This window comes from Zosterops lateralis (assembly GCF_965231275.1).
Source record: "Zosterops lateralis genome assembly, chromosome: 1".
NCBI classification, from domain to species: Eukaryota; Metazoa; Chordata; class Aves; order Passeriformes; family Zosteropidae; genus Zosterops; species Zosterops lateralis.
Genome location: NC_139762.1, coordinates 13,904,550 through 14,048,728, shown reverse-complemented (window position 1 = coordinate 14,048,728; position 144,179 = coordinate 13,904,550). Strand labels below are relative to the sequence as shown.

Here is a 144,179-nt window from a genome sequence, read left to right as displayed (position 1 = left end):
AAATCTTTTGGGAGCAGGGGAGAAATGACTGGAAGGTGGGGAGAGGCAAAGCAGAATCTTATGAAAATGTGTCTCTTGCATCTCTGCATCCCTGGATGGGGATGGATAGTTTTTTTTTTTTTGTTTGCTTTCTTTTGTCTTTTTTTTATTTTTAATAGATACACAAAATGCCGCTTTGAAGTCTCATTTCCGAAGTTTTTTCAGTCCTTTTTTTTTTTTTTTTTTTTTTTTTTTTTTTTTTTTTTTTTTTTTTTTTACAGACAGAGGGACAGAAACATATTCTGGATAAGACTAATTTTTGAGCTGTTTATCTCCAGCAAGGTTGGGTGCCTGCCCATCACTGGCTGCAAAGTGTGTAAGTGGCAGGTCTGTTCTCTGTTTTTGCCTCCTTGCTGCTTCTGTTTGATTAACTCAGCAGTAGTTGGGTATTAGCTGGATAAAACTAGCTCTCCAAATGAACATGTTTATTGAGGAGCACAGGGTGAATACAGAATTAAATTCTGAGGCTAAAAAAAAAATGATGCTTTCCTGGAGCGATGACTAATCATTGAGTGAAAAAATCCCCATGAAACCCAAACATAAAGGCAGATTTCTATTGTATCTGTTCTATAGGAATACTTTAGGGGCTTAGGTTCCAATAGGAGGTCACTATTTGTATCTCTGGGTAAAGAAACAGATACTAAGGAGCTAAATCTAAAGAGATGTTTAGATATGTATTCGACTGCACCAAACCAGGCACAGCAGGTTGGTTGGACCAGGTGAATTGGGCTGGTGCTGCTGTCTTTGCATTGGCAGAAGTGCAAAGCGCTGCCAGAAAAGGAGAATTCTTATTTAGGTTACACTTTGTACATTTCCTTTCTGCTGCTGTGCTGTCATCAGTCCAGCATTAACAGTCTCTCATAGGGAAGGATTCCATCTTTCATGACTACTGTAAAAAAAAGGCACTTTTTAAACATGAATTAGGAAAATATGGGTTGCAAAGATAGTGGAAGAGAACAGTGTGAAATCAAAAGTTCGTATGATGCTTATTCCATAGTTTCACAAAATTAGATAAGATACTATATGAAGGCTAATGGAGAACCCAGAAAGCAATGAAATGCAGAAAGAAAAGCAAAAAAGGGAAAAACACTTAGAAACAATTTTATCTGAGAAGCTTTGAGGAAGATGGAAAAGTTGGACAACATGAGATTAATTTACAAATGAAAGTATATTTATATCTTGTGTATCCTGGCAAATAAAGGATTCTTTCTGTCTTTCTGCAAGCAGTTCAAAATCCAGTCAGGAAAAGGGTGAACAGGTAGGTAAGTGCAACACTAAAAGGCCTTGAAAACTGAGCAGAAACTCTTTGGAAACCTGAATCAATCTGCTTAATATATGAAATGATCAAGTTCTTAACATATTTTTCTTAGGAGCTAATGCAATATTTGTCCTTGACCTTAACAGGAAATACAGTGACTTTCAGCATAAAAGGATAATTAAAGTTAGCTGTATGAGTAAGCTTCTCTTCAGGACAAAAAAAAAAAAAAAAAAAAAAAAAAAAAAAAAAAAAAAAAAAAAAATTATAAGGAAAATAGCTGTTGCAATTGTTATAATTTTAGATTATTTTGATTTTTATTAATGGACAGGTTTTTTTTAATTTTGGGGAGTTTAAGGAAATATGTGCTATAGTGTAGGTTAACTCAGGGTTTGCCCCCATTTGAAATCCCAAGGAATATTCCCACTACTTTCCCACTACTGCATGACTTGACCCAGTGAGGCAAACATTGTTGCCTGGAGGCTGAGTCAGATAAGGGCTCTTACAAACCTTGTTTGAGCAAATAACTCACATAAAGAGGAAATTATTTCTGAGTAAGCAGCAAACAAGCAGGACACCAAGTTATCTTGACCCTAATTTGATCTTCCTGACATTCATTACAGTCATCTTTTGGTCAATGCTTTGGCTTGTGCGGTGAGACTGGTATGTGTCTCCCCACGTTGTTCGTGGCTCTGGCAGAAATAAGGACTCCTCTCTGGCCCACCAAGGTGGTGAACAGATGCAGCTCAGACAAGAGAAGCTGTTGCTGTCCATATTTTCCAGGACACTCATTTTTTCTCATTACCAGTAAGTGTAACTTTTACACGATACAGATAAAAACTGAGGGGCCACAGATCTTCAGTACTACGCCCTTCCTGCGTGTTACCTGTGAGCTTCTCTAGACTCATAGGTAGTCTTGGACCTTGGCTAAATGACTGTTTAATAATTCAGAAAGTTTCAGTTTGACTCACCAAGGGATTATATTTTCAATTCTCTGAGAGAAAACAATCTGCATTTATGTCAGTAAAAGAAGAGGCTTTGCAGGAGGGTTTGCAGTACAAAGGATTGAGCAATAAAATATTCTCTGAGATTTGTTGAAGTCTTACCCTAACTCCAGTTATATGGCAGGTTGAGCCTTATGGAACAGGCCCTTAGTCCTAGCCTGGATTTAAGACTGTGAATAAATATATTTTTATTTATGCTGACTAATCCAAAGTAGTAAATTATTGCAAACTTCATTTGAATTATTCCTCATGGAACTTATTTGTATATTCATCGTGCTCACACAGAAGATTTGTTTCTTTTTCATTCTTTTGTTAAAACCCCAGCAGATTAACAACTGTTGATGCCTCTCGGATCCTGCTGGGCTTGCACTCTTCAGCATGTTTTGTGCTTGTGTACCAGCTTATGGTCAGGCTGGGGCTGTGGTGGGGTACAAGGGACTTCCTCTCAGTGGGCAGGGACATCCAGGATGTAATTTTTTTTTTTTTTTTTTTTTTTTTTTTTTTTTAATTTGTAGGCAGATGAACGATATTTCCAACAAAAATGGTGACAAAATTAACTAATTTAACTTTGCCATCTGCAGAAGTGATCTACTCTTTGTTTGGCACATATATATGCATAAGACAAACCTTTGTTTTACTTGCATGTAGTGGATGAGAGTGCATTCTCAGGCACTTGAGTGCCTGATATATTGAGATGAACGATGGCCTGGATGGTGCTGGGGGTATGTGAGGGTTATGAGAGCAGCACTGAGTCCCTGGGGAGGGAAGCTGTCTGTGGAGCAATGAGAGTAATGCTTTTGAATTCACAATCTAATAAAGAGAAGTAAGCTGGGGTGAATGTGCTATGCAGTCCAGTAGGCTGGCAGGAAGGCAGTGCCTAACACATATCATGAGGTATTGAACAGCTGCCTGTGAGAGATAATATTTCATGGGGACTTTTGGAGGCACTTTTGTTAGTGACTGGCCTGTATGCATGCCCCTGCTCTTACTCCTCTCTCCTTTCAGACCTAAGATACACTTGCATAAGCTGCTGCTCCAGCCTAGCAGTGGGAGGAAGGCAAAAATCCTAAAAACGGCTGCAATGCAGGTGATTTACATTCTCTGGCAAGTCAGGGCACAGGTACTTATTTTTGTCCCCATCTTTCTGCTTCTGCCTTCCCTTAATGTGCTCTGCTCCTCACAGAAGTGACACAGCCCATTCCCCTTGAGCACTGTAAACCATCCCACACACTCTGGAGATGTCTCCCAGCACACTGCTGAGAAAAGCTGTTGTTCTGGCTCAAAATCACAGCTGGCAGCTGTTGTTTGACTACACAGTTTTCCTCTGAATAATGCAAGGTTTGGGATCAGTCGTTGCTTCATACTAAACTTGATTTTATGTGATTCTGTGTGATTTCCCCCCCCAGTGGTAAATTAAAAAGAATGACTGTTTTAAATTGGTGCTATGTAAAACTCAAACACTAATAAAAAGGAACAGTATTCTTGATACTAATAATACTTTCAAATGTGGACTTTTTATCTCATTTGAGATGAATATAATGTCCTGAACCATTGGAATTTCTGCATGGGCCCTTTGACTCAACACTTGTTGCCCTCCACTAAGGAAAAGCAGCAGTAACCTACCAGAGCACTCATTTTGTTAAGCTCTTTTAACAACATAAATAGAGCTTGAAATGTATGAAGAAAGAAACTGCTATCAAAATATCCTGGAGAAAGACAGATATGACCATACAATCTTGATGATTATATTTAATAATATGCTCAGCAATATTCCATAATGTTATATTCCTGCAAAAAAAAAAAAAAAAAATCCTTATTATGGCATCATATAAAGAAGCCTCTAGCCAGTTTCAGCTTGAAAATGCGACACTATAACTTTATTTGCATTTTTTTTTACACAGATTAATAGATGTGTAAGGTAATTCAGGGAGAACCTTCCCTCTCCCCAAATAACACATGCTTTTCCATGGGAATGTGCAGTCTCAGACCATGAGACACACACTCAAAAAATCACACTCGTCTTTAGTTTAACTACTGTAAGGAGTGGTATTGATTTCTGTGGGACCACACACAGTAGGAAAGCTGAGCATGGGAAAAAAAAATTTGCAGATTCAGACCAAAGAATCCAGACTATCCAGGCAGACCCCATAAAACCAGATAGTTCACTGCAGCTAGGGGCCTAAATTTCATATATCTATAAGTATGAGGAAAGCTGACATTCTATTCCATAATATATTCCAAGCTTTCAAAAATCTGTCATTGTTCTAAGTGGTCCCAAACTCAAAGTTTTACAGTTTTCTGAGGGGGAAAAATTCAGTGTTGGTGTTTTATTATTGCTATGTTTTTAACTATTAAAATAATAGTTAAATAATAAAACCTCACTTTAAAAAAAAAAAAAAAAAAAAAAAAAAGATAAGGAAACACCTTATATTATTTGCAAGAGAATTATATATTCTTTCAAATTTCCTACCCTGGTTACTCAGACTGTGTATACTGCACCATATGACCCAATTTATAGAGAAGATGGATGTGAAAGACTAATGAAGGACTGTCATTAATATTTTCGATGGGGCTGTACACACTATACTGTTAAGCATAATTAAGAGCTTCCTTAGGGCAGGAATATAAATATGGGCATAAAAAGTAGTCATTAACTATCATAAACAGAGAGCAGAATTTGGGCGATGTTGGCCTGTCTTGATTTGCAATATGTAACCAAAAATGTGTATTCTATTTCCATCTGTTGAAGCTGTTTGGGGAGGTGTTTTTTCTTTATCTCTTGTATAACCCATTCCTCATAACTCTAAGGGGAGGGGGCAGGTGCCTTCTGTTAATGGGCCAGCTGCTAAAACCAAGTGGGGCAATGTTCTTGTCTCTTCCACGGCCCACCCTCCCTCCAAAGGGGATATCTGGTGTTAATGGGCCTTTAAGACTCACCACATGACTGATACAATTACATCATCCCATTGGGAGATGCTCCACCCAGTGGGAGGAGCCAGCCATTCCTACCTAGATAAAAACTGGGAGTCAGAAACACTAAGGCAGCCTGTTTTCCGCTGGGTTCCAGAGGAAGGCCAGACCCATCTCACCAGCACTGGACCCTTCTATAGGATTATCTCTACTCCAACAGAACCACATCTGTTACTCCAGGAGGATTTATTTGGACTGCTTCCAACACCCTGACCATCTCTGACTATGTCAGGGTCCTCTAGGATTTTTGTTTATTTGCTTGCTTCTTTTTTTGTATTACCACATTTGTATTTTTTAATATTCCTGGTAAAAAACTTATTCCTATTCCCATATCTTTGCCTGAAAGACTTTAATTGCAAAATTATAATAATTTGGAGAGAAGGGGTTTGCATTCTCCATTCCAAGGGGAGCTCTGGCTTTCCCTGGCAGACACCTGTCTTTACAAACTAAGACATGGCCCAAGCTGGGGCACCCACGAAGTGCAGTGCTGTCACAGCCAAAGCCCTTGGTCTACTCAGCACAATTATAACACTTGTAGGTGTAGCACTCTTCAGGTATCTCTCCACATTGCAGGCACCTTCAGAAAAACCCATATCCCTCTTCAAACAAAATATGGGTACTTGTAGGCTCATTTTCCAAAGGTACCCTATTAAACCCTTGTCATTAAAGTCTAGATCCACATCACCAGCCTGTTTCTTCTAAATCCAAAGACTAAGTACCCTCATAGCATCATAGTACATCATACCATCTGTACATCTTTATCAAAATGCCGTCTGGTTTTCCTTCTGGTTGGTGTATAGGCCTATTTAAAATACTTGCAGTAGTAGTACTTTGGTCCATGTAGCACATCCTTAAATGTATCTTATTTTTCCTGCTGGTTAGATGTACTTAGTCCAGACTCAAATTTCCTACGGTTCCTTTAGCATCTCTCAGCTGCAGGAGAATGGTCGGGTTTAGAAAATGTAGCCCTGGAAAATGGGGTTCATCCAACTTTGTTTCAACTCCAGGTGTCCTACTTCTCAGGGAAATGTTCTGTTTGACAAGTTAGGAGGTGGTTTTTTTCTTTGGCCTTTTCCTCTATTTAATTTCTTGTCTTCCTCTCTCTTCCCTAAAAAGGAGACTACTTAATTAATGGAAAGGGAAAGATCTGAGGAATTGAGAAACATTGTCCCCAGATACCCAAAAATATATGCATAGGGAAGCTTGGGCTCAGATTCAATTACCCAAAGAGGAATATGAATGTGGATCTTTGAAATTAATATCCCAGTCATAACATTATAAGGGAGTTCTTTTGGCTTCTACCTTTCCCTTCCTTCTCTCCATTTTTCTGTAGAAGCTTCCTGGCTCTGCAAAGTTCATGGGTGTGAAATACATATGGAGCCAGGAGCTTTGCTCAACTTGTGAGTTGAAGCTCAACTCACAAAATATCCTCTGCCTCAGCCTGGTGGAGCATTTCTCTTCTGATTCTATGTCTGCTGATTTACTGGATTAGGTGTTCATGTTATATACTGTTCCATGCAGTGTACAAAAATAGCACAAGTCAAGCAGCTATATTAGATCTGTAATTTGTAAAACTGTACAATATCTGCAGCCAAATATAATTATAATGGCCTAACAAATGCAGCAGCTGAAGAGAGACAAACTAAGCTGATTGTAATGAGGGGACCAAGTGTGGCATTTCCATCTTTAGCATCGAGCTCCTTCTTAGGGTTTCTGCAGGTCTTGTCCAGCCAATCCTTCTGTGCTACTGAGAGCTGTGGCCTCCAGGGTCATTACCAGCTGAGACAGTGCAGTAGGAACTCTGAGCCTTTGAATGAAATTCCCTTGTGGATCTTGTCTCAGGAGCCCAAACCTCACTGAAAATCACTAGTATTGGCTCCTAAATATCGCAGAGATTTAAAAAAATATACTTAAAGTAATGAGATGTGAGATTCTGTAAGGATTTGATGGCTGTTTTAATGTCTGCTGTAGAATAAGAGCTGAATCAGATGTAAAAAGTGGGACAGTAATGAATAAGGCAATTTTAAAAGGGTTTAGAAGTAGCTGAAGGAGCCTGTGGTTTTATGCATCTGCTATTTCTATTTTACCATCCGGAAACTTCTGTGTTACCTTCCCAAGTAGATTTGCTTGATTCAACTCCAGTGGCAATCATCTTGATTATGGCCTGTCCAGAGTTTGCTTTTTCAACACTACTAGTGTTCTTTTTTTCCTTTGAGGAAAAAAAAAACAAAACAACATTCAAACATTCTTTAATAATTGGAAGCTCACTGTTGTGGAAAAGCAATTCAAAGTAGCTATTTTTCTCAGATGGCACAAATACTCCTTTAAAAAAAAAGGGATGAATCTTTTCTTTCACAATTGCTCCTTTAATAAACTATTTGTTTAAACCATATACTTGTTCTTCTCAGTGGTCAAGCTTGTTCCTTATTTAAAACAGGATGACAGGGCTCTTCCACTGTTTAGAAAGGCACTGAAGCTGGTACTCCAGAACAGAGCCACCCATTCTTCTGCTGGGAGCTAATTGATTAGCCTTAGAGCTACAGATCTGTACCCAGGGACTCAAATAAGACGACTCCGTTTTTCTTTTGAATGACTTATCTCCCCAGGCTATCTACATTAGACATGTCCAGGTGGTCTCAAATTATTTACAACTGCAGGAACCTCTGTGGTCACAGGATTATCTGCATGGGGAAGCACATTTGAAAGTCAGTATTTCCTTCTCAGAAAACAAGACAGTCTTTGTTGGTACCTATTCTCGTTTGGAATACTTTTAAACCAAGCTAAGAGAACCTAAATATAAATGCCTCTCTTTGCAGTCACTTAAGAATAGTGATTTCCTTTTAAAAGAAGATTGTTATAAGAAAAAAAATGGAGGGGAGAGACTTGGATGTATTACATATTTTATTAAAATTTTTATGATGTGCATGTATCCAGTAAGGAGATGAACTTAACACTACATCTTCTATCAGTCTACTCATTGTCAGTTCAGTTGTTGAACTTAATTGTAATTGTCCCCACAGAGAAGAAGCACAATATGTAAAAAAACAGTAGGTGCCTATCCTATGGAGTATCCCTTCTCCAACATAGATGATGACATTGAGGGCCCAACTTTCCTTCTGTTCCTTGTTTGTTTTGTTTGGGTTTTTTTTTAATTTAATTTTATTTTTTTTTTTTGGGGGGGGGGGGTGGTGTTGGATTTTTTTTTGTTGTTGTTGTTCTTTGCCTTGATTGTCACAATTCAAACAGAGTTTTAGCTCATAGCAGTCACCATAATTGACTTTTTCAGTTTTAGTGATTATTTCTTTCCAGAGTGTCTAAGGGTTATTCTTAGGTCTATCTCTGAGGCTGCTGGCATCTGCTCAGCCTGGCAGGCAGATGAATGTTTTAAGAGGAAATCTGACAGTCTGCATATATCTTCTGTAGTACTAGTGCCAAGACAGTCACTATTTTAAATATCGATAGAATCATGTATATATACATTTATAAAATGTGGTAGTCAGGTTATAGACTTGCCTCAGTTTTTAATTTCACAGTTTGTTTTCCTTGAATCGTAGAATCATATAAATTAGAGACGGAAAAGTTGTATTAGGTCATTTAGTCTATCCCACTGCCAAAGCGGGATTGTTCCCTGCAGTATATTTTCCAGTGTTTTATCCAGTACTTTTCCATTCTCTGGGTTGGGCTTACACTTCAGCCTTTTTTTTTTTTTTTTTTTTTTTTTTTTTTTTTTTAGTTAAGCTTATGTTTTGACATTTTGGGTATTTTTCTCTAGAATTCATTGAATTTTGTTACCACCCTGTGGCCATAAGAACAGGATGAGGCCTGTTGTTACTTTTCAATTGTTACAAGGTAACTAAAGTTATTAACCCATGACTGTGTTGGAAATAAGCCTCTCTATCACATAACCCGGAGTGACGTTGTAAATTTGTGCTTCAATGAGTAAAGCTGTGGATTACATCTGTAAATTGCTAACAACACATATGCTGTTTGTTTGCTATTTTCTTCTAGTTGGCATAAGTTGATATGAGTCATAAACAAGGTGTATATTTCCTTGGGTCTCTCTTTAACAGGTTAAAATTTCTTTATTCAGTCACTCACTTCCAAAATATCACTTCATTTATATAAATCAAATATCTTCCTAAGAGCAGGCAAAGTTTTAGTATCTGCACATTAACCAAGCATGTGAAAACCTTTTTCTCTGTGGCAATAATAAATAGAAAAAGTAGTCAGGAGAGGTCATATGATGATAGAAGCAATACAAAGAGGCCTGTGTTCAGTAAAAGCAGAGATCAGTGCTATGTGCCAGCTCTACACTTGGCACCACTTGTGAACAAGGCTCAGGCTGTGCTGCTGCTGTGGTACCTGTGTCCCCTGGAGCTGAGGAATTCTGGTGGCATTTATCCCTGATGATACTCAGCATGTATGCCTGCAGTCCTGGAGTAGGGCAGACAGATGGGTCCACAGGAGCTCTGAACAGCAAGGGACATCACCACCACTGCCAGCAGGCTTGATATTTCCCTCTTGGAGACAGCAAGTGCAACAGCTCTGTCCCCAGACATAGGGTCTGTCCTGTGACTGATGCACACATGTGCTCCCTCTGGTTGTGTCAGACAGCACAGAGAGTCTCCTGTGTGGCTGTGCAGGAAAAGTCTGCAGAACTATGCTAATTTAGGTTAGAATGGGAGTGCAACTGCAGTTATTAGCAGTTCTTTAGCCTTTCTAACAAAGACTTTTGAATATAATATTCCCCTACAATGTTTGCCAGCAGAAATAAGCATTAAAATTTTTTATATGTAGCAGATGTATAGTCACTAACCTCCCTGTTAATGAGATGTGAACTCGCATTGGTTTTAAAATGTGGTGGTTTCTGAACAGAGAGGCTCTGTGGGATTTAATTAGAGTGAGTTAACCTTTTCCCACTGAAATGGTGGCCCTACATGCTCCTCATTTTGAGCTTTCTTGTTGCATCTCCATCTCAAACAAATCTCACTGATGCATTAGTTAATGGTTGAAAAATGCTGTGAGGATGTAAGGGACTAGGAAGCAGAGTATTGTCATTAATACACAGAATTGCTAGTCAGGAGACCTGTGTTCCCTCCCAGCTGCATTGCTGATTTCCTGTAGCTGTGTGTGAAGATGTTGTCATGCCAATAAAGTCCAACTGAACTATGCGTGACCTGGCCATGTCAGCTACAGCCAGCCAAAGTATTCAGAACTGCTTTGGTGAAGTTTTAGGCACCTTTGTTTAGCAGAATAATCTGAAAAATTTGCCTTACCTTCCTATTACCCTTTTCTGGTAAAATTGTTTTGTGGTTTATGGCACCAGAATTGGCATGAGAATTGAGTTTCTGTTTTCCTCTTTTTTCTTGATTTTTGAAATGAGAGTGATGAATATTTTGGTGTCTTATCAGGATTAAAAACCAGTTTGTCTTAATTCTTTCATGTGTTTGAAATAAAAAGTGCTGGGAAATTGCAAAGCAGATTGTAAGATGCTGGTTTTCCCATCTCTCTTTGTCTCTGACACATATCCTGTGCATTCATGAAGATGAAGTCCACCTCTAATACATGGTGGCTCTGCTTGTTTAGCACATTTCCTGGCTTGGGTTGGAGAAATGACTTGTGAAATAGGGTTAGACCTTTACTCACTGCCATTTCTTTGGCAGGTGACAACATAGGAGATCATTTTACACAGTTCTAATCACTGTTAAATCCTTCACTGATACCAATCTAGAGAGTCAAGACAGAGCCTATTTGATTCAAAATTGTGCAAAGGAGGCTACTGGTAAACCAACCAACCCTCTCAGTTAAACCTCTCAAATCCTGTGCCGGGAAATTTACAGAGGAGATTAATTTTGATTTATTTCATTTCTCTGACCCTACTATGTGTAATTCCTTCATAAGAATCTTATCACTTCTCTTTGTATTTTCTAGGGTAAAAGTGAGGGAGCCTGAACGGTTCATGTCAGCCTCAACATGACTTAACTGAACTGTCTTAATCTGTGGACCAATTTGCTCTACAGGCCCCCTAAGGAAGGAACTTGTTGATTTTGGCAGTGTTTACCTTTCCTACAAACAAATCCATGGTTTTCCAGACTGGCTGGCTCTTAAAAATCACTTGAGAGCTGAGGAAAAAAAAAACCTGCCCCAGGCTGCATCAGTATTCTTTTTCTTATGTTTGAGGAAATCTTTTGTGTTCTCCACAGATGCTTGAGGATAATCCATAGAGTCAAGAATATTCACAGAGTCAATAGAAATGCCTGTAAAGTTCCCTGAGTTTAGTTTCCCTCAGTGGGGGGAGTGAAAGCCCCTGTCAAAATAAAAAGGAGAAAAAAAAAGAAGATTCTTGACTGAGTTAGTTGTGTTTTCTACTACAGTTGTGGAGAGGAAATGAAAGGGATGACTCGAACCTGCTTGCCTTTCACTTTTGGGAACAACATGTCTTCTTTTCTTTTTTTTTTTTTTTTTTTTTTTTTTTTTTTTTTTTTTTTTTTTTTTTTTTTTTTTTGTTGGATTTTTTGTTTTGTTTTTCATAGATTCCATACCAATAATATTTAGTGTGACTGATAAGTATCTGCTTTTAGATATTATGTGTCAGAAATCAAATTCCCTATTTCTAACCTGAACATGGCAGATTCAAGTTTTTAATTATTCACACATACATCACATGAAGTGATGAGAGCCATGTAATATATTGCAGAGCCCATGGCATTCACCTCTGACTGCCTGAATTGCACTTTCTCACTAGTTTGTCTCCATCAGAAGCAATCACTTAGCAATCAGATATTTAGTGTCTAACATGCACTATTATTAAAAAAAAAAACCCAAATCCCATTTTTCAAGAAAACTTTTCCATTTACTTCCACTGCCTTGAGATTCTGTCATTCTTCTAGTGTGTGTGTGTGCTCTATTCCATTGCTCTAAAGAAAATGAACCCCACCTTTTATGTGAATACAGCAATCTGTAGACTTTGAGAAATATTTTTTGCTTCCTTTACAATTCTGAAAAACTCATGGTGTTCCTTCAAAGAAAAAAATATTAGGTTTAGAAGGGGGTGGTGGGCTCTGCAGTTCCAGGCCGCTCCTTGTTGAGCTGGCTGGTTTTGAGCCCTGTTTTGAGGTTCTAGCCCCTTCTTTAAGGAATTTTGGCACCTAAATCAGGTTCTGTGATGGAGACCAGTCACCTTAAATATTTGGGGCTTTAACTGTCATTGTATATAGCCCCAAATCATTAAATTGAAGCTATTAAGTCACGTTTAGAGGTTACTAGCACTCATTAGCTAATGTTTTATTATCCCTTCAACGTCTATATAGTTAGGCTCAATGAACCTAAGGACCTAATTTTACATTCTCTAGTGCACAGGCTGCATTTTGTTGCCTTTTGTCTGATAATACCTCTCACTGAGGAGTGTCACCCTTCACTGGTTAGTGCTGTCCACACGCCCTACACTGCAGCAAGGCCACTTTGGCCTCCCTGGTGCTCTGTTTGGGGCACAGTGCACACTGCTTGCTGGAAGTATATGGTGCTAACATGCCAGGGTGAAGGATGGAAGTCATTTGCCACAGGCAACGTCCCATCCCAGCCCAATGCACCAGTTGGGGTCTGTAAGCACTTGGAGAGACCTGCCCTCCCTTCCTGCAGTTTTACCCTGTGATGTGTTTATAGGCAGCAGCCATAGTCCCTCTCTGCAGTGATTTCTGCTGACTTAATAGTTCTTATGTTTGCAGTTTCTCGCTGCTGTTCTTTCACTGCTTTATAATGTCAGTGAAAATAACATACTGGACAGAAACTGAGTGTTTGCTTGTTTATATAAATTCTCTACTTTCCCCAAAGAGCTGAAATTTATTTAGATGTAAGAAATTTGAGGTAGACCTCAACCACAATATAGAAGATGTGTGAAAAAGTAGATGGAAGACAGTGGTTCAAAATCTACTGCTTTGAAATCTTTTTTGGGCTGATTTTATTCGTTTTGACTGATATAGGTTAGTGTGGTCATGACAGTATGATCAGTCATTTCAGTCAGAAGGGGGCTGAGAGCCATTGTGGTCTGGAATTAGAGACAGTAGCCTCTCTGATCAGCAGTCTTTTAATAAGTTTTTTATCACCTGCTTCCCTTTCTTTCCCTCTTCAGTCTGCTGTGTTTTCTCTCATCTCTCACATATCTCTGTCAGCTGAGATTATATTCTGCTATAAATCAAATGATTTCACCAGATTATCTTTTCTTCTACTCCAGATTTTCTGTTTACCACATTTCCTGCAGAAAACTGCTACTCTACTTTAAACCTATTCTCCAAATGTTGATCTCCTTCCATTTTTATGGGATTAGTGCTATTTGGCATATCCTCGACATCAGACTGAGACACCACCACCACTCACCACAAGCAAACAGGTATTACTACTCACCAGCAATCCCTAGGCAGTGCCAGTCCCCTGTAGACACAGTTAAATTGAACAGAAGTCCCCAGGAGGAATCACAGGTCATTATGATTATTTTGAAATGGAGTGGTTTTAAATATTTCCATAAAGATGTACTGCTATTTAGCTGCGTGTTTGCAGACCCCTCCAGCTGCAGTCCAACATGCGGTTCCGATCACAGCTCAGCTGTTTTCAGGCATTGAAGTCTCTGTCTCCAGAGCTTTGTCATGCCCAGTTACCCTGCTGCTCCTGTTCTGACAGATGTTTGCTCTGTAAAGAGCTGGTTCTGTAAATGGCACCACTGCTTATAAATGTGGTTAGGCTAAGTCAGATCATTTTGGCAGGTTAGGAAGTGAGTGCACAGGGAGGTTTAGTTTCACTCAGTGTGTTGTGGAAGAGCAGCAGGAGCTGCAGTAACCTCTCCGAGTGACTTTGCTGCAGTTTGAACCCCACAGCCACGTGTACCACCCACCATCAGTAACCACAGCAGAGCCCACAGGGCCCTGCGACCACACAAGACATGGACTTGGGGAATGTGGGACATGGACTGAGCCTGTTCCTACCCAGAAATAATAGAAAACAGCTACACCTGAGTGTTCCTGCTTTCTCAAACCAGCAACAGGCTGTGTGCTCCAAGGGCTGCAGCCTTTGGCAGGTGTGTCTGCAGAGACACTGGCAGCTTTTGAATAGGGCTTCCATGTAGGCAGCTATTAGCAGCTGAACAGAAAAACATTTTTTAAAAGTCAGGTATTAGATAATTCTGGAAGACTTCAGTAACTGAGAAGAAAAATATACCACTTGAATATACAAAGAAAAAAAATTGGCAAATGAAGGCTAAACTAATTTCAGAAAATATCTAGTCAAAGGCACAGACCATTAGTAATGTCCATGCACAGCCTGTCATAACTTGTTTTCAACTCTGCCTTGCTTTTGCTTTTCCTGTAGGAAAAACTGCCTTCAGGACCCAGTGTGCTTAAAATTTTCCACAATTCAGTGGTCTAGAATTTCAAATCTTCACTTGTATTTTCATAAGTTTGGAATGAATTTTTAGAGGTGGTGACATAAGCCAGTCATGAGATGTTTAGCAATTAGATAAAAATTTCACTTGAAATAAGTAAGGCTTATATTTGTCCCCAATTTATTAAATTAAATATCTCCTACCATTATGAAGTACGATATTTTCCTAATTTTTAGATGCACCACCTTCCATGATACTTTTAATTTGTGTCAGGAATCAACCTATACTATTTAAAAAATGCAAGCACACTCTAATTCTAGGTATTTCATTGATAAAAGTATACCTGTTTGATGTAAAATTAATTTTTCCTTTTACCAAATAAAGATAAAAAATTTTTGGACCAACTCCCAAAAATTAATCAGGACACTAAATTATTAGGGTAAAATAAATGTTACAAGTATATCCATGAACTTGAGGCCTTTATACACATTTTCAGGTTAATATTTAAGTATCCTTTCAGATTTCAATAAAGTGACTGAAATTTAAGGGCTAAGCATGTGTTTTTGAGAGCCATTTCACTTCTACATGCTTAGTTTAAAGCTTTTATAGCCTCTGACAAGAAATGTGGAATCCAAAATGCTGACTGTTGCACAGCCTAGCATCTGCATCTAGGCTCTTCCAAAAAATTCCTGGTTATAGTGCTGAGGATATACAATACTTGGACTCTATGCCTAAAAACAGGACCGTGAGCAGGAACTCTAAATTTAGTCACAAAGAAACACTAGTGAGCGAAGTGTTTTACATACCAGTGCTCCCTCCCCCTGAATTTTAGTAACTCGCTGAGAACTATGGAATAGTGTTGTCACTCATGTGAGCAACTCACAGCAAGGAAGATTCTCCTGCATGCCAGCATCTGTAAGTTTTCTTTTGAAAGTGCAACCAGGATCATGCTTTTTCTTTCTAATAACAGCATAGAGGATGTGGAGGGAGCAATTTAGCCATTAGTCCTGCAGTTAAACTGCAGGAGGCTCAATCTCTTTGCATATCTCAGCTCACTGGGGGTCAGTAAATGGAGACCCCATTTTCCCAGGCCGGCAGGTCAGATAGTGGTAAATGGTCTCTGTTGCCTTTTGGGAAAGGGAGCGCCCATTCTCCAGGCAGTTGGAGAGTTCATTTTGGAAAAGGAAATGGGTCTGTCCAGTCCCTTCATCACTGCCTGCTTCTCTATTTTATCCTGTGGAAATTTAATCCAGAAAAGGCCTTGAGAACTCAACAACCATGAATTTTTGTGCCCTTTTGCAAGCTCAGTGCTCTAACAACAGGCTTAGAGTCATCTTGTCCTTTATCTTTCTGCTTCACTAGAAGATCTTTAATACTTTTATAGAAAATGGAAAACCTTTGGTGGGAGGGCATTAAGTGTGCTATTCTCTACCTGGATAGCTTAAAACTTAGGAGAGCGTAGAAAAGAGGTTATGTAGAACTCAGTATTCTCAGTTTTTCCATAGGTTTTACCCTCAAAATAAGGAATAGGAGAGGTGGGTATAAGATCCTACTCTGCTCATGTTTAAAACAAAGGGAAGGATGTTTGTGGAATTGTTTTCGAAATATGCTCTTGTGTCTTTTAGGTCCCGTGAAGAGGAGGTCCTCATTTGTGGACTTAGAGCTTTGGTGGGACTTTGACATTGGTTTCTTTGGCTGAGAGACTTTACAAAGTTGTATACTCATAATGACACAGAATTTGAAACACTTGGGGAATTTTTATAGTAAATGTCTGCATGCCTCCCGATTTAAGTACAACAAATATCTAGGACTTGTGGCAACTTCAGTGTTGGACAGAGCATTTAGGATTTTATAGAAGCCCTGCTCTAACCCCTTATTTCAATCGCAATCACAGAGTGAATGAGATCTCAAACAGTATGTGAAGTTTTTTCCTGCAGTATACACACTTTCCTTAGGGCCAGAATGCTTGAGCTATAACTGATTTGTGTTAAAATAGATAATTTAAACTCTGTTTAGTGAGTGGTGAGCTGGCCTTCCACAGCACACAGATGGACACCATTTCTAATGAGAAAGGAGGGCAGGCTCACAGGCCAGGAGGAACAAGTACAAAAAAACCCCAAAAAACCCCAAACCAGTAAATCAACTGTGAGATTTTGAAAGGGGGTGGATGGTAAGCGATAACACTAGGCTGCACATCTGTGATTGTTCCTTGGTGGACACATGAGGCTGATTTTGGTTTTTCAGTAAGATGAACAAATAGATATGTAAACCAGGCACGGAGCCTAGGTTCTTATGCTCTTCTCAGCCACACTTACAATCTTGAGTATAATACTGCAATACCTGTTTGTTTTGCAGGTGCTTTGTGTTTGACTATCTCTCTGTTTGTGAAGATTTGTAAGACAGATGCAAGATTGTTAGCAAAAAATCATACGAACTCTGACTGCACTCACGGAAGGATAAACAAGGAGATGTCAACAAAGCCAGATATAAAAAGGAGCTTAGTCAGGACAGGTCACAGCTTTTGTGCTGTAATTATTCCTTCTGGCTCCATCACTTCCATTTGAAGAGGATAGTTGCTTATGCCAGCATATTTGGTCTCTAAAATAATCCTAGGGAGAATGGTTCATTTAACCATGTTGCCAGCTGCAGTGTTTTTATTAGTGACCCTTGCAATATTTGATGGTTTTCTTAAAGCATCGTATGCTAGAGTAATGTGGTTGAGTGAAAATCACTGTGTTCACTTTTTAAAAAATTTGAAGTTACCAAGAGAAAAAATTGGAAAGAGGACAAGAAGGCAAGAACAAAGGAAAGAGAGAGTGAGAGAAAGAAGGAAAGAAAGAGAGAAAAAGAAAGAGAAAAAGAGAGACAGAAAATATAAAGACAAGCATAAAGTCTATTTTGATGATCTCTTTTCAAGTTTTAACCATAAAACCTGAATGTCAAGAGCTGGCAATATTGCAGGTGTGGAAGGCTTCTAAGTGGCCATTTTCATCACTATTTGGTCTCTGGGAAAGGCCTTTTTTCATAAGTGTGTGTGAGGAAGCTTTTACTCTGTGGCAGTAGGAGCTTCACCTGATGTCAATTTAAAGAGACAGGTGATTTCTGCAAGTTGCAAACTAATGTGCCATAATTCCCCAAGGTATAAATTAATACAAAATATATGTCTAATAATATAAGGTACTAGACACAGAAAGCTCATCCTGAGCAGCAGAACTGTAGTGTTGAATTTTTCTGTAATCAAAATATGCAGGCACCTTGAGGGAATGTCTCCAGATGGCTGATTATCCATTAAAATCTCAAACCTTTGATATGGGCCTATAGAATAGATCACCTCCCATGAAGAGAGTAGTATTTTCAATTTCCTTTATATTTAAGGATATTGATTTGGCATGGAGTGGGGAGGCGGTGATCCATGATAGTAACTCCATCCTTAGTCGGTTTGGTTATTTTCATTAGGAATGAATAAACTGGAAAGAGTCCTCCCTGAATTATTTTTATTTAATCAGAATCCTTTTGATATTGCTATTTTCCTGCTTATAATTCTCTGTAGTTCAGTATATGGTTCTTCTTTATGGAGAGCACAATTTCCCCTACTGTTTGATTTCCACACAACTGATGTTAGAGCATTTGGCCTTACGTTTTCCAAAAGGATTCCTGCTATTGCAGAAGGTACTGTGCCATTTAGAGCCAAGCGTTGTCTGGTTTAGCTGAAATAAACCCTTATAGAACAAATGCAACTGTACTATGAAATGCATGCAAGTCGCAGGGGGATTAGATGTGGCTGGTCTTGGAAGATCCTCTCCTTGCTCCTGTTCTTCTGTAAGTGGCTTTTCATACATGGTTTTACTTCCCTATTACATGCCTGTTTAAATTTTTCTTGTAATTTTCAGCCCTGTCAGGAAGAGGTTCTCTCTCTTTGGCACTTGTTCAGTGTCCTGCTCCACAGGAGAACTGAGAATGAGCCTTCAATGAGATACAGGCATCTGAGAGGTTGGGAGTGGGCCAGTGGTGGAGCCATAAGGAGTTGAAATTAAATAAAGCTCAGAGGTATTAATTTTTTTTTCTACACTGAAACAAAATTCAGATTTTTTTTCTTTTGTTCACATAATATTCTTCAATTTATTGAATTGGGAAGTGGTGGGAAGTGTTTCTTAGAAAATTGGAGAAAAAAAATTGAAGAAAATAAAAAAAGGACAGATTCATGGAACTGGAAGCAATGCAAACCAAAAGTGACTAAAAGCAAATCTGTGACAAAAGGACTCAGCCAGGGTGAGCTGAGTTCCTCAAAATTGTCTGATGCCAGTCCATATTTCCTAGGTGCTTCAGAGGAATGGTCATATAGGCAGATTTTGTTGGTGAAAAAGCCTGTGTTGCCTATGAAACTGCAGTTTTCAGATGGAGCTTTTCTGTAGCTGGAACATTTACAGCCTCTTTCCTATGAAGACTTTTCAGTGTCTAATATTAAAATCCAATATGCCACTAGCAGACGTTTTTATCTAGCCACCTATTTTTGGAAAACATGTTTGTTTGAGATTCTTATCCCATGGGTGGCTAATGGGTTAAAAAGTCATTAAACACATTCACATGCAGGCAGTGCCATTATAAAAGCCTTTTTTTCCTGAGCTTCCTGGAATAAAATCACCTTCAATGAAGATAATGCAAGAGATTAAAGGCCTGTTTGTTCAGGATAGATTTGTTTCTTAAATGGATTTTCCTGTCAGTGACTGAGTAACCTTAGAAGTGTGACAACTGTTAGTATGCAATATTACCTGTAAGTCTGCTGGTGAAGAGGGATAAACTCCTCATGACTTTCAATAGAGACTGCATATTTTTGTAAAAGATCTGAGTTACTAAGTGAAAGGGTGAAATTCCTGGGTGAAAATCTATGGCCTTTGTTATTCTTGGGGTCAGACAGGATGGTCACTTTTGAGTTTAAACCTACAAGTGGAACTTCATTAAAAAGTAGTGGTCAACTCAATCCAGCTTGCTTTTTCATGTAGGCTCTTTTTTCCTTTCTCTTCTTTTTGGAGCTTAAGCAAATGCTTATGAAAACTTTTAATTAAGTTTTAGCTGCACCCCACACCCTGCATAATCCCGAGATCAGAGTTACATGTTCATTTGCAACAACGAGATCTGGAAACTAAAGTTTGTCTTGCTCAAAGTCAAAATCCTACTACTACAGTTGAAAGGCAAGAATATCTAGGTAGTCTAATAATCCTTTCTAAAATGAAAGAAAGAACATTGAAGCTCTTGTGTCTATGTAGAATATTCTACATAGAATGCAGGGAAATGTTCCTGTTGGCAAACACCAGCATACCATTTTTGTGCTTATGAAAAGCTGCTTTGTTAGATCTAAGTTTGGAGGAAGTGGCAGAGATGATCTGGGTTTCCATTTTGAACCAGAATTTTAAAAATAATTATAGGCTACCACATCACGGCACAGTATGCCAAAATTTTTACATCAGACTAAATGTTGGACTCTAATCTTGTGCTACAGTGTCAATTTCCACAAGTAACTTAAAGCTACTATTTGAAATTAGATAGCTTTATCTGAAATTAGATTTATTTATTCTGAAATTAACTTTACCAAATATATATTGGTCCTGAGACTACACTGCACTCACAAACACTTATAAGTCTTTGTTACCCACTCTCAGTGTCCTCAGGAATAGATCAGGTACAGGCAGACCCCTCTTTCTGTGAGGTACAGTGAGGTGTCTCATACATTTTACCATATTACCACCTGCAAGAATATAACACAAGGTATGAGTCTTTCCTTGTGTTGATGGTATAGAAATGGGTTTTGGGGTCCATGGCAAAAAGAAGTTATGTGTTACTGAAAAAGAATAATGTTCCTGAAGTGAAAGGTAGAGCTGGATATAAAATACTCTAAGAGGAACTGACCACATAGCCCAAAGAGAAATATTTAAGGAAAGTAAGAAAGAAAAGCACTGGAAGGAAAAGCAGAAGAGAAACTCCATTAGAATTCAAATTAGAGGAAAAGCTCCTCGTTTATTTAGTGATGTTGGGCTGGATTAGAACTGGGATGGAAGATTCAGCCAGTCATGCCAAAAACTCTTTAACAAATCCTAGGATAGTGCTATGACTTCTGGCATCTTTGGTAAGATTTACAAGACCAGTAAATTCTGTTTTGCTCCTGATGGAGGAATCAAACTTTTACTGTGGCTTCAGCATTTTACCACAGAGGTGACTATTGTGATTTTAAGCTGGAAAATAATTTTCACTCTCTTAAAATCTAGTTTAATTCTTTGAGTTGCTTCCTGAAATGGTTCCACCTAGGAGCACTGTAGAAGATTTGCTGCAGAACAGCACAGAGAGAGTGTCCTGGGAAATAAGATATTTCAAAAGTAAAATGGTTGTGAGAAGGAAATTCCACTGAAGGAAGAACCACTGCCCAGGATTCAGGGTGGGTGATTAGGGCAGAGATATGAACTGAAAAACTCCTGGTTCAGACAGATACATACTGAAGGTAACCATTCATATCAAGCAGATTGAGGACCTCTAGCTTGGCCTTCCACATTTTTAGACCTCCTTCTTTTTCTTATATCAGGTGTCTAAAAGAAAATATATCTAGCACAATACTGTATTTTAGGAAAATGTTAATAATATTTTTTAAGTCTAATCTGTCTCTGCTAATGACAGGAGGTTTGGAACTAGATAATCTTTAAGGACTCTTCTAAACCAAACCGTTCCACTATTCCATGATTAATGTGGAAGACAAAGAAATTTGGCAAGTTTCATATTTGCTGTGAGTAGAATTGGATTCTCCATTAATTTTTTTTTCTTTTTTCTTTTTTCCCCTCCCTCATTTTAAATGCCTTTTCTCTCCTTACCACATCAGAACACTTTTAGGAGCTATATTTCTAAATTACCATCTTCATCCTTTTTCCACAGGAATCTGAACCAAGCAAAGGTGGAAGGAAGTGGGAAGAATACCACCTGGGAAACTTTAAGGGTTGAGAGACCACAGACTTCCCAGATGGATACAAAACCTCAAGTTGCATTCATGAACTGTTGTAGGCATTGCCTGAGGGTCAGGAACACATCAAACCAAGGTTTTATTCCAGTGGTTTTGAGGTTTGAGGTGAGAGTTGTGCTGCTCTGGTAGCATCCTGAGGGGTGGAGTGTGGGCAAACTGTGAGCAGGATTTATTTGCTCCAAGTGCATTAGTATACTCCTGAACAGGGGAATGATTATAGGGCAACTTTACAGGATAAATGTTTTTTTTTTTTTGTCTTTTAAATGCATGAGTCAATGGTATATTTGTTGTTACTAGCATTAAGGTCTAGGGAATAATAAGAAAAGAAGGACAATATTGTATTATGGGTTTCTATTTCTCACTGATCTGTTACAAATAAAATGTCATGAATTATTTACATAACAAACAAAGAGTTGTAAATGCTTAGAGGGAAATGAGTTAATTTACCACTCACATAATTTAAGCTCTGTTATATAGTAGCTAATTTGAGACCACCCATTTTTTTTAATTGTGGTTTAGAGAGATTAAAAAATCTTAAGAAATTGAATTTAAACAACCCATTAATTATTCTGGTTTGGCTCTTGTATTTATTTTTGTATAAGAAGGCTCACTGATAGCTGCCAGCTATTCAAAATAGTTTACTTAAAAAAATCATAGCAGGGTAAATGAATACCTGTAAGTAATTGACCTCTATGGTAGATTTTTCCTTATAGAAGACTAACCACCCAAGTATATTATTTGTGATGCAGACAAAAAAATCTATTTTCAATTAATATAGTGTTTTAAATACAGAAGCAAAAAAAATATTTACAATTAGAGAAGCTAATTCTTTCATCTACATATTTATTTGCTTTTTATATAACCTTCATATGTATCTTCTGCCCTGGAAGCTACATAGAAGATGTATAAATTTTTTCAGGTAGGAAATGAGATTTAGTTGAATTTTTTTTTCTTGGAATTAAAAATAATCTAATGAAAATATAAAAATAAATATTTAGCTGGTTCAGTTTCATGTGGAAATTTAAAAATACTTCTTGTTTCAAAAATTGCAGAGTGACATTACACTAGAGAAACACTCTGATGGAGATACCATATTAGCATGCCTATTTCCTTCTGGGATGAAAAGATGAAGTTACCGTATTGTTATGTATCTCTCCTGTGAGTGATAAATACATTCAAATCTCTGTCTTTAGCTCTTCTTCCTAATTGGTTGCCCCAGGTTTTCCTTGTGCTGCTGAGATTTTAATTTTTTTTTAATCTAACAAATATGTTGATATACTCAAATGAAAGGTTTTATGTAAAAGAAGAAGATTGTTGCTCTAAAGATATAATTAGAATGAAAAGGAGTTCTTTCCTTTTTGATAATCTCTTCCTTCCTGAATACAGTTTTTATGGCATCCCAAATAGGCCTCAAGGTCACAGTATGAATAATCCAAGACTGGGACTTTGAACTGGTTTTGAAAACTAAGAAGCTCGGTAGCTTTCTAACACCTCCTTTTTCCACATGCCCCAGCACATCTTAGCTTTGGAGCTATGCAATAAAGAACACTCCCAATGAACTTTGGATCTTATATCTAAGCAGTTCCCTTTCTTCTTTTCTATTCCGCCCCCCCTCCTTTTCTTTTTTTCCTTTTGTTTCTTTTAAAAAAAAATTCTGCCAGAAGTCTAATCTTATCATGCTAACGGCATGGGATGTTCTACAGTTTTTACAAGACACCTACAAATGTGATCAAATCTCGATACCCTTGTTCTCTGCACTGACAATCTTTTTTTCTCCTCTCCCCTCTGAGTGCACACCCCATGCAGCCCCTGGCTCGCTGTCAGCGTTCCCAGTGCTCAGATCACACCTGGGACCCTCTCACCGACCCCTTTCAAGATTTCTAGGGAGAGATGAAAACACTTGGAGCGAAACAGGAAGTTCAGCAAGTCAAAACAGTGTTTCTGGCTGGGGTTATCCATCTGTCAGGAGTGCATGTTGTTACCTGCGCCGGCGCTCAGGCAGGCAGGAGGTCCAACGCACCGACTGCGGCGTGGGGACAAAGGAGGAAAGCAGAACTTGCCAGAAGCACTGCTCAGCCAGGAGATGAAATGGGTGAGCTCCTGCAGCACACAGGAGCAGGTATGCTAGCCAGGGCTGGGCAGCACTCAACCCTTCTGGGGAAGAGCAGAAAAATACCTTTCAAATGGCAAGAGTAAAATGGTTGACTAGATTGCCTCGTTTAGAGCTGCCTGGGAGTACCTCTGGTAGTACTCTTTTGCCCATCAAAACTCTTATGGCTGGTGTGGTCATGAAATGTCATTTACTTTGGAGAAAAAGTTTATCTGTGTCCACATAAAAGGAAAGAAACCATATGTGAGCCCTGCAGTCCATAGGGACATGACTTTTGGGCCAGACTATTTTAACATAAACACTAAAAATCTTTTAAAAAATAATATCCCGTTGCTTTTGCACTTCCATTTATTAAACTGATTTTCTTTACTCACAGTGGGATTTCAAATTAATTTGTAATTATACACACTACGAGGGGATGAGAAAGAAATGACCTAATTATAGACCAAAAGGATGCCCTACGGCTATCATCCAATTACTCCAACCATCTGAGCTCTTAAGCAAAATGATGGACTTAATCCTTCCTTGGTCACATCTAGTTGTAATTTGCCATTGAAAGCTGTAAATTCACTTTCAATATTCATTCCCATTTTATAAAACTCTGTGCCGATATAACTTAGAATTGAAACAAATAAAGAGAATGCATCACAATCGCAGATATTCTTCTAGACTTTGGTCTACCCCACCTGCTCTCTGACCATGGAGTGAGGAAGAAGATCATGGCTTCTCTGCTGTGTCCCTCAAATGGTAATTAGCTACAATTAGGAAGATAGAAAACTTTTAAAGTAATAGAAACACCAGAAATGCCCATTAACAAGTGCCCATTAACAACCTTCCAATTTCAGCCTTAACTTTCAGCATAGGCTGAAGAGTTCATGGAGAGCAACTGTTGTACAGATGTACTCATTTTAATAGTGTTTTCACTAAAATCGTGCAGTAGAGCAGGAACAACAATTAAGGTGAAGAAAGGGGCCTGATTACAAAAGAGGTCAATACTCTGTGAAGTATCTGGTTGTTTTTGGTTCATTGACAGTAGCATAAACTATATACACATTAACAAAAAATATATTTTCTTAGTTCTTCTGCAAATTAAAAAAGCAAACCCAAACTTGTAAGTGAAATTCTAACACAAACTACTATATTAAAAAAAAAAAAAAAAGAAAAGAAGAAAAAAAAAAAAAAAAAAAAAAAAAGACAGCTTGGGGTGGGGTGAAGCAAATTTCTTCAACTAGAGAGGGAGGAAGAGCTAGTCCAGTAATAAGGGTGTTCACAAACAGTTTGGATGAACTGCACCCAAAAATTTCCTTCTGTTGATCATCACTAAAATTGACTGCTGACGGTGTATTTCAGTCCCTTGTGGAAGTTATAACCTTTTACAGAAACAAAAATGCGCACTGTACCAGCAAGCAAAGTCAAGCAGTCTCTTGGTCAGGTGAATTTCCAAGCTCATATGTGTATATTATTTTTCTGATCCATTAGTTATTTGTATGAAATAAATCAGGTGCAGCTGGTAAGGTATGGAGAAATTTACTCCTGTGAACAGGATAGTATTTGGATGAGGGAGCTGAAGCTAACTTCAAGGATCAACGTACTGCAGTACATGAGGGTTTGGTGAACAGTGACGTACTGAGTAAAAGAGAGGCAATTGTCCTCTTTTAATTTTCCATGTGATATTTTAGACCCCATTAATTTGTCCTGAAAAACTCTATCAGAAAAAAATTATATCGGAAATACCAAAATTACTTATTTGATAGCTTTGGCTTTTAATTTTGTTTTGTTTTAGGCACTTAACATTAAGTAACGCCTCACTTGAATTTTTTTTACTCAGGCTGATGATAGAGCTTTGTCTTGTTGGTTCTTGTTGCTATATGTTTTAGAGACACAGTCATCCTTTACAGATGAACTGACTTGCTAACAGCCTGAAATGGGAAACACTAGTTTTGTTTGGTCTTTTAGTATTTTGCTATCTTCTCTTTAGCTGTCTCTGGAGATAGAGCTCTTAATTTGTTTTTAATGAGGAATGGCTTTTAATAATACTGTTGACTACTTTAGCAATACTTCCTCTATTTGTCTATTAGTAGGCACACAGTTTGCATTTATTTCTGTTTACTTCTCAGACTGGAAATATACTTTTTGTACCTGAATGAAAGAAGATGCAGAGTTATGCTTGAGTACCTATATACTTTGCAGCTATTCTGTTTGCAAGTTATTTTGGTCAATACCAAGTATTTAACAAGTGTCCTGTTAAAACTGACCTGTAGACTGGAAGACCTTGTATAGCTCTTGGTTGCCATCACTGCCTCATGCTGTTTCTAGACTGCTCTTGGTATTGTTGTCTGGTTCAAAGTTTGGAATTTAGGGTTATTCCTCTGTGAAAAGATTGAGGGTGAAGTTGTCTCCCTCTGAAGCACCTCTGTTTGTAAGTTCCAAGCCCTATTTCTTAAACGAAAGGAAACTCAAATAGTCCAATTCAGTTTCCCATATCCCAGCAGGCAGGTATATTTTCCAGACAGCCCATGCAGTATCTCTCCAAAGATTCAGAGAGGTACATCCCAGCCAATGTGACTGTTCTCTCCCCAGAGGAGGAAAAGCAGAAAGCAAACATCCCTGTGTCTCTCCTGGTCTGTTTTCAGCCCAAAGACAGAGTTGAGTCTCCTGTGCAGATTGGGAGTGAGCAGGGCTCCTGCAGAGAATGAAGGCATTTACAAAACATTTGGTTTGTTCTCAGGGACGCAAACCAAAAGTTTTGGGTTATGTTATTGCTTCCAAAACTAAGGTTTTTAGGAAGAGTAAGATTGGGAAGGAGAGAAAAATACTTTTGCTACAGGAAACACTACAGCTGGACGAAAATATAGTTTTTTAGGCATGGAAATTCTTCCTCAGCATGATGTTCACCCTATAAACCCTATATATCCCTGTGCTATTGTGACTACAACTGCATCCATTTTACACATACTCTCATGGTCAAAAAATATTTAGTGCAGAGAATTAAAATTACTGCTGGCTCTGACTTTGTTTTGGCTGAAAACTTGTCTGTGTTTTGAATTTTTTAGGCTGAAGTTACCGAGCTCTTTCATACATGTAGCTAAAACCACAGTAGATAGTTATCTTCAGTGTAGAATAGTGGTGAGTTTGAGGAGTTTAAACTCGAATCTGGACTAGCAGAATTCATCACTTCTATTGAGAGTTAAAACTTCTGATTTTCATTGATAGATGGTAGATTTTCTCCCTGCAATAGCCATTGCTCCATACTTTGCTTAAGTTATGTTCTGTGACTTTTGTAATGCATGGTTCCCATAAGCATGTATTTTTGTGTTTGGACTGGGAAAAAAAGTCTGGAAAGGATATCTCTAAAATATGCCTGAAAGAGACAGTGTTTCTCTGACTCAAATACAGTCCTTATTTTTCTTAATGGTTAGCTGTGAGCAGGGTTGCATGGGGTCCATTCTTGAACAGATCTACATGTTTTTCTTTAAATCCACTAAAGCTTCCTCCTCTCCATGGTCCCACTGTTGTCACTTATGTGAACAACCCCACTGATTTCAAAGTAATGTCTTGCATAAAGAATTAATTATTTGAATGATGAAGTGATTTAAATTACTCTTGTGAAGTGGTCCCAGTTTTGTCCCTTTCTGTGAATTCTGAAGTGGATATATTTTAGCTCTGAGAAATCAGTTCATCTACTAAGATTGTCACCTGTAATATTTCAGAAGCATTTTGTATTTGCAACAGTGTTAACTTCTCTCTGCCTCAGGAAAGGTATACCTGTGTGTGTATAGGTCTGCCATCTGCCTATAATTTTTATTTCTGATAAGCTACGTGAAGAATTTATTTAAATTTCACAACACTTTCTGTCTCATCTCTTAAAAAAGTTATCCTCTTTAGGCATTACAGTATTATTCAATCACCTTCTGTTCTTATATATTTAAAAGGATTTTTTGTAGTTTTGTAGCCTTCTGTAAAATCTTAATTTTGGTTATCTATTTTTCCAACTCTCTGATTTATGTATTAATTTTAGTGGGTTTTTTTAATCCTCTAAGGGTCCTTTTTGATTGCTCTTCTATTTCCTTCTGTCTCACTATTAATTTATTATTTTTGAACACTTAGAATTAGGTGTAATGAAATTCTGAGTGTACTTGATGCATGTTCATGTATTTTGACTTAATTTTATATTCTAGAATTAATTGCTGTGCTGTGCTACAACATAGCTCCAGCTGTAAACTGCTAGCTGTGTGTCCTGTTTGAAAGCAATGTCTACTTCAATTTTTGTGAGCTCTTTTATGATGATAAATAAAAACTTCTTAAAAGGTTTGTTTATTATATATGTCCTTGCAGAAAAGCAAAGAAATTCCTGAAATAGAAATTCCTGGTTTATTTCTTTTATTAAACCTGTACTTGAATGTCATAGTTGTGTTTTTTTTAGTTCCTGTGTGTTGCCACTGCAGAGTTGGTGGGAAGAAAAAATTTCCAAGCTGTGTTTATATATTCTATATAACTATAACTGATGCTGTTATTTGGCTTGTCCCAGCTATAACTAGAATCAAAAAGCCAATAGTGGCAGATGGAATGAAGTTGTCCAGTGGGTAAATGTAAACACAGATTCTGTATGGAGCAGCACATGTCCCAGAGTAGGATGTTTTGTGTGCTGGCAGCAGGAAACCTTCAAATTTCCTTACAACTGCATCCTTTAGGATGGCACGAGCACTGGCACAGAGCACAGCTCTCACTGGGACATGAGAATGAAGGACAAAACTGCAAGTGAAAGAATATAGTCTGGAAAGTGTCTTTACAATATTTGAAACTAAAGGGTCTCCTGAAAATGATATGGCAAAAAAAATTCAGTTCTGAAACTGTGGGAGAAAGTGTATTCCAAAGCTAACTTACTGGGAACAATTTTAATATCCTTAATTTATGATGGAAAATGGTAAAGTAAAAAGAGAAGTATCTCCAATAGGTTAGTAATTGTGTTTCTCTAACATTTTTTTTCTACTAGTCTTTATTTTTACAGGAATTGGAATGTTCTTGGGAGAGTTTTGAAAAACTTTCAATGTCTTTAAATACTTGAGGGTTATCATTTTTACTTTGTTTCTCCATCTTTCTGCACATTTTTCTTTAAATCTTAAAACAGAAATGGAAAAAGAAACACACCCATTTATCAAAATATTACATGTGTTTATGAAAGTCTTCAAAAACACACAAAAAATCTGTTACCGGCATTTAATTTTAATTAAAAGGTCTATAATTTGTGATTTATTATACAAACAAACATCTTCACAGACTACACAGGAAAAAAGAAGAAAAAAGCAGTCTCTTACACATGGAGTCTGACTGTTTATTGTCATTATTGACAGAATAGGGGACTCATTTTAAGTCCAACAAAAGAGATAAAATGGAAGCCCACATATTAGCTGTACAAATATCTGATATGACCTTGAACAATGTCGCACTAGCAATTGCTTTATCGGGTGAAAAATCATGGTCTTACACTGGACCATGTGGAAAAAAACTGAGGAAAAAAATTTTAGTTTCCGTGTAGGAAGATATCAGGAAATAAGGCCTACCACTCCTTGTTGAACTTACTCCCCCCTGTTCATAGGAATGTGTTGCTGCAGTTCCCTTGGATGCTCACAGGGATATTCCAAAATTTCCTCCAAGCAGGAGGAGCTCAACAGAAGCGCTGGCATTACTGCTGGAGTCTTGCTGTCTTCTGGTGACTTCTCCAGTCTCCTTGTCCTTCCATGAGCACAGCTTCGCAGAGGAGCAACTCTTCCAAACTCCTGAGGTTGGAAGGAGATGGCCAATTGCAGACAATGGACATTCACTACTTACAGGACATCTGTAGGTGTTTTTTAGATCACTTATGATTAGAATTCTCATGTTTGTTGGTTGGGAAAAGATTGTTTGACAGAAGTTCCCTAGGAAGCAAACATTTCCTTAAAGAGCATTGGTTTATCTGAATAATGAGAACGTGCCTGAATTTTTTGGAGGGATTGATTAAAAGGAGCAGTTTTTTGATCACAATGTTTTTGACAAGAAATTTACCAATTTACTGGGTCTTCTTTAGGAGTTAAGAAAAAAACCTGATTTATAGTTCTCATCCACATAATATCTTCAATTTAGCAAAAGTACCTGACGTGGCAGGTTTAATCATCACTCTGACAATTAAGAGATAGACTTTCCCAAAGGCAGTGTCATAATTTTACCTTAATCTTCTAATTATATAGTGTGTATGTGTCTCTGTGTAAATTTTGACTCTGATGCCAGCTTCCCAAGTACTCTCTTGCTTGAGAGGATGATATAATGCCTTGGGGGTCTTGATATCTAATTACTGAGAAGTTTCCCATCTCAGCATTGTCTAGACTTTGGCTGTATCTTACACCAAAACCTTGGAGATTGCCAGATAAATACAATACTTTGATTAGCCTGATTTGCAGGAAAAATTTTATGCTATAGAGTAGTGAACTTCCTTTGGTTTTAAACTTTTTTTTTTTTTTTTTTTTTTTTTTTTTTTTTTTTTCAAGCAGTGTAATGTGAGGATGACACGAGGTGGAATTCATTTGACTAAGTACAAAAGCCTGTGTCTGTAGACCTCTGGTAGACAAGCTTCATGTGAGATTGGGTTCTGAGTGTCTTAGACTTTGTTCATAGGCTTTGTAGTCACTGCAGTGACTCATCTCATTCTGAGGTAGCAATCTAAAATAGACCAGCTGGGTTTTAAGAAAATTGCAGAATCTAAAAGTTAGCTAAAATAAATGCCACAATGACTTTTAGTGCAGCAAAGTTACACTGTGTTATATTATGAAAATCCAACAGAAATTGCAAAAGAAAAGGGAAAATAACTTGTGATATCCATTAGCTTTATTTGAGTATGTTTGCTATATGGTGAAACTCATAAGAAGTGTTATTATTATACACTATTATTTATTTGTTTCAAACATTTTATATAATATTTGGAATTTCCCTTGTGAACCTAAATAAATTTAAAATGATGAACTTTTTAAAGCAAGGGATCTAAAAGAACAAACAAAAGCTTTGCATACTGGAGAGAGCTCAGAAAGGACAAATATACATGATTAAGGGGTATAGAAAAATTGATTTATGAAGAAAGATTAAAGGAGCAAAAATATATATATACTGTATGTAATATATAGTTGAGGCCTAAAAAGGAACATGATAATTGTCTTCAAATATTTGATGCACTTAAGCACTAAGAATAGAGAGGAAATTAATATTTGGGTTATTTTCAATAGGAAAATTTTCTGACATTGAAGTTAGATGTGTTTTACTGCAGTGTTGCCAGGAAAACCTATATGCTGCAAGAGAACTAAAGCTGAAAGGCAATATTTATGACTTATGAGAGGTGTAAAGCCAAAAAAGTCCAACAGAAATTATTTAAAAACACTCAGTGTTTTAATACTGAATTATAAAAGCTTTTCAACCAGAACAGAATGATACAACAATTGGTACAAATGGACAATTGATCCTAGTTTTTGTGAATATGTTTTCTTTTCCCACAAGAAAATAAGATATACCATGGAATGATCCTGGCTGGCAAAATGAACAACTCAGTGACCCAATAAGACAAACTAGTTCCTTTTCACGTATAAGTTGGATGATCTTCATGTGTCTAAGTTGGCCAGCAGTTGCTGACCACAGAAAAAATGGCTTTCTCATGAACTGCTGCATGTCTTGACACATTATACAGATTTAATAATTAAGCAAAAGCAAGTTCTATATCAAGAGAGTTGCCATCACATAGGAAACATAAATTATGTGTTCCAAGACTGCATAGCCTCCATTCATATGACAATGGTACTTCAATTGACCTAATTAAGTGGGTGGATGAAGTATCAGGAGATTACATGGTTTGAGAAAAGGATCTCCACAATGCCAGATAGATGAAATTGAGCCAGGAGTAGGAACTGTAGGATCATGTAGGACCATGCAATTTACAGCAGGAAAGAGAAAGAAGCTGTGTCCTAGGTAGTGTGTGTGCTTTTGCTTTGTGAGCTGCATTGGTGGCTGCACTTCTGTGCAGGGCCCAAACCCTTCCCTTTGCCATGGGATATGTCTAGTCGGGTGGTAGAAATTTGTTTAAAAGAGTCAACTGAAGAATCCTTCTTCTTTAGTCATTTGTACAGTTTGTCAGAATAAGATTCAAATATTGTCAATCATCTTGGAATCTAACTAGTTTACATCTTGTGCTCCGAACCCATCTATCCTTTTGATCTTTTTGCCTTAAGAATGCAGTGCATGAGAAATGCATAAATAAACTTTAAAGCAAATGATACATGTCAGAAAATCCTTCTAAAAAAACCTTGAAGAATGCAGAAGTGTTCCATGTAAAAAAAAAAGCCTTTTTGGAAGTGGAACAGCTTTTGAGCTGTGACTGTGTTAATTTATGTGGAAAATTTAATTTTAATTGCTTACTTTTTCATAAGCAATGCATATGCAACATCAGATGTGGGAAATGTGTCAGCATACTTTCACATTTCACAAATCTGCAACAGGTTAGGGTCAATAAAGCTACTTAACTAAAATGGAACACAGCAAATTTTAAGTTGTCGCATTGAAATTGCTACTTTGAATCCTTGCATTCATTGGATGCCTGACCTCAGCATCGTTTAAAAATAATTGACTCTGCTTGCTCTGAAGCTTTTCTGGTCATATTCTTAGAAAGAATAACCAGACAGGTAATGCCATCTAATTAAAGCACTCTTGGAATCCTGAAGAGAAGTGAGGTGGCTTCCTTGTAGCTGAGACCTGGGAAGTGTGGTAAAACACATATAATTAATAGGCTGGGAGAACTGGGGTTGTGTAGCTTGGGGAACAGAAGACTCTGGGGAGATCTAGTTGTTGCCTTTCAATATAAAAAGATGGCTAATACAAAAAAAAAACAGAAGAAAAATTTTTTACCAAGGCCTGTAGTGACAGGACAGCTGCAATCGTTTTAAAGTGAAATACGATATATTTAGATTAGATATCAGGAAGAACGTTAATACAAGAGATGTGATGAGACTTTGGAAAGATTGTTCAAGGAATTTAGATTTTGTGGATACTTCCTCATTGAAAGTGTTTAAAGTCAGGTTGAATGAGGCTTTGAGCAACAAGGTGAGTTGGGGCCCTTCCAACCAGAGTAATTCTATGAATAAACTCCAATAAAAATGTGAATTTTTCAGAAAGACTTTCCCCCTTGTCCCCCTCCCTCCATTTGCTTTGATGTCAGGCATTTACACATCTCATTTCTGAGGAAGGAGGCCTTACCCACAGGGTCCTGGCCTCAGCTATGTAGCTGGGCAGGTGGTGTTCAGCTGCATGGGACTAAGAGTCATGGAGACAGATGGGAGGAGAGAAACTATATAGAGCAAGCTGGCCTTACTTCACAGAACTTTTCTGTCTATTTTTCATTAAATGGTAGAATTAGCAATAATCTTACGAAATGTTGTTAACATCTCATTTTTGTCAGTTTTACAGAAAGCTTGAACATTTGAAAAATTGCTCTCATGGTCTATGGATCCTATCTGGATGGAACAGCCACAGCTTTCAGCTTTGACATTGAGTGCCTAAATTTCATAGGATGATGACATCATTTGAGTTTCAGTGTTGTGAGATAGAGTTAAATATTTCTTTCCATTTACTTTGAATTACTGCCCTAAGCTGTCATATATTTCTTGTAACAAATATCTAATCTTGGGTTTGAATTGCAGGTGACAGTGCCTGAAGTCTAGGCAGATGTTGCACTGTTTGGGTCTATGGGCCCCATGGCGCCTTTCTAGATCTTCCTGTGAGCAGCAAGGTCTCTTGTTGAATCCCTTGGACGGTGCTGAGCACTTCTGCTGTAACTGCAGTGTGTTTTGTCCTCCTGACATTTCAGGAGTTAATTGAGATTTGCGATGTAATTCTTAAATCCTGAATCAAAACCTTAGTCTCCACAGTGGACTATGGTTAAAGATTAAAAACAATGCATCATATAAAACTTCCAGGAGCTGAAATCTACGGACTTCATTCAGTTCCATCTTTTAGGCTAAGTAGAAGCCAACAGCAGCAGGACTTGTGCTCCCCATCTCAGAGTAAGAATGTGGTCTTGGCACTTCGACTTAGTGCTATTTGTGCACATATAAACAAAGAAAATATTGATAGTGAAATAATTATGGATACATAAACCCAGGACACTAGGAAGCCATGTTTATAGGCATTTTTCAGTTTATAACCATTCTTTTAAGAATTTCCTGTCTTTTGTTTTAGCCAGACACATGGGACTATTTTAAAGCTGTTTTATTTGTGTGCTCTGTTTCCTTCACACTTTTGTTTGAGCAGAAGAGGATGGGGATAAAAAAGCAGTCTCCAAGAAAGGTTTACAAAGTTTATGATGCTAGGCTATGGCAATTCCCTTCTGCACATTTAAGACAATCATAAAAAATGAATACACCATATTTTGAAATGTCATTATGACTTATTATGTAAACAGATGATGATAAAATATTGTGAGTCATTATTCAGACACAGTACATGATAATTGTTTCTTTGGAGACACTGTCCATTTCTGTTGTGGTCTTTATTTACAGAATTCATTGTAAAAACTTCACAAGGGTACTTAGTGTGTCTTCCCATCATCACATTTCAAAAATAATGATCTAAGTCTCTAACCATGTAAACTCTAAGACAAAAGAAGATCCAATTGTCTTTTTGTGTAAACAAGAGTTGTTTACAGTATTAGATCTTCACCAGTAAACCTTGATATGCATGATAATTACACATATTTTCAGGCTATACATGTGAAATCATAGTTAATGCTTGTTCCAAAACATTCAAACCTCAAAAGATAATTTATTTGAATAAAACCTTAAGAACCAATACCATTATCATCTTGTTCTTGAATTGTTGGAAAAGAAAAAGTTAACAACTATCTTGCCTTGAGATTTTATTCTCTCCTATCTGCAGTTACTGAATCACAAGCAGCACAGAATAGTGTAAGTGAAGAAGGATCTCTTAGGTGGATCCCAAGGGTCTCCACTGGGCTATGTCCTAGTTTCAGAGACACTTTTGGGCAGGACTCATTGCCGTGGATTGTATAGAATTCACTACTATTGATTAAAGCCAAAACTTAGCTGTGTCCCTCTATGCCATCTATACATGCATTTGTTCCCATCCAGAGTTCAGATGGATTGGTGAAACACAGGACCATGAAATGTCATAGGACACCTGATTTTCCTTCAGCTGTCACACCTGGGAGTATCAGAGAGAATCCTTTGTTCTCTCTTCCAACTTTGTATATGCTTCAAATAGCACTAGAAATACAAGTTTAGGTGACTGTATCATCATGATACTTAACAAGAGCATGGAGAAATGTCTGGCTTGCCAGAGAGTGGGCATCTCTGTGTGGTCAGCAGAATCCTGGAGAATGGTAAGTCAGGAGATAACAAGTTTATTCACCTCAGCAAATACAGGGATTAGTACAATGCTCTCTTAGTAAGACAATTTTGGTTAAGACATAAATCTTGGATACTTGTAAACATCTCAGATGTCTCAGTAAGATAGAATTTTGTTGGAGTCTTCCTGATCTTTAAGACTCCTCCCTAGTTTCAGCTAGCCAATCCCATCAAATTTTAATTTTCTGTCATTAAATTTCTCCAAAAATGATATTCTAGGCATGCACAGAACTGTCCATATCTACATCCCTTTGGAAGACAGGACTGTGGAACCTCAGTGTTTTCCCAATAGCTTTGTAGTAAGATAATCTCCTCTGTTCTGTGAGAGGACTCTCCAAATCTCTATATTTCAGCTTCTACTGGTGTCTCACTGTATAGTTAAATCTGCAAAGGGAAACAAAGTGGATATTCTCCCAGAATCAGATGGACTTAATAGAGATATAAGTCTCAGGCTTTTTCAGAAGGAAAAACTCCTTCAAACCCTACTTTCTCAAGCCTGGGCAATTTTCTGTTCACTAAGAGGGGAAAAAAGGAAAAGAAAATCTCAGAACTTCCATTTCTACTTGAAGAAAGGTCTGACTCATAAGGGTAGGTGAGCCCTTAAATCTCTGGACATCTACCTATGGGTTCTAGTAGAAGCTTATGTACTGAAACAGAACTTGGAAACATAACATTGGTTGGATTTGCAATTCTTAGCTCAATTTTTGGACAGAAATTGTAAAGTCAGGGAAGAGTAAGGTTAGTGGCATTTCTCTGTCTTTCTAGATTTTGCCTCATTGGCACTTGGGCCAGTGTTAATTTTGTCAGGCCAGAGAGAACAGTGAACTAGCTTATTCAAGAACAAATGACACAAAACCACCAACTGGTTTCTTAGCAAGGTGAGGGACCTTGCAGAGCCAGTGAGACACTGGCCATATAGAAATGCCAGTGCAGTATTACCTAAAAGCCTTTATAGAAAGCCAGACAACACAACATGGAAATGCCTAAGCAGAAGTTGATGGTTTCATAAGGATTTGAGATTCACCTATTACTTTTTTTCCATTTTTTTTTCTGTATAAGTTTATAATGCCCTTCAAAACTATTTGTAGTGAAAACATCTCCATTTGGTTTTTATTGTTAATACCACTTACAACAATGTAATCTAATGAACATTGTAAAATTTGTTGTAAGTTCTGCACTTCTGAAAGAAAAGTTAGCATTTCTTTCCACAATAGTTAGAATGTCTCTGATTTGAAAAGTTTGGGAATTTGAAAATTCTCATCCAGTGCATTGTAAAGGCAGGTAATCGAAAAAAAAATCCATGTTAAGAGATAAAAAAGAAAATGCAAGGAAAGAATTCTGGGATTCAGAAGGGCAAGTTTGTATTTACATGCATTCCAACAATTGTCTTGAGATTAATTTAGAACACCCAGATGTATCTTGAATTTGAACTGCAAGAAATTTTTGTATTTTATCAGAGGATGAAGGAGTAAAAAAGTTTCACTTTTTGTGCATGCATGCATAAACACAGACACTCAAAAGGACACAAACCATTTCAGTTTCTTCTTAGTCCAATTAGGTGGACTGAATGCGCTAATGCTGCTGCAGTTCTCAGGCTCTAATTGCACATAAAAACTTCCAAATCATAACACATGTGGTATTTCCACCTAAAACAAAAGGACAATTATTAAAATGTGGTGGCATTTCATGTAGTATTGGCAGGCAGCTTAGATGGCAATAATTTAACATGCACCATGAAATTAAAATTTACATTCCCTCGGTGCACTTCTTCGGACCAACAGCAGACAGTTCTATCCTTTTAATGAAAGCTGGGAGATTTAATTACTTCAGTTTAACTAAAAAAGCCTTTCCATTTCTTGATGACAAAGGCAAGAATGCTGGCACTAGCTTGCAGATGCTTTGTGAGTGTACTTTCTGCAATCTCCATAGCTCTGCTTTTAGGGAGCCAGCTTTCTGAAGGACATGAACCATTCTATAGATTCTTCCACAGATTCCAAGCAATGTGTGTAAATTCCAGCTGTCCATAAATCATTTTTTTGAAAGCCAAGCATTATGGCTGCTATAAATATTTCAAGTAAGTTGCCAAAATCTTCAGCATGGTGTCTTTCTGCACAGAATGTATACAAATTATACTTCTCACAAATTCTTCCCTTTTTGCAACAATTCCTGCTGTATTGTGTTACTGTCTACAAAATGAATGCTAAAAAGCGAGCTGTAACTCACCAGACACGAACTGCAAAAATACATTTGATTTATGCTGCAATGAGGACTGGTAGGACAGAATTACCAAGTGTTCATCCAGAAACATATTTTTTCCTGACAGTTGAGAGAATCTTGTAGCTAGAACGCTATCCTGGGGCTACCTATATGTCCATACAGGTGATCAAAATAAGAAACTTTTACATTTGGTCAGACCAGGCTGCAAAGGGAGAGATAAAGGGCCTTTTTTATATCCTAGCAGAGGATTTTGTTGTGGGTTGGTCTATGGATGGTTGTCGGTTGGTTGCTTAGACTGGTAACAAACAGATGTGTACTGGAAACAAAGACTGCAAATGCTCAAAAATTGTATAAGGGCAAAATGGAAAATGAATTCTAAGCTAATATTATATCATAAACATGGTTTTGGTTAATTGACTAGGGAGCTTTTAAAATGCTTCTCCCTGGATTTGAACTTTTGTTTCTTTTAAGAAAGACTAAGCAGTCTAAAATGTCTTGATTTCATTATCACAGTATCATAGAGGTGTTTTACCACAGTCCAGGAGTACATCTTCCCTTTACTGTCTGCATGGTACCTCTGGAACAGTGGATCTCAAATTCAGTGCAGTGGAAATTATCCACATCTCTTTATGCTATATAATCCTTTACTGCTCTGAATTTAAGGGTGAGACACAGCTCTCAGGGGTGAGAGGGAGAGGAGAAGGATAAATCCTCCTACAACCAACCTTTTTGTATTTACTCCTGAAATGGAAAATACAGATGTTGCAGAAGTACACGTCTGGGACATTGTTTCCATATTTTTGACAGAGACTAATTCTCACTGCTTTTCAGCTAAGTGGCTTAAAATCAACCTCTCCTTGCCTGAAACTCTGTGAGTTTTTTGAAATAAAATCATGTGAATACATTTGCTGATCTTGCAGACTATGCTGTTGTACTTATTTCCTTTCTCTTCTCCCCAGAAGCTTTGCAGGATTCTTGTCTGGGTTATAGGGTTTAGGTTATTTTCTTCTTTCACCACTGTTCCAATGCTCCATTTGCAAAGTGTTTAGATTATAGCAGACACGAACTTCCTCTGTCTCAGAGCCAGCCATGAATCAGGCTGAGAGCTGAGACCACTGGCTGTCAGAGGACCTTGAAAAGCTGCAGCTTTAAAATAACAAGTGTTTGAAAGCTCAGTTTACAAAACAGCAGATTGTGACAGTATTGTACTGTGGGGCTACATATGACATAATAACTAGGGACTTAAAGTTATTTACTCTTTTTCCTCTTGCCATAATTTCCAATAAATAAATCTCTCTGGGACAGGAGGTCTGGTGAGTTGTACAATGCTTGCATTTTCCTCACTACAGCTTATCCCCTCTCTTCTTTATTTTACATGTTAAAAAACCCTCAGTGCCTGGTAATCGCAGTTCTATAATGTTTCCTGCTGAAAGAGACAGGCTAATGTAAAGATAAATACATATGTTTTGGGTTTTTTATTAGTCAAGGTATTCATTATAAGTCTTCCTCTCAAAATCTCTTTAGAAACTTCTTAATGGACAGAGCTTAATATTGTGTATTTGGAGTGTAACACAAGCAATTATTTTTAAGGTTTTAAATGGTCCTTTTGAAAAACTGCTATGCTCACAGGATTCCTGTGAGTTTTACTTTTCAGAATCAGTGGTCGGAGGTTGCATAAATGTGGATTCATATGCTCTGAAAAAAGCTAAAGTGAATAGAATATGACTACTGGAATGTTCTTCTTTCTCCAGTCATAAAATATGATGGAATGAAAGAATAACAACTTTACATTAACCTATTTGCCGAAAGAGAACAAGCTATTCTTTTCTACATTCCCTCTTCAATATAGAAATGGTAAGAAATGGCAACAATTTCTTGATCATATTTTCCCTTTACTAATATTTAGGCTTCCAAAGAAACCCAAGAGATATGCTTACTCAGTTTCATTAGACATTCAAATCCCTTTGCTTTTGAAATCCCATGTCTAATTTTTACTTCTTTTTTTTTTCTTTGAAGACCTTGATTCTTTAGATTCTGTTTACACTGATGTTTACTGTAACCTTAAAATAGATATAATAAATTTATTTTACAGGCGAATCAGCAGGAGTCTCAGCTTAAAAATATTTATAATTGAGAATTAATTTTCTGCATCCTGTTCTGTAGAAAAAAGGGTACTGGGTATGATAGACTGCCTCCACAAAGGTTGTACTGCATAGTACAGGCATGGATTAGTTTTTACTTCAGGTATCTTCAGTTGAGTTCATCATCTTAGGCTCCATTTTTAGTCCATGAAGAGAAACAGGCCTTATTAGGGCACAGTTTCACTGACCTATTTTAAGTGTGTACTTCAGGATGAAATGAATCACAACCTGAACTCCACTGTCCACACTGAATAGATCTCCATTGACTGTCAAGGGAAATGATTAATTGTGTTGCCATCTAAATTGAGCCAGATTATTTCTACCCTTAAAGCTGAAGTGTCCTATGAGAATTTTCAGCCTTGAGGAAGAGAGCATTTTAACCTTCTCATTGTCCTCAATATCAAAAGGAAGGACATCTAGACGTAGTAGTTGTCCTTGTAGAAGAACCACAGTGAAGCAGATGGTTTCAACTCTGTTAGCATTTGTGAAGATGACATAGAGCACAGAAACATCTTATGGTTCTGATGCCTGGGCTTACTAGCTGTGTGAAAGGATAGTACTGTAGATGTGACCTTCAGATTTGATAAATGAGGAAGATAACTCTTTATGTGAAGGTAAGAAGCTAATTTCACTTGGGTTTCTCACTCTAAGATATTACACAAAACTTAAAATCTTATCTGAGGCAATGGACTAAATTAGATTAAAATGGTGGGACTGAGATGCCCTTTCTTTGACACTTTCAGCTTCAGGTAATGCTTACTTAACATGATGGCTTCTGCACATCCACTAAAAAGTGCCCAAAAGTATTGCTACCACTGCAGACTTACATACTAAATCTGACTAACTAATTAGGACCAGCTATTTTTGCAAGTTTAAGAACTGCAAGACTTAATCTGCTCTTGCAGTTTTATAGCCATATCCTTAAATGTATTTAAGCATCCAACTTCCACTAAAATAGCTGTTGTGAATAGATGGCCTAAATACTTTTGCAAATCTAATGTCTGGATTCTCTTCCTGGCTAAATTCCCTGAGATTTTTGTAGTCAGTACCTCTCAAAGTGATTTGCTACTAGATCCAAGATCTTGCACTTAATATATTGGACATAACTTGTCTATATCTGATTTTTTTTATTTACCTGTATACATAGAAATAAAGTTGCCTGTATTTTTGCAGTCCAGTGGGGGCTTTTATATACTCTGAAATGTTAATAGTAGATGTGATGAATAATGTTGATACATCAGTAGGAAGCTACACCACAATCAAGAGGAAACAAAACAGTTTCTAATAGTTAATTTCTTGCTTTTCTTGCTTAGAATCACATTTTTAAAAGAATATACTTTAAAAGGCTTACTTTAAATAATTTTTGAATGAATAATTTCTCTGGGATTAATTCAATAGTTTGTCCTTTTCTATCTTTGTCCAATGTTGTCTTAATTTTTCTATAATATTTTTTGTAATGAGTTGATTTTTCCCCCTAAACTTTATACTTGTGAATGTGGCTTTAAAAATAATTCTTCCTATCCATTTGGAGAGAAACAATCTATAAATATGCCTATGCACTCTCAGGGTTTTAGTACTTGACAGTTTTATTAAAAGCAACAAGTACACACAGTCAGCATTGTTTCTGTGATGTTACTTGCCCTTGTCTGTAAAATATCAGCAAATAAAATGAGACATTGGGGTTTGAACTGGCCAAATGTGAGAAGTTATAAAAACAATTTTCCTATACAACATAATTATGAAGAAAATGTACTACAAGAATACAAAGTTTAAAAATTTGGCATATTTAGAACTAATTGCCATAGCAGTTAATTTCTTGTGAGCTTTCAAGGTCATTATGTTTGGTTTTTTTTGTCCCCAACCTTTATTAGAAAAGAGATTTCTGCTTCCCACAATCTTTTTACTGCTTTTACACATCTTTTGTATTGTCAGGTTTAAGTTGGAAACGGAGAGCATTAAAATTATTAGAGTTTATTTACCTGACCTTTTTTAAAACTAACTTTAGTAATCTAAGAATAAGGTTTCTGGTTCAAACTGTAGTCAGAGAAGGCATCTAGGGAAGAGCAGTGAGCTCCCAGGTCTTTGATAACTCTGTGCAGACTGGGTCACCCAGCTTCTGGGTCAGCCTAGGTCAGAAGAGCCCGACCATTCTGACAATGGAAAGTAAATGCAATAATTCCCAGGAAACAAAACACCACTCAGAAGAGCAATTCCACTGAATCTTCTGCTATGGATTGAGTACTGAACCTAGCACACATTGAATGCTTTCTCCCCACCTCAGAAGACAACTCTTAAGATGACTTGTCCTCCTACAGTGGCCACCATCTTCAACCAAAACTTAAATGGCCCACTATCTTTGCTGTTCTAAAGAATTACTTTATATTTTTGTCTTTATAAAATATTTTTTTTCATTTGTAAAAAGAAAAAAAGTCTCAAGCCAATGAATTAGGAAGAGGAGAGTAATCCTTAATCTTCTGCTTTTGGAAGTGAGAATAAACGACAGTAGAAATGAAAATTTTATTGTTTGTTTTTGTTAATTTGTTTGGTTCTTTTGTTTTATTTCCTTTTTTTTAAAAAAAACCCAAGGTTATATTTTCTTTCCCTTTAAGAAGTTCATAGGAGCATTGAGAGGAAAAAAACCTAAATGAAAAGTAAAATTCCGAGACTCTGAGAAGAGAGAAATGAGGAGAAAAACTAACACTAAAGAGAAACAATTCTTAAACTCTCCCTTTACTACTTTCAGAGCAGTAAAACTACTCTGAAAAGTGGATATGGGGAGAATGGTTGGAGTTCTGCTAAATTCATTAACCTTGAGACTGTCCACAGAAGTCATAGGATAGGCTACCCAGGACACTGAACTAGGCTTCAAGTCTTTCCCAGGGTAAAGCTTTTCCAGCACTTGCAGCACGATGTCAATGCAAAACTTTTCCCAAACTTCCTGGAACAGTTACAGGCAAATCACTGGAGACATAAAAAGTATCTGGGGCCTCAGCCAACAGCATTCCTGTATGAATACTGGTATCTCAATTTGCTCTTTATTTTTCTTAATTGGCATTATGCAATTTCAAAGATTTACAGCCAGCTAGACTAGGAAAAACAAAATAAAGCAAGACCAGAGCTGAGAGTGACAGTAACCCTTTACCACATAGTGCACATAATTTTCTACTGCAAACTCCATTTATTGCAAACTAGTTTACAGCATCTTCCCCTCAGTCTTCTGAGATGTTGCAAAAAGTCATCAACCCCCCAGATTATATCTCATCTGTGTTTTGAGGAATGAATGTTTTAATTCACTGGAACAACAGAATAAACCACAATTGCATATATTTTAGACTGAGGGTATGCTTCCTTAAAAATGTATCTTATTTTAGCATGTAAATGTCAGCTTCTTAAAACGATCCATAGACTACATAATTATTACTCTATATTTTGTGTATGCTGTCAAACCTTCCAATAGCATTTTAAAGAAGTACCTCAAAGTACTGCTGTTGTGAAACCTTTTGCAGATAATCTCTGTAATCAGGAACATCTGACTCTAAAAGAGGTTATAAAAGGCGCAGAGGGCAGTTTAGCATGTAATTGTCTTTGAGAGATAATGCGAATTGGGCATGTAACTCGCATTTGTACCTCACAAAACCTCCCCTAGAGAGATTCAAGAGCCTGTGGTTATGTGGGATCTACCAAGAGAACGAGAGGGTTGCCTTGGGAGAACTTTCACCTTGAAAGCAAGTTTTGTACAAACGAATAGGGCAAATGTGTGTAGATTTGGCCTTGTGGGAGCAATTCCTTAACTACTTCCCTGCATTTTGTGTCCCTGGTATTATCAGCCATAAGAAGTGGCTGAGGTTAGCAGAGTTAGAGAACCTTCCTTGGACTCCTTACACATTAAAATATTAATAATTCTGTGTGCAGTCAGTCCCTGCTCCTGCTGATCATTTACCACAGTTCTGCTTTGGAATACAGAGTTTTTAATAATTGCAGTTACAGCCAGACCTGGGGCTGATCCCTTTGCTGTTTTCCCTTGCCTTGTTCGCTGTGCTGGAGAGTGACAGTCCTGTTGGCTCTTGTGTGGCCACTCTCAGGCTGTTTCTTCCAAGGGACTGAACAGTGTTCCCAACCCTTGGCACCCTTCAGCTCACAGTGTATGAGCAACAGTGGGTTCTTTCTTTTTGCTTGGACACACATAGAAGCTTTAGGTTCTCTGCTCTTCTCTGCAGAGGATGCTTCCAAACCCTGAAGGTTTTTTCAACTAAACTGAAATCCAGCTCAATATTTTTCTTGGATTTTGTTTGGTTTGTTTTTCTATCTTCTAATTTTCAGGACTATGCCACCAGCTGTGCTCAGGTGTTCTAAAATACTTCGACATTAAGATTTTAGAAAGATGGCCTTAGTTTTGTCTCAAAAGCGTAATTTTTGCATAAACAATAGCAGTACTGTGGAGAAAGATGCCAGATGAAAGGATTTAATCATACTGGATTTTTTTTTTTTTTGGTTTTGTTTTGTCTTTGTGCTGCAAACCTGCCATACAGTCTCAGATATGGAGCAGTAGTCCACTGCATGAGGTACTCTGTACACAAAACAAGAAAGTAGGGCTTGATAAACTCAGCAACGCTTACTGAAGTCTTAAATAAAGAAAAAGTCCTGTACGGAACACCTCTGCCCTCAGTTAGAAACAGTGATTCATTGTGATCAGTTACCAAATTTGGCCTTAAACATAGTCCCTGTATTTTGACTGTATATGTCTGGTTTATGTATCTTAACTGTGTTTGCCTGACAATAAAGCCTTCCTCTTGAATTTGGTGGAAGTGTTGGCTCTGACCTCTTTTAGAAATGAAACAGACCAGAAAAAGAAGATTGTTTTTTGTCTTGAATTCTATTATTATTCCTAAGTCAAATTGTAATTCTTAATTGCCTTGGTGTAATTGGACTGCATGCACAATTATTTTTGTGGAAGGAGAAAGCTCACAAGGTCCACAAATCAATTAAACTTCTGTGAATGCTGAGGGAAATGTAAATCTAGGGAAGTCAATACACCCTGTCACTCACTGCTCATTTTTTTAAGACTTGCTTGCCTCCAAACCTTCTCAAATGCATTTCACAATACGAAACCTGGATGTGAAATTAAAATGCATGGAAGTGACAGGACAAAGAATGAAAGTGGCAAAAAAGCTAGAAAATATGCAAAACCTGTAAAAATATGAGCAGGGAACTGTGAATGAGGGAAAGGAGTTGAAGGAGGCATTGAACAATTCAGCTATTGCTTTAAAAATTGAAATTTTTTCACCATTTCCAAACTTGCCTACTTACTGAAGAGAGACCCCAAAACAGAGGACAAACAATGAAGATTGTTGATGAGAAAAAATCAGGGACAGTAGGGAGCTCGACCTGCTGCAGGGTTACTTCACTGCCCTCAGTGTGACTGTTCCAGCCTGCAGCAGTTGGATGTGAGCCTCTCTCTGCGCCAGGATTGCTGCAAACAGCTGGAGGGACACCCATCCCCCTTCCTCTCCTTTGCCAACAGAACAGTCAGTTTTAAATTCATTAAATGTGGGTAAGAGAGCAAAAAAAGTTTTCACTGTTTCTAGGCTGACATGCAGATGTCTGTATGGGGAGTTTTTTTTTTAAATTTTGAGCAGAAAAATGTAGTGACTGATAAAAAATATTCTTGGAATTAGTTTTGCTTTGAGTGTCTCCTCCAGTGTGGAGGTTTGCAGATGCACAAAACTCTGAAGTAGTAGATTAGAAATATTGTGGAAAAGAGAGTTTTGTGGAATATGAGTTAGAGGATGAAGTGAGCATTACCTATTTCAAACAAATATGTGATATGATGGCAGTTCTGAAGGCCGAGAGAAATGTTATCTGGTGGTTCCTTCAGCTGAAGCTTAGTGACGGGGAAAATCCCCGTCTTGGAATGCATGGTGGAGAATAAAAATAGTTGTGCTTTAAATCACCACTTATGGTCACATTAACACCATAAATTCCAAAGTCTAGTAGACACATGCAGATCCATGGGTGAGTGATTAATAATAAAAAAAAACAAAACCCCACTCAATTATTTTCTCCTTTTTTGCTTTAATGACTCATCTATATGCTTAACACAATGCTCTGAGTGAACATTTACTTTTTTCCTTAATTAATTTATATTAGGATTTTTTTATTTTCAAGTTCCAAAGTATATTCTAAATGGATTTGAATTCCTATGAAGCCATTAGAAAGCATGTGACATTTGAAAACCAAATTGGTAAATTAAGCATCAAGGTCAAAGCAGAACATATGCTCTTTTAAATTATTACATGCCTTATTATTTAAATTACATTTACTATGAGAATATTATTAATTATACAGACATATCTTTGGTGAAATTTTATAAAATCCATTCAGAAGTTCAGTTTTGGTCTTCCATGTCAATGAAGTCCTAAATTCGCTTGTTCTTAAGTCAGAAAGAAAACTGGATGACACACAGTCTATGCCATTGTATAATGTTGCACATAGGCTCTTTATCACTAATATTTCCCTGGTGGGAAGTTTCCTGTGGAGCTGTAACACATCTTCTGGAAAGGCATGCTGCCTTAATGTAGGCCTTAATAAGCAGTAGAGCAAAAAAATTATAGGCAATATCTTGAATTTGAGAACCTTCATTTCACTTTTACAATCTCCTGCTTGGTAACACCAGGGCATTCTGGTGCTTGGTGTGCTCAGGATGTCAAATGACCTTAGTCAGGAACGTTCCTTGGGAACAAACCTCCCAGGGTCATCTGTGATCTCAGTCAGGGTTTAAAATAAGAACTGCACAGGACTAAATCCAGTGTAGAAACCCACAAGCCAAGGAAGTTTGCACTTAAAACACTTAAAAAATGAGTAATGCACCCTAGTGGGTAAGGCCCCCAAGTGAGCACTGGGCTGAGCAGAGGATTTTGCAGGGTATACTTCTCCTTTAAGCCTTTTGGCACATTTTGCACTATTTTTTGTTGTTATCTTTAGGTTTTTTCTTTCCTTTTTCTGGTGGAAACATTTAGTATCTTTCCTCAAGAGAGCTCTTTCCCTTGTTATTACTTCAACTTGCAAATATGAAGTGAATGTTGCCCAAATCCTTGTATGTACTGGGTTACATTGAACTTCTAGAGAATCTTGGTATGTGTGGGAGGAGATAATTCCATTGTTTGGAGGAGAAAGTATTTTGGTAGCATAAGAGTCAGAGTTGATTCTTTGGCACAACTCAAAGCTAGTGTCAGTTGCAGGTCAAGACACATAAGATTTTCTTAAATTATACTAATTTTACATTTCTATTTTATCCTTTGTGCTTTTACCACAAACTTAGAGTAGCTTGCAGCAACTCCAACACTGAGATACCTCTGCTTTCCTTCTCCTGTGGTGTTTTGCTGCCTGTTGATTTAGACCTGCATCCAGTTGTTATCCACAGTCAACTTTGCTCACTCACACAATTATTCATGCTTTAGGCGCCTTTACCTCTGGACATTATAGATATGCTTTCTACTGTTCAAAGATAAACACAACCCCTCACTCCAACCTTAAAACCGACACATGAACAGAAATTTTGAAAAGGCAAGTTGCTTTCTGGACCATACCTATTCTGACATGAAAATAAAGCGCATGGAAATATTTCTTTCCCTTAAGATCCCTGAATGAATATTGCATCTAGTATGAGCTCTGTTTGCCTTTGTTTTCATGCATAAGACTCCATATGCTCTCTCACTTTCAGCATGTAATCACATTTTTACAAAAATAATTTTTCGATACTTTTCCTCAGACATTTGATATTTGACTTGAATGGGAATCTGAAATTATCTGAGCCATATCCTGCACGAAAATGTACCATAAAATACCATATAATCTATATCATGTCTTCTGCAATTGATCTTTAAATCTAGGATGGGAATACTGGGTGTTCTATTTATTGGTGCTCATCCCACTGCTATTCTCTCTCTGTTCTGGAACACGTTCAGTTACATCCAAGGTTCATTCCCTTTCAAGGCAAAACAAGAAAGGTCAGAGAGGGAACATTAGAATACTTGTTCCTCTTGTGTCAGCTTTGCTGATGTGGGACTCAGGTAACTGCAGAGCTCTACCAGAGCTGCAGGTAGATGGAGCAAACTTCCATTTCAAAGACGGAGCAAAAATTTCTGCCGTAGTCCAGGCGCTAAAAATCCACTAGAAATTTAGCAAAAGATGGCAGGTACAATTGAGCCAGGAATGGAGAGAAAAGAATTGCAGATTTTGAACATTTACCTGCTTCGTTATCTTGAAGCAGGTAACTAAGACTGAAACTATCCAGATGAGAATCACTAATTTGGTGGGATGAAAAAGTGCCAGATCCAGGAAATGTAGTTTCATTTGTTGCTGTAAGAGTCTTTGTTGTTCAAACAAGCATGTGAGTAATGGAGACTTCAGTGCTGTTGCTGGCATTTAAACTGACTGGATTTATTTTCTGACAGCCTTTAACAAGGTGCGATTATTAGTTTGATCAGTAAGCAAGACTATAAATGTTTAAAAGATTTTCCAAATAAAAATTCTGGTTTTGGTCATCATATTTTTTATGAGACCTGGAGCAATACATTGGAACTCAGATTCAGTCAGCTCATGCTAAATTGAAGTGAGTGATCTTCCAAGCAGAGCACTCACACTTACCAGTCCCATAAAACACTAAGCATATGACAAACATGCTATGCCCAACAAAGGACTGAAAAATAAATGTATTTTTGAATCCTGTTTGTATTTGCACTTTGGAAAGTGTATTTCTTATTACTTCTTTCCTCTGTCTTATTCAGTCTCACTTGGACTTTCATGTTCTCCACACAAAACTCAGCTGATTTTTGGGGTATTCATAACTTCATACCTACACCACAAACACTAACCTTCATTCTAACAGAAAATCGTGCCCTAAATTCTAGTTCCTTATGTTTGTACTGTATATCTCACAGGTTTGAAATTTTATGTATGTATATATGTATGTATATATGAAATGATGAATGTTTTTATCCAACTTTTCCACTGAGAAGATAAACTCGAAGACTCTATGTTTACTCTTTAAAGCATATTTCCTTCCTGGGGAAATTTATCTCTGGGCAGATTACTAAAATGTCTATCTTAATGCTTACCCTAACTCATTTGTATATCAATCTACAAGGATGAAAATTATTACCAACAGTATAGTTTTAACGGGCTAGGATGATACTAGTCCTGGCTTGAATCTGTTTCCAGACCCACTGTAATTTTTTTGGCAGTTAGAAGAACACTCATATTCAGATAAATTAGTGATTGGTAGAAGTTTGGAGGTCTCTTAAAGTGACCAGAATTCTCAGCACATTACATACAAGACAGACCATCAGGGAAATCAGTGGAGTATTGCATACAAGTCAGTTATTTACTTCAGCTTATCTGAAAATTAATGAGTTGCATGATGGGAAGGTACCATCAGAAAGCTCTGCTCTCATCCTGTAACAGTCCTCAGCTGAATCAAGGACACAGCTTTACAAAGAATATGTCCTATTGCTGTGATAAAAGGAAACTTTGACCCCAGAATTGAAAATCAGGATCAAAAAGTCTACTTTTACCCATTTAGGTGTTCTATGGAACTCCCTTCTTAGTAGTGTGGCTTCACAACTTTCAAGGGGTAGATGCAGATTTACCTCAGCCTTTATCAGGTGTATATTTTCATTTACAAAGGACTATCTGTTTTTAATTTTTGGCATTTCTTTTTGCACTTCATTATGATTCCTCTTTTTTGATTAAATGTTCCATTATTTTATATAGCCTTTACAGAGCCACAGCAAAGGAACATTTAGATTTAAATAGTTTTGGAGAGCAGGTTGACTTTCTATCCATCTGCTCCTTCCCACTGGGCCCACTGTGCTGCCTTCCTGCCTGAGGGGTCTGCTGTCAGACCTCTGGCAGAATCGGCTTTCCACAGCTGAGTTTCCTATGGAAACTTGACTTTCCTGAGGAATAACAATAACAATAACAAAGTAGGGAAACCATGTTGTTGTCTGATGAAGCAACTCAGAAAAGTGACAAGTGCTGCTGATAGGGTACTTGGTCAGCTTGGATTTGCCCTTTTGGCTGCACATCCTGCAGAAAACTGTCCTGCTCTCCCAGGTGCTGGCAGAGTAACTCCTGGCACAGGGAACTGGTGCTGCTGGCACATGTGTGCATATTAACATTGCATCAGCCCCCTTTCAGAGACACTCTGTGCCCCTGCAGAGACAGAGCAGAGATTCAGCACTCAGCCAGCCCCAGAAGTGAAAGGTTTCCCCACAGCAGGTGTCCTCTCTGCCCTGCCACCTCCTCCTCCTCCCACCTCATTAGGTTTGCTCACAGGTACTGGAAGTTTTGTTTTCTCTTGTTAAATGCTGTTTTTTCAAGACATTATCAAGACCAATAAGAGTTTGCATCTGCTTCCTTAATTTATCTTGTAATTTCCCTTGAGGAGTAAAGTCAGATTTTAATCAGAGATCCAATTTGCAGCCTTACTGTTGGAAGCTGGTCAGGGCTCAAGGACATCTGAGGTTGAGTATGGGAACTCAGAGATATAGTGAACGGGTTGCTTCAGTATTTCTCTGTTTCTCTTTGCATTAAAAATACAAATGCCTTGTCATTGTCTGTGCTGCTTGGGTTACTTTTATAGTGTTTGTTGCTATTACTTATTCTTTAAATATAAGGAATGAATAACTTTTATAGGACTTGTCACATTTTATTCAGCCATAAAGGCAGTTTGGGTCAATTCAAGAGGTAATAAAACACATGAGGAGAAATAAAAGTTTTTCTTGAGAATGATTCTGAAGGTGGTCTTTACTGTTCTAACTTTTCTTCAGTAACAAAACATCTTTTTAGATACTTCATTTAACTGAATAATATCCCAAGTGGTCAATCTTTCTATCCCTTCAGGTATGTGAGACATTCTTTAGGACAGGTTCAGTTTTGCTTTTGGTGACAGAAAAAGCAGACTGTCAAAATGGTAAAGACTGAAATCCCACAGACCTACATATTTACACAGCAGTTGCTTTTTTTTCCAAATGTTACTCCCCTGTGTACAAACTCATATGCTGAATAGCTTGACTTATTCAACTCTGTATGTACTGCAGGTGACTCTAATAAAACCACCTAATGGCTAAGGCAATTCAGAGATGGCTACACAAACATTAATGAACTGCTGTGGCTAATTACCAGTTTCTGGTACCCATTTTTCAGCCTCCTCTTCTCTGTGGTGTTACTTTCTTCACCTAAGCAAGATCAACACATACACTGAAGTGACAACCATAGGAGCAGAAGTACAGTCAGTTTCAAATGTAGGAGGTTTAATATATGAGCCTTTAAAGGATCACGGTCCCCATCAATAAAAAACCCAAGACAACCCAATGCTTTATGGAGGAATGGCTTTGTTCCTAAAGTAAAGTATACAGAAATCCATCTAACTATGAGCTTCATGAGTTCTTCACTCAGCAAAACTATCAAGGCTGGCAAAAGTCAGTGTGTATTTTCTTAGGCTAATACTGAGCCACCAAAAAACTGCACTCCAAAAGCCATGTACAAATAAAACCCCCAAATTTTTGACATAGTGCATACTAAATATGCAAAAACATACTAATGACTCAAAAAATATTAAACAAGAGAGCCATGTCTGGGGTAATTCTGTTCTTAAAGGAATGTTTAAAGAAAAATAGTTATCAGAGAAGGTGACCTAGGTGTTTCAGTATAGTGCTGGCTTAGTAGCTATGACTCCTGTTGCCTGAACCTCCACAAATGGGTGGTTCCTCTGCACCTTTGATTTGCATGCTATGTAAAACCATGACATGACCCCAGAGCCAGAGGAGTAACACCTGCCCATGCTCCCTCTCTTTCAAACAATGAGCACAAATGAAGCTGAACAGATAAATGGACTTTATCTCATGTCTCTGAAATGTTGGTCACCAGCTGGAAAACCAAATAGAGGTTTTGGGTGATGCATGACTGTCAGCTGTGAACTGTATCATCAGATGAACTGCTGTTAATTACATAAATATCTGTAAACAGCTATCAGATAATTGTACACTTAAATCACTTGCATTGAGCAAGGAAAAATTCAAACTAATGTCTTTCATGTGAAAGGGTACAGCCAAAAGAATGATTGTCCTACAGGATGATGGTTCTGTGTTTATCTTTTCTCCTTTTTATTGATGGGTAGAATTCCTGGAAGGCTTAAATTTTTTAGGAATTTTAGGAGAGCTGTTTTGTTCTTGCATTCTATATTGTTTCCTTTTCAAAATTACAGCAGTTGTAACACTGACTTATCTTTCTTTCTGCAGTTTTTGAGAGATAGTTCTTGTATTATCACTACAGCTATTGACTCCCTTGCTTTTATACGTAAAAAAAGAAAAGAACTGATTTTCCTTCTTTTACTGACCATCTACTTCTTTCGTAATTAGGTATGGAATACTTTGAAAATTAAACTAATACTATACCTTTTTATAGAAATCCATATGTTAATTAAGGAACATATGGATTAATTAAGTTCCTATAATTTAAAATTACAAAGAAATTTCTCCATCAGAGGAATTAATTTTAGTTATATGCCTAGGACACTATTCAATGTTTAATGGTTCTCTGGCCAACAAATTTGCAAGTATCCATTTAAATATACAAACAAAACCTTTTCCTGGTAAGAGAAGAACTAGTTCTCTGACTTTTATTCTGGAATACATCTTTCTACTCTGTTATATCTCGCCTATTCAAAACCAGAGGATTATAAAGTTAATTCAAGACAAGCTGTAGTGATTCAGACACACAGTCACAATGCTCAGTGGGCTAAACAAAGAATTATTGATGTGCACCCTCTAAACACTCCAAAAATAAACCAAGATTTTTTGAAGTTACTCATAAACAGCTTCCATTAGTGCTTCAGTGGACATGAACTCCCAAATATTTTAAGTTCCAAATATGTGAAAAAAAGTCCAAGATTGACTATGAATGATGGATTTTGACTTAGATACGACTGAACTTGAAAGAAAGCATCTGTTATTATTTAGTGTTGTTTTTGCTACTTCCATCAGTAGCAAATAATCCAAATTTGAATACACGGAATTATTGTGCTTCAAAGAAAGAAGAAGGGAAGATAGGAAGTATGAATACAGAAAACTGATCCATCAAATCCAGAATTCTAACTGATAAAATCCTGCTTTAACACAGTACTGTATACTAAGGCTCATTTGAAATGAATAGTGTAAATCTGACTAGAAATAATTGTACATAAAGTAGTCTGTAATTTAAAAAGTGTTATTGTCTATGTCTGTGGAAATATTATGAGATAAACTGTTCTTTTAGTGATGTGAGACTAGTAGTGGAGTATTACTCCAACACAACTGCAAGCACACACAGCACTGTGGATGTGTGTGAAGGACAAGCATCAAGCCCTACTGGCCTCATGGACCAATGCTGAGCTGTTTCTTAAAACTTTTATTGTGACACACATGTGACAGCAGCAGACAGCGCTTTTGTACACACAAATCCCAACATCCTCAGGCAGATTTATTTCCAAAACTTGGAAATGAACAATGAAAAGCTAAACTTCAGGCACCCTTTTCCATGCTGCTTTGTTTTGTTTCATCACACACACTTCTCACACGTGCTGTGTGGCTTGTCTGTGCCAGTGCTGCTGGGTGCAGCACTGTGATCACTCACTGCAAGGGAATTGCCATTTCAGGCAGTGGCACCAGAGTGACAGTCACAGGGGGCAAAATATGTAACTGCTGCAGGTGGTAATGGAGCTGGCATGAGTGAGGAGACAGAATTCACTTCTGAGATGAAATCTTCTGAAAAGAGTCTCTGTCCTTCAGCACATTTCTGGTATGCTTTTCTACTTATCTTGTTTGCAGAAAATACTGCATCATGCCATTACTTTTTGAAAAACAAGAAAAAATATGACTGCAGATTGTGTGATTAAGAATCAGAGTACAAAAAACTATCACAAAACCCAAGGAATTATGATTTAGGTATAAAATGAGTGAATTTTGAGAGCCTAAACTCAGGGGACCCCTCTCTCTTCTTTATGATGACTGGATTTAGTCTTGATCAGGGGTGATGAAACTCACTATCCATTCTTAGGGAAGAAGCAGTATGGAAGATACAGTCCTGAGTAATACAGTTTATATATTTGAATGTAATGCTTCAAAATATACACTCAAAAAGATCTTTTTAGATTAAAAATGATGTGCCCATAACATAGGTCAGACTGAAGATTTAACATGCAAACCTCCTCCTGTCAGTATTTCACAGTAATATCTATCAAAATCTTCAGTTTGCACTGTGCCTACTATGTTTGTATAAGGAGAGAATAAGAAGTATAAAACCAATAGAGAACCCCCAACTTGTTTTTGCAGATTGTAGTACTGTTCTTCTGCTAACCTGGTTCATGTATAATTTGTTGCATTCTTTTGCACTGTAAAAGCAAAGGGTAGAACACATGTTTTTGCAAATGGGATGCTTTCTTCTATTTATTTTCTCCTTTGTCTCCCATCTTCACTCCAAACTCTCGGGTTTAATCTGGTTGTTTCTCACCCCAGATTCCAAAGCTGGCTGGTGGTTCGTGTGGGCACGAAGGGAGTGATTTTCCCTCTTGACCTCTGAAGGATTTAGGGTCTGCTGTCTGACTCTGTGTCTCTGTGTTCTGTGCTGAGCTCGGTGCTCAGTGTTCGGCACGAGAATGATGAGGAGTCTCAAGGTCTTGGTTTTCTGGTTTCTCGCGTTGTTTATTAGTTCTTATCTTACAATTCTCTGTGTCCATGCAAGATGTTCACAGCAGCCTGGACACGAGGTGACTCCCCCTGTGATGGGAGGTCGCTACCCTTATACAGATAACTACATACCCATTGTTTACAATTCTATGCCCATGTCTATCACCTTTACTAACAGGGTCATTTCTACTTTGATCCAATCCACTGAAACTACTTTGTGCTCATGTCACTACAGAAGATGGATGCCAAGGGAGAAGAAGAAGAACCCAGGGCACTGCCCTAAAATCACCATCTTGTCCCTTTGCATCTACATTCTAAAAACCCAAAACTACAAAATCTTCTGCACAGTGATAAACTACACTACTCTCTGTCACACATTTGCGACTTGCAATTCTTCTCTGTGTTAGATGTTTTTCACGTGGACCAAAATCAAAGCCTGTGTCTTCCTGGGCGCTGTGCCAGGCAAACCCCCCTGCACAGACCCCAGACCCTCTTTTTCAGGTCCCAGGCCTCTCTACCAAGGTCTGTGACTTCCCAGGGTGCCCAGAGGGATGCCCTGGACGCCAACACAAACAATATTGGGATCTCAAATCACATTTATTCACTTTAAATCTTGACCAAATCTGAAAGGAGTTGGGGGGGGAGGTGTAGGGAGAAGTTTTGTTATCCAAAGAAATTTTCTTTGCTGAGTATCAAAAATCTCCCACATTGCTGCAGCAAGCAATGTGGGAGAGCTTTGAAAGAACAAGTCAGAGCAATCCTTTTAAATAGAAAGTTTGAGGCATTGCTATCATGTTCTTACAGAAACCAAAATGGTGCTTTCTGTCTGAAAGGAATGCCTCAAAGTGGTACTAGAAAGCAAGCGGTGTGAAAAACAAAACCTTGAGGGTTCAAAGGCAAAGAGACAACTATGATCCAGTAACTTGGTTAGTTTTATAGGGCAGATCTCAAGGAATTTCTCCATCAGATCCAGTTTGTACTACTGATTAATTTCTGTTCTGGCCATTGAAATGAATGGGAGGTTGAATTTAGCAGGAACACAATCAGGCCAAGCTGAGTACTTTTAAATATCCTCCTACCTCACCCACTCTGAATAGCACTGAGTGCTATGTTAACAAACCTCTTCAGCTTCCTCTAATCCTAAAGGGAATTTCATGTCGGTAAAAACTTGGTGTATTTATTAGGGCTGTACATTTTGCATTTGAGGAAAGAATTTCACAGCTATATTTCTAAAAATTTCAAGTTGACTAAACAATGGCAGCCACTGTTGACATCAGGAAGCACTGGCAGCGGACATTTAGCAACCAGAGCTATATATTATGTATGCTGTGTAAACCTTTACTCTAATGCTAAACAGCACTTAAAAATGCCATCAGTGTTATACCATATATTTCTCACAGAGCTCTATTGTATGCACAAATGCCTTCAACAGCTTGCACTGCCATTCCTGGAACAGTCCTGGACAAGACAAACTTTTAGAAGAACATTTTATCAGTGACCAGATCTAGCAAGCTTAGAAACAATAATTCAAGAGAGGCAAGAGTTAATGCAGAAGGAATGGCACATTTCCTGAAAGGCTTCTGCCTTCTGCTATGGACTATTTCACTCAGACCTCCCACAGAGTCAGCTTTCTAAAACTGTGGGTTTCTTTTTATTCCTAATTTAGAACCCACAGAACACTGAAAAGTCAGATAAAGTATCTTCTCTCATTTTTTGCTCTGTCCTAGCACTATGAGCCCATTCTGAATTTGGTCCTTTCTTGCAAATTCCTTTAAAAAAGCTTGCAATTTTCAGTGGGATTTAAAGACCTAATGATTTTACCAGCTGCTGCTGTTAAAAGAGCAATTAAGAGCTTCCTCCTGCAGTCTTTTCTCCAAGCAGTGAAAACCATGATGATTTCTGAGAACCTTAATCCAGGGGAAATACCTGCCAGGAAAAGTTGGGTAGCAGCGAGGGGAAAAAAAACCCACTCTGAAGGGAGTTGGAATAAAAGCCCAGACAGAGGATTGAATCATTAATTCTTTATTCATTCACTGAATTTGAAGAGACAACTTAGATGAGCTTCAAGATGGATAAATGGGACTATATTTCACTTGTCTAAAATATTTTTCAATTTCTCAGTGGGATAATTCTGTGTTCCTGAAGAAGAACCACATGAAGAATCACAATATTTTACTGTTAGGTGAAACAATAATGATATATGTTTCAAATTTGTTTCTAGCATTTAAAAGTTAATGGTCTACATTAAAATTTCAACATCTGAACTCTGAAGATGTTTTCTGTAGTGTGATGAACATACTTTTACAGAAGAACACATCTTTGCCCTATGACTGAAAGTAGTACAATAGAGAGAATGAAAAGACTCTTAGTAAGAACTAATCACAGCCATGTTTTGGTCTAGTATCACTAAGATAAGATAAATCCTCTAAGTTTGTATCATTCATCACTCAGTCTGTGTTCCTATGCTATAAGTATTTTACTCTATATCCCCATTTCAAAATGAAGCTTCATTTTTTTTGTGAAGTAAATGGTAGAGGAGTAAATGAAGATGCAAAACACTTTCTTGGGCAGCAACAAGTTACCCCAGATTATCTGGTTTCCTGAATCTGCGCTTGAAATCTTTTTGCAACAACACAAAAGTGAAGGTTAAAACTTGATTTGTATTGTTAACTAACCTTTACTTTGGCTAACAAACAGGAAAAGCCACTAAGGAGGGAAAATTGATATGGATTGATTTAATAATTTCCCTGTCCCCATCTTTTTCACTTTCTGGAACAACAACTCTTGTCAAAAACATCAGTCACTCTACAAGAACAAGCAAATGTGACTGCATATCTGAGAGGACTTTCATTTCACTCTGATCATGAGCTTCTGTGTCCTTTGTTTCCATGTCATACAATGTGCTGTGACAGGTTGTCTGAGTATATCCAATTCAGAAAGAAAATGAAGGGTCAGATTTACCAGTGTGCTAGAAGAAATCTAGTATTCAATAGAAGCAGCACATGTCAAGTGCATGGTTGTGACTGCCATACTGATGTCTGTGGAAAGCTGAAATAGTACACAAAATTCAGCAGTGTCAGTATCTACTTACTGAAAAGCATGCAAAGTTTGTAATATGATCTGTTATATAACAGAATTCAGGAGACTGGGACAGAAGAAAAAAGACAAATGACAGATATTAAAAACCAACAAATTTTGTGTTAACAGCAAAATTGAAATCACAGCGTATATGAAAATGAACATTATTGAGGGTGCTTCAGAAGGAGTGATAGATAAATTATGAACCCTTTGGAGTATCTAGAGAACTTGTAAAAACAACTTAAAATGTAGGCTGGAAAGAGGGAGGAATGCATACATAATCATTAGGGAATTATACAGCCTCCTGGCAAAAATCTCTTGCTTGGTTGGAAAATATAACAGAATTCAAGTGGAAGTAAAATAAACTCCATCAAACAGAAGTTTAATTTAACAACAACAACAACAAAGACAAAATCTAAGCTACTAGAGAGGATGTGAGGTGCTTCAGCCAGTGAAAATTACAGAACTACATGATATCCATAGAAAAGTGCTATAATGACATCAGTTTTAGTACACAAGAAAATTATTTTCAAGTCATAGTACCAGATACGTAGTTGGGTGAAAATTATGGTTCTGTATTTTCATAGAAAAATATTTATCATTAGACTTAAAAACCTATTCCTCAAAGGGAACAAAAAATTTAATGAAGGATGTCATAATGAAAACAATGACAAGACTTGCAGGCCATGAAAAAAGGGAAAAGGGAAAAATAATATAATAATAAAAAGAAAAGAAAGCTAAACTGCATGAGTTAATAAGCCAAATCTAGGGCATGGGAGAAGCTGAAGTCTGCTCATGGAGTTGAGTGTTACCTTTTGTCTTTAATAAAGAAAAATACTCTCTATTACATCCCACCTCTCCAAGAAGCAATCAAGTCCTAATGTATTTTTTCCACTGAAAAAAAGAAAGAAAAAAAGAGAAAAAGAATAAGAATAAGGTTTAGAAACCACTTGTTAACAAAGCTTTATAATGTGTGCTGTAAGACAATGCATGACTTCATATTAATTGCTAAACCACTGAGTACCTTCATTTACAGAAACACAGTGCTCATGGAGGTACATAAAGACAGGAGATATACAAATATATGGAAAACCTGAAACTGAACTTCAAAAGGAGGTCTCTGTGACTTTCATCTGAGTGTAGGAATTAGATGCAAGTCTGAGTAAAGAAAATGGTATGAGAATTCAATTAACCATCAAGAGAATAATTAGTGACATTATATAATTTTAGGAAGCATTTGCCAGTGATTTAAAAGAGGCAAGAGGTAAGTCCTTGTAAATCAATGACACTGACAAATGTCAGTAACACATGATCTTGTGAGAACAAGCAGCCTCTTCAGAAACAGGACATATCTGAAAAACCACCCAGTGCACACGCTCTGTCTTCCTGTCTGCCAGGCATGTTCCAGGTTTGCTAAACAGAAATGAAAACCTCTAGATACTTTTTACTTCTATAAATAATTTTGTCAGTAGATGTCTCCTAGTTTTTTTTTATGGTGCACTTGCCAAAACAGTGTAGAGTTAAAATCTAGTAAATCGCTTGTATTTAGAACTTGACAAAATGATTCATATATACATTCAGACAAAATTTCTCCCATCTGAGGAACTGGAGTGTTAAAATGGCTGACAAGGGCTTGGGATTCAGTTCCCATTGGCATTAGGAGACAAGAAAAATAAGGCAAAGTTGTATGTTGGGAGATGCAACCTCAGTGGGTCTGTGAACTTGGCAAGAGCTTGTTCAAGCGTCCAAGGGATATTTCCTTCTCACCTGGGCTGTTGTGAAAGAGAGGTGAACCAAAGGCATAGGCAATCATCAGAGATAGCAGGTAACACCAAGTGGCATCTTTAACAACTATTCTGCAAAGCTGGACAGAGGAGGGGAACCAAGAGCACCATATTCTCTTCTCTGAGTAGGCTTCAGTAGTTTCTCACCCAGCCATCTATCCAGCTGCTCCCAGGGACAAGAGCTCTGCCTCGGAATAGTAGGTACATTCACTGAGGTTGCTTGGAAAAGTAACAAGCAGTTCCTGCTTATTGTATTGCTCTGGGGGTCACTCTTGGCAGAAAACAAGATTCCTCTCCCCCCACCCCTGCCCCTACAGGAAGGCTTTATTCCTTGTTGCTGAGGAGCTCTGCCTCCAGATGTGAAGCTCTTTTGGTTGGGGTTGTGAAATATAAGTAAGCCAGGTTCCTCTGGGTTTTAGCCTTTGCATTATGTTTTGCCTCTTTAAAGAAAAAAAAATCTTTCTCCAATTAAAAGTAAAAATGTCAACTAATTTCTGATAAGGAGAGGTTTTTATTCCTACAGTGCACAAACAGCCTTTGCAAACTGATTCACTGCAATTCCAGGAATTTGCTGGGTCCATACACATAGAGGACTTCATTGGATTATGATCATAGGAACTTGTTTAACTGTCTGAAGATTACTCACCTAAACTTGGTTCCTGCCATAGCCACTAGGGAGGTATAGTGGTTTTGGAGGGTCACCCTAGAAACAACATAAATCATTCTTTCCCATGTCTAACTTTCTCCATTGAGTAGGGATGACAGGTTTACACTTGATGCTGAACTTTGAGATGGCGTGGCATGTTAGCTGACAGGAAAAAAGGGAGCAAAAATATAATAATTTGCAGTTGCAGACTAAATAATATATATCACTTTTACATTGGAATGATCCACCATCTGTGACTTAGAAAGGTGATATTAGCCAGATTCCTTTTGAGCTAATAGAAACTACTTCAGCTACTGAGTTTTAGGCAAGACTTGACTAATAGTAATGCCATTTGAGTTTTTATATTGCCAACAGAAATATCTCCAGTACTTCCTCCAGTGATTTAACTGGTGGTAGTGAACACCATCTACTTTTAGAACCTTCCACTTAAAGATGCCAGAATCTCTTATGCAAATGCTAAATCCCATTTTTCTCAGGTCCTTTTTTATTGTTGAATTTTTTATAATGCTCTTTTGTGTATTCACTGGGTTTGGTTTTGTTTAGTAAGAACACTTCTCTTTTTAGGCCATATTGCAATTAGCACTGTGGTGATAGTCTTTCACTGCAAGTACATACCTTGCAGTGAAGGATTGCCTTCTTACCTTGCAGGCAAGAAAGTCTCTTCTTTCCTTGCAAAGAAGGAAAATTCATACTCAATTTTTACAATCTCAACCTGTGTTTATACTCCAAAAATTAACCCTGTTTCCTTCTTTCCCCCAGAAGTCCGCCCTCGGATCTAGTTTACATTGCCAGATTCATTTTCATGGAAGTTGAGAAGCCACTGGATTCAAGCTAAATTTGTAAAATATATATGATGGAAGGAAGTTCTCTGCTAAACCATGGCCAAGCTGTTAATATATTTCTTGATGAATTATCTCTATAAATCATAGTTATACTAAATGCAATGCAAAAGTTCACAAGAAAATAACAGGAATTTTTGTTATGAAATGAGAAATATATCATCCATTCTGAAAGAATTTGTCACGCTACTTTAGTTCATAGTGGCACGAATGCAAATCAACATGCCATAGTGTGGTGCCTCCAGCAATACCTAACTGTGGGACTCTGGTCCCACTTTCCTCATCTGTTAGAAATTGGAGCCCCACACCTGTTAATCTGGCACAAGGTCATGCAGGCATTTGCTTTCACTACTCATTTGCTTACAACCACAAGATTTCAGACTCAGGGTTCCTGTAAATCACTGTCCAAGCAGCTGGACTCTCTGCACTCTGTTTCTCACTAGATTAATGTCTTAGGCACATATATTCATTATATTTGCTCCTATTTCTCTAACTCTCCTTCCTCTACTGTCAGTGTCACCATTAAGTTCTGTCTCTCTGTAGCCTCTATCTATCATCTCTACCGCTCTATACCTCTTAGCAATATCATCTGTATCTAGATCTGTAGGATCATTACTGGCAGTTTGTAGTCACCTGCTGTCTGCAATGACTTCTGGGATCCCTGCAGTGCTGATTTGGAACCTCTCTAAGTAGCACTGCCATTACTCAGTAGGGATTTTGTACAGTACAAGAACCTATAGACTGGCTGAACCAAAGTATTATAAGAGAGTTTTAAATAGAGTGCAGTCAGTGGGTGCCTGTGGCCTCATTTATTTTTGAAAGACTGTATTGATGTATCTCCTCCCCAGAATTCAAATGGAAATCTGGGAGAAGATCCCTTGAAAGACAAGCCAGAGAATGAGGGAGACCCTCTTTACCCCCTACATTAACATTTCAACCTTGCCTCAAGTGCTTAGTACTGAGTTTGAGAACAAGGGAAATGGTGTCCTGAGGCTTCAAGGCACTTCTTCGCCTTTGTTCAGACTCAGGCCATCCTGACTATATAGATTACTGTGCTTCAGCACCAAAGGCTCCCTCATGTCCTAAGGAGGTAATAACTTCTCTTCCCATCACCATTGTCTCAGCTCAGCAGTCATATTGCTAATTGACCTTTGGTGTCTCCGAGTCAGGAGACCATGCTAAAAAAGACACCTGTGCTTACCTCTCAGTGCCTACCTATTCATCATGGCTAACTGTGGGCTAATGAGCCCTCAGACCTGATGTGTGGAAGCAAATAAACAATGGATAGTGGATTATGAGAGCAAGGTTATTAATGTACAACTTGAGATGGATAGAAAAAATTGTTTATTTTTGGGTTTTTTTGCAAGTCTCTGTGCGGTATTGATAAAACAGCAGCAGGAAAAACCTGAGTGATTTGCAGCATTCAAAAAAGTGAAACTCACAGGAAATTGATAATGGATAAAGTTTCCAATCCAACTCCACATAATGACTTGGCAATTCAAGCCTGCAAAGTTTTGGATTTCAAATGTTTGTAGTTTTTCAGTGGGAGTTTTTCCCCCAAGGCAGTCGTTGTCTGAGCTGATAAAAAAGTACTGAGGCAGTCAGTTGTCTAGATGGGAAGCAAATACACTGACTTCTATTGAGGAGAGATTTATATATAAGACTTTCTGAAAGTCAGGGAGGATGGGAAAGTCACTTATGGATGTTCCAGCAACATCTGTGTGTCCCAGATCACATGTAAGGGAGGTGCAAGAAACTTGCAAGATATACCTTGGTAGATCTGCTTTTAAATATGAATGATCCCGATTTTTTGTTCTGGTGGAAGTGAAAGTTTGCAGTCCTCAGAATTCTCAGTTTGGTAAACCAAAGAACTAGATGGAACTGAGTTGCATTAAATGTTTCATGGGTGTACTGCAGCCACACAGGTCTTAGGCCAGAACATGTGCAAAAGAGGAGTGGTAGATCAGGCATCAGCATAACCAACCTTGTGCTAACTTCTCTGCACTGTTGTCACCAACCAGCACCCTGAGATTAGAGCATCTTACATCAGCTTAATCAACTGGACTCATTACTAGATAGTTCTAACAGCAGTGTTCAACTCCACATTAGAGAATGACAGCTGTGTCTAATCAGGATCTACAAGTTTTGGCCCTGTTGGGTGCTCATTTTGGCAAACACACACACTGACAGGAAGCAAGGAGCTAAAAATATCAGTGGTTAGAGCAATCACTTATATTGTGGTGTTCTCAAAATGAGCACCTTTCTTTAATAGAATACAACGCCGAAGAAATTAGAAAGCTGGTTGTCTGTGGATAATTTTACAATCTCTGAGAAAATGAAATACAACTTGAAAATTAAATAAAACTTATTATCTGCTATAATAAATGTAGCTTTCTTCATTTTTGAGTTTAATTCTCCAGCAAAGTGACTAGAAGTGTAGAGATTCTGTAGATTTCTGCGGTTTTGTATCTACATGTCTGTCATCTGATTTATGAAATGTAAATGTGACTTCAGCTTTTTGCTCATGTTGCATAAATCAGCAAGTTTTGGCTTGCCCATTTACTATGAAGAGGCACCTGACCACAGATTTGATGAAACACATTCTCCCCCCTTTTTTTTTTTAAAATTTGCCCTCAAGATATTTCAAGCCATTTCAAAATTGAATAAAATAACAGACACTAACCCAGTGTTTTATTTTCCTTTTTTAACTGGATTTGATTAAATTTCTTCATATTTAGGATTACCTGGATTATAACAATGCACTCAGCTCAGAATGGATTGGATCAAAATATCAAATATTTGTTGAAAAGACAGCACACTTTCCAGTAGGAAGTGATAACCTGGATGATTAGCAGACATCTTGGTGATTATCAGTCCACCTGAGATTTAATTTCAGTGTGCTGACATTTCTTGGTGAGTCAGTGTCAAGGGAACTAGAAGAATGAAACTTATTTTTAGTTTTTTGTCCATTTTCTTTTTCACTTTACACCCAGATACACAGTAAAGTGAAAGGGTAGAAGAGCCTATATACAGCCGAATGTAAGAATTAATTTATCATATGGAAAAACTGTGATATCTTTCCTCTTAATAGGTGTAGTATTTCTTCATAACATTAGTGTAGCATAGGACAGTGTTTTTAGTGACAGATATGGAGTTCCCATGTGCAAATCACCTGCTTGTATTCTTTGCTGGCTAAGATAGTAGTGCCTTGCTGTAACAAAGTATTGCTTGTTCCAATCTTGCAGCCCAGAAATTCAACAGGTTTTGAATAAATTCAGTCTTCAGCCTCTTAAAGCCAGTGGAAGTCAAAGGTCTGGTTTCTTGTGAGACTTTCAGTGGCAAATACAAAGAGCCCAACTTTTAATCCTTTTCAGAACTCACTGGTAGGCATATCCACATACAGACAAAAAGATCTGCTTCAAGTGAAGTGAATCATGGAATCCATAAGGTTAGAAAAGACCTTAAAGATAATCAAGTCAAACTGCAAAAGAACCCAAACAACCCTCCCTGAAAAAAACATAAAACAAAAAATAAAAGTTCATCATGGTCCCTGGTCATATAATGGTCCCTGTCCATTTGCTTTTTTTTTTGTTTCTGTGAGCCAGTAATTCCAAGAACAGAGTTTATGACACACATAACTGTGAAATCTCATGTGGTTATTTAGATTTTTATTTTGCAACCTTTTAAGAGAGTTTCTTTTTTAAAGAATGAATGCATTCCTCCCTCCCTGCCCCTGATTAATTGAATGATTTTTTGTTGCTGGAGTAACCTAAAGCAAGCAGTACACCAACTACTTTTTGAATCCACTATGTGTACTACATGTACATGTGTGTATGTGTGTGAGCTGTTTTTTTTTTTTTTTTTTTTTTTAATGAAGAGAAGCTGTGTTGGGAAGGTGGGAGGTCAAAAGTTCACATTTTCCTGAAGAATCATAATGAAAAATGAGTCCATATAGACTGGTGTGGTAAAAAGCTTTATGAATGGTAAAACAGTATTAGAAAGTAACCTGTTGAAAATCTTGTACCATTTTCAGAATGTTTCTCTCATATTAAAAATAAACATGGAACATATAGTGTATTATTTTATATGCCTAATTGAAAATCAGTTTCTCCCTTCCCTAGTCGTTAATCTTGTAGTTATACAAAAATCTTTGTGTCCCCTCTGGTGGTGATGATAGCTCTGAGGCTATATAAAGATGCAGGAAATTTAGCTCCTGGTATAATTTTAGGTGTTACTAATCAAATGCTGTAAGAGAAACACAGAGCTGCAGAGCTGTAAGCATGAATTCTTGCTCTTAAATATGTTTGCTGTTAGCCTTTAAATCAAAAAAATCATCTGCAGACACTGAAAGCAGTGAATATATAGTAGAAATAGTTTTCTACAAATAAATCTAAGTAAAATAGAACATTTCTTACAACCTAGAGTGATATACATACACGTTTGTTAAGAGTGAGTAATTGATACTGGTTAAATATGGGTTTTGTATGCTATTGTGTACAATCCAACTTTACCAAAGATCCCAGCTGAGCTGTCTTTGTATTAGACACTTCAAAGATACTCAACAAGTTATTAGAGCATCTTTGCAATGAGGACTTTCACTCTAATATTGTGAATCTAGGAGAATTAAAATTCTGCCCCTTTTCTGAATGGATAGGCAGCAGAGGCACAGAAAGATTAAATGAATTTCAGTTCATTTCACATCTATCCTGAACAAATCTTTGGGCTGATCTATACAGACATTTTAGGAGGTAGGGTTTAGTGTGATAACATCTGAGTTTCAAGCATGCACAACTTCTTTTTCTGGCTATACCATTCCTCCTGTCATTGTTCCACTGACCAGTTATTAATTTGTCAAAATGCAAAAATCTATAATGTATTAAGGCTGTTCAGAACTGATAATTTTATTATCAGAGAAGAGACTGAAAACTCTAGCGTTGCTTTATCCTAAAGTTAATTTTAAAACTGGACAGCAGAATTGTATCCTCATAGTAACAACTTCTTTCCCTCAATTGGAAAGAGTAGACATAGTATCTGATTCAAATACAGATGTCTGGAATGTGTGATTTGGCCAGTTCACACCTAAGACCTATGAAACCTATGAAAAGAAAGTCTTAATTATAAAGACAATCCCTGAAAGTTTTGATGCAGACTGAATTTCGTGCATTGGGGATACATCACCCATCTCTTGTTTCTATAGGATGGATGAACCTTTCAATTGGAAAATTCTGTCTTCTATGGCATAACTGAGGAGTGACTGTGATGTCTGTACTGGCCATGTTTATGCATATATACAGTATATAAAGGATGAGAAATTTTATCCCTCTATTAAAATGTCACCTGTATTATTGGTGAATGCTTTATCATGCCATGAGGAGACAGAAAAAGGGACTTCGCTGGGATTTAAATACTGCAATACTTGAGTATATACATAAAATGCTATCCTCTAATAACACTCTCTAATAACATTCTAATAATATATTCTGTATTCATAAAGTATGATTCTTCTAGCAGTTATAACAGTATTCTGGCTATCACCTCTTTTCTCTTATAAAGGTACAAAGAAAAAACATGAGGCCCATTGTCAGGTCAACCTGCACCTTCTAACAATTTGTGCAAGTTGTACAATGATTGTGGAATTGTAAAATACCAGAACAAGAATTATCCACCACTTGGAAAAGAATAGGCTTAAACACAAGAGCTGCACATTATGTAAAAGCCTGACTTTTTGTGTTTAAATACTCCACAAATGAACTTTTCTTGAAGCGAAAAGAAAATGTCAGCTTTGCCTCTTAGACATCACTGTTAAAGGTCTACTTATTACATTTTCCATCTCCAAAAAAAATATAATGGCCTCTCAGGATATACACTGTGGAGAACACTAAATGCTGAAAAAAATGCTGTAAGGGCATGAGAAGGATGCAGACTGGCCGTAGTCCAGCTCCCCATTTGTAGCTTATTGCTCTAAAATTTCCATATACTTCCCCTGAGTACAATGAAAAACTGTGTAAAGTGATACTTCTGGCTTTGAATGAACTAACAGCACCAGGGAATTCATACAATAAAATGGAAGAGGGGCAGCTTATACAATTCAATCACTTTTTTCCCTGGAAAAATGGATACATAAAAATATTGCTAGAGGTCTGTCTATAATATTTTCTTGGTATATTTAAGCCTTGTTTCCAGACATTAAGCAACTTTGCAAAATGTGGATCTGGGTACTGGCAGGACTGAACACGCTTTAGACATTACTGAAGCTTTTAAAAAGTGTGGTATGCAAGGAGTCCTATGCAGACCTGCATTTTAAGCTAAGGATTTTCTTAATACTAATAACAATATCTTACTAACAGCCAGGCCTTCCAACTGAAAGTTAGAGGAAGTCATGCTCTATTTACAAAGTTACAGTCCTCAAACAGTGGACAGAGACAATTAGCTGGATTAAAAACAAAATGTTTTTTCCAGAGACAACATATACACGTACTTAAGGTTCATATTTTTTAGGAATGGAAAAACTTAAATTCCTGGAACTCAAAGAAATCCCTCCCCACTGTTTTTCTAAACACACAGCAAAGCTTATGCCTAAGGTCAGAGCCACAATAGTGTTTAGATTTTTGTTATGTTTTATGCAATGCTTATGAAGCAAAATACCTGTATGGGCTGGTCCTGGAGGATGTGGGCACATCCTCTGGGATGGGCTGCTGAAATACAACTCAGAGCACACTGCTGGGTGTGAAAGGCTGCACACAGGATGTTGTTTCTTATCCTGAAGAGAACATTTTAGGTTTTTTATGCTACTTTTCCACAGCTTGATATTAAAGTATTTGCAGCCCTAATGAAATTTTTCCTTCATACTTACGATCTCAAAATATTTATGAATGAGGAGGTTCTTTTAAAGGTACTCAATTTAAGGGAATTTTGGGGTCCTAAAATGCTGCATTTTTTGTTTGTTTCTTTGTTTGTTTGTCTCCTAAAAGTAAGTAAAACATAAACCAGAGAATTTTATTACGAGGGGCAGAATTATTAAGTGAAAAAAAGACATATGTTGCTTATTTAAATTAAAATTACTGAAAAGGTTCTCAGGTTTGACTTGCAATGCTGGCTGGAACACAGTTTTTTAAAATTTTTTTTTAAATTTTTTTTCCCTTTTTTTTTAGTATAAAATGATGTTGTTGGCATTTTCAAATGACATAATTTCATACTATTCAATTTATTGAAAATTATGTGCTTTTTATAAATGTATATATTTGTGTGAGAGTGTAATGTAGTATCAAATTCTTGTGTGAGGTGTGGGTATTATTTGTGTAGCCATTTATTTCTGCATTTAAAGTTATAAAGAAAGAGAGAGATCCAGAAGCCTTTGCTTTCACTTTAACAATGAATGTGAATTGTGACCAGCAACAGATATTCAGATTTATGTATGAAAGACCTAAGACATTAACAAATGTGATATTTTAAACCGTATATTAAAAATCCAACAAAGCATCTTAGAGGACAATGAACAGCAGATGTAAGTAAGATTTTATGTTGAACAAAATACTTTTAACCTGATGTGAAATAAATGAAAGAAAATGAGATATGGGGGCCACTGCTGGGCACTGGGTGGGTGCTGTGAGTGTGACCAGGGACAGGGTCCTTGCAGGGCTGCAGATGCTCCCTCTTGTTCGGTTTGAAAGGCTCTGAGCTGCCACTGAGATGGAGCAATTGAAGAGGGAATTGAATGTAGGGCTCTCATCTACAGGTCAGTGGTGGTAGAACTGATTATCTGCATCAACATTGGAGCTGAACATTCACAGGAAGGCCATTGGTGTGAGGGTGCAGGCACCCAGTGCAGTGAACATCACTGGGAGAGTCAGGGAAGCACAGTTTAGGCTGGGGTTGGAAATATCAGTTGGACATGACTTAAATGTGGCTTCCTTTTAAAACCTGTCAGAGGCACAAAGCTGTTTGGGACATAAAAGGCTTAATAGCTTAAGAGCATAAAAGATAATGCATAAAACTATATTAATACAATTATTATTTTCTCTCGGGATAAGCCTTTGATTTGCTAAATTTCACTCTGGAGTCAAAATTTACAGCTGAATCATAACCCCTTGAAGATGGGCTTTGTTGGTGGAAACTCTGAGACAAGTTTAACTATACTAGTAACTAATGAGGGATGACCAGAGTAAAAGATCTGGCCTCTGTGCAAGCCAATTTTAGAGGTTTTTTTAATAGCATTAAATGGGGTTACATTGTATGGAAGCCAGAAGTATTATTTTTTTTCTCAGCAAACTTTACAGTCTTCTAATGAAGAATCATTGTGTAATGTCCTGGAAAAGTTCCCTCAGTTTTCCTAACCAAGTCTTTGAACAAAATAAAATGAGTCCCCACAGAATCCATCTCAGTTTTATAGAAGAATCACCTGATGTTTCTGTGACAGAATACAGTTATTTAAAACATCCAACATTGTATGGTTAAAGTGGGGTTAAAATGTCTGGAAGTGAACTTTTGCTAAGATGTAGTTCCTTAGCAGGCCTATTTCCAAAGGACATGGTAGACCAATTTTTAAGAGTCCTTGGCTTAAGTTTTGAAATCTCAAAAATATGTGCTTTTATTAATTTTCTTTTCTTTTTTTGTAAACTGTACCAACCAGCTACCAATACTGTGTAAGATTATATCATAGGACTTATCTTACTATATACCATTAAAAATTTAGATTGGTAGTGAAGTGATGAGTACAGAAAAGGCTAAGCAACACATATAAAGACAATTCTAATTTTAAGCAGTCTCAGGCAAAATTATTTAGGGTCAGTATCTCATGTAGAAGCTTGAAGTTTTTGTGTCAAAAGTGCAGAGCACAAATGAAGCCTTTCAAGGACAAGGATTCTAGATCAGCAAAGAGGGTGCTTTAGGAGGCATTTAGCACAAGAGGGAAAATTTGTCAATATGTGAAGACCAACTAATTAGTAAATGTTTTACAAAAAATTAATAGAATTGGGATCAGCTAAACTCAGGCAATGTACAGCATACTTTACAGAAGCACTTATGCAATCCTTCCACCTACTGTTTGAGGAGCAGAGATTATTCTGGATTTATGTGTGACTGTATATCTTATTTGCTATCGGATTCACCAGCCATGCCTACTGTTCTGAATATGCAGTACATGATGGGCAGTATAAGTGTAGTATTGTTTCTTTATAGGAGGCAATTTTGTGATTTGTCTGACAGAAACATTGGGCTGGTCCAGGGCCTTGAGCTCACAAGTATTTTGAAAAGTTCTACAGAATTTTCAGCCAAATACCAGGAAAAATAGCATTTTCTGCAAGTGAGAAACCCTGCTTATAGACCACATCCAACTAGAAGGGCCCTGGGTAATTTTTATTAGTGACACTATACCTCCATAATAATTAAGATGAATAATTACTACTTCATATCACATACATGCTGACCCACCTCTTACCTTCCAAGCAAACAAAGTTGCAAGAATGATGTATTGTGAGACTCTTATTACTGAAATTGCTCTGATTAGCCATGTTATCTAAATTTTTTTACTGAAAATGATGGTTTTCAAATATCCTTGGGATTTAGATTTCCACAGTTCAGAAATGCATCATCCTTGCCAACACTGAATGTCATAAGTAAATAGCAGAAGTTCTAACTTCCAAACAGTTCAAAAGCCAAAAAAAAAAATATTATGGGCAGAAAAAACCCCCAAATCCAAACATAATTATATAGCTGCAGTTCAGGTTGTTTGGACTTGGAATGAAACTGCTTGCCCAATCCTATCAGGGGTTCTTAACAGTTCCAAACCCACGTATGCCTCAAATTCACTATTTCTATTCTATACCAGCCTGCTATTTTCTGCTCAGCTGGTAAGCAAAAGTTACTTGAAATTTTTTTCTTTGGTCTGTACTTATCGTCAACGTTCAGACAACAATAACAGCCGGAAGAGTGTGCTAGTCCATCTGCCATTCAGGCAATCCCTCCAGGAGAGGCTTGCTTTATCTACATGGATATTTCAATCTGTTTCAGAGACCTATGCAGAAAGAATAGTTCTCAGTCAGCTATAAAAATAGAAAAGACAGCAATTAGAATATCCTAAGATTTCTAGAAAATGGTTACATTCACACTGTCAATGGTTAGATTCACGTGACTTAGAAAGAAATTTATAGTGTGTATAGGGGAAAAAAATTGTTCCTGATTTTCATTTGAGCACCTTAAAAAGAGTATAGAGGCAAGGAAGTTATAATTTGATTTCAATTTGAGTTAATCCTCTGATACTGTTTGTATGTATTTAGGTTGAGATTATAGGAGTATAGTATATTATATATATTTATCTTATAAGAGTACATTATGAAATGGAGAAAGGGACAATAGAATTCACAGCAGCTCTTAGAACTATTCTAACCAATTAAAGAAATGGTTTCTCCAAAGGGGAATCCCCGGACTGTATTTCCTGAAGAAACAATAGCCTTCTTGACTGTAGTTCTGCAAATGGTACAAAGCTGACAACTGTTTCTTCCTTCAAACATACTTGTTTGTGTAGAGACAAAAACTGCTACTCCACTGCCTTTTGAGCATTCTCCTGGCTCCCCTGGAGACACTGCATATTCAAGTCTGTGGTTTGGCCATGAAGGATCAATGGCCAGGTCAAGACTATGGGTCAAGAAATGTTTTTCTGGGGGGAATTTGGGGAAGAGGAATTGTCAGTGGCTTTCTACGGGAAAACCTGAGCCTGTTAAGCCAATGAGCAGCATGCAAGCTTGTTTTAATTCTCTAGGGAAATGGTCTCTCCTTCCTCACCCCCTGGAGTCCCTTATCACTTAGAGTGACCCTTACTTCCTTCTTTGACCCCATTGGCTGTGGTCCAGCTATCTCTCCTCTGAGCTGGGAGGCTATAAATTGTCTCCCCTTCCTTTGTTCTATCTCTTTCCCCCCTGGAAATTCGAAGAATAAACGCCTGGGACAAAGGTCCCGGGGAAAGGGCCTCTTCTGAGATATCTTACCTCGTCCTTGGTATAACTCTCTCCAAATCCTCCTAATAACTAAGCTAGCTAAAGCCCCCAGGAGGAGGGCAAGAAAGTGAATATATCACAAGCTGGGGAGAGCCGATGCTCATCAGTGTGGGCACCTATTTGAGGAGGAACAGCTCAAGCAGCTGACTGTGTCATAATTGGGGCTGCATGTGCTTGCTGTATGTCTGCACTGCACTGGGCACTGTGAAAGGGAGGAGGCTTTAGAGCTACCATTCTCACCCAATTATCTGCTGTGTTTTGCTTTGTCGCTAGAAACAGCAGTCTATCTCTTCTGTCAAACTAATGTGCTAAATCAGAAACCATTAATGCAGTGTAATCCAACAAATTATTTCTTGTGTAACCCTTGTTTTTGATGACAAATACAAGGAGACTCATCATGAGTTATGTGAAGTGGTGTTGCAGGTATTAATTGAACATAATTCTAGATTACAGAGACTAGTGCCACTGAGAAACACTTTCTTTGAATAAAGTATTATGAATCAAGAACAGGGAGTGATATCAAACAAATAAACTAAATGCAAATATTATATATTTGGAAATTTATGTAAAGGCTTTTCCCATGTCAGAGAAAATGAAAACAATAAATAAACCCCAAAAAGAAGTATATATAAATATTTATAAATTTGCGCTTTGTTCTATATTGTTAATGATTATCAGAGAATATTTTCTGATTAAAGAAAAAATGATGGTCCCAGCCCAAAGGCAGAACAGGTACTGCTAAAAAAGCAGTAGCACAGAAGTTTTTTTTCTCAGTTTACAGGCTTACTTTTCAATCCTCTCCTGTGCCACAAGGTCTTTTTCGTTTTTCCACATGAGTGCCTCTCTCTACAAGACTTTTTCCTGCCATGTACACCATATCCTGACTATGGAGCCTCCATGAGATGTATAATCCAGCCACAAGAAAAACTCCTAGAATCTGAAGCCTGGCTTTGCTCAGCCTTTACTATTGGGACAGTTCTTTTGTGAAAAAGATTCTGCTTTTCATGATATTGGATTCCATAAATATATTGGCTTATTTTTTTTCAATTAGTCTGAAAGAGAATGGGAGGGATATCATTCATTACAACCAGATCTGGAGTTAACAGCTGTCACTGCTGCCTTTAAGGAGCTCAGTATTGGGGAGGTGGAAGGGGTGGTGCAGAAAGTTTTAAAATAAAATTAGCTGTTACTAAATTTGCCTGACATGTCTCATAATAAATATATTCATCATACATCAACTGTTTGGACTGAACTTTTCTATACTTACTGACTGCCTCTGGCTAAATTCTTTAGAAAAAATTAAAACAAAAATAATTTAGCTAAAGAAACCTTCTCTCAACTGGCTGAGCTTGAACTCTTTCCAACTACTAGATACAAACCATCTTCCTTAACTTCTGCAGCTGAAGATTCCTGTAGCAATATACTTTTCTATGGATATGCTCAGCAAACTCCTCACCTGGCAAAAGGAAACAAGACAGGTGATGGTAATAGGGAGGAGTGATTTTGCACCACTAAAATTTTGACCTACCAGATGGATCCACAGGTCTCTGGGAGAAGTTAAAGACTGGTACAATCAGTTCAATGGAACTGCAGGGAATAGAATGCTTGATTATTTTTGTTTTATTTTGCTTTCAAAGTGAAGTAATAGGCATTGATCTACAGATACGATTGTATTCTGCCTGGCCACAAGGAAAAACTGTTTGATTTCAGTCTGACATGGACTGATGAAAAACTTTGATGTATTTGCTAGAGATATTTCTAAGAGAAATACATATTAAAAAAGTTAAATTTTTATTTTTGTATTAATTGATCTCTGCAACCTGATTAGTGAAGATATGAGACCAGTAAATGTGGCTTTGTTCTATTTTATCTTGCACCTCTAATAAAAATTTAAAAATCTCTCTGACATTACTCTGCTAGAAGAAATGAAAGTGAGAATCTTCCATACTATTAAAATGGGTCTTCTTTCATGTGCATCTTCTACAAACATTCACAGCTTCTGTGATGGTGGTACCACTTAACCCTATTTTGAAACCTCATTAACCTCTTTCTTGATGCTTGTGAAATGAGATTTGTTAGATACTTCGCTCTTTAAATATTTCTCTTCTGTAAAGCTAAAAGCAAAACAAAATAAAAGCAGAATATAAAGACCTGGAAAACATCTCATCAGCAATGTGCTATTTGTTTTTCAGTAGAGTAAGTGTAGAGTCTGGACCTCCAGATTTGTCGCTAACTTAAGATCCACTGATATATCCTCTGCACCAATTCTTTGGCTCTTTTCTTTCAGATAAATGTAATTTTATAGACATTCTATTCAAATGTGCCATTAAAAGATAAACATGAAAAGAGATTGTAAGATATAACAAAACCCCACCGGATTTAACTCTAAGAATCCAATTCGCTGCTAATAGATAATTTTCTCACAATCTGAGTAGGTGGCTCTGAAATGAGCCATTCCCAGCATTTGTTTCATTTCTCAGCTTCCTTGCCTTTCTCACTGTGTGTTTAGAGTCCTACACCAAAACTCCATGCACACTAGACTTCTGTTTTTCCCCCCTATACTATAGGTCTCCAATGGAAAACCGAAAAAAACAAAGTAGCGTGTTTGTCTGAGTAAGTGGATTTTTGAAGCTTGACAGAATTCCAGCCTCTCTATAACAAAAATATCCATCTTTATGGAATACCTAAACAACACCAGACATTTTCAGAGATGCACAGCTTGCTGTAGTTTCACTTCAGGTGTTTTACCACAGGCTTGATCCATACCATGATCAGGTAAAAAGCCCCATTTCTAGAGTGAGCTGACAATAGTTAAATTTCAAATTGGAATTTTCCTTTAAATTTTTAAGTCTATTTTATTTAAATATTTTGAAATATGAAGCTCTGCAATGAACCCTTTCTATGAGCATTTTTCCTGGCTAAGTGACTAGGCAGGTCTCCTGATATCCTTGGGAGAACAGGACTTTACTAAATACCTCTGAAGAGAACTGAATGGTAAATGTGCAGCTGGTTAGATTCATGGAGCTGCTGGATAAGGAATACTAATTTTGCCTGGTGTTAATATATTTGTGTGATATCCTTCTGAAACATGGCTGAAGTGTGTAGCCTGCACCTCATGCTCTAGTAGAAGAGCTCATGATGAATGTACAGTCAAATACCCTTAATATTTTGCAGATGCTGTGAACACCAATTATAGAACACTGACTGCAGTGAAGGGGTTAATGATTAATTAAGTATGATGATATGAATTAAGTATCAGCAGGGTCTAGGGTAATTGATGTCAGGTGAATGGGAAACTCCCCAGGATAATGTCAGTGCCAGAGGGAGTGGTGATTAGTGGGGATAAATGCTGGTGTGATCTGCATCTGATGAAGGCAGAGCTGAAATGTTTGTGGGACTGGGCCCAGCTGAGAATAATAAAGGCTTTTCTGTTCCCAACTGAGAATAAAGGAGATTTTGAATCAAAATACGTAAACACAGGTAGAACCCTTTCCATCTTTAGAAAGTGCAACAAGACATATGCTTTTAATATATATCTGGACAAAGCCTGAGAAAGCAATTCTAAAAGTTCATTGTGAACCATGTAATCCCTGATTTTAAGAAGTTTCAAGAAAGAAAGAAAATTGAGATCTATTATTTTTCTCTGTTTGTTTCAAAGAACTATGCAGAACAGTCTTCAAAGTACAGATGAAGACTTTGCTGTGCTTCCACTTCTTTCCTTTGCAAATTAGATTCCGCGTGTTCTGGCAGAACTTTGTAAATCTTCTTGGGGATCCCAGGTGTACAACACTGGTAAGTATTGTTCTTATTTAGTTTTCGATACATATAATTTCCTATTGTTGTAAAGGCTGTCCTGAGAAGGGTTTCTTCAGGTAACTGTAGATAATTTTGATTCATTTGCAGAGGAAAGAAAGACTGTTTTGTGCATTGTAAAATGCAATACAGGATTTGTAGTACATAATCACTTGAGATTATCTCATAATGTAGGTACTTTACTGAGATTAATTAAGGTTGTGCAAGAAAGCTCAATTACTCCATTACCTAACTTAGATGTGCTTGAAAATGCTTTTTATTGAGTAACCTCTTACATTAATCTAGACAGACAATTGTGTGTCTTATGCAATTATTTTACTTTAATATTTCTTTCCTTCTACACAACCCACCAGATCCACAACAGTGGCACTTCTTTACTTACTGTAGGCAAATCCTGTGAAACCTTGGTGTGAATCTGGGCCATCACTTTAGTTGATATGCCAAACAAGAACAGGCAGAAATTAAAACTTTCCTGGGATATTGACAAAGGTTTCCTGTGCAGAAATTTGCAGAAGTCTAACCAGGTTTGTGGGCAGTGAAACCTAAACACAGGTCAGGAAGAAGGAAAGTTGATTTTTACTCTGTGGTTTTCCAATCACAATTTTAGCATGAATCTTGGGTGGCTGGATGGCTCATCATTTACAATACACTGCCAACATACACAGTATCCACTTTTGCATTATATAGGATGGTATCTTTGAATGTCAAGGTAATGTGAAACAATAGAGAATCTGTCATGTTGCTACTTCAACAGCAATTTTTCTGAAAGTACAGCTTTACTGCTGTATATTGGAAGGGATTCTTGTTGATTACTGTACATCTCTATAGTGAGATGTGTAAAATGTGCAATTAATAAGTACTTCAGGTTTTAAATGGTTATTTTTTTTAATTTCACAGATAAAATGAATTAGTTTAAATTAATGAGGAGATTAATCTTGGAAGTGCACAAAACTTACGCACTATTTGTGAAAGATCTAATAATATGGGAATTTTTTGTTGAATATTTGAACAATAGATTGTTCCTGTATCTCTCAAAAAATACAAATTTTTTCTAATTATGGAATTTTTTTTGCAATTTACATAACTTTGAGTTCAAAAAGAATTCAATTTAGTATATTATATACAATGCTATAAATGAAGAAATTCTGCTTATATTAGAGGTGTAGCTATTTTGCAGTGATGCCAAAATTTGTTGCTGACTTAATTTCTTGCCTTATTGTTAAAGTTCTTAAAGAGCTCCATGCAATAGAGTGAGTAACATTCCCCATTCCTTTATAAAAGGGAAACTTGAGGAAGAAATTGCTCAGGGAATCCACTTCTTTGATGTGTTTTATTCAGCAGATCTTTCATGGAGGTCAGCTGGAACTCCCAGTGACCTCTTTGCAGCTACATTTATGCCAACACAAAGCAGCTGATGCATTGGAGAGCTAGAGAACCTGGTTAGTAATTTAAAGCCAGGCCTTGTACTTTTAAATCCCACATGTTAAAACAAGAAGAAATATTTGTTTTTCTGACTCTTTCCCCCTGCCTGTGAACACATAACTGTTATAAACTCAGCTTTTTGGATTCTGTGGCTGTGCTGAGAGTGGGATTGCTTGGCCAGGGTGACTGGGCTCCACAGCTGCACCAGGCAGCCTCCCCAGCAGCATTTATTGCACTTATGTGTGCAGCAGGTCATGCTGAGCAATGCACAATTTCTATCCTCACTGCTGGCAGGCTCCGTGCAGTTCACCCTTTCAGGGAGCTCATTGCAACTGTCATTATCTAATTTTCCTAGAAAAGGAAGGGGAAGATTTTCTCCTTTGCTGAAACTACACTACTGATTGTAGAGATGTTTCCCTGCTGCTGGCAGTGAACTGCAGGAAATATGGGACAATCCTTGGGAGGGAACAAGGGGTGACTGAACGTGCAGCCATGCAGCTAATGCACTGAGTGGGCATTCCAGCAGCCTGGATAATGATTATTTATGGTGTGGCTGTGTCTACAGTGACCTGGGTGCTTTCCAAATACAAGGGAAAAACAATCCTTGCACCCAAGAACTGGAGTATAAGAAAACAGTGAGCCTCACAATGAAGGCTGTTTGAGGACAGCCTCAGCAAAGAAACAAGGTACTAAAGCTGAAGACAGCCATAACTAATTTTCTTAAGTTTGTTGCTTTGTTTAATGTCAATACTTGCCACCACACTAATATATCAGCACTATTGCTACTAAAATCTTGTTTCTTTTACAAGTATCTACATGGTTTACCTTCTTTCCACAACCAAGATACCTTATATTCTCCCTTATACCAGTCAAAAGTTTTTTTGGTAAAAAGACAAAAAGTAAGACATTTACCCCTGAGCTATAAAGAGGTAACAGTCTGCAGTTTTAGGGGCTGGGGAAACTTACAGCCACACAAAATTCATTCACTTTCAAATCCTGAAATCCAGAAGCTTGCCCTGTGTTCTCAATCCTGATGACTGGAGACAGTCTTTACAATATAAGGATAAACTGAAAATGTTATCACAGCATGAGGTTGTGGAAAGTTTGAAATTCTATGTTTGTTTTGCCTGGTGCCCTAGGGACTACAGAACAATACAGCCTTCAAGTGTTCAGCAGAGTCAAAATATAGAAATTAAAATATCCTTTGTGATAGGGGAGAAGAGAAATATAATGAATTGGAATGCCTGGTGAGCTATTGCCAGCTGAAGTCTGTGAGAAATGTCACTGATGCCATTTCTGAAGCCTTATGAAACAGCTACAAGGATGGTTTTGGTCAGGGCTGGATTCTCTGGATAAATACTTGGATCAAATTCTTGGTGTTTTCTAGCTCTGGACAACAGTGTAAAGGTGCCTTAAAAACAATCAGGGAATATTTTGCATAGACACACAGTTGTAACTTTATAGTCATGTGGCTCCAGATCAGATTCACTGCTGGAGCCAACAGGGAAGACAGTGCAGTGACAGCCCTGGGCCATGCAGGGATGCTCATGTGTGCTCAGTAGACAACGGCAGGCAGCACATGGAGTGGGGGGCTGCTCCTGAAGGCAAAGGGCTGGTTTGGTCTTGTCTGTTTAGGAGTAGGTGTCTAACCTGCAGTCTGCCAAAGATGTCTCTCCTTCTTTCCAGTTTCTTGATTTCCAGTGCTTTCCTGGGGACAACTGCTCTGTTTTTAATAAGTGGACATATAGCTAAACCTGTTCTTCCAAACACAGCCCTAAGGACCATTTCAGACATTTCCTTAGGTGCCAAAATTGTTTCAGACAGCTAGGAACTCTTGCCATTACAGGAGAGTTGCTTATGGGTTTTGGGAATTACAAGTTAGTTTTACTTTCCTAATTTCTGCCAATCTCAGTCTTGTTTAGGGCTCTGGATCTCAGTCTGGACTCTGGCTACAGAATGTTCTTATGTCAGAATAACTTGTGCATGAAGTCTCTTGCATTTCTCTTTAAAGTTTAATGGTTAAAATTCTTGTTGGACTCAAAACTCCTGATAAGAGAATAGAGCACAGACTTGTAATTTGAACAGGGCTGTAAGGCAGAAGGAGGTCAAGAAGACAGTTTAGAGGAGGAGAGCTAATGATGTTGGACAGAATGAGCTGTGAAGAAGAGCTTTCTGAAGAAACCTGAAATTTGTACTTCTTTGGGATTTGTGTGTATAGTTCTCAGGGGAAAGCAAAGGAGATTGAAGTCTAAGACCAAATTAGCCTTCAATTACATTTGGGGTGTCAGATTTTATTTTCTCAGCCTTTTCTGAAATAGAGATAACAACCACAAAGTTTCTTAATATAATTTGCATGGCACAGAATAAAATTGGCCAAAAGAATGAGAAAATAAAGTAGGAAAAGAGAATGCCATGACTTTATGGAGGAGGGTATGGGCTGTGGTTCACCTGCGTTTGTCCCCTATAATGGCTCATCACAGAGCACATTTCTCACTTCATGCAACTCCTGCTAAATAAGAAAAGCCTAAATCAATCAGTGGAAGCTTTGCAGAGTAGCATTAAACAAACTCACTTTAACTTAACTGTTTTTCCAGATTTCAGGTGTGAATCTCAATGCTTTATGCTTTTTTCAAGCAAACAAGATACTGTCCCAGGACTCTGCAACCCAGTCTCGTTAATGTCATGACAAAAAAAGAGACACATTATGAAGTTTTCATTCATCTTTTCAAAATTGTTGGCCACATCCAAGCACTGATATATATTATTGCAAATCTTCTGGGTGAGGCTTTAAAATGTGTTTGCAAGCAAACTCCTGGCAATTTTCAGGTAAAGGCCTTCTGACAGCTCTCTGAAAATATTTCTCCAGGTGTAAAGTTTCTAAGTAGGTCAGGACATCTGTCTGTAGAAAGTTGCTGTACAGAGTGCCCCTGTGGTGGTCTGAGGTGCTGAGGAGGTGGTGGGCTGAATTTGGAGCTATGATGGTGCAAGAATGAGATCTTAGCTGCTTCTCACATGGAGTTTTCAAATGAGACTAAATTTCTTCTGGGAATCCCTCATATCCTGGAATGAGACTAATGTTTGAAGACTGAGAAGTGGCCATAGTAAGGCGAGAAAATGTTTGCTTGTACCTAAGGATCCTTTCTAAAATAAGAGTGCTAATATTTCTTTCTGAACTCAAAAGGAAAATCAGCCACTACTGAAATGCAAAAGAGCTACAGTTATTTCTACAGGACCAAAATGTCATGCATTGTCAAACAACATATTAGCTAATTTCCTATTTGAGAAAATTGACAGTTAAGGAAATACCCTTTTGTGACTGCTGAAAAGTAATGGGGAGATTTGGGCTTCTTAATTAGCACAACTTAAGGACGGAGCTTCTATGTACTGGACTTTAGACATGTAAAGACAATTATCTGAAAATAGTAAATATAAATAATTTTTATCTTACTTGATGCAAAATAAGTTGCTGCTGATAATGTAAGTGGTGAATTCAAGAGAAGCACCTTGGTTTCTTGAGGTGCAAAGAAAACTAAAATGAGTATTTGCCAAGAGCTAAGTACCCAGTGATTTGCCTATACTGCAAATACATGTATGCAAATATATGAAAATTCTCATATACTACTGTTTGATTGCTAATAGGTAGTATAAGCTTTCATTTACTTTTTTCCTATTATCTAGAAAAATAGCATGAGAATTTTAGAAAATATTCTGGTTTCCAGCCTCACCTATTTAGTAATTCTGAGGAAAAAACTATACTCATAAGTGATATTGATTGAAGCTGGAAATATTTTAAAATGTCTTTCAGCTGTTAGAAATGGCTTTGGACATTAAGTGAATACGAATCAATCGAAACCCTCTAAGACTGTTAATAACTAAAATATTAAGGATGATTCAACACCTGCCTAGCACATTTCTATAGTGGATCTTAGAAAAAGTTGATATTGTGTAGTTATAACAATGTGATATTGTTTCTAATAAAGTATTATACCATAATACATTCAATAAGAAAAATTTTCAACAATTTTTTTTTGCATAATAATATGACTGAGCTGAATACACCTTAGGAAAAAAAAGGGATGTTGTTCAGTGTTATATATTAATTTTTTCCTTGCTTTCTCACTCTGATTTAAGGACATAGAAATGCCTTAATAGCTTGCTCTAAAAAGATATAGTGACTTTATAGAAAATATTAAGCATTGCTGAAAGCTGAGTATTATTGAATGAGGAGTACTGCGTATCTAAGTTTTCATTCTATTATTTGTCAGTGCTTCAGGATCTTGAATTAGAAAATGGTAAAATATTCTAGCATGATCTTGCTTCTCTCAGTTACTTAATGTGTAGGAGGTATTATATCCATTCTTACCTCAAATGAATAGTGAAAATATTATTTTACACAATTTGGACAGTTTGCAATAACCTCCTAAATGCTATTCTGATATGGCTGAGGTCCAAATTAAAATTAATCAGTTTTACTTGTTAAAGGCTTTATAAATGTTATATAAATATAACATTACAGGCTTAGAAAGAATTTAGAAGATACTTGAGTGCATTATACTGGTACTGAGTACCACTTAATATAATAAATAATTTATACTTTTTGAAGTACTTTTTTTTCCCCCCAGCTTGGCTTCATGGGCTAATACAGCTGTCACAGCTGCACAAAATAGTCTTAAGAAGCATCCAGTGTTGCAAGGTGTTCTCAGTGCTTTAACATTTCTCTCTAATTTAACATTAACATAGACATTACTTAAACACTAAGGCAAATTGAAAGACAGCTGTGATTCCACTGACATGAACTTACTTTGGATTTTAACCAATGAAAGTCAATTTTACTGGCCTTTAATTGAAAATAATATTTTTTATTTGTTAAGAAGGTGCTTCTCTTAAAAACTGCAGGGTGCTGTAATCATATAAAGAAACTGAGAAGCTTTCTCTTATATTTCTTTGTATGTGTTGGTGAATGGACATTCCTAGAAAAAGAATTTAAGTGTTGTTGGGTTAAATATTGACAAGACAACAGAAAATAAACTGTATAAATCTGGGCTTTCTGAAATAATATTTAGAAGAGGGGTCATTTGCTGTAATGAAAGAATTAAAAAATTACTCTTATTTGAAAAATATTATGATGAAGAAATGAGTCTTACTTACTACTTACCTGGCTAAGCATTTTGTTGATTTTATAGCTAAATTACTTTCCTAGTATCCCACTGGGTTGTTTTTTTATTTCAATCAAGCTTCATTATTTTGGAGATGGTTCCATTATTTCCCTTAGTTTCAGACCTCACATGGAGTTACTACACAAGTTGCATATGTGGAACAGTTATGTTTGCCAAGGCTGTCTACCTAGAGAGTTGCTGTTTTGTGAGTACTGATTTCACACGTAAAAGGAGGAAAAGGCAAAATCAAGGAAAACTTTGTTTTCCAAAGTGGCTGGAGAGATGTAGCTGCAGAACTGAAGGCACAGCCTTAACCTCTGAGAGATGGATATTAAAAAGGTTTTTTTTTAAATTTACTGTATATGGGTCCCAGGTACTGTTGTCAAATGGTTTAGAAAAAACCTGAACTTCATAAATATAGAGGAGAGGTTTATTGAGGCTCCTTAGCATAAATGAACACTGATGACACTGAACAAATCCTATTGAAAGTGCATGTTCTGATCTAAGTGTTGGACTAATCAAATGACAGGAGGGAAAAGAAGATTTTCCAAGTACCATTCCTAAGGACTTGTCTGATCCTGACATGGGAGTAAACAGCTCTTACCTGTTGTGAGCTGAACTGCAGCTGGAGCAGTGGAACAAGCTCTGGGCAGGTGTGTGTTTGCAGCAGCAGCCTGGGCCATCCACAGCTCCAGCACAACCCTGCAGGGTCAGGGGCTGGGTCAGCACTTGCACCCTCTTCTCCCCAACAGGAGTGCACCAGCTCCCTTTGTGCTGGCTCCCTTTTCTCTTTCCTGGGACTGCAGCTGGTGGAATGCATAGATGGGCCCTTCCTATGGCTGATGAATCTGTACCACGGGGGAGCTGCTGGCTCTGACCCCACCACCTGAGTTCTGGCCCTCTCCCAGCCCTTCTAGAGATTCTGGGAGCTCCAGGAGTGGTGATATGTGACCCTGACAGCTCAGAGCTGTCTGAATGCAGAGAGCACAAGGCATTTTTTATAACACTTTAATTATGCTGAGAACGATACCTGTGCAGGAGCCATTCCGTTGGGAAATCAGCATGTGATTGTGGGAAGGTCAGAAATGGAGAAATTTATACTCCAGGTGGTCAAATGGTAGATTTCTGCTAAATGGGCTTTGGTTTTCTGCATGGACTTGGAATGTGCTAGGAAGACAAAAGTGAAGGTTTTTATGTACAGAATGACTGCTTTTTCTCCCCACCTGGAGGTAAGCAAGCAGGAGCAATGTGTGGGAAACATTCTTGATATCTCTGATATCTCAACAGTCTTTTTTTTTTTTTTTTTTTTTTTTTTTTTTGAGTTTTGCTAGTTTTGTTGCTATCTGTTTGACAAAAGGCAAAAAGCTCTGTGTATGATTAAAGGATAAATAATTATTATCTCTTTAGCTGAAGAACTGTCAATAAGCCATCTAACACATTATATATCTCTATCAAAGTCTGACTGTGTAGTAAAATCTTTCCAACTACATGAAAGACAAAAGAACTCTATAAAGCAGAATATGCTTTTGGTTACGAAAACCTCCACTACTAGGATGTCTGCCTAGTTATCTATAAGTGGCTGAACTGAATAATACATTTGAATATTGAAAGCTCTGTTTTAGGATAACATTTTTAGGATAATATTTTTTCTTAGCTGGTTTTGGTCCTGAAAGACTTAGATTGTCTAAAGAGATATGAAAGTGCCTCAGCAAAATGAATTCTTAATTTTACTTGGTTACTCAAGTTAATGTTATATATTTTGAGTATTGTTAAATATTTATATAATTATGAAATGATAAAAAAACCCCATAAGTCAAAATATTCAGTTCACTGAAGTTTTGAAATTTAGAGGTATTATTTTTCTGGGCTGTTTTCCAGCTTTTGGAATAGGATAGTGCATCTGTGTGCACAGCTGCCCATGTCACATGCTGGTTTCCATTCTTCTGTGTTCTTCAATACCAATATAATAGGGTTCATTGGATAAAAATTTACAACTATTTTTTTACTTTGAGATGAATTTCCAAAGTACATTATTATGGCTTTCACTTCATTCATTGTTTCAAACTTCAGGTAGTTATATATAGAAAGGCTTCTCTGTGAGGGTTTATTAAACAAACCAAATGAAAGGTATTCAAATCTAGAAGAGAAGGGGTCTAAAGATATACTATTAAATCCAATGTACTTTAAACCTTTAGATTTCTGTGGCTTTTGGTGTACTATGGAGAATTTTTGAGGTTCTGTGGTGTAACAGGTACCCCTATGGTTAAGGCACCACTCAGAATATTTGCTGCAGTCACTCTTGATATTGAAACAGCAAGAGGAGTGAATGGGACTGTTTTTTGGGATTTGATATTTTAAAGTGGTAGTTAGGTATAAGTAATTTAAGAAAAAAATTCAAATTTTTCACAGGGGGTTGTCTACCAATAAGGGGAAAGAGGGGAGGAGTGTATGCTGTAGTGAGAAAGAGTAGGGAACAAAGTGTTTGCAGAAGGCTTGAGGTGGCTCAGCCAGCCCCTAACACAGCATAACTCCTGTCCTGGCTCTGTGATCAGTTCTCATGAGATTTTTGTCATCATCTTGCATACACATCATGTTATGGGAACCCTTTCTGTCTTACCTGGTTCTGCTAAGGCTCTTCTACCCACTCTGGAAGAAGTGACACAGATACACTTAACAGCTGGGAGTGCTTTTGGAACCAAATGCAGCTGCAGCTCCCTGCCAGATGGAACTTAGGAGGGAAGAGTGAGGAGCCATGGGGTATTGAATCCCCCGAAGGTAGGCAGGTGTTTACAGATGTTTACAGGTGTTTAACAGATATGGCAGATGAAAAGATTTTCAAAGGTAAACTTTCACTCCTGATTAATGATATCCTCAGGTACAGATGTTAAATTTTTCAGGTATTTTCCTGTGCCATTCTTATTGATGGCATTTTTAGAAACTTTCTTAACTGACAAGAATATTTAGTGCCAGGACTCTGGCAGGATCTGTAGTAAACTCTCTGTTTCAATATATCAAAGAGTATCTCTTTTTATGTCATACAGATAATGTAAGGCATGAATAATGAAGTGTAAGGACTTGAAGCCTTCTCTGCTCATTGCTTGAGTGTGTGCACAAGGCAAATATACAACTGATGAATTCATATTAGCTGAAATTGAATTTTTTTTCTTTTTTAGAAAATCTTTTATATCTGTATGTTTTTCTTTTCACAAATCTCTGTTCCTGAGGATGGAAGCACCTTCATGAACCAAATATGTAATTTCGTAGGTCTTTTTATTGTTTGGATTCTTCTATATAACAGAGAAGTTTTTGACAGAAAACCTCTGTGCGACACCACTCCTCATGTCTCATATTTCCATTGGTACATTTTTACATTAAAATGGTTCAGTGGGATTATAAGGTAACAAGAATTACTGTTGAAGCAAAAAAATGGCTCACCCTGTTCCCCTCATGCTTTGAGCTTGTCATTTTAACAGTTAACTCTTTCCTCAAGACCCTATAAATGGAGATTTCAGACTTTTGAAAAAAATATTTTCATATAAACACATAGAATATTGATTGCTCATGAAATTATGGCAAAACAAATTGAGTCAATTTGATGAAGTTTTAAGGCTGATGAACTTGGAGAAGGCTGAAAGAACAGATTAGTTAGCCGAGTGAAAATTGAGTTCAGAACTGAAAATTAAGCATTCAGCCACCTGGAGAAGCATGTCACTGAAAAGAAATTGCTGAATAGCTGTCTGTAGTTTGGTTTGCTGCCTGCAGTTTGTCGAATGTATAAGCCACAGTAAAAATGGTTTTGAACTTATTTATGGTACTTTTTTGCTGAAGACCATATGCTGCTTAGCTTTGCACAGATTGCTATTGTCAGCCTGCTGTGTTTTGCCTTTCTACATGAAGGAGAAATCTAGAGTGGATTTTTTAATAAGTTTGTGAAAAATTGGTTAATAGAATGGACTTAGAAATGAACAAGATAATTTCATAACAGAAACAACATGCAAAATTAAATTAGCTTTTAAAAGACAGTGGTTTCTTTTGAAAGCAGTGTAGCAAAACACAGGGGAAAAAAGTGGAATTTTGTAGTTTTGAAGCTATATCATTTGTCTCTGTCTTGTCTTTGAATGCAAGAGATAGAATATGATAAAAAGTCATGTCTCTTCCCAAATAATTGTCAATTTTGTCCTCTTCCTTCTCCTCCCACTTCTCATTTTTTTATTTTTATTTTTCCATTGTTTAGATTTGAAAAGAAAATGAAGATGAAATTCAACAAAGAAAAAGGGAGAAGCCAGAATGAAATACACATAATATCGAACATGTCATGTAAGTCTGATGCAGATTTTCAAAATTAAGTTTTTCTGATTTAATGATTTTCCACTACAAAATTTAAAAGAGAACACTCTGAAAAAGAAAAGCTCTCATGATAATCTGAAAAGTTTTAAATAATTTCTAGCATTCAGTTATGCTTGTTATGTCAAATGTGGATCTTGAACAAAGTTACCCAACAGATCTAGAAATTGCTATGTGATAGTAATGTCTTGTTCCAGTTGAAGCCAATGACAAAAATCCCATTTCCTTCAGGCTGGGATTTCTCCCCATAATATCACATTTAAAGTGTTTAAAGTTTCATCAGTGCATATTCTCTGACTCCATGTATGCAGTGGTTCCTCCCTTTCCAGGTAGAGGGTCTTATTTAATGTGAACATAATAGGAGAACCAATAAACCCACAAGTTATCCTGTAAAAGCTTTCATCTCTAGGAAAAAGTTTTACTTTCACTCTAACAAAAACAGATAAACAGCTTTTTCATTTAATGCAAAAAAAAAGAAAAAAAAAAAAAAAAGAAAAAAAAAGAGAAAACCCCCACTCACTTAAGAAGTTTATTCATATTTTTCTTTCAAAGTTTTCTTTGAAAGGCAGAGGATAATCATAAATGCAATTCCTAAGGAAGTAGTTGTTCTACTGGTGAGAATCAGCATGTAGCCAGGTTAGAGCTGAGTCCTTTTTGCTTATTGAAGAAGTGATCACAGGGCTGACAGCTGGAGTTTACTCGACTGTACAATAAAGCATCCCTATAGGTACCTTTTGTTGTATTTAAAATGCCAAGTGTAATCTTAACACACTTTTTTCTTTGCCTTCCTTTTTTTCCCTCTGTTGAGTATTATATCTTTAACCAAGGAAATGAAAAGAAGATAGATAAGCAAAAGAGATCAACATGTACCCCAATTATTTAAGACACTCTCTGGGGAAATGATGTCCTTCACTTATTTATGTTTTATTCTTGTATTTTTGGGTTAGCCAATGAAGAGAAAGTCCAGTAATTACTTGAAGTTTTGTGCCATGATGATAGTTTAAATGAGTAGAAATCTGTATGACAACCACATTCCTTGATGAGATTTCATGTTGTCCTCCAAACTCTGTGCATTAACACTGCTTGAATACACTGCTAGAATATACTTAACTGAAAATAGGCCCTACAATATTGAAACACAGGAAATAAATCCCCAAAACAATAAAGTCTCAGATGCTCTGGACTAATTAAATAGATGTGTTTTTTGCAGTTTTGGAAATTATAATCTGTTTCAATATATTTTGAAAACCCTTTTTACTATCACTCTAGAGGGCAAGTGTGTTTGCTTGTTTACATTCCCTATACAGTTTCCAGTCACAGGACTTGCCATAATCATCATTCACTGATCATATTTTGTTAGTAATTCTTTCTCCAGAATAGGAAAAACTCGTGGCATCTGTCTTGTTGTCGAAATGAAACAATCTGTGGACAATCACAGTGCTTTGTGATGCCCTCGTTCTATGACACAGAGAGAAGATACATATGAGTGGATACAGGCATCTACTGCCTGGAAAATCACTGTGTGAACTTCATATTTTTGAACGTGTGCTGTCACACCAGAATATTGTGGATGACAAATATTTTGTCATCGTATTTCAGAGGATACAAATTATCAACTGTGTGAAGTTTAACAAGAAAAAATACCAGATTCTGCACTTGGAAGATTCTGGTCATCAGCACAGGCTGGGGAATGACAGGCTGGAGAGCAGCCCCGTGGAAAGTCATCTCAGAGTCCTCACTGATAGCAAGTTGAACATAAGGCAGCAGTGCCCTGGCAGCCAGGAGGGCCAGCCCTGTCCTGGGGAGCATCAGGCACAGCCAGGCAAGGGAGGGGATTGTCCTGCTCTGCTCTGCGCTGGGGCGACCTCACCTCGAGTGCTTGGGGGACGTTTTCTGTGCCACAATAGAGGAAGAATACAGAGCTATTAGAAAGCATCCAAAGACTGACTACAAAGATTGTGGAGGGCCTGAGGGGAAGCATTAAAGGAGTGCCTGAGGTCACTTGGTCTGCTCAGCCTGGAGAGGAGACTGAGACCTCATTGAAGTTTAGAACTTCTTACATGGAGAAGAGGAGGGACAGACACTGATCTCTCTGGTGACCAGTGACAGCACCAGAGGGAACAGCATGAAGCTGAGTCAACGGAGGTTTAATTTGGATATCAGGAAAAGGCTCTCCACTCAGAGGGTGGTTGGGCACTGGAAGGGACTCTTCAGGGTAGTGGTCATGGCACCAAATCTGATAGAATTCAAGAGGATTTTGGATGCTGTTTTTAGGCAGATGGTATGAATTTTGGAGTTGTCCTGTGCAAAGTCAGTATTTGGATTTTGTGATCCTTGTGAGTCCTCTCTAGATCATGATATTCCATGATTCTCTTTTTTTTTTTTTTTTTTTTTTTTTTTTTTTTTTTTTTTTTATTTTTTTTTTTTTATTTTTTTTTTTTTTATTTTATTTTCAGCTTTATTCTGTAACTTTGTTTTAGGTATTAGGTAAAGAACTTCCAGTGTACTTTGTGCCAACTTAGGACGTTCATCATGTTTTGCACAGAGATCACATAGGGCATAACTGAAATTCACAGGTAACATTGTGCTTGTTACCACATGTAGTAAGTATTCAGTTTTGCTTTTAGACATCAGGCAGTCAAGACTGTCACTTGACAGAATTTGACTCCAAAGAAAAAGTAGAATGAAATGAAACTTCTTGTTGAAATGCAGAATTACATTTTGGGTCAGCTTTTCTTCTCCATTAGCATCAGATGACAGGGTGCCTTCTTGCAGGAGTCATGCAAATACAGAACCTCTCTATTTCTACCAAAGCTGTTTCATGAGTGGGTGCTGGTGAATGGAGAAGTGTGAATTATGACCTTATTTCTTACTCTGTTTTAAGATATAAAGCAGAGTAGGAGTTCTGAGTGTCAGACATGCAAGGTTCCTGCAGAAATACTCTGCTAGTGATATTTGATGGCCACAAAGGCTTGTAAAAATAAGTATGTGGCTACTGAGGAAAAGGTGTGCTAAAGCCTTTCAAAAAGGGTAATAAAAGGGTAATGTGTTTTATTGCCAAGTCATCCAGTGAGGAACTCAGGTGAGTAAGGCAGTGCCAACAATTTTGGACAAGTGTACCTCACTTATGTCCCTATTCTTTAGATCAAAAGGTTTAAATTCAAACTGTTTACTTCTAATAGAACTGAAAAACAAAGTCACTTTGTTTGTTTGTTTCAAAACAGATCTGAAAAATAACTTTCACTTCTACACCCACCATTGACTGTTTGGTTTTTGAAATTTAGCCAGGAAATGTGCTATGTAAAAAGTGGACCTGAATGATCATTTAAATGTTTGTATTCTGCAATAGCTGTTGGGATTGGGTAAGTGTCATGAAAATCTCATGAGATTGTGACTGAACCTAACATGCAATTCTTTCATGAGCTCTAGATCATAAATATTTCACATTTCTTGACAGCACACAAGGCTCTCATTTCTATTTGAAATGGGTACATTTTACCTTGTCCACTGAGCCCCCTTGCACTCTTGGCAAATATGGATATAAACAGGATGCAAAGGGTTACCTCGAAAATTATTCTGTCAATAGGAGTGGCCTTTTGCATGGCCAGGACAGGCTGTGACATCTGAGGAAGAGCCCTACACAGGAGTGGTGACTCGGAGTCCTTCTGCATCTCCATGGTACTCCATTCACTGGCTCTAAGAGCAGGAGAGATCAGATTATAGAAAATTCTGGGTTTATCTAGTGTGTAGTGGTCAATCAGGCTGGCAGAAAGTGCTAGTCTGGCATAACTTCTCTTACCATCTTGTTCAGTCTTTGGCTTAAGGCACAATCTATTTTAAAAACACAGTATTCCTGTAACTTTCTTCCCTAGCTCCCATTCCTATTCAGTACACATACAGGGTTGAGAAAAAAGCCCAGAAAATGGCACTGTGGCCAATGTTTGTCTGTTATAACCAGAGAGGAATGTCTTGAATTTAATAGGCTTGGTTTGGGAGATCTGTTTTTGTCCACTATAACCAATTGTCCATTATGACCATGTCCATCATAAGTGTAGTGTGCACTGTATAATTTAACAGCAGTGGTTAGTACAGCAAAAACCAACTGTTGAGGCTGGGTGGGAAACCTGAGATATTTTGTTAACCAAATATGTCCTAAAATAATCTTAATTTTTGGAGAAACTATCAATCTCTGCATTCTTGGCTAAGTGCTGTTGTTGAAATTTTAAAATGGTCTATTCATCCTTAAATATAAGCTTCACCAAGAAAAGAAAATGAATTTTTTTTATTCTTTCAAAATATCAGATACTTTATGTACTAAGCAGAACCTTGGCATTCTTGAGCTTAAGGAAAAAAGGTTAAAATGGGTGGGGAACTGACCCAATTAGTTTCTGTGGAGGAAAGTGGAACCTTTAAAAATTGGAAGTGTAAAAATACAATGTGTCTTATGAATAGAGAACAAATATATAGGACTAAGCTTTCTCATCACAGTTTAAATAAATTTTATGGACATTTCAGGATTTCAGTAAAAGTCGTCACAGTTTAAAAAATTTAACTTATTAAGTCTTGTTGTATTAAGGGCAGGAAATGGAATAGAGATTCATTTAAAAAGCAGTGTATTTTATCCTTTTAAATGCCAATGATCTTTAAAAAATGGAAATTAGCTTTGCTTAAGCTAAGTCTAAAGAAACATGTCCTTGCTTTTGCTATGTGAAAAAGAAATGAAATTGGTTAGAAGTAGATTTTTTTTTAGGTACAGAATGAGATTTTTTTTCTATAAAACAAAGCATTTCAATTTTACATACCGACTTATTTTTCATTAAAATCAAAGCCAGAGAAATAGCAGGCTGGATTTGTACACCATTAATAAAGCCAGCAGGTGATGCAGTCAGTCTTGCAGCCAGCAATTCACTGGCTGGAGAACTTGCCTAAGGGATGGGGGAAGAAGGCCTGTCTCTACCTTCCAAGTGGAGAACCCCTGTCTCTACTTTCCAAGAAATATGCTCTGGAAACATGTGTTTTGGTTGTTTTTTTTTTTTTTTTTTTTTTTTTTTTTTTTTTTTTTTAATTCCTTATTTTGTAGCCCAATCTGCACATGATACAAGTATTGTTTTACTGAGGATTCTCCCAACTTATTTATAGGAGTTTAAGTCATTGTTTCCTTCTCTACTCTCTCCTGGCATCTCGAGAGCCGCAGTTCCCTGGAGTCCACCAAAGGTCTTGGTTGGACTTCACAGCCTGTGAGTGGCCTGGAGAGGTCTCGTTTGGATCATCATGGATGTGTCCCCATCTGAGGGAGCAAGATTGACACTGGGCTGATGGAAGGGAGCAACTTGCACAAACTCAATTTTTGAGATGTACACAGGGATCTGCATGTACCAAGCAGTTGTGGAACAGAAGAGTAAGCCTCAGGCACAATCCCTGACTGGGTGGTAGCCTGTGAATTTGACAGTGAAGAACTGTGATAGGTTCTAAGAGAGCTCTGCTGTTCAGGGGTCACTAACCAATCCTTATGTAAACTCTTCCTGAGGGCTCCCTTCTACCAAACTTAAACAAAAAAAGAATAGTGTCTTTTCTAGTCCCCTGTAAGCTGCACATTACACTTTTCACTTACTTTTTTCCCCAGTTTTTCTGCCCTTATTTGTGCTGGTAAGGTAAAATAGATTACAGACACTTTAGCACTGGAGACCGATGTTTTTATTTTTCTTTCAGTCTCTCAGTCTCTGCTGTGAATGGAACAAGACTCCTCTTCTTGCTGCAAAAATGCAGTTCCTTGATGAGGGGTATTATGCAAGTTACTTTAATTACTTATCCAGAGCACCCTAGGGAGCCCTTCTGAACCACAGCCTTCTGTTCTTGCAGGCAGGATAAGGTCAGACTTGCTCAGCACTGAAAGTAAACTTTAGAACTGTGAGTTCTGTCCCCATCCTGACTAAAACAACAAAAAACCTCACTGCAGTAAGCTCCAGCCTGTCTCAGTCCACCCAGATATAAACTAACTCATCTACTGAAAGTTTATGACAAATGAGATGCAAACAGTTCCACTTTGGCCTTTAGGGCTGAGGAGAAGTAAAGGCCTGTCTTTGTCTAGTGATAAATGAGATGCTTATTCCAACATTTTGCTCTGCCAGTGAATTATAGTTGGAACTGTTGGGAAAGGAAAAATTGTGGTTGGAAAAAGGAGTGTATTATGTGTGAGTGACACAATGTTTGTGCATGTATGTGGGTGTTCTGAGCAGATCCTTATGATGCATAAAAGAATAAGGATGAAGAATGCTTAAATGTTGCCAAGTTGCCAAGTGTTTATCTTTTCAGATATATAGTAGTATCGACAGTGCTTCTTACTGGATGGCTCCTACAGTGAGGAGAGAGAAGGAAAAAAGTTGATGGAATCCCAACAGAATAATATGAATTTTCTTAGTATTAGAAAGTATTATAAAAAAAGTCAATAAAGACAGTTAGTTCTAGGTCATGACATGAGAGAAAATCTTGCAATTGCAAAATTGTACAAGCTTGGAATTAAATCTTTAGCTGAGGTTGACTTATTGAGGCAGGTTGGCCCTGTTTATAAAGCCATCATCATACTTTTATGTTTGTGTGGTGCTGGTTTGTCAGAATGTCAGTATTTTGGCAGCCCTGGGGCTTGTTTTGCCACCTATCTTCTGTGTCTAGCAGGAGCACTCAGCATGCTTCATGGGTTTACCTTCCTGCTTCAGAGTTTCAGATCATTTCTTCTTTCTCCTTGTTGAGAGAAGTGATTTTGAACCTCTGAAGATCTGCATGACCTTATGTCTATCTAACCAAGATGAAACAACTGAATTTCCCACTACAGAATACAAACAAGCTAAGTCCACTTGGCTGTTCTGGCTTGTCTGCTGTTTGGATCTCTACAGATCCCAGAGGGCCTCTCCCTCATTAAGAAAAGCACTTGCAATCCCAATAATTTGGCTTAAACTGGAATCCCTCTATATGGCCTACCAGACAGGCAGCATACTCCTAGTTCAGTGCTCCCTGTCACTTCACATATATCCTCATGAGATCTATCTTGGGCTCTCCTGACACAAACTGTGAGTTTGCCAAAGAATAATTGTCCCACTCTCCTGAATTGGGAAATTTGGGTATGGTGAGCCATCACATCCACACAGGAAGACTTCTGAGTATTCAAGGATGGTGGTTGGGATGAATTTTAAACTTTTTGTGACTAATACCCAGTGTATCCTTTATAAAGTGAGCACCTGTGATGCCTTCTCCCCTTGGTATCCCCTTGGATTTTGCAGTAGGTGTGTATGTGCACATAGGCACAGGCAGCAGTATGAAAGCTTCTGCTCTCTGTATTCCATAACACTGTACAGATGGTCCTCTGGATTACAAAGGAAATGCCTCTGGCAAGCTGTGCTCTTCACTGTGATTGATGCTATGAGGTATAAGCTTAGAGGTTCTGCAAAATATCTTTTTTTCTCATCTCTCATTTTTTTTTCTTTGTCTGCTAATAGAATGGTGTAGCAGAGTACACTTCTAAACAATTGCAAAATATTTGTAAACCTTTTTAGATACCTATGATGTTTGCAATCTGTAATGACTTCTTTAACAGCGACTTCAAAGGGACATCATAAGACCATTAAATGTTTTACATTCAGGAATGAATGACTAGTGGTTATTTAATAGCAAAACAACAGTATGAAATCCTCTGCTCCTATCTTCTCCATCTCACCTCCTAACTAGCAAAATATATTTTCTCCCAGTTTATTCTTTCTTCAAAACAGATTTCAGAGAACAGTGAGGTATCTTCTCTGAGCTAGACATAAAAAGCTGCCTACTTCATATTTGGGACCTGCCTTTATATGCTTCATATTTATTTGACTTGCCATTTTTGTCACTTTCCAAAGTGTCAGACACAGCATTCCTCACCCTTTTCTTCATAAAATTTTCAATTTTGAATGATAAATTGGTTGTCATTCAACTTGAAGGAATATCTAAAACCGTCACTGCAGTAAACATAGGAAGGGTCAAAATAATCAGGTTACTTTAGTTTTAGGGTTCAGTTTTTATTGTAAAGCTTTGACTTTTAGACGAGAAGAAAAAAGCTAAATTTTTCCTTTTATAAAATTAAAAAAAAATGTTCTCAAACAACAAATTAATTTAGTGAGTTTTTAGATCTCTGTATGCCAAATTATCTGACACCCTAAATGTCATATTAGCAGTTAATGGATGCCAGTTGAGACCATAAGCCTGGAATAGGGTGGTTGACAATTATGCCCGTGAATTTTATTATGAAGATCCTAAAATTTCACTAATTAAGCATGTTCTTAAAAAGAAAGATCCAAGAATTGGGTGTGGAATTTTTAAGCAGGTTTTTTGCCTACTCCATCCCTCCTCCCAATGAACTGGGTGAACATTTTTAAGAGAGTATAAATGAGATATATGCAAGACTGTCCAGCTTTATAAACCCCATCTTGCACTTGTTTACTGTCATTTCAATGAAGTTGTAACATTAGTAGAACTGCAGGCAAATATGAGACACAGTGTAGAGAATATTATTTTTGAAATTACCAGTGGCAAAATACTTTTTATTCTACTCAGCCAAGTAATCCGAATTCCATGCATTCTTGCCAGCTGAACTCTGAAGTCAAGGACTTATTTGGGAATAGGAAGGGCTGAGGGTTTTTTTGGTATTGATCTTTTATTTCAGAGATGGTTAAATGGACTGATTTTTATATCTGATCAAAGACCTGTTTTCTCTTCTGTTGATGTTAATGGCTATGCTCGTATTGATTTCTTAGAATGCTGGATAGTCTTCCAAATTAATTCTGTGCTAAAATGGGGCAATCTGTTTTTTCATATAAAGTGAGATTTGTGGTCAGGTCTAGCTCAGTATATGTTGTTGAAGACTATGCAGGGCTTCAGCAATCGATGCAAAATAATAAAAAATTAAAAGGGCGAAGCATTCTGTCAATAGCACTCCTGTAACAAAGGGAATGCTTGTTTTATATTGATTAGGTCCTGTTAAATAATGCATCATGGCTTCACAACCATGTAGGCTCTTGCAGGGTTGTTTATTGCAAGCAGTGGCAGTATAAAAATGCTCTTAGTGAGCAATGAAATCAATACTGTATCTGTAAACACACTTGCAAATATAATCCCACGGCTCACCCTCCAATCTGCAGCTCCCCATTAGACCAGAATAGTGTGAAATAAGACTGGATCTTAAATTCTGTTTTTCTCTTTCTGCAGCTCTCTGGACAGCAATAGGCTGCTGAGGCACTTCAATTAGAACTTGATCCACAAGGAACTTGTTTGGTTTACTTCGACTCAGTTGTCAAGTGCATAAAAGCTGTAATCAGCTAAGTCATTTCCAGTATGCCACATTTTCATATAAGGACATATTTTTCATGGTCTTCATTTGTTCATACAGCAGAAAGTTTTGAGAACAATTTATTTGTAAATCTACCAAGCAATCCCAGTTAAAAATAGGGCATTTCCAATGTAGTTTATCAACTCTCTCCGAGGAGTTAGCTACTCAAGTCTTATCGAACTAGGGTCCCAAAACAATGACATCTCTCTGTAAATTTTCAAAATAGATTCTTTAGCATGGGTAAGGAAAATGCCCCTATTTGAGAGTGGTGTGAGTGTCAGTCGAAGAGCCAGGTGACTGAAACTATAGGGAGTGAGGGAACCAGAAATGTGCACATTCCATTCACATCATGCACCTCATGTCCTTCACTTTACACAGCCCTGGTAAGGCTCACTGTGGTTAAGTCTGGCCCTTCCCACTGCAGATTAAGCTAAGGGCACCACTGCAAAAGAACAGATTCAAGATGAACTTTCTGTTTAGGAGGTGTTTGTACATTTATTTACCATTCCTCTCAATCTGAGATCCTTTCAAGTATCACAGTCCAGTCCTTCTGAGCCAAACTCCCAGAATTTAGGAGAGCCATGATGCTTTTTTCATCATGACTTTGGTTACATTTAATAGGGTATGATTGGTCCAGTTAATAATACAAAATTATCCTGGTATTTCTTTGTGCATATTAAATGTAAGACAAAATAAGCTTTGCTTCTGATGAGGAGTACTCACAGTTCCCCCTAATATTACCAGAATTAGAGTAACATTTGCTAGACTGGACAGTTTTAAGAAATTATAAACAATAAAAAATATACTGCTGAACATAGCTGATCATTTCAGGCAAAGTGCATTATAGTGAATTTTGGTTTATTTTCATAGACTGGTTCTGTGAGATTGTATCAGCAGAATTTTAGGTTATGATCGTTACTGTACAATACCTTACGTGGACAAAGAATGTGATTTATCTAAATGGATTTTAGGCACCTAAAAGTCAGGGGTGTAGCTGATAGTCTGTATTTCCCTTGTAGTTGATAGGGATATACAGTCTTGTCTATGAGACAGGGACAATGATATAACAAGGTAGAATGACGGAAGTTATTAATTTATTTGCACCTGAATTTTTTCATTACCTCTATAGGGAGCCTTGGCAGCTAATCTATACCAGATGACACATTTTACAACATTAGGCTAACTGAGGAGTCCTATTATATGAAAAATAATGACCAGCAAAGGTGTGATGAGAGCTGAAGATGGGGGATTTCAAGTTAAAAATAGATGCTATGCAATAATTAGTTACAGTTGGAGGCACAAACTAGTACTGAACAGTGCTGGTTCTTTGGTATCATTCTGAATTCTTCTGAAAATGAAAGATTATTTTTGAGGTTAGCTCTTAGTCCAGAGCCAAATTTCAGTCAGAGTGTTCCAACTAATTTTGCAATGACTCTCAAAGTATTGCTTCAGAGGAAACTGCCTGGCCATTTAATAGACAATACTTCACAGAAGACTGGTGAGAGGGAACTGGAGTCCAGAATAATTTAGTGAGGTCCATTATTTTTCAATACCTATATAAAGGTTTATTGGAAGTCACTGATCTTGTTCCTTAATTTCTAATGGGGTCCATATGACAGACATTAAAAAATCAGAAAAACAGGATGAATTTTACAGTTCTGAGATGCATCCTAAATCTCTTTTGGACTAGGTGTGCTGGGAAGATCTGGCCCTGAGCCTGGTGGAATAGTATCTGGAATAACATCTCAATGGCCCCAAGCCATGGACAGAGCAAGGGAATGACATCCATCTTCTGATCACATAGACGTGCTCTATATTTTCCTCTCTCCCTTAGGAATTTTTCCAGATGGGGTCACTGATATTTAAATTGGGTAACCAGCAGACCATGACTGAGTGGGGAGTCAGTTTGGAATCTTTTGTATAGCACTTTCATGAACATATTTTTTACTTTAAAAGTTTCTAATAGGGTGTCTTCCTTTAAACTCAGTAATATAACCATGGCACACTTTGCTGTCATGACCAGACCTGTTCATGTTCCTGGGAGAGTTTAACTCTCGTTTGTCTATTGCCATATCCCACACAGAATACAGAGAAGCTTTGAAACATGGGTAAAGTCTGAAACTGCAATGTCACTGACACAATGAAAGTACAAGAAATCCTTCTTAGGAGAAAAGATATCTTCCTAAGAATAGCTTTAGCTTGTTTCTGTTGTAACAACTATGGATAATAAGGGTCAGATTTCACTCAACTCTCAGCTGTACTCTTACCCAGGCCATCCAAAAGGCAAATGGAGTGAGCTGAGAAAGGGACAACATCTAGTATTGAATACATACCTCCTCTGAAGTTATTTTTCCATAACCCAACATGTAGATAAATGTAAATAGCTCAGTACATAACTTTCAGGGAATTCTGCAACTAGTAAATGCACAACTGAAAAATGTTTTATTGTCTTTTTAATAATAAGTTAAACCTCACTATGAGTGATATGTTTACAAAAGTCTATCTATGTTCAGGTTTCATATTGCTAAATAGTAGACGTTAAAGTATCAGTTACTGGTGTGGTTTATTGCAAATCAGTGAACTGATCCCTTGCCTTGGTCCAGCAGCAAAAAACCTCTTTGATAGCTCTTAACAAAAAAAAAAAATTGTTGTGGGATTTCATCTAGCAGAAGGAAAATAAGGTAAGTCTTTCATTAAAGCATTCTATAAAAGAAGTGTGTATTGCTCATTCATTTCTCAACTCATGGGTGCAAAAATGAAGTGAATTATTCATTTCCAAGACGGCTTCAAATCAAAACATTTCAGCATTCCTTACTGACTAACATCAGTGCATCGTGTGAACCAGAACGCTATGTTACAATAACCTCATGATTTTAGGCATAAGGATCCTTGAATAATATTTCAGTCTCTGCTTTTGCCTGGAAACTTCCTTACTTTCAGCAGTCCTCCTCTACTTGCCAGCAATGACCTAAGTCTAAAATTATTTTCTGCATTTGAGCAGGGAACAAAATTAACTCTTAAGAAAATTGGTGGCCTATACCATCAGCAAAGAGTGAAATGGGTTTCAGACATATGTCCCAATCAGTGCACTAGCAGGGCTTATGGTCTTTGGGAAGTCTCCCTGGCCAGTGAAAAAGCAGCATTTTGTCCAGAGAAGTCACCTTAGCCAGATATCATGTTATAATGTCAAGTTAATGGATTCTTTCTCATATATTTCAGGAAATGCCAGAACTGTGCTTTGTCATTTATTTCAAGTATAAATTTTCAGGGTGGAAATTGGTCTTAAGCATATATAGCATAATGTGATTCCTACAAAAATAAGTTTTAACATAAAAGATAGTAATTTTTAAATGTCCCTGCTACATACACTTACCTAAGTGTTTGTTTTATTAGTACTGGGAAAATAGATAATTTCAGAGGAAAGGAAAGAAGGGCATTTCTTGCTGCAGTTTGCAGGGCGCATTTCTTAGGCTTGAGAACTGCTCAGACATTCAGTCAACATCATCCTCTGAAGCTCTTAGGTTTTGGCAGGTACATTTATCCATGGAACAATACACAAAAAGAAACCCTGATGGCTTGGAAGGGGTCGGTGGAGGTCTGAAGGTTAACTTAAGCCAAAGATCCTGAGGGAAATTATTCTTAATGAAAACTGACACATGCATGCCCCTGACAGCTTTAGAAAAAACAAACATATATTTCATCTGAATCTCAAATATTTAAGCTCTGCAACAAACCTTGAACAAATTTTGCACTGAATAGAGTTAACTGCCAAGGAAAAATTAATTCACGCACTTTTTATTCCTACTGCTGTGATACCTAGTGGAACTGTTTTACATTTATCTGACCCCATGCAATACCTTTCTTTCAAAACCATTCCATTTAATAAATTTTCATAAGGAACAATTTGGAGAGTTGCCCAGTCATTGTCTAAAACGAAGTAAAAACAGAACTTTTAATACAACGTGTGCATATACTACCCCTGCACTGTGTATGAATGCAAGAGCAAACATGCTTTAGAAGCAGTAAAAGCTATGTCTGCCTAATGAGCTCCAAATGGCATTTCTTGCTGTCGTAGCTTAACCCCATTCAGCAACTAAGTCCCACACAGCTGCTGGCTCACTCCCCACTCCATTGGGATGGGGGGAGAGTCAGGGAGTAAAAGTGAGAAAACTTGTGGGTTGAGATAGAGACAGTTTACCAGGTAAAGAAAAAGGTGCACACATGAGAAAAGTAAAACAAGGAATTCATTCACTACTTCCCCGTGGGCAGGCAGGTGTTCAGCCAACTCCAGGAAATCAGGGCTCAATCATGTGTAATAATGACTAGGGAAGCCAAATGCCATCCCTCAAAACATCCCTCCTTTCCCTTTTCTACCCTCAGATTTACTGCTGAGCTTATGGTTTGGACTTTCCCTTTAGTCAGTTGGGGACAGCTGTCCCAGCTGTGTCCCCTCCCAGCTGGCTGGTGGGGTGGGGTGAAAAGCAGAGAAGGCCTTGATGCTGTGTAAGCACTTCTTCTGTAGGAACCAAACCATCCCTTGTTATCAACATGATTTTGGTCAAAAATTCAGAACGTAGACCCATCCCAGGTAGTCTGAAGAAAATTAACTCAATTCCAGTCAAAACCAGCACATTCTGCCCCACTTACTCCACACCATTTACATCATGCTCGGGTCTCACACTATCCAATATATCAACATTAGCCAGCATCTTCCTTTCCATCTTCTAGTGTAGAACACAGTTATAATTCCCTAAGTTGATGGACCACCCCTGTGAAATGTCTGTAAAGTGTCCATTGAGTTCATTTAGTCCATGACTTTGGGCTCCATTTCTAATGGTGATCACTCAGGACAGGGGAGGTGGTGTGTTATGTGGAGTTGCTGCCAACAAAAGCAATTCAAGTTGAGTCACAACTTTATTTGAACTGCTTCTTGTAAGGCTTCTTGTCCATTTGTTCACACAATTCCTTTCAGGGAGATTCCTAAACATGCAACTCAAATCCCAGGCTACAGCCATTTAAAGATACCTTTATTATAATGTCTAACCTGCATTCTTTTGGAGCAGACCACAGGGTTTAACACTGGAATGAACCGTTCCCTTCAGAGGTACACCAGCTGTGGCACAGACACAGCCACCACTACAGACATTTTGAGACACACCTACTCTAATGTGGACTTATCCATGGCCACCAATGCTTTGGGGTGTCCTGCTTCCACATGGGCTCAACTACAGGCCACAGTCCCTTTGACTCTCCCACACTGCAGTTCCAGTCTGTGCAGTGCAGCAGGACAGAAGGAGCAGCGATGCCGTGGCTGTGTGCCAGCCCAGGCACATGGCCACTGCTGTTATCAAAATGTTCCTAGGCACAGTAGAGTAAGATGATAAGCAGTACAACAAACACTACAACAAGAAGTGAAAACAGAAAGCAGCCACTAAAATGTATTAGGTTCTACTACACACTGGGGCAAGCAGGCCCCATGGCAAGCACAGAAGCATCTTGATTCATGGCTAAACAACAGTAACAGCTATAAATTTAACTTAGCATATTCCACCTAAATCTCTCATTTTCTTGAATGTTTCTAGCCTCACACTGAGTGCCAGAGGACTGTTGAGGTTTAACATCAGCTGACAACTAAATACCACACAGCTGCTCACTCACTTTCCCCAATGGTTGGGGGAGCTAATCAGAAAAGTAAAAGTGAGAAAATCTGTGGGTTGACATAAATACAGTTTAATTGGTAAAGCAAAAGCTGTGAATGCAAACAAAACAAGGAACACATTACCTTCTTCCCATAGACAGACAGGTGTTTAGCCATCGCAGGAAAGTAGGGTTCCCATCATGTGCAATGGTGACTTAAAAAGACAAACTCTCCAAACCGTGCTCCTCTTCCTTCTTCCTCCAGATGCTAGTGCTGAGCAGGATGCCATGTGGTGTGGGATACCCCTTTGGTCAGTTGGGGTTGGCTGTCCCAGCTGTGTCCCCTTCCAGCTGCTTGTGCACCCCCAGCATCCTTGCTTGTGAGGTGTGGAGAGAGACAAAAGGTCCTGAACTTTTTGTAACTCAGTAATAGTGTAGCTCACACTCATTGTGTAGCTCAGCAGTAACAAAACATCCCTGTGTTGTCAACAGTGTTTCCAGTACACAGACCCCATACTAACTGCTGTGAACAAAATTTACTCACTCCCCCCCAAATATATCCTACTCATATCCCAGTTTGAGTGTCCACAGTCAAATTTGCCAATTAAGTCAATGGGCTTCATACATGTATAAAGCAAGAATGGTAAATTTAAGTAACTACAGTGCATATATATTAAAGTATGGTGTCCTCCAATGCAGAACTATTTACTGTAACAAGAGGAACGACATGGAGTTTTAGAGATACTATACAATGAGCTTTTGGGTGTATGCTCTCACTGAATATGAACTGGTACTGTTCTTACAAGTTTCTTAATGAGAAGTCTGTGTCTCCTATAACTAAGATGAGTCTTTATTATACAAACAGATAAGTTAAGACAGGAAGGAGCTTGAGAAAGGCATACATGTCTTTCAGTAGGTAGGTATGACAAAAATGACTCACTAATTAAAAGAGTTTGAGTGCTTCAGGGATGTTACAGTTCAGCCCAGACCTTAAGAGATCAGACAGTCTTATGAGATGCCTATCATATTGCTCAATATGCCATTAAAGACCTCAGACACATTAAGCAAACATGCTACTGATTAAAGCCAATAGCAGCCATAATACACTTTTTCATGGAGAAGGCAAGAACAGTTGAGTGTGTTGTCTGACAGGAGTTACGCAGGTTTGTACCAGTTGAGATTCTGCTTGTAATCAGCATGATGCTGGTGGCAGACAAAGGCATCTTAAATGGCTGGGAGCTGCACAGTGTTTGATTAGCCCAGCCTGGGTTAAAAGGGAGCACTGTAAATGTTTGCATCACAAGCATACCTAGAGATCTATTCTAATATCAGGAGTCCATTTTGCTGCCCTGTTGAAGAGTTTATTTTTTCCACAGACTTAAGAAGGATGTGAGAAAAGCAGATTATTGTCTGCAATTGAATTACAAGTGGAAGCTGAGAGAGTTTAGAAGCTTTCTACATATGATTACAGGAGATTGGATTCTTTCTCACTAGAAAAATAAAGAACTTATCAAGACTCAGCTCTTTATTTAAGAGTGCTATGTAGCAAATTTAGCAAAAGAAGGAAGAAAAATACTGTAGGAAAATAATGAGCAAGAGAAAGAACAAGACAGAACAGTCATTTTTCTGTTTGGAGGAAAAAAATTTTGATTCCTTGCTTGTGATTATTTTTGCATTTAAAATAAATTGTTCTTGCCTATGATTATTTGTGAACTAAAATTAACCGGTAGGAGTCCTGAGAATGATACCCAGGATTACTAGTCTTGTGTGGGTCCTCTAATCCAAAGGTTGCATATTCAAATACGCTTTCCGTTCTGAATTCCTTTCCACATATTGACACAAATTCAGATGGCAAGGTAGAGTCCCTCCTTTACCTGTGATTAGCACTGTAATTGCACAGCTATGTCTTTTTGGAGCAAACATCACATCCTATTAAAGGGACTTGCATTCCTTTTCTGAATATGGAGAAAGTTGAGTAGTATTTCACAGCAGCATTGGAAGGACATTTCCTTTCAATTATTGACATGATTCACCTTACTCACAACAGTATACTGCAGTGTATATATGTATGTGACCTATAGTAGATCTCATACTAATTCCAGGTGGCACAGTGTAAATTTCTTTTAAAAAATTACAACTACTTGGAATTTCAGACACTGCATTTCAAACAACTGGAGATGTATATGGATTTGTGTAAGTATGTAGCATTTACAGAAGAAGATATGATTAAAAGAATGTTACTAATTGAAATATGTTTGCCTTCTTATTTAAGCTTATTCTTAAATTCACTTTATATTCTACAAATAACTGTCAGTAATTCCAGCCCAATAACAGTTAAGGACATCTTCATCTGCTCTGTTCTGAGGATGTTTGTGGTAAGGCTTACACTACTTTCCTGTTCAACAGCCTCTCCCAGAAGTGTGAGCAGGCACTGGCCCTTCACTGCTGCAACCAACACCATTTTCTTGCATGACATAGGTGAGTATAGAGCTCAATTCCATCTTGGCCCAAAGCTCTACCCATGCCCAGGTGGAATTAGATGATCTTTAAGGTCTTTCTGACCCAGACCATTCTATGATTCTGTTATTTTTCATTTGGCTGTGATAGTTCTCCCCAGTAAATGGGGACAGTGCTGGTGAATTAATTCCATCCAAAACATTTTGAGGCTTGAAATACTTTGTTCTAATGGTGTCTTGACACATGCTAAAGAATTTTTTAAAAAATAATATTCGAGGAACCATGGAGTGTGTATGTGATTGAGGTCTTTCAGCTTTGTTGCAGACATAAAGGCTGTTTTCATTTAAGCTGTGAAATTGGATGATGCTGTTTGCCATTGTAAATAACTTCTCAAAGCCTTTTAAATTAAATTGACTTTAAAAGTATTTTCATCTTGTCTTAGTAATATAGTCATAGAAAATAGGAAGGTTGTCAGTCAGGCCATCCCAATTCCTGTAGAAAAAGCTGACTGCACCTCAACTGTTCCTGAGAGATGTTTGGTAAACCAGCTTATAACAATGTCAGTGATTGAGTTCCCACAGCCATTTAAGGTGTTAATGAGGAATTTCTAATTTTAGGTATCTTTATAGTTCAGACAACTGCATATCAAAAATTAAAAGCGATGGTTTAAAATGAAGTGTTTTGAAAATGGGATAAGGACTCCTTTCAAAAAATTGTTCTTGGAGTGAAAAATATTACATCTGGTTTTGCCACTATCAAAATATTTTTTAGGCTGTAGATCACCCAGCTACGAGGCAACAATTTTGTTTCTTACTGGATAACAACTCAAAAAAAACCTATGGAGAAAATATGGTGCAAGCTTCAAGACAGAGCTAATGGAGTGTGCTCTGCCACATTGTTCTGAATGATTATTTTGCTCTTCTGTGTTCTGAGGGGTCACAAGTTTCTTTAGATATTATTCACTGATATATAGATGTAAGCATCTTCAGTGAGCAGCTGCTCAGCTCTCTGCTATCAATGAAGAAAGTTGATTGCATTAGTAAGCCTCTGGTAAACATGGGAAAATAACCAGTGGAGTTAAATAGATCATCTAAACAAATGTATGTCTGCATTTCCTGAATTATATTTCCTGGAAAAGATGAATCCTCTTTTTTCAAAATCAAAAGAAAATTCTATACGGATAAAGGAGAAGAAGTAATATTTTTTTCCATTCTTATATCATGGGCAGCTGTGAATCATCTACACATGGCATTAGGTTAAATACAGATGAGAAGAGAAAGAGAAGTTTTCCAAGAAACTGAGTCGTAGTAGTGGAAATAATCAAATCTATTTCTTGCTCTAAGCCTTCCCTGAAATTTTGCCTAACATCTTTACTTATATAAAAGTTTGGCATGTCCTAGGATTTCAGGTTTTCTTTTCACATCAACTCTCTAAGGATAAGATTTAACCTGTTCTTAAGTAATTATTTTAGCTTTCCATGTGGAATAGCAAACTATTTTAGCAAAGCCAAATATGAATTTTCACCTGTTTGGTTTTTTTAAGGGCAAAAGACACAAATTTTCCAGTCATCTCCACTGACAACTTTCTATATGTAAAAACTGAAAAATATTTTTCAGAGGTGTGTACAAGCAGGCACATAACCTGTTCTCCATTGAAGCTGTAATCACCTAGTAAAAAACCCTAAAAACTACAAATCAAACACCCTGAACAAGTCCTTATCCTCTTGGGTCTGTTCCATTCTTTGGTTTGGTGTTTTTTTTCTTCTTTCTTCTGTATTTGCTGTTTAAATCATACCTGTCATTTAAAGCATATGAAAAACAAAGAAGGTCAACGGTGTTGCTGGCAGTAGATTACAGACCTATATTAGAGAAAAAAAACACTGAAATAATTTAGTTTGTATTAGGTAAGAGAGGTGAGAGAGAGAGAGGTGTATATGGTATCTTTAACCTTTCTACAAGTACCTTCTGTTCAGATAAATAGGGATTGAAGATATACACCATTACCAGTTTGGATGTGCTATTACTTTTTCATAAAGAACATAACTCTATAAAAAGGGCAGACATAATTATGAGAGAGAGTGTTGTGGGGTTGAACTTCTTAAAACCCAAAGAGGAAGAGAAGATATGGATCTTTGTGAATTCTCTTTTTTATTTCTGCTTTCAGTTTTCTCTTTCATGCTAGGCAATGAGCTGCTGGTGAAGCCATGGAACAGAAAATCAGAGAAACAGTAGCTAGCAGCCAAGCCAGCTGCTAACTCAAGGGAAAATGCAAGCCAGCTATCAAGGGCTGAGCATTGCAGCAAGAGAGGTAAGCACCCAACAACTCCATTAGAATACCAATGGGAAACATTCGTTCTTGATTACTAGGTAGATATTAAGGGATTAATATGAAAGGGAACATTTAATTAGGAAAAATGTTTTGCAGAACAAGTTAGGACATATGAATAGATGAAGAAGGAGAAAACAATTCACCTTTAAGGTGTTAGTTTTATGTGCTGTGTGTCTATAATGTTTTAAGTGCATAACTGTGTAAGAATCTGAAAGAACCAGAGAAATTAAAAATGAGGTTAAGGAAACAAATGCCACTTGAACCTCACCAGCAAGGTAAAATAAGGTCTAAGCTGGGAAAATCCTTACATATTTTCTTTGGCATTGCAAAATATATGAGAAAGAAATAATGGAAGGTACGCACATGTTTGTAGAAAGTAAAGTAAATCTTTATTACAAAAACTCCCTTGGAGAAGCTGTACCTTCATTGTTGCCTAGTCCAGCAGACTATTAACACATATCCACAAGAGTAGGCTTTGCCGCTCATGCCCATTCAAAGTGATAGCTCTCAGTGTCACTAATAGTGGCCACTCCACATGGACCAGGCAGTGTCAGTTGTTTCATTCACAGTAGGAATCATGTACTTGGATTTTGTCACCTGGGCAACAGTGCACATATTTCTGTTTCCAAGGGCACTTCAGAAAGCACTGTCTGCTGCTGTAATAAAGGACTTCCTACTGGACTTTCCCCTCCTTCTATGTTTCAGCAACACATGCTGGTTCCTGTAATTCATATTCTTATATTTTCAGCACTATTTATCTGCTCTTGAAACATTTTTTGGAGGTGTAAATCAGTGAATTCTGTTCTACCCTACTTTAAAGCTGAAACAAGGAACTACAGAGCTAGGTCTGATATCTTTTAAAAATTTTGGTGATAAGTTCATGCTGAGGTATTGTCTGTTATGAAAAGTCCTAGAAAAACTGTCAGAAAGGAAAACAATATGCTCCGATGGAAAGAGGATTCTATAAAAAATATTGTACAGCTAAAACTGTCCAGTTCCAATAATAGCTTATGATGATGTTTCTTGGCTATCTCAAAACAGATATACTCAGTACACAGGATGACTGTAACTCCTGTTATTTAGCATTATGTTCTGATAAAGCCATAAAGCCATGCTGAAGTTGTTTTAGGACTTATTTAAGCAAATAATAAGAATTTGTAGGCTAATGCAGAAAATTGCAGAAAGATTCTCATTCTCTATTACAGTTAAGACAATGCTTCCATGGGTGTTTTTTATCCAGATGATGCAGAGTGTGAGGGTGAACTTCATGTGTTAGCAATCTACTGCAAGGTAGATTCAGTGTCTCCTTACCAGACACTGAATTAAGGCTTGCAGGATTCAGCAGCTCATGCCTCCCTGCCCTCTTTGTGGCTGCTGCATGCAGCTAATTCCTCCTGGGAAAAGAAGCAGGCTATCAGTTTGTTTACCATCCAGTAAAGATATCTGGCAGTTTCCTTGCACAAAATGAGCTGCTCTCTTGTCAGGAAGGTGTTTGATCCTCTCACAAGCTCTGCCATCTGTTGAATAAATATAGGCATGTGAAAGTTCAAAGTGTTACTGTGCGTAATAACAGGCAGTGGAACAGTGCATAGGATTGACTGGTGGAATTAAGACATATACAGTCCCCAATTATGCCACAGTTACAGTGCTCTTAGGAACAAAAACTCTTTCAAAAAGTCACCCCCTCAAATTTCTTTACAGTAAAAAATAAAAATCAATATTCTCTGCTGGTTATCACATGCACTTTATACTTAACCACCATTTTACCTCTGCCCACACCAAATTAATTCACAGTCTGTTTAATTTACTTCAGGACTGGATTGACCTACAAAAATTCCTTAAAATGCAAAGTTAAATAGATACAGAATTACAATGAGTAGGGTGGGATTTTTCAGTTTGTTTCTCAGTATCAGACAGACTGAAATTTTGCACAGACTGTTAGTTACTGCTTCATGGGTTTGGTTTTCTCTCCATTACAGTGTACAGAGAGAAAAACACATATTATTCCGCTCATAAGCAAAATCGTCTCTAACCTATACGTTAGTGATTACAACTATTCAAGTTGACTTTTTTTTATGCTTGATATAAATTTATTCGGTATTATTTCCAGTAGTAAGTGGAGCAAGATAATCGATGTGTAATATAGCTTATGAAGGAATTTTCAAAATTCTCCTGTGAGATTATGCTATTGTACTATCAGTGTTTGTTGTTCTAGGAAATGCCTATAACTTTGAAATTCTAATATAACTAATTCAGGAAGATATTTGAACACTTGCTTGCTATACCCCAAACTGAGGACATGCAGTAGAGATCTCCCATAGCGGCCCAAAAACTTTAAGCCATTATGATTTTTTTCTTATTGTATTATGAATAGTAAGAGACTAAGGTGAGATAAAAAATATTATTTATTACGCTTCTTGCAATTAATAATATGATATACTAATGTTGTTTTCATTGTCTTTTTGCTTTTTAGTTTTGCAGGAATCCTCAGTTTTGGGACAGAGTTTTTGAAGAGATGTGATGGCAGTAAGGTCTCTGCCTTGGGAAAGATTGCAATCTCATTAGTCAAGAGGAAGCTGGAAAGGGAAAGCTTACAACAAATGAGGTAAAAAAGTAAAACAAGAGCCAATTATTAATTGAATTACTATTTTAAGGTGTGGTCACTACTACTACAAATAGGATTTACCTGACAATGTAGAAATCTGTATGAGTAACACCTGAACAGTCCAAGTGATGAAATATTTTAACTAGTGTCAGACTTTCCTCAAAAATTTTAGTCATATGTATTTACATAGTTTCTAAATTAGTTGCCTGTACATCCTCTATTCTCAAGACAGGTATCTCCAGAGGAAATTTCTTTCAAGACTAAAAAATGTGTAAAATAGGAATCATGGATTGCTCTCAGCAGCTGCCAATCTTCCAGTGACTTATGAAGAGCACAGAGGACTTATCTAAATTTATCTAACTTTAGACAGCTCATATTGGCTCAGCAGAATCCAACACCTAAATTGCAGCTTATTTTAGTGATCTGATGATTGAAATATCAGTGACTACTCTGTTCTCCAATTATTTCATTGTCAGAGGAAATGGAGACCTGAGGTGAGCTTTAAGGAATGGTTCAGTCATAGCTCACCTATGATCTCATGATAAAATCTACAAGTTGTGACCTGTGGAGCTTTATCAGTTATTTGCTAATGGATGAGGATAGCAGACAATTAGAACTACTAATAAATTCTAGCAAGAAGAAAAGCTTCTGCAGTATAAATCCAGAACAAGTTTTTGCTTTAGCTCAGTTCAAATTTATAAACTCTTTCCTCCAATCTATTCAACACAAACATTTCTGCAAGCACCAGAAATCGCTGGATGTAACCTGCCTTCTGTCATGCTCTAAGTACTGCTTATGAGAAGTTTTTAATCCCAATTTAATCATTAGTTTGCTAAATTACTTCAGCTAGTCACTTCCGACTGCACATTTTATTTTTTCTCACCCACACAGAGGAAGTAGGTGTCATCACCTACTGTAAAATGCCTTAAGTTTTTTAGCTAAAAAAGTCCTTTGTAATGCACCGCTAATATAACACAAACACCAAACCCTTATATAAGACTTTGCTCCTCTGGTGTCACCAGTGTCAGTATAAGGCCTATATTTTTGATTCAGGCATAAAATATTGATAGTGGTTGATTGTTAACATAATTTGGTCAGGCAGGATTTTTTTTCTCCTTCTCAGATTAAAAAGCTAATAGACCTTTGAGAAATTTTTATTCCGCTGTGGACTGGCTCCAGTACTTTTCTCTTGGCCAAATATTATTTGTCTGCTGATGAGATGCAGTTTTAAAAAATGATAATAATGTTGATGTTCTTGAAACAAAATCTTTCATGCTGTTAACAAACTAGACAAAGAGCTGGGAAAACAAGGATAGTGTGAAGTGAAATATTATAAAATATTAAACTGTGTTGTTTTCTGTAACAATTGTTTTATCTGGTTCATACAACTGTCAACACAGATGACCATCCTTGTATTTTTATTGCCCAGATTGTTCAAAGTGGCTTCTTGGTTTGTGGCTATTATTTTGAATCTGCACTTCATTATGCCAAATATTTGCATATGCAATTCACTGAGGTACTTATACTGACCCCAGGGAAATGCCCAGTGAACAATCACTGTGACTGAGTTTGAATGAATAATGAAATGCTAATGGAAAAATGTGGGCCCACCTGATAGCAAGTGAACCTTGTTCACCATAAAATAGGCTGGATCAAAGGTCTCGTTAAAAATTCTTTCCTATACCATAATCAGAACATATTAAGATTGAGTGTAATTTTACACAGGTAGTACGAGTAAGTCTCCTAAAACTGTCTTCTTCAAATTTTATCATTTGATTTTTATTCATAGGGAATGAGGGTGGTGGACAAATCACTGGGTTTCCTTCTCCTTTTGTCTATAGGAGACTAGCAGGGGAAGTGTAGTGCCACCCTTCCCTTTCCTTATTTCTTCAAGATTTGTGAACTGATAATAATTCAAAATTACTATATTAAAATTCAATTTACTCAGGGAGGATGGAATCTAAAGATTTCCCAAGTGAATTTCTGACTGAAATAGAAATGATGGTTATGCATGGCCAATTTTGTAATTGTCAGTGGTATACTATTCAGACTTTTGCATTGTTTTAGAAAAAATAAATGATGTATCTACACACTCTTTTGCAACCAGCCTGTTGGTTGGTTCATACATGTGGGCTTGCTTTTCTCCCACTCTAAGTTTGCCCAAGGTGTTGTACTCAGTTCCACACAGCTGCATTATCTGAGAGCTGCAGCCAAGCTTGTGAGTCCTGCTGTGGAGTTGTGTCCTCCACCTGACTGCACCAGTGTTACTGCATGGCTGCTGCCTTCACACCTCCCAGGTGTCCCCTTCCAACCACAGGAACAGAAAATTCTCTTCCAGGAAAAGAAATTACCCTTCAGCAAGCATGATGTGAGGGAGGTGTGTGCAATATCTGCCCTTACCTCATTCCACTCTATCCTCTACAGATTGTGTTCAGGGGTGCCAATCGTCCCACTTTGGTCGGAATCCTGAGAAGGTGACTATTGAAATGTTGCTGCTTCGTGTGGTAGGGAAAAATCCTGGAATAGCATAACACGAGATCAAAAACTTTTTGGGATGATTACAAAGAGACAACAAAAGGAATACACCTTTTTCTGAAGGGGAATTAACTAATATGTGAAACCATGAAGCACAAGGGAATTTGCTGCATGTGCCAACTACAGGCATAAAACAAGGATTGGAATGGCACAGGTAGAAGGAAGGGCTTTAGTTTCATACATTCCAGACACTTTTCTCAGCAGACTCCCTCTGAGGCCAGGCAGCAGAGGGACAGCAATGGTACAGGCAGCCCTAAAACACCCAGGGTCAGTCAAAGTGACCTGCCATGAAAGCAGTTAAAATAATATCTGCTGCTTAGTAGCTCTTATTTGTCTTTGCAATACGTTACTTGTATTTTCTTTAACTAAGTAGCAGCCCAGTGAGCATTTGAAAGCCCAGGAACTCTAAGCTAAACTGGGATCTGAACTGCTGAGCCATCCTGTCCTCTGCAGACACCTCCAGCAGCTTCAGGCAAGGCATAATTCAATCGTCAGTTTACAGAGAGAATAGATAAGAGGATCACTGAGCCCCATGATGGGCTTTCAGCCATCTGGAAGTTGTGTTTGGTCAATTCAAAACATTTAGAAAATCACTTTTAACTACTGTGCCTTGGTTGTGCATGAACCAGAGTTTATAAATATATTGTCCTTTAGGTTCTTAGGTTGAAAGGTTGACATTTTCTGTGAACAATATTTAAAAAAGAAAATGATGTCAATATATTTTTTTCTAACAATTAAGTGCAAAAGCTTCATTCCCAAACCACCATGTCATGAATGAAGAATATTTCTGATTCCATATCATTCAATATTTCTTCTACAAAGACTGTCAGAGATGTGTTACCACATCATCCTGATGTCTTTTCCAGAAAGCAGAAAAGGACAGTAGTCCATACTTACCCTGAACATTATCGTATTCAATATATAACATGTACCATACAGGTTCAGCCAGTGGCTTGTGCTGATTTCTATGAGTAATTTTTCTTCACAAGAGTTAAATAGGTTGCAGCAGCTAAGCAGGTGATCCAATGATCTCTGGGAGGTATTTTCATTATTCACAAAACTCAGGGAAGAGAAGACCAAAACCAAGCTGCAGCTGTTTTTGACTAAGTGTAATTTAGGCATTGCATAACAATATTGTAATCTGTTTTACAAAAATAAAAACCCCAAACAATTAATCCTCCACTAAAAGTGTGCATTTCTATTGTACATAAGGCATCTGTCTAAATACCAGGGTTAGCACATTTCTGACTAAGGTAGTCATTGCCTTTTTGTAGGAAGTGGTATCAGGCCCAGAGTCTTTCTTCTGTGTGCTCTAGACTTTGTGTCTTCTCTCATTATTACACCTAACAGCATCAAACACCTCATTAAATGATGTTAATAAGCACTCCCTTAACATAGGATTCTTTATGCTCTAAGTACCTTTTTCTGAACTTAAGCTTCATGAATTTACTCCTTACCTGTAAATGGTTTTTCTACAACCCTACAAATAGTTGTAAATGTTGAAGATGTAATTAGTCATCATCTGAGTAATTTTGAGTTATCTCAGTGAATTTAGATTGTTAGGGCTTTGCCCAAATATCTTTTGATTTGTCAATGTACTTCTGGCTGCTGTTGTGTTCAGTTGCATATATAATGTTTGTGTCAGAAATTTTTAGCCCTCTAAGGCAGTCTTTGAGTTATTTACAGAGCTTGGCTAACCCTGCCTGCTAAGGCATCAAACAGCCATTCATTTGCCTGTCCAGTACAGAGTGGCCATTTGTTTTTGTTTGTTTGATTGGGTTTTTTGTGTTAGTTTGTGTTTGGTTGGTTTTTTGGTTGTTATATTTTGATTTTTTTTGTTTGTTTTTAAATCAAAACTAGGCTTTTTTGCACTTTCTTTGTATGCTGGGATGGTTGATAAAGGACGTGCTGTTTGTTAGCAGAAAGATACTCATTGCAAGACTTAATATTCTTTTCATTTTACTCAGGCTGTTGTTAGAGGTTCCAAATATAGCAGGTCAAACAATAACTTCAGCATCTTCTGGTTGTCTGCTTTCTTCCTCTGTAAAATGTTTATATGTAATTACTTTTAATTTATGGATTTTCAGATCCTATAGTGGGTGATTGGATCAGATTATATTAATTTTTCAATTATAATTTTATGCAGGCATTTCATTAGCTCTCAAAGTGCATCTGGAAATCTTGGTAGTAAGTGAGATGTGACTTAAAGTATCCTTATATTAGGGAAGATACATGGCTGTATTATTTGATCTACCCCAGCAGAATAGTGCAGAACATCAATTATATAGCACTCTTTATATATTAAAGCTATAATGATGGCTTTGGTTCCTTCAATTTTGAGTTTCATTTTTCTCATCTGTGTATTACTGTGTATTGCATTGTGTAAGACAGGTGGTGTGAGATGTAGTTATTTTTAAGCAATGTCATGTAAGAGCAGGAGTAATTGCTATTGTATGCAATAGGAGTCCAGAGTGATTGACAAATTAATGTCTTTTTCCCACTTCTCCAGCCACTTGAATTACCTGTGCCTTGTGTTCCAAAGTCAGGAAGCAAGAGAAGAATATGACCCTCCTCCCTCAAACAGTGAAAATAAATGTACTCAAAGAGTAATTCCACCAGAGTGACAGGATTTTTGCTTCCAAACTAAATGAAATGCATGGTCTGTTGCCTAAGATCTGATTACAAAATGTGGTTCTCTGTTAACACCTATACAAATACAAACCATATTAAGTTTAACCTATTTTCTCTCTGGGACAAAGAACAAGTTATGTAAAGCACACTGTTGTGTAACAAATATATTATGTTCTCTAAAAGCTGCCACTCTCCAATGCAAGCTAGGAAGAATGCCATGCAGTACTTTCTCTGGAAGAGTAATAGCATTAAACATCCTTGATCTTCCTAATTTTGAAATATATGTGACAGAACCCTGACAGATATAAATTAGGTACAGAATCATATAAGAGGTGCATAGACACACTCTTCATTTTTTAAAAAAATATAAATATTCATATAAATATATAAAAAATCTTTTGGATTTTGCAAAGATATATTTTCCTTACCACTAAGGCTATGGAAAATATCTCTGGCCTCATAAAAAAAAAAAAAAAAGACAAAGGCAGAGAGGAATTTCGAGCCTCGTAGCTGAAAGAAAACTTTGCAGGCATGAAATCCAGTCCTGAAAAACAGAACCAATAAATAGAAAAGAATATGAAACTTATTAGTTTTTAAAAATTCATCCTTTAAAATTACACTTCAGGAACTCATGCTAACCTGCAGTATCTTAGAAACTTGACTCGGAGCAGAGGATTTATTAACTTATGCCACGGTATTATAGACAGGAAATAATAAACACTCTTGATTTTGTCATACTTGAAAAACACAAAGAAAACTTTAAGTAAACCACCTTGTAAAAGACGTTGATGTAGGAAAGTTGATAGAAGTCTACCACAGTTTCAGTCTGGAACAGTGCTAAGATCTTCTATTTCCTGAAATCCCTCTCAGTGCGGTATATGGGAAGATTTAGGGGGATTCACAGCCCAAACCAAGCAAGAACCTGAGGCAGGTACTGCCTGGATGGAGGAAACAAAACTGCTGAAAGGAGCTTGCATGGCTTCTCCCCTCATGGAGCTTAAATATTCCATCCCATGGCACAAGAAAGTGCTGCCATATGCTTCCAATTCTATTTTAGTGGCTCAGAATCTATCTTTCAAGAAAACGATCAGGCTACACATTTTTACTTTGGAAAAATGTCACAAGAATTTCTGCAGTGGAAAATCTTTTCCATCCAAATTCCAGTTGAATTCTTTTCGCAATAAAACACATGAAGAAAGTTTCACAGATGATGAAATACATATACCCACATTTTAACACTATTATACAATTTAGAACTGCTAAAATGCTTACTTGCTGGTTCACCGAAATATCAAGAAGTGTGGACCATTTCCTGTAGAAATGGGTTAAGTCCAAGGAAAACTCAAAAATATAAATAATCATCAACTGAGGCCTTCATTTTCTCTTTTATGCTGTTGTTTTTCCCTTTTCACTTGTCACCATTTTTCTAAGTCACATCAGCTTTCTCAGTTACTACAACGTTTTTAATCATAAATATTCCACTACTTTTACATTCTTTTCATAAATGAATGTATATCTTGACTTACATAAGGATGAATCTTGGGGTCTAGGTTGGATTTCCAGACTCATTCTCTCCCTTTACAAATATTTTGATATTTTGTTGTTTTTTGATGGTAAGTATCCATTCATATTTCAACATTTAAAGAAAAAATCATGTTTAAATACCTGTGTACCCTTTATAAACTAAGGGCATCCACAGGCTGGTTTTTGGTGTGTTTTTGTTTGTTTGTTTGCTTTGTTTTGATGTGTGTTTGTTTGTTTGTTTTAACAAACAGTTTAGGGAGATTATTTCCTGAGATTTAATTGGAATCTTTTGTTTTCCAAGTTTTGTTTTTGGTGCCTCATCAGATCACTGTGTGCTGCAAAGATGAGTGTGATCTATGTTACCTACATCCTTGCATTAGGTATTTTGCAGACAGCAATGAGATTTCCCCTTAGCCCACTTACCCTTCCTCTCTGAAGACTGAGCAGATACATTTCTCCTCACCTCCAAAGACCTCTGTCTCCTAACCATCTCTTGGGTCTGCATTATTCTGGCTGTGGAAATAGCTGGATGCTTTGTGCCGCATTTCTTCCATAGAAGCTGTTCAAAGTCTTAGCACAGAAGTGTTCTCTGCACCTCTATTACACAGTTCCTATGAATTTCTTCATTTAGAAAACAGTTTTTCTGAAAGAGGTGACAGTGCTTGACTTCTGCACTGGTGGAAGGATTTTCTTTGCTGGAATCCCTTCTCCATAATTTCCTTCATAAAACCTGGAATGACTTTAGGATCAGATGTAAAAGTTCTGAAATTAAAAGATAAGAAATTCAGTGAGACTCTTTCTCAACCTAGGGAAGATAAAACTCTTCTTAAGCAGCTAGAAACAGGGATACCATTCCATACCATGCAGTTTGTTTGCAAAAAATACTGCATGGTATGGAATAATAACCCCACAAGTAACACCCACTTGTAAATTGTATCCACAGCCAGGCTGATACTCCTGGGGTTCTAGTACCTGCTTTCATTGTGCCTACCTTAGACAAGTTTGTTGACTACATTTTCATAAAGATTTTAACTAAAATTATTTTTATTCTCTTTTCTTTTTTTTTTTCTTTCTGTCATCCGCATACTGCTATTATTCTACCCACCAGGGGATCATAAAGCCATAACCTCCCATCTTATTAACAATAGGACTAGTAATTGTTAATATAGAACACTTACAGGCATAATTACACAGCAAATAAGTTCACATTTTAATCCCTTAACACATAATTTATTTTACTCATTTACTAATCCCCATTTCTCAACACAACTTACACATACTTTTATTAGTGAGTTTGGGCATGAACATTTTGGGTATTCACTTAAACAGATACCTGGCATCTAATAAGCCTTACATATCCTTTCCAACATCTATGATGGGTCTGATGATAGAGTCTTTTACTAGGATACCATTCTTGCCAGGCTGTATTTGGGGTGTGGAATTTAGTCCATTAATCAAGCATCCGTAATAGCAGTACTGACAGTACCAGAGCAGAGAGAGATAAACATCCAAATCACTCCCTGAATTATTTAACAGGAATAGGTAAGCACAATGAGAGATCTCCAAAATTAATTTTTACCTTTTGTTAAGTCTCTCTCATTTTTCACCACTTTTAAATAGTTGTCCCAAATAATGCATCAGAAATTGTTTCAGGTCTTGCACTGGAATGAACAAGACAAGTATGAACTCGAGGAATTCAAGGTTAAGCCCAAGGCAAGGATTACAGCAGCAACTTTGTTTTTCATTTACATTTTAGCTCCATCTCAACTGAATCAGATGGAGCAACCAAGGCAATCATCTACTTTACAGATTTAATAATCAGAAAGAATCTGGCTTATTCTGCTGTGAGAATAAAATTTTCCACACCTGATCCAACAGAGGATATTTTGTAGAGGAAAGATTTTGAGGATTGGAGAAAAAGAAAATTGCTTTTTTAAAAATGTGACGGGCTCTTTATATAATGAGAATTGAAAGATATAATGAAGCATATATTGCATGGCACTGTGGTTTGTAGGTAGAATCTGAAATTTCCCAGTAACTTCTAGCACAGACTAGAAATGACTTAGTCACTAGACTAATGTGACTTATTATTGCATAAAAATGTTAACAGCTAGGGAAGTTTGGGTGAATGGTTTGCTTCTTGCTTTCCTGACAGCTAAAAATTTTATTCTCTAATCTGGAGCTCAGTATAACAAGGTAATTTGTTTTTTCCCTGCACAGAGATCCTATGTACACTGAGATGCTGTACATGCTGGCTTCATGCATCCTTTCTTTGTATTACCAAGTAAGGAGAAACACATTCACACACCTGTAGAGTGTAGCTGAGGAGAGTATGCTGTACACAATCTGCCCCTCTTTGCCCTGACCTCCTCAACTTTTTGGCTATCAGGACTTCTCAGGGCTCATCCTTGTACTTGGAAGCAATCAAAGTAAGGTGGCACTAAAGCTGTGCATGTCTACCATGACCCAGACTTTGTGTCTGGGCTTAAAGCAGGCCACAGGAGATGAAACCAATAGGTTTGTGGGTTCTTGTCTCTGAGTAGATCTGAAATATCCAAATATTGGTTACGTTTTTGCAAAGGCATTCTGGTTTGGATAATCTTCTAATAATTTTCATGAACTAAGAGAGCTCCAAAATAAAATAAAATAAAATAAAATAAAATAAAATAAAATAAAATAAAATTTAAAAAAACAAAAACAAAACCAAAACCAAAATCAAAACCAAAACCAAAACCAAAAACAACCCCCCCCCCCCAAAAAAAAAAACACCACAAAAACAAAACCAAAAAAACCCCCAAAAAACAAAAAAAACCCCCACCCAACCAACCAAGCTAGAACAAGATATTTTAAACGGAATTCACCATGACCAGCCATGTGATTCACACTAATAGCTGCAGCTTCCATCATTCCAAGGATACAGAAACTAAATTTGTCAGCACTGGGCAGAAATAGTGTGCAGCCATAGCCAAGTCATTAGTAAAGAAATATTGGCAATATTAGAAGTGCACAACCCATTCTAGGATTTTGAGTCATATAAATACATCCATTGGTAAGAAAGCATATAATTTTAGCTAAAGATTATATATATGTAAGGGAGATCTGATTTTTAATTAATTCTGTGTAATCCAATTTTTCTTTCCTGTGGATAGGATGCCAAAAAAGGATTAACTACAGAGAGGAGATCCAAGATTTCATTTCCAATTATTGATAGACATAGGGATGATAAAAGCTGATACCGCCATGGGCCAGCATTAGCACTTGCTGAGCTCTGGTATAGTCCCTAGATGAAAACATTTTTTATCTTTCAGTCCTAGTGAGAAACAGTATGAAAGCATAAATCACAGAGGAGGTATTCAGAATACCTCCATATGGTCTTAGACATAAGAAAAATACATAAGACAAAGTAATTTTTTAAAGTTAGGAGTGTTCTTTTAGAACCCTCCCCCTCAGACTAACAGAGACAAAAGCACTACAATCAATATAAATATGCTATCATTTCAGAATATACAATATTTTTTATTCTTTCTTTTTGCCATCAGTAGCAGACACTGTTGCACTGACATGCTCTTTGCTTTGCCTGAGTCATTGCATTGTCATCTGCATTCCTACTGCTGGGGCACAGTGGTAGAAACTGTACTTAATGTTGAGATGGATGTCCTGCACGGGTGTACAACTCCACTGGACAACCTTCATGCATATATTGAAATAATAGGAAAATTTGCAGTCTGTCTAATGGTACTCTCAGAATCTCTCTCACATATAGATTTTTAGGTACACTTAACTTTAAAAATTAACCAGTTATTCTCACACACTGCATGATTTCAAATTCCCTCTACATCTCTACTAAACTAAAATGTGCATTCTGATAGGAATTAAACCAAAGTTTGAGATCTCATAACTTCTCCAAATAAGTTAATTAAGCAATTTTTCTCTTGGAAAGCGCGCTTCATTTCCACTTTTAATTCCTCAGGCTGCTCACCTTTTGCCCTTGTTAAGCGTGATGGTACAAAGGTAAAGAAGAAGCATTACTCTTAAAGATAGTGTTGGCATTGCCAGTCAGAGTGCAGGAGGAAACTGTAGCTAGAGAAGAATTTGTAAGTAAGAATCATTATTAGTCAGACCATGAAATTCAGGTTGCTTTACTTATTTTATTCATCCAGTTCTCAGGTAAAGTCGAGAATACAATTTAAACAATTTTTTGATTTGCCTTTAACACTTGAACACAATTTCTTTCCTATAAAATGATAGCAAGTGTTCCTGAGTTCTTCATGTAAATAATGTAAAAAATAACAGCATTTAATTTTCTATTTTTAAGCAAACTGGAAAATGGCTGCACATATTGTTTTGTTTTTTTTCTGGGATATGTGACAGTTTTGAATCTGTTTTTTCCCCCTAAGATATCAAAGAAATTTTTAATATAATGATTTCTAGATAAAGAATTTATGACACGGTATGAATTTTAACTCTCATTTTGATAATCTAAGCAGCTTTTTAAAACTCAGCTAGGTATGGAATTGAGACAGAACTTCAGAAATGTGATCAACTCACACAACATGGCTTTGATATAGTTGGAAGACTTCTAAACTAATCCCTGGTCAAGGCTTTTATATACTCTTCTTGTCTGTACAGATAAAAATTAATGAACAGCTCTAGCACAACTGGGATCAGAAGAAGCACAACTGTCTGCATTACCAATATGACTCTCACTCTTCAGTGTGATACTTTTTCAGCTGAATTTTGAACAGAGACCTCATCAGATTTATAAAACATGTTCCTGGAAGTGATGATGGGTGGTGATGTGACACATGTACTTGTGTCTGCAAACCCCTGAATTTTACAGTAAATGAGCACAGATTTGTATCTGAAAAGTAAGGACTTTTAGGACTTTTACAGGGAGTGTCTGACTGCTGCCTTCTTCAGTGTTTGCTTTGCAAAGACATGCACAACATGACCTAAAGATTCAAGGAGGAAGTTAAATTAATAACATTTTTAAATGGTTTCTGATTTTTATTTCTTAAACAAAAAATCAAGTTGCTTGTTCTTTGAACTTCCATCAATTGTCAATGTTTTAGTAAGAGTTTTCCAGGACAGTCAAAAAGGAAGCCAGACCAGAACAATGGGTAACGTAAGCATTTATCTCCACTACCGTGCATGCTGATAAGGAAAAGCCAAGTAACTGTTCTCTCTCATCTTTTTAATTTTCTGTTTATTACCTCCTGAAGTAATTTGCTCCATTTAACACAGAAAATGAGATATTTTGATCTGTAAATTTCTCCTTGTTCTCATCTTATTATGCCATCTGCTTATTCTTTGTCCTGTACAGAAGAACGAATCACATTTTTAATTGGTAAAAATTTTCTTTTAGATATTTTGTATCTTTCTGACCAAACTTTTTCTGACTCATGTGCCAATGGAAATTTCCTTACACAAAAGCCAGTAAAACTTCTTCCAAGAGAGACTATCTCAAGTTCAACATATATTTCTTGAATTAACAATACACAGTATTCAGACACTGGTTTGTTTTAACTGAACCAGAATACAGTTGGCTTAATTTTTAATGAGTTTTGACATATATTAATGATAGCCCTAGGTGCCTTAACTTTTACCTTTACAATGTCAGATATCATAAATGGACTTGGGTCTCAGAAAGTGGATATGCAGCACAACCTGGGCAGAGGTCTCTGCAATGCTACCCAGGCACTGGTTGTACTGAAATTCCACCACTGAAGCTTAAGAAAACATCTCTTCATATGCTGGAGAGGCCTTGTCCTCTCAGGTGATCTCAGATCATATTTTCTTGACAGCCTCAAGCTTGGTTTGAAATATGTCTGAGTTCCTGCTGTCTTTTGGCTTTAGTAGCCCAGAGGAAATCTAATATGATCATCCTCAGCATGTGTGGGCCTAAAGCACAGTCTTCATGGGTGGGGCCAATTTTAGTCTTCTTGAAATAACCTTAAATTCATCATCTCAACTCTGAGATAATCAAAGTGTCTACCCTCTTCTTTGAAATCTATGTCAAAGAAACTAAAATACAGTTGCATCTCTAGATCTTTCTTTCTATTATATAGATGATGTGGTTTTGAAACTAAAATAATTGCTGTTGCAATGCAAATGATGACTAAACTTCAACAGATTTCATAGGAGTCTTGTGTCTGTGACCATAAGGTCTTGAAGCAAACTTGACATGACACGTCATGACAAGAGCTGCTCAACTTTGCTGCTAAGTGCCTCTTTCTCAGTTACTCTAAAATGTCTTAACCCAGTCCAGTGCATAAAAGACATGAGAGATGGTGTTTGGTAATTCAAAATTCATTTAACAGAACCAGTGCCAGGATTTCTGGACATTGATTGTTTTTAAAAACAAGCGAAGGCTGTCTAAATAAACCTGAAAGTGCTGCTTTAATCAAAAACACTCTTAGAATATAAAACTACTGAATGTGGCAGCATCAGATTGGTATTTGCCACATCAAGCAGTGAAAAAAAAAAAAATATTAAAAATTGTGTCCTGTGTACATCTGAAATAATTCTGATTATGTAAGCCTAAGCAGAGATGACAGCATATTATACATTGAGAGCATTTTATGCTTTCAACTCTAAAATATTAGAGATACCTAAAATAGTGTCTTTTCATACTGCATGGCTCTGCTCTACAGCAAGAGGATAGAGAAGTTTGTAGATCTAAAGGCAGAAATTCTCATTAAATTCTCAACTCAGGACATCCTATCATCCAACACTGTTGGACTCTGACTTTCCCCTTTTTGTGACCACTAAGAAGGTTAAACAGTCATTCATTAAGGTCATGAAGTAATGACACCATTTAGGTAGACTAAGCTGTTCTGAGGTTCACTGAGAATTAGCTTTTAAAATAGCTGTGACCACACTACACATGGTGTAGGCCATAGGACACTTCTCCACTGAAAAGAAACCGAAATAAGGGTTTCATTAGGAAGACATAAACCTACACAGGCAAGCTCAACTAACTTAATCAAACAGCAGGCCATTTAAAACTAATGTATAAGGTTCTTGAGGGAATATGTATTTGGTATGCAGTAAAATTCTAACACTTTTAATATAGAACTCTTTCTAACTTTGAGAGTCACTTTAAATACCCAAAAAGTGCTTCAGAAATGCATATTGACCCCATTTGTGCGAATAAAGAATGAAGGACCTCAGGAAAGGCATGGAAAGATGCTGATGTTCCAACTTCTGCTTTTGAAGATGTTGATATAAAAAATTGCAAAGTTTGCTTGGAACTCTTAATCTTGCTCAGGTTTAATTAATTTCAATCCACGATGGAAAAAAGAACACACAAAACACCTCACTCCTTGCAGACACTCCCTCTCCTACTGTCAGAGGTATATCTAAAATATTAAACTGAGGGCTGGAGTACCCTTTCAAGCAGTCTCCCACTTTGTCGACTCATTAATTGTTAGTGCTCTGCCTGGCACAAAACTTTGCTAAGACTTTCTCAGATGTACTGGAGTGCAGCTCAGGACATAGTGCAAGCCATATAATGTTTGCAGCACACAGCATAGGTAAAGGTGAGAGAAAAGTCTTTACCTGCACAGATGTGGGCAATATCACCCTCTTTTGGATGAGAGAATCATCAGATGAGAGAATGCTCTTCATCTATTTTATTTACCCAACCACTGACATCCTCACGTGGAGACCTCATCTGGCAAGGCTCTCACCACAAATTGTTAAATCTGGAATTAGAGGTCTTCTGTCAGTGGAGTGCATTCTTTAGCCAAGAAATCCTGTTGAGAAGCCATAAGAGTGAAATAGAGAGCCCTCACATAAATTACCTTAGGTTTTATTATGCCACTTTCCATACCTCAAATGTGAGATGCAACAATGATTCAAAGAAAAAAGACTAAGCAGAGAAAACCTGAAGGAACCAGCCCCACCTTATTCTTTGGCTACAGAATGAGCAATTGCTGAACTAAAGTAAACAGATTGTGCTTGCCCCATCTTGCTGTAATACAGACTGTACTATGCAAATTATCTTTAGGGCCACCCACATACACTAATAAGAACACAGGAAATATCATCTAGGACAATCTAATTTACTGTTACTGCATTAGCCTAAAATTTTCACAACTTTTAAAGAGTTTCACAGCTGGGAAGTGATGCTGGAATATAAACTAATATCTGATAACCTGATGTAACTTTTATTCATTCATACTATTCAACTTCCAATTTTTCTTTTGAAAGGGTTTACATTTTATAGGTTACATGAGAAAAATTAGAAAATAAGGGGTTTCTTATCTGTTTGAATCTGGATATTTTATCTTACTAACTAAGACTGTAGTCTGTAAATTGCCTGCAATATGTTAGTTTTCAAAAAAAAATAGTTTGGCAACAGTAATGTAGACTCACTGAGACATTTTTACCTTTTCCTGTAAATTCGCTCACACTTTTAACAATTCTCTGAGGACTTTTTGGGGAATATTTGGCCATCATTAACTCTGACTGAGTTTTATTGCCCACTATCCATGCGTCCCTGGAGCATGGATTTGGGTGGACACAAGGGAGCAGGTGCAGCTTGTCAGGGAGTGGTAAGGTGGGTGGAAGTCTTGCCTACATGACATTTTGGAAATGATGTAATTTTGGGTGTGTGAAATTTGCTGAATTGGTTTACTCCAGCATTAACCCGGTACTCAGGTGCCTTAATGACAATTTAAATACATAGTTTCAGGACACTTGTTAGAAAAATCCACCTAATCTGTTTAGGTGCCTCAAATGGCAAAGGTACTGTTTTGGATCTCAGGATAAATTCCACCCTTTCAGACTGAAGGGAAGGCACAGAGAAAGTGAATCTCAATGTCATGCAGCAAGACAGATACCTCAGAGGTAATGGCAAATGCCTTATACCAAAGTCACAAACTAGGACACACAAATTAGAAATAGATGAATATTCTTTCTATTTCATAGTCATACTCTCATTCTCTGGCACAAATTTTCTGGCAGGAAGTTTGAGAGACTTTTTTTTCACACATTTGGCTCAAATATTCCTCCTCTAAGTTTCATTCCAGTTCTTGAATGAACTTCCTCTAATTTCCACAGATCTTTGTACATTTTGAGCACAAGAAGCTAAATGTCTAATTTCTGGTGCTAGCTAAGTGGGAAAAACCATTTATCCCATCATCAGGTAATCATCATAAAAGAAATGCCCTTTTGCGAGGGAAAAAGCCCTCAGTAACTACATGAAGAAATCCAAATACACAGGGCCCAAATGAAAACATAGCTCTGGACCACTCTAGTTAAAAGAGATGATGGAAAGATAATTATGTGGGAGAGGAATGTTTCTTTGTAGAAGTAGATTTGGTGGACTAAGTTCAATAACCTAAAATTAAGACATGGTTGCAGCTGGAATAGAAAGAAGAAAATTATATTAAGGACAAAATTAGAGTGTGGAGTGTGTTCAAAGGCACTGTGTTTCTGCAGGAAGATTATTTTTCATAGTGCAAAAAAGAAAAATAGTCAATGAATCTGTAATATCAGTGGAGAATGGAATGGAAACTATCACAGAGGAATTTTGGATACATGAAAAAGGAACAGATTTTTGCTGGACTTTGTGATGAAAAGAGGGGGAAAAGTGCTCAAGCTTTATAACCAGGAAACTACAGCAACATGTGTTGGGTTGTTTTGAGGAGCCCTTAGGTCAGATGGCAGATTTAGAGGGAAGGAAGAAGGGAAATGATCTGTCTTGTGCTGCAGACGTTACTTTAATTTCTGAGAGGACACACAAGATGTGAATAGACTTCAGTGACAAGTGTGTCTCTGTGTGCTCACCTGCAGTGATATTTTTGCTATTTGACACTGCAAAATAATACACACATTTAATCCTCATACATTCACACAACATACATGTGTGTACACACCCACCCAACAATGTATATGTACAGGCAGAGGCACGCATACATGTGGACACGTATATAAAGATATGTATGCAAAAAACACATAAACATAATATGTTTTCTCTCTGGAAGATTTTTTAAAAATATAATTTAGAAGAATTTTCATCCATAAAATGGATGCAAATTTCTATCTCCTAAACGTCTATCATCATTTTTGATTTTTGAAATCTGTGTAGAAACAGTTAATTCAGATTTTTTGGTTCATTTCTTCTCAGTAGGTCAATGACATTTTTTCTAGTCTCCATTTGATTTATCTCTGCTTACTTTTACACAATTTTTCACATTTAAAATATGTATTTCAGCAACAATATTTAACTGATTCAGAATGTTCAATTGTTAAACTAAGTGGAATTCTTGATGTGCAGGAATATCTGAGTATGCCGCTTGAATTTATTTCACCATTGGTGAATGAATATTGTCAGGAGTTATTTCCCTGTTACTGTTTTCTTTTAATAGTTTGGTTCAATTTATGCTAGGGTTTTTTTTTTTTTTTTTTTTTTTTTTTTTTGTTTTGTTTTTTTTTTTTTTAAATGCTGAAGAAGATATTCCTCAGTAACACAATTAAAACAATAAAATAAATTAAGAAAACATTCTCTAGAGTACCAGAGTCTGAGCCAACTGTTCTTGGTGAAGTGTATGAACTGTGCTGGTAGTGGACATATGGAAGCTGTTAGAAAGGACCACTCATTATCTATCACACAGATAATATTGGATTTGGGAACTCTACAGTGTTGATAAGTGGGCAGAGGTGGAATACTGGATGAATCAAATCCCACACTTCATGTGAGGCAGTGGATTTAGGTAAGCTGCAAATTACTCTGTGGTGTTACACAGAGTCATGGTGCCACTAGATGTAGAGGGACTTTCTCCATAGCCATGTTTCCAGGGTGGACTTCTGTGCAGACCCCCACACATGACAGAGAATGTCCTCCTGTGGAACTTCTCTGCTTTCCTGTCATGGGAATGCTGAGAGTGACATAACCAATCTTCTGCTGACGTGGCATCCTATGCAATGGTACCCACAGTGACATGGGAAAACTATCCTTCAAGGCACTGCCACAAATGAAACTATCCACTCTAATAAGGCTCCCCCTGCATGAATGAATGATTTCCCAGAACAGCCTCATGTTGTATACAATCAAAACTAAAAAATCCAAAACCATAACCAACCCTCCCCCCCTTTTTTTGTTTTTTTGGTCTAAGTGTTACAATATAAAAAAACAAATCCTATTAAAAATTAAAATCACTCTACCTAAGAAAAAAATCATACTGGGCAGTAAAAAGCATATCTATGACTAGTAAAGGAAAAGTAGACTTTTGACTAGTTTTTTTAACAAGCATTTAAATGTAATCAATAATTTTTCAGAAAAAAATTCTTTTCAACAGACAAGGACTTCCTCTTGCACTGTTTTGTATCTAGTGGAATATTCACATTGTTTCTATTCTTATGTTAACTGTTAGGAGAAACCCTGTTTGTATTTTCACTGCTTTAGCTGGAACGTCTTGTTCTGTAAAAACTCCTCAGTATTGTTTGCCTGGCAGACTCTTCATCTTTTCAACTAATGCACAAGTAAGATAAGAATAATCAACTTAAACATTTACATTGGACATTTCCAATAGTTAGTTCCAATTTATGGTTTTCCAAGGGGCTGGAAAAGACACTGCATGGCAGACAGAAGTGTGTAGCTTTAAAGTCTTTCAGTTGTTACTCTTCCCATTCAAATTGTGATACTGAAAACCCTTAATGTACTTAATGACATACCCCAAAAGGCAGAGAGACTTGTGGATCTGTATTTGCTGACAATAAAATAGCATTGGTGAGATCAGGAGTGCTGGCAGCTCATTGCAGCACATGCCTCTTGATTTCTATACTGTTTTCTTCCTGTGAAGGTTATTACCCACATATACCACATCTTCCTCATGAGCATTTTAAATGAGGTCAAGTAGCAGCAGACTTCATACCAGGCACATTCAGAATTTCAAACTGCTTAAACTTAGACTAAAAAGACCAAAGTTGTCTTATTTTTTTACAATTTCCTTATTAAAGGAGCGATCATGTAACACTTTATGCTAACATTCAAATACCCCATGTGTGGGGAAATCAGCTTGCAGAGACACAGGCATTGAGTGATTGGCACCTTGGTCTCTGCAAAACAAAAGATTGTTTTCAGGAAACTATATAAGATCTGAAATATTTGGTCTTTTCTTCAATTTTAATGCTACATACAGAACATTTTCTCAAGGTAAAAGCTCTCAGAAAGGAAAGGAATTTAATTATCAGATAAATGGGAATTGGACACACATTGCTAGATGGTGCATTAATGTCTATTTATTGCTAAATGTATTTGAACAATTTAACCTAGGCACATTACCCATATCCACTCAGAAGTAGTCTGTGTTAAACTCTACAGTGGAATAATTACATTACTTTTCTCAGAGTGCTGCTTCTTAATACTATTGCTCATTCTGACTGCAGGAGGGGGCTGACAGTGCTCAGCCATTCTTGAGATACTTTTCCATAATTCTTATTGCCAATTCTGTAAAATTTGAAAGAGGATTAAATAAATGAGGGGTAGTGCTTCAGCAGAAATAGATATCTCAATAATTACCCCAGAAATGGTGCTTGCTTCCATTAAACTCAAACTCTTCTGTTCATTCATTAATATCTTTAGCACCCTTCAAAGGTGCAATTTCAAAGCTACTGTCTGACAGTCAGCTATTTTCTCATGTTGTATTTTTTTCCTCTGAGAAATTAAATTTACTCTTGTATACAGCACCTCTGCTTTTATTGCCTTGAAACGTGCAATATATGGTCCAATCATCTGAGATTGAATTAGTCTGTATTCCTGTGAATGCTGCTTGATACCCATTCCTCCCAAATTACAACATACAAATACAGTATGTCAGTTCCAGATTCTGCCTTCAAGAAAGACCCAAATATCTTTTGATTTTAAAAGACAGATATAAAACCAAATATGTCACTGGTACAAGCTTATGAATGTCGATATGATGTAGCTGAGAACCCGAACATTGGACATTTGATTGAGAACTTTTGAAGACTTGATCAATCAAATAAAATGATTACATTTGTTTTGAAAGAACAAGGAGAATGTCATGTAAAGTAAGGGGAAAAGCTCATTTTTGAGTGACATCTTTCCATTAAACTTCTTCAAAAGAAAATTCTTCAGTCTGAAATAAGTTTCTATGTTTGTTAGACATCATATCCTGCTTACTTGGGAAAGACTACTTAAGAGGCTTCTGCCAAAGAATAATGCAAATCTTGTGTAGAGATAAAGACAAAATGATATTGTACTTTTTTTTTTAAAGGCAAATTGTTTTGCTAGAGTATATAGAGATCATAAAACCATGCAGTGACCCAAATTTAGCTATCGATGTCTAATACATGTGCAGAGTTTTAAAGAAGGAAACCTAGCTATATACAGAAAATCCAACCAACCAACCAACCAATGAACCAAATACTTTGTTTTCAGGGCCAAAATTTTGTCTGCTCTGCCATCTATGAATGCAGTGTTGTCTGCTGAAATCACTGTGGGAGATTCTTTCTCCATGTCAGAAGCTGTGATGTAGAACAGATGCTGAGAAATAATATATCCACCCATAAATCCTCAAACTAAGAGCTGTGACCAGTAATACTCTATGTGCAGGAGTCTAGGCTCATATACAATTTCCTTACCCAGAGCCCAAATCTGTGTCCCATTTCTGTAACCTTGTGCCTGAGAGGTGGAGTGCAAACCTGAACTTCTCAGGTCCAAAGGAGTTCTGTAGTACCTCTGAAATCCCTCTTTGTAGCTCACTTCTACCCTTAAGTAATGAAATCAGGAGAATCCAACTCCTTTCTGGGGATGTGGACAGTTGTGCAAGAAATACAGTTATGTGAATTTGTTCCTGTTTGAATATAAAACTCTTCAAATTAGGTCTATTCCCTAAGCTCAAATTCCATTATTAAAATAAGTCAGCTGGAACAGGGTCCAGTGTATTAATATGAACATGAGAACACCAGGCCTTCTGTGCTGTATCCATATTCCCAGGGGTGCAGTCTGTGCTCTCGGCACAACTGACAGTTAAATAAAGTCCCTCCCCCCCATTTGCTTCCACTAGTTCAGAAATAGGGAAAATGGCTGATGCATTTAAGGATGAACTTACAGACATGGATAATGGTGACACTCCTGTCCTAGACCATGATCTCAGTGTGAAGAACTCTTGTGGAAAAGAGGGTCAACATTCATAAACAATTGCATGGGATGACTGATGACAGGCTCACTTGCATCACAATAGTTTTGGCACTCTCATATAGGAGTGAGTTTCTGAGGGCCTAATCTTGTGGCTGTCTTTGAAAAAAAACCACTTTAATATGAAGTTACATGATGAGTACATGGTTTCTGCAGGTGAAAATGGTATTAAAAATCCTCTTGTATAAGGCTTATGCTGCTAAGCCTTAATGTTGATGATGATTTAATCAAATAACCCATTGTCCATTGTGAGAGAGATGAGAAAAAAAACAGTAAACTGTTAAAACTCAGTGAGATCCCACTTGAAAAAGCCATAGAAGTAATTCTGAGCACATTTTCATTCAAAACAAAAGCAAACGTGAGTCTTTTTCAGGAATTCAGTATGTGTGTGTGGAGGTGGATAGTCTCTGCTTCAGAAGGTGGGAGAAGCATAGTGCAGGAGGAAAGGCAGAAGGAAAGGCAGAACAGAACAGCTTTGTACTGGCCTCTTTCACACAATCCACAGTTTTGCAGCTGCTTGTACAAAAAAAAAAAAAATCCATGTGTTTTGCTGTAATATGTATTTACTCCAATTGAAAGTACCTATAGTGATTATATTACAAGAATGACATTAAGATTTTATGTTTTTGTTAAAGAAATGTTTGCAAGGATTCTTGAAGTGAACAGGTAAAGATAAAGGGTAGCATTAGCAAGAGTAGTCTCTTGCCATTATTTTTTCTGTTAGGTGACTGCTTTACACACAACACTCCTAAATCCACCTCATAAGATAGTTTTATGGGGTATCTCTGAATTTGGCCTATTTTAACTGCTTAAATATTTCAGTCCTGCTTTAATTTATCCCTTAAAACCCATCTAACAAGTATCTAATAAATAGCTGATAAATATTAATACTTTTACTGACAATGCTTCACCTGCTGCACACATCCACAGCATTAATTTGGCATAACCATCCAGCCTTGTTCAGAAAAAATAAGCTCAGGGGTAAAAAGCTGCTTTCCAGATCATCCAAATAATAATTACAACTCCCTTGATTTTCAGCATGGCCGCATTTTACCCTAAATCTTTTCTAGAAGAGACTATTTTCAAACCATCTTGAAATATCCGTGACCATATTTTTCAAATACTAAAAGCAGTGCTAACATAAACATGCCTTTATCTAGGGCTGCTGAGGATGTATGTGATTTCCTGAGCATATCCTGAGCTTGAATCCGCTCACTCACCAGCTGATAAAGTAACATGGCACTTTTGAAATTAACATAGGAGCATTAAAATAGATTTCTTTAAAACAAGAATTCTAAGATATAAATTTATTTGAGATCTTTTGTTGATTTTTATCTGTGTCAAAAACAATCTTTGTTGTATTGGAAAATCAGAAAAAAAAGAAAATGTTCACACAGAGTTGGAATAATGCATAGGCTGAGCTGAAATATCTACTGCTGGGCTAAACAACCAGCAGTGAAAGACACAGCAGCTTGACAAAATCCTGTCTAAACATTAAAAGTGGAGAGGAAATATTTAACCTAGTAAGAAATGTCATAATTGGGTAGAATTGGAAAAAAATTAAGAAAAGTATATATGGAACAAAGTATCAGTAAGAACTTGCTGCTCATCATACCCGTGAAAGTGTTTGCTTTTGCTATTTTTTCAATGGCTAGTTCATTAAGGTCAAGGGAATACAATGTATTTGGGTTTAGCTGCTGTATTCGCCATCCAGCATTTTGTGGTGATTCCTACACAGAGGTACAGAAGAAAGGAAGCATAATCAGATAACTGTGCTCATGGAAAATTTCAAATCAAATATGAGTGTACATATCCATTTCCACCAGGAATCTAAATCACTATTTGCCTCTGAACCACTAACATCCTGCAAAGATTCTCCTGCTGGATGCTTGTCCGGCTATGCAGATTATTCAGATATTCATTATCAGCCTTTTCCTACATAGATGGCTGGAGACTTTGACATATCTGCACACAGACATGAGAGGGAATAATGTAATGAAAGCAGTTTAAAGATTAAGACTGCACATTACTACAATGTAATAAGTGTGATGAAAAAAGGCTCTAGGATGGTGTGAATACATTCACAAATCATTCTTCAAACATCAGAAAACACAAACATGAATGCCACATAACGAGCTGCTGCTATTCATGAAGGCATATGTTGCATGCAATTTTTCCTTCTTACTCTCCATATCTTGCTTGTCAGAAGCTCTTGTGAGACAGAGCCAAGCAAAACCAGCTGTGGGTCTTGCAAATTCAACATATGGAGATAAGTTTGGGAGCATCTAAAATGGAAATTAGCATCTTACCTTTGCAAAGAAGTTAATATGGAAGCTGACATCAGCCTCTTTGCTAATTTACATGCCAAATTCCCAGTTAGCCTCTTTGCAAGGAAAAAGTCCTATTTCTGTTTGAAGGGCCCCTGAAGAATTCATACCTTCTGTTTTTAAGTGTTTCTGATGATTTCATGTTAGAATGGAGAGAGACATAATACAGCAAATTATATCTGAAATACAAAAGTAAGATATGGTGTTGGCTGCACAATAGTATACACATCACAGAGTAAAATATCGTTAATAAAAATTTTGGATGTGTAAATTAAATAAGTATAATGACTCATTAATTCAGACATGCACATGACAACTGGATTTGTTAGCTTACTCTGAAAGCTTTGAATCATATTTCTATTTGAGGCATATTTCACATTATCATAATTATTTAGCATGTTATTTTATATGTAATAATTTCTTATTTTGCTGTTAGGTATATGTGGCATTTCACAAACTGCAGGATGGAAAGTTCTCTGCTTGGGAGAGTGTGCAATACACATCAGATCCTTCTCTTGAACAAGAGTCTTACTGCAAAAGGAGAGAAAACACAATTAGAGTGAAACAGCATTAGAGCAAGGGACAAATCAGGCAGAGATATGGGGTAAAAGCACTGACGATACATCAGGAAAGAATCTAGGATCTCATATATAAAGAATGGGGCTCGGTGTCTCAAAGACAAAAATCTTTTTAGGAAAAAAAAACATACAAGAGACAGACTTTTATATCTCACAATCAGTAACCTCAGAAGAGGGAGTTTAGAAGACTAGCTGAGAGAAACATATCACTTAGTGCAAATAATAAATTCAGCCAAGGAGAAGCACTGATTGTTAGAATATGATTGACACTGGCTCTGGAGACAGATGTCCTCCTGCCCTCCCAGCTGGAAAGGCTGACTGGGTGGAGCTTCTTTACAAAACTGCCTGCTGCCATTGTACAGCTGAAAGAAGAGTGGACAAGCAGAGGTAAATTTTCAAAGCAGTGTGTTTATTAACTACTCTTTGACAAATAGAGGCAATTGTTAGTGAACCTCCTGCACATCCCTTTGAAAACCTACCCAGTTTGTCTGAGGTGATATCTCCCCATTTATGCCAGAAAAGGTGGCTTCAAAAATAGAGGTGGGCCTTTCTTGACAATTGATAAAATGGGTGATCTCAGGAACTCTTTGCCTTTTAAAAAAGCCGTGTGAGGTCTCTCATACTACAATTCACATTCAATTTAGGTTTTTTGTCTTCTCACAAGATCAAAGAATTTTTTGTTATGTCGTCACACATGACATGGGTAATGAAAGCTTTGAGAAGGTAGAACTGACAGTTTCCAGCATGGCCTCTAATTCTGTAGCTTTTCAGTACTCTCATTTATATGGGGGCAACATGGGGGAAATGATTAAGAATCCTTCACCTGGCAATCCTTGAACTCTCACCATTGTGAGCTGAGAATAAGCATAACCTCACTATTATTATGTCTTACCCATGTATACTTACAATGAATAGATCATCATTCTTAAGTGTTTCTTCACTACAGCTTTGCAAAGTGCTGGAGAATTTGTGAGCTAGTTATAAATCAAGTTAGTGTAAAGTTTTGAATCCCATGCAAAAAATCTGTAGAGTAAACATCACACAACAACAACAAAAAAGGATTGAATCAAATTTTTAAATAATTCCACTAGCACGTTCTTGAACACATTGCTGTCTGAACATGTCCTGACTGTCTGTCTGGAAATTAGTAACATCAGATCATGGCTAAATCTCACATGAAACATGACACAACAATTGATATTATTTATTATAGGTTTTTGTGCGGAGGTTGGGTTTGGGATTTTGGTTTCTTTTTCCCCCATTTTTTTCCCCCCTTCTTTTTCTTTTGTTCCTGGCAGTCTCTCTAAGGTATGCAAACAATTGTACATGCATAGCAAAACAACAGTCCTCAAGGAATGAAGGAGTTATAATTGTTGCTACAGTTAAAATTGTGCATTACACTGTCACACACGGTGGAAACAACTCTCTTGCCTCTATGTGCATTCTTGTTCTCAGTGTTACAGGAGAAAAAAAAATGGGGTTATACATTTTCACAGCATCTACCAGCTTAAATGTGATTCAATCAATTACATTTTGGCTATGGTTTTGAGGTGTGTGTCTAATTCTGCTGATGAGGTTTGTAGTGGCACAGGTGCTACTTCAATTTTACATGTGCAGTGTTAAATTGTTCTGGGCAAATTTCCAGAAAAAATGGTCTTTGTGTTTGTATTACCTGGAAGTGAGCCAATATGAGGCCATGAGTGAGACACAACTCAGAAAAAGAGACTGGATATATTGTGCAAATACAGTTGAAAGAATTCCATTCTGAACTCAAGAATCAATATTTTGTTGTATGTAATGTAGGTATATTTGTAGGCATTTCTATTCAAATGCCTACAAATATTTAGAAATCTTTTTCTTTCATAGTGAGATGGGAAATCAAGTATCAAACTATTTGTTTGAAAATAAACAGAGCAATTTGGGAACTAGAATGGTAACTAATTGGGAATTTGAATGCCATGACACTCAACTTTGACTTTAGCATAAAATATTAAATTATTATATACTGATATTCTGCAAGCAAAAGCTTTTGCTTTGACTCGATTACTCTGTGTCCCTCACAGCTGTTGTAACATGGAAATACAGTTTCATTGCTTCATGGCTTGTTTTTATCTGCGCAAGTAGTGTCAACTTCCCATGATAGATAAATTTCTGGAAATTCTGTGAATGTAACATGTAGGAAATTTGAAACCATTATGGAAAAAGAAGAGTAACAGGAAACCTATAGGGAAGACATCTTTGAACAGCTGAGAGCCAACTTTGCTTAACTTTGCTTACTTATGAATATTTTTTGAAGGAAAAAAAAATGCATCCTAATTTTACATATTTAAAAATTGAGTCCAGAAAAATATCATCTTTGCTAAGAAATATGTGAACTGTTTTGAAGGATTGAGCTCAAAAGTTTAGGTTGCTTGCAATAGTATGTCAGTGCACAAAGAATGTCAATTAAAAGCCAAACACAACCTGTCTTCTGCAAAAGTGATGTTCTGGGTGATTTGAAAACATAGCATAGGAATCTTGGACATAAAAATGCAGAATTGTATTTTCAACTTAATTTCTTGTTTCAGTTAAGTCCTTCAGTGTCACAAGATTGTGACATAGTTGATAGGTTCATATGGTTAGCAATATGAAAGATGCTTTTGAGATGGAGGGAGCCTATTCAGTCACAGACCTTAAAAAATATCCTATTATTACTCTGAAGGAAGGGATTGTTTTAATTTTGTTTGCAGGTTCATTGCTGAAAAGACATTGGGTTTGCTGTTTCTCAGCAATCTTAAAAGACACTCATGGGAGAGCAGTTACAGGGATTCTAAGGAAGCTGAGTGCATATGATAAATTCATTTACTATATATTGTTGCCTTTCGTGATGTGAACACAAGAAGTATGAAGAGACAATACTTTTATTCTTAAACAACATGAGAATACTTGGTTTCTCATGTTATTTAAGATTAGTATTGTTAGTTTGGGGAATGAACATAACCAGAGAATCTTAATTATCTCTTTCCCAGTTTTCATCCCATTAAGCTGCCTCCAACAACCTTTCATTACAAGTTTAAATTTCTTTTACAGAGGCTAAATTGAGAATCATTGAACAGCTTCCAAGTCCATGTTTTTTAATGCCAGTTGCTCTGTGGAAAGAGTTTAGCTGCATAATTTGACATAGCCTGAATGTCAGTGCAAACATACCACAAATACCGAGTGACTGTTTAACCAAAAAAAAGTGGAGTGTACTTTGAAAAATTTATTAACAGTCTTTCACTCTCGAGTATTTTTATAAACTGTTTCCCAGTGAAAATGAGATGGTCGCTTAAATTGAAAAGTGATTAATTATACAAACTATATGACAGAAATGTTTATCATTATAAAAGAAAAACATTTACAGAGAGATTCAATAGTTTATAGTAAGGAAAGATAATTAATAGTTTGTTGCTATTCTATGATTTTTCAGTGAGATAATCCATAGCTGGTGGCTTGGGCCATAGTTTCTATTTTTCAGCTCACCCAACATAAGAAACCTCCACTGGGTGGTTTATCTTAAAAGCAGATATCTTTTTGGTTTTCATTATTCTGAAGGTGAAAAGGAAGATCTTTGTGTTCTATAGGAAAGTCTTAATGTAGCATGTAGTCTTAAAGTAACAGCAGATACAGCAGAGAGCTTTTATCCCACTTTTATCTTGCACTTAATGCACACAGAGTTTGCAGACAATCCCTGATAATCATGATAAGTGTTGTGAAGAAGGATTTTGTAGAAAACAGCACTGTGGTCTGAAAGCTTCAGAGGGCAGGACTGTCTTAGAAGGGACAGATCCCAGCAAGCAGTGTGCCCCGTGCTCCCAATATCTCAGCTGACACAGTGTCTCCCAGGCAGTCCTAGGTGTCCCTGCCCCTGTGCTGTAGAGCAAATGCCTGAGCATGCTCTGGTATTGCTGGTCAAAATAACTGTAAAATTTAAGTCCTGGCCCTTGCACTCCAGGTATTCAGACTCTGGCTTAAATGTTTTTTCAGAAGGTAATCTCCATAAGGAGTCTTTCTTCAGGAAAATGGGAAGGGGAAAATAGCTTTCAGTGAAAAATAATAATGATTTTGTCAGTATATGTCTCAGCACTTATCTGAGCTGACACCATAAACAGGACAGTAAATAAAGGTTGTCCCTTCTCTTGCTTTTTCCTCCTCTAGAACTGTTACCGTGCAGTGTGATGTGGTGACATGACTCTTGATCTCCTGGTAGCAGCTGCATTGCTGCCTCATCTTCACTATGCCCTCTTCTGACTGTGCCTGAATTTAGTCCCACTATAATTTCAATTTAAACAGATGGAGCTGGCTAAAACCCCTTTGAAGACTGGCTTACCTATTCTAATTGAGAGTATAATGAAAGGACCTGCTTATAGGTTCCAGAGCATAGAAATTATGGGATGGTCAACAAATCTGAGATGTCATGTCCATTAATTTAAAACAATAGACAAAAAAATGGACAAAATTACTCGGATGTCAGAGAGAGCTCACAGAACAATAGAAAACTGTTGATGGTCTGCTTTCAACTACACAAATGATTGCAATGTTGCTAACGTTTTTGCATGCAGAAATGGATAGCAAAGCAGAGTTCAGAAATGAACATCAAAAAACATAAGAAGTTCAGAAGCTTTCAGTAGAAGGAAGTATTGAAAATGTTTGAAGTTATTAGAAAAGTGACCAGAAAAAGGTGAAAAGGCGAATTATATAATGAATTATACTGAGGAAATAAATTGGGAGCTCTCATTTAGTCTTTACAATAAAGTCATCTGACATAAAAGACCAAGGGGCATTTAATGAAAGGCACCAGATCTAGCACTTAATAAATAAAATACCTTTTCTTTATTACCTTGTAAACACCATTGTAACAAAATGTTATTGAGGCCATGGGCTTAGCAGAATTCCAAGGAGAAGTAGATTATACAGGAACATATGAATATGCTAGCTGGGATGGCTTATTTTTGAAGGAAGGTAACCCTTCCACTCCTCATGAATTAAATAAAGCCATTGGCAGAAATTTTCACTTCATGGTCTGACATGGGGCAGTACTTCTGTTTCTACAGAATAAATTTGTCATGGAGTTAGCTGTTCACTCAGTGATCAGGCCAATGTGTCTGGTGAAGTTGTTACCTCTCAGATGGAAGATACTGACCTTCAGGTTACATTCAGTAACTAAACTTTGTTTACTTCTAGTCCAGCACAAAACGTGGCTTAAAAGAAGAAGTTTTCATGTTATGTTTCACCAAACCTGGAGAGAGTCCTAGTCTTCCTTGCAAGTTACTACACTCAGATGAGTGTCAGCAACCTTCCCACACCAAAGATGTGAAAAGCTGTGTGACCTACCTCTTTCCCCTTTCAGAAACACTTATTTCCCCAATGTTTTGTTTTCTTTTCCCAGTTAAAAAAGTACAAAATCCAAACTCTGAATAATTCTGAGTTAATCAAATGCAGACTTGTTAATAATATATATATATAAAAATTATATTGTATATGTATATATAAATGTGTATTCATCCATATATATATATATATATTACATGTGCATGGGAATATATATACAACCAAAACTTTACTTTCCCTCCAATTTCTTGCATATCATTAATAAATACAATGAATTTATATTATATTTCAGCTCCATCAATGTGAAAAATCACCTTATGACACATTGACTTTGTAAGCAACTCCTCTGAACACAGGACTGCAGACACCAAGTGTTGTTTAACAGAGATATGGTGTGCAACTTGAATTCAGTAATATTAAGAAAAATAACTGTCCCAGAGGAAGAAATTATTTCTCTTGCAAAATCAGCAGTGTCAAGAAACAAATGTTGTGAGGTGACAGTTACATAGCTTATTTGTTATGTGGTTTATTTTGAATGCCTGTCTTTTAATTTTTCTATTTCTCTAAGGCAAGTCACTACATGCTAGCTGAAATGGAAAAACTGGGCTTTCTGGAGTAAGAGTCTAAAAATAAACCTCTTTTTTCCCCATTTCTTCCCACACAATTACCTACAGAATTTGTACAACTAGTAAGACTCAGGAAAAATTACACACTTATCGAATTATAAATACATGGAAGGAGAGTCCTTCCTTTGAGTTCATTTTGGGTTCAAGCCATTATTTCCCAGGTGGATGAAATTCAATGAGACCCAAAAGAAAAAAAAAAAGAAAAAGGTTGCTCTTAAAACAAACAAGCCTCAAGAAACAAAACAGTTTAACATTGAATCTCTCTTTTGATATCAAAAGGCACATGCCCGGAGTGCCTAAGCCTCCATTCTAACAATACAAGGAGGTTTTGAAGGATATTTATTATTCCCAGGAATAGAGAGCAAGAAAAGATGTTATGGTTCCTCTCTGCTCAGAGAGACTATGACCCACTGTGATAATGACAATTTGGTTAGATGGGAAGGAAAATGGGAGCAGGAAAGCCCGCAGATACAGCCAAGTACAGTATCAAACCTCTTTCTGGAACCCAGGGAGAGGACACTGGATCGGCATGGTGGAACAGAGCAATCTCAAGGTAATGTTTGTGGAGAAGGAGATGTGAGCCCTGGCAGGGCTGTAGGACTTGTGGGCAGTTGGGAAGCCAAGGAGCCAGGAGGGAGAGGAACAGGAGAGGCTGAAGGGCAGGAGTGTAAAGGAGCAGAGTTTCTGAGGGAACAGGAATGCCTGAGGAGCAGGAGAGGCTGAGGAGCAGGAGAGGCTGAGGAGCAGGAGAGGCTGAGGAGCAGGGTGCCGAGGAGCAGGGGTGCCGAGGAGCAGGGTGCTGAGGAGCAGGGTGCTGAGGAGAAGGGTGCTGGTGGGTTGGTTACACCAGAGGAGAATGGTGTCCCCATGTCCCAGCAGAAGGCCAGTGAGGCTGGGAGCAGGCTGCTGAGGCACAGACTTTTGTCTTTCAACTCCACATAACAAAACATGTTGTGCCTTGTTGGTGTCAGGGTGGAGCTTGGTGCAGACTGTAGGGACCGAGCCCCATCTCCTGCCCAGGTGCTTGAGGGTGACCCTGTGTGGGCTGGGCTGGGTGGCCCCTGCCCTGTGCATCCCCTCCAGGAGACCATGGCTGCTGCTGCTGCAGGACGTGAGCTGCAGGAGCTGAGCCCTGGCACTGGGAGCTGGGCAGGTGTCAGGGCTGTCCCCATGCCCTGCTCTGGTGTGTCCCTGCTGCCCTGCTCACCCCCCAGCAGGAAAGCATAACAAATCTTTGGCTCATCTCACACAGCCATTCTCCCTGGCTTGGGCAGAGCCTCCTGCATCAGATATGATCTGAGTTGTTGGTCTTTGAGTTTAAGCTTTTTTTATTTAGACAAACCCAGGCAACTGCTCCATGCATTCTGTTTCCTGTTATAAAATATGAGTTTGTGCATCAGCATGCATTAACTTTTTAAAAATTATCATTCTCTTTTTTTCTCTGAACCTGCATCCCTTCCTTTCCTCTCAAACTGAAAAAAAAAATTAATTGAGCCAAGTTGACTTCTCCCCTGTTGTTTGTGTTCTATCAGTTTGAAGAGAATGACTGAGTGCCATGTGGTTTGCTAGCTTGAATTTATATGTGTGGGCAATGTGCTGTGTCAGATGCCCAACAGCATTACCTCCGGTAAGACCACCCTACAGCCTGATGACCGGGGGTTACTTCAAAAACTTTCCAAAAGTCTGTCTGAGCATGGACAGTCCAGCTAAGAAGCTAGATGTTTATAAGGCTCTGAACTTTAACTCAGTTCTGAATTTAATACATTGTACACAGAGAAGGATAATATGTTGGGGATGATGGAAGACCAAAAGCAGAGACAGTTGTGATGACTACTCTCAGCTCCTGTAGGTCAGGTCATTATTGAGTCATGCTGGATGCTTCAGAAGCAAACCAAAATGTGAACAGCACAACAGATTTCAGCTACTGAAGTTCCTGATCTTGCTTCCCAATAAATTCATGATATAGTGGCTAGATAATACAGAGGAAGAAAGATTATGAACTAGGGAATGGAAAGGAAAAAAAAAAAAAAAAGAAATGCACTGGCATTATCCTGGCTGCTTTATCAGCACATGAGGCAATGGGGACTGAGGGTATTCTCAAGCAATTTATCTTTTCAAGAACTTGAGGGTTTCCCATGTTCGGACGTGTGAAAATTACCATGTTACAGCTGACTTTGTCTCTTCTAATGCCCAATGTTGAGAAGTGATGGTGAAAAAGGATGCACACAAATCTACAGGGTTTCAGACCCTTTGATACTTTGGAAATTATCTTTTTACTGTACTTTAAAAATGTCTTTTATTATTTTAATATCAGTATTTTTTTATGTTTGTGACCCAGAACACATACATTTACAGTCTTCTTCCTTTACTGATTTCTTCTAATAATTCTGCACTTTAGACAAAGGCCACATCAGTGGAATGTATGATGATATAGTGTGAGCTAAGTTTATCATGACAAAAGATACATCAGCTTGATGTATTAACCCAGCATTGCCTCGGAGGCAGTGAATAATTAGTGTAACCTGGCAATGAACAATATAAACTGAACCACAGAGATGGTTCGTGTTATCATCTTGTGTTTCTGTAATGCAGAAAGGACACCAGGTTATCATGATTATAGCAGCAGGAGAGTTTGTAGAATGAGCTCATGTGTAAATAGTTGCTCAAAAACACTGTGAACATTTATGAGGCTCATTATTTATCATTAATTATTTAACTGCAGGTCCCCATGTGGGCAGTGAAATCCTGCTGATTTACTACTTATCAGGAATAAATTATCACTTACAACTTGGGGCTTTCATGCTTTTCCTTTTGTCATCATAAATAAACTAAACTAATAAGACTGTTTCCTTCTTCATATTAAACTGACTGCTGGCAAGAGGCTTTTTGGCAAGTGACCTAATGTGAGACAAAATATAGAATAAGTGAAAAATTGTAGGTTTTTATGAAAGCTCAGATTGTTTGCAATAGAACTGAGAGCTCAGCAAAGGATGAGTACTTGCTTACATTTACACTGTATTTGTACAGATTTTTGAAACTGCTCATCAGCCACAATTAAAGCCAGATTTTTTTCTGAGGAGCAGTTTCAAATTTGCCATCTAACTGAAGTTATTTGAGTACCTAATTGAGGACCAACAGCAAAATTCTTGTGCTGGCATCACTCAAATTCTCAAAACTGCAGCTCAGCTGCTGTGTAACCCTTAAGGTGCCTCTGTTGCTTCCAGCAAGTCGCTAAAGATGCTGCTGAGGGCCACAATAGAAGTAAATCCTGATATCCTGAGATAGCTTTCAGCCCTTCTTCATGCTTCTGCCTCAGAAGGATTCAAGCCCTACATAGTCTTCAGTGCATCTTTGGTAGGACTCCTGACTAGACAGGCACGACCTGAGGGATGACTATTCCACAGGACTGTACCCAAGGCACTGGCACCAAGAGCTGCACAGAGCCTTCACTCATTGACACATACATGCTGGATGCACGTGCACAGAAATTTGGGTAACCCCAAAGCCAAGAAGGTGGTGCACTATGCAGCCAAGAAGGCAGCTCTGAATCGCTTAATTTGGCCAGGATGGCTCAGTTGTCAGCTCAGGGCTGAACTCTGTCAGGACTTGCATCCCACCCTGAGAGCACACCTGTAGTGCAGTAGAAGTGCTGCTGGGGTTGGTAACATATCCCTACACCTGGCTGCAAACCTCTGCTAACTCAGAAGAGTGTTTGAAAAACTAAACCCCACCTAAATCTCTGACCCTCTACAGATGGTCTCCTCTAATATGGCTACAACCCCTTGTGATAGGCTCTTTGATAAATGAAATAGGCTGATTTTATAAAGAGGTAAAATTTTGTCCCTGTAGAACCCAAGAGTGTGTTTTATCTGAGCCAAACATTGTATTTGAAAATGTGATGTCATCTATAGTTACTTTTTTTATATACATAAAAAATGTGTATACCTACCATGTACACAGTATAGATATATTTTTACATGTGCATACATTGTATATTTTTGATTTAATTACATGTACACTGACAGATACAAACACACACAATTGTATGAAATTCTGGTCTATCAGATGTAAACCTTCCTAGTCATGGGTGGAAAACCTTTTTTATTCTGCTCCAGCTTTTCATGCACAGCTTTGTAATTTCTGTGTCAACTACTGCCTATTCTGATGCAACGTTCAAAAAAACCCAGGTCACAAACTGATCTCAAAATAATTTCCTTTACCTTATAGAACTTGAGAAATCAAGGAGCAAGCCAGATGTTGCATTTTAATAGTGTTATTCACACATTAATTATAAAAGATGTATTTTTAGTTTAATAGATGTGTTAGTAATAAATCAAATATTCTCCAACTGACTCAGTGGCAGCACTTAGGAGTGAAATAGCAACTCTGCAAAAATGAGTGCCTACTTATTTAGGATAATTTGCAGGATACTTTCAAAATATGTTACTTGAAACAATTTTTTTCATTTGTGGTTGGTGTTTTAAAATCTAATTTTGTTATATACCTGTAGGAGTAAGTGGCTAGTTTCAGGCAATTGCAATAAGAAAATGTTATTCTTGGGAATAATTATGTATATAAAATTGTTTGGGCCTTCATCGAATATGTGTCCATAGTGTGTCATAGTGAATATGTCATAATGAATATTGGCAGTATTATCTTAAAAGAAAAATATATCACCAAATTGTACTGGAAAATGAGATTTTTACAAGCAGCCTTAAAAGAGAATTTGTGATATTTCTATTGCTGAATTTCATCTATTTTCTTCATGTTGATCAGAAAGTTTTGGGGCCCTGCTTTCTTCTGCTAGATTCAAAATGCAGCTCAGGGAAAGCAAAACCTGATATATGATTTTAGCCACTTGCAAATACAGGGGTTTTAGTCCATTCTGTACTCACATGCATGCTGATGCGGGTACCTCTTTCTTATTACCTGTGAAGACACTCACAGGCCATCCCTGCAGAGTTTATCCTCCCACCACAGTCAAATTGATGTGAAAGGTCTTGCCAGTGGGTTATTTAAATCCTGATATTCTGTTCTGGCTTGTCAAGAATGCAGGGTATAAATCTCTTGGTACTTATCTTCCTACACTGCCCACTAACATTTTCTATTGCTTCTGTCTGTCCTCATGACATTTCCTGGAGAGCTTAAACTGAAAGTGCTAATTATTAATTTAGGGCTAGATTCTGGCTCCTACAGCCAGAGGCATGCTGCAGGGAATGCAAAGGGACTCCAAATTGTTATATGCACGTTCCCTACCACTGAGATCCCCACACAACCACTCCTTGACTCACATTAGGAAACCCTCAGAATTCTTTTTAATCAAACCTTTCCACACCAGTTGTTATTTCAGATTGCAAATAAAAAATCAGATCGTTAAAGTTTGACATGATTTTTTATTTTTTTTTTAATGTAAGGACATTTGCTCAGTTTGAACACTAGATTGGATTAATCACTGTTGAGGGGTCTTTTTTACATCACAGAGGGGATTTAGCTCTATGAAAGAAATATTTCATCATCCTGAAGCCCAGTAAGGCTCAGTGTTATTATGTCAGTATAACAGGTTAACTGAGGCATAAAGGTGAAGTGACTTGCCTAAGGTCATCTGATAGATCAGTGGCAGAACTGTAAATCATAGAATCCCATACAGAGTCATTTAAATCCCTGAAAAATGCCTTGTTCCATAAGATTTTTTTACTCCCTCTTGTCAAGTA

At 37.4% G+C, this 144,179-nt stretch overlaps 1 long non-coding RNA gene across 1 annotated transcript; it reads left to right on the top strand.

Moving 5' to 3' along the window:
- The first annotated feature begins 40,030 nt into the window (after nt 1-40,030).
- Nucleotides 40,031-108,742, top strand: LOC310914393. Its single transcript, XR_014591023.1, has 3 exons — nt 40,031-40,149; nt 86,243-86,325; nt 108,597-108,742. It is a non-coding gene; the product is annotated as an uncharacterized lncRNA (long non-coding RNA).
- Nucleotides 108,743-144,179: the final 35,437 nt, after the last annotated feature.